This window comes from Brienomyrus brachyistius, unplaced genomic scaffold, assembly GCF_023856365.1.
Source record: "Brienomyrus brachyistius isolate T26 unplaced genomic scaffold, BBRACH_0.4 scaffold33, whole genome shotgun sequence".
Lineage (NCBI taxonomy): Eukaryota > Metazoa > Chordata > Actinopteri > Osteoglossiformes > Mormyridae > Brienomyrus > Brienomyrus brachyistius.
Genome location: NW_026042308.1, coordinates 315,777 through 459,955, shown reverse-complemented (window position 1 = coordinate 459,955; position 144,179 = coordinate 315,777). Strand labels below are relative to the sequence as shown.

General features: G+C 42.5%; 5 protein-coding genes, 3 long non-coding RNA genes and 1 other non-coding gene across 14 annotated transcripts; 5 read left to right on the top strand and 4 right to left on the bottom strand.

Annotated features, from left to right (window-relative positions):
* The first annotated feature begins 8,231 nt into the window (after positions 1-8,231).
* LOC125721502 (uncharacterized) lies at positions 8,232-11,233 on the top strand. 5 transcript variants are annotated; one of them, XR_007385768.1, is made up of 8 exons: positions 8,232-8,606; positions 8,832-8,954; positions 9,062-9,127; positions 9,461-9,549; positions 9,638-9,743; positions 9,966-10,071; positions 10,193-10,251; positions 10,996-11,233. XR_007385768.1 is itself a non-coding variant. In XM_048997456.1 (4 exons), the coding sequence occupies exons 1-4, from the start codon at positions 9,532-9,534 to the stop codon at positions 11,086-11,088; spliced, it is 276 nt and encodes a 91-aa protein (XP_048853413.1). In that variant the 5' UTR covers positions 9,140-9,531; the 3' UTR covers positions 11,089-11,233. The 5 variants fall into 5 exon arrangements, 1 of the variants encoding a protein (XP_048853413.1); XR_007385770.1 differs by lacking the exon at positions 8,232-8,606 and having other exon boundaries at positions 8,738-8,954; positions 9,966-10,036; XR_007385767.1 differs by lacking the exon at positions 8,232-8,606 and having other exon boundaries at positions 8,738-8,954.
* Positions 11,234-21,773: 10,540 nt separating this feature from the next.
* On the bottom strand, positions 21,774-23,966 carry LOC125721486 (G-protein coupled receptor family C group 5 member B-like). Its single transcript, XM_048997430.1, has 4 exons — positions 23,945-23,966; positions 23,556-23,636; positions 22,135-23,091; positions 21,774-21,836 (listed from the first exon to the last, which is right to left on the bottom strand). Exon 3 carries the CDS (start codon positions 23,087-23,089, stop codon positions 22,178-22,180), a length of 912 nt encoding a protein of 303 aa, XP_048853387.1. The 5' UTR covers positions 23,090-23,091; positions 23,556-23,636; positions 23,945-23,966; the 3' UTR covers positions 21,774-21,836; positions 22,135-22,177.
* Positions 23,967-48,744: 24,778 nt separating this feature from the next.
* On the top strand, positions 48,745-50,192 carry LOC125721515 (uncharacterized). The gene is made up of 3 exons (XR_007385791.1): positions 48,745-48,850; positions 49,339-49,834; positions 49,961-50,192. It is a non-coding gene; the product is annotated as an uncharacterized LOC125721515 (long non-coding RNA).
* A 40,198-nt stretch (positions 50,193-90,390) lies between these two features.
* LOC125721487 (G-protein coupled receptor family C group 5 member B-like) lies at positions 90,391-92,561 on the bottom strand. Its single transcript, XM_048997431.1, has 4 exons — positions 92,540-92,561; positions 92,149-92,229; positions 90,738-91,694; positions 90,391-90,442 (listed from the first exon to the last, which is right to left on the bottom strand). The coding sequence occupies exon 3, from the start codon at positions 91,690-91,692 to the stop codon at positions 90,781-90,783; it is 912 nt and encodes a 303-aa protein (XP_048853388.1). The 5' UTR covers positions 91,693-91,694; positions 92,149-92,229; positions 92,540-92,561; the 3' UTR covers positions 90,391-90,442; positions 90,738-90,780.
* A 3,906-nt stretch (positions 92,562-96,467) lies between these two features.
* On the top strand, positions 96,468-139,299 carry LOC125721506 (uncharacterized). Its single transcript, XR_007385781.1, has 2 exons — positions 96,468-96,584; positions 138,849-139,299. It is a non-coding gene; the product is annotated as an uncharacterized LOC125721506 (long non-coding RNA).
* Positions 106,700-109,491, top strand: LOC125721483 (izumo sperm-egg fusion protein 1-like). The gene is made up of 9 exons (XM_048997427.1): positions 106,700-106,907; positions 107,099-107,179; positions 107,572-107,658; positions 107,757-107,777; positions 107,984-108,073; positions 108,232-108,332; positions 108,564-108,720; positions 108,808-108,973; positions 109,178-109,491. Exons 1-9 carry the CDS (start codon positions 106,700-106,702, stop codon positions 109,242-109,244), a joined length of 978 nt encoding a protein of 325 aa, XP_048853384.1. The 3' UTR covers positions 109,245-109,491.
* Positions 114,981-115,172, bottom strand: LOC125721531 (U2 spliceosomal RNA). Its single transcript, XR_007385809.1, has one exon. It is a non-coding gene; the product is annotated as a U2 spliceosomal RNA (small nuclear RNA).
* On the bottom strand, positions 124,549-128,748 carry LOC125721476 (G-protein coupled receptor family C group 5 member B-like). 2 transcript variants are annotated; one of them, XM_048997419.1, is made up of 3 exons: positions 125,980-128,748; positions 125,146-125,231; positions 124,549-124,800 (listed from the first exon to the last, which is right to left on the bottom strand). In XM_048997419.1, the coding sequence occupies exons 1-3, from the start codon at positions 126,971-126,973 to the stop codon at positions 124,786-124,788; spliced, it is 1,095 nt and encodes a 364-aa protein (XP_048853376.1). In that variant the 5' UTR covers positions 126,974-128,748; the 3' UTR covers positions 124,549-124,785. The 2 variants fall into 2 exon arrangements, with proteins under 2 accessions (XP_048853376.1, XP_048853375.1); XM_048997418.1 differs by lacking the exon at positions 124,549-124,800 and having other exon boundaries at positions 124,948-125,231.
* Positions 131,727-133,046, top strand: LOC125721511 (uncharacterized). Its single transcript, XR_007385787.1, has 3 exons — positions 131,727-132,489; positions 132,798-132,921; positions 132,984-133,046. It is a non-coding gene; the product is annotated as an uncharacterized LOC125721511 (long non-coding RNA).
* Positions 139,300-144,179: the final 4,880 nt, after the last annotated feature.

Genomic DNA, 144,179 nt, shown 5'->3' with positions numbered 1-144,179 from the left:
TGACCAGAGAATGAATAAATATGAACCTATTATCTATCTATATTAATAGAAAAAGAACAGTGTCACATTTGAGAAACCTGCAAGAGAACATTTACTCACCCATTTATCAATGTCAGCTGACATTCCAGGCCAGAAGAATCTCTTAGAAATTGAATCTCTTGTTTTTTTTTGGCCAGTGTGAGCTCCGGTGGAACTTGCATGGAAATCGATGAATATTGTATTCGCTTCTTCAGCACCACAGACCACCTTTATTTTGACTGGCCTTGCTTGTCCTTTTATATAGTATAGCGATCCACCTAAAAATATCAAATGAAATAATTTTTATTAAAAATAAGCACTTCACACCAATACAGCAACAAAGACATGCCCGGAGATAGTAACAAGGGCACTGTTTCCTGTTGCGAAGTGTAGTGGACGAATATTGTCAAGGTTTTTCTTCCTCTGTGCTAATCAAGAACCAGTAGCTGCCTGTGTAGTTCTGCAGCTGTCAGTCTTTATTGTGCCTTTTAGAAACATAAGAGGCACAAGGTCCTCAATTGTTTATATACATATGAAAACAGACACACAGAAAGACACACGCATACGTACACATACACACCTATACACTTCAAAATGCATGTTCATAATACTTAAATAATAAGGGAGTAATTTTACAGCAGCTATCTATTCCTTTACATGCATGTTAGACAATACTTACATGGTACACATACATGCAATAATATTATATCATATCTTCAATAATTCACACTAAACAAAAGCATATTCATTATTGTATAATATAATAACTATATTTCTCCTAAGGAAGAATTTAAGATAAGATCTTTATTGTCACTATTACAGAAACAGTGAAAAAACAGTCCAGTGGCTCTCTGTTTAGCAACATAAGTTACAGTAGAGTAATAAATAAGAGAAATAAGAACAACACAAAAAGAGACAGACATCCTATTATAGTACGGGTGTCTGAGTGCAATGTGTACAATATGTCAGTCAAGGTAGTGTGTGCTTAATGACCTGCCCTATGCATAGTGCTGCTTAGAAGACAGTCATTCAGGGGGGTGGATACTGTTTCACAGAAACAGTCATTCAGGGGGTGGGGGATGGGCGCATTTGGCTGCCTGTGGGTCAATCAAAATGTTGCTGAATAATCCCAACTCTTTATCAGATTTTGATGTCCTGGCATGTTCTCCTCCAGGTTTGGTTCATTTGATTGTGAAACAGTAGATCATTACTGTCACGGGTCACGGTCGAGCGAAGCCTCGATCGTGCGGATCGGCGGGTAGGTAGCGGGAGACAAGGCGTAATCAGGGCAAACAGGGGTTTATTCAGGGGATCCGGGGCAGGGAACAGAAGACGCCAACTAACATCAATGACAGACACGGGTTAGTACAAATCAGGAACTTAAATACATGAAACAAGGCAGCAGGAAACAAGACACGACTGGGCATGATCAGGAAATCACACGTGGGTAATTAGGGGGCGTGGCACACACGAGGAGCGGACGGAGCGGGCGTCACAGAACCCCCCCCCAAAGGCGCGCTACACCGGGCGCGCCTAGGAAGGGGGCGACGGACGGGACGAGGCAGAACAGGACCTGAAAGACAAGAGCAAAAAAATCAACGGGGAACAGGGAACAAGACAGACAGGCAAAACTTACACAAAGGCAGAAGCCAAGACAGGACACTACACAGGACAGGAAAAGTGGACAAACAGACCAGAAAAGGGGACACAGAGGGAACAGGCGGGACAAAAGGACCGGGAGTGAACGGAGGGAACCCAGAGGGAGAAGGAGGAACACGAGGAGCAGAGACGGGAGGAACGGAACGAGGAACGGAGAAAGGAGGAAAGACGGTAGGAGGAACAAACAAAGGAGGGACCAGGGCAGGAGAGAAGGGAGAGAAGGCGGGGGAACAAAGGGGAGCCCGTGGGAGCCCCAGCGGGCGACGGGAGGCAGCCGGAGGGGCCGCAGGCGGCCGGGAGGCCGGAGCCGGAGGGGACCCCGGAGGGGCCGAGGAGACAGGGCGAGGGACCCGTGGAGGGGCCAGGGAGGGAGCAGGAGGGAGCACCGGGGAAGGGGACGAGGGAGCAGGAGGGGCCCACGGCGAAGGCCCGGAGGAGGGGGGAGCCGCAGCAGGCGGCGACGTCCGGTGGAGGGCCGGAGGTAGGGGCCCCGCAGGCAACCGAGGAGCCGCCGTCGGGGAGCCTGCCGGCGACCGACCAGGCACCGGAGGGGGGAGCGAGGCAGGGCGACGAGGCACCGGAGAGGGACCCGCAGGCGACAGCCGACCCGGAGGGCCAGGAACCGCAGGCGCCAACTGAGCCCCAGCGCAGGCGAGGCAGGGCGAGCCAGGGGGCAGGGCGGGCGGGACCCCAGCCCTGCGTCTGTGTCCCCTCCCCTTGCGGGACACAGACAGGCCGACCCTAGGTCGGGGTCGACGTGGCCGGGACAAGGGACAAGGGGTTACAGGAGCCGGGCCAGGGACAGGCAGTAAAGTCATTCGGGGCGCCTCGGGAGCTGCTGCAGGCGGAGGGGGCGCCGGGACAGGAACAGGAGCGCGGTCAGGAACAGGAGCTGGCTGCAGAGGGGGCGCCTGCACGGGAGCTGCAGGTTGCTGCAGTGGGGGCGCCGGCCCGGGAGCTGCAGCAGGCGGCTGCAGTGGGGGCGCCTTTGCAGGAACTGGAGCGCGGTCAGGAACTGGAGCGCGGTCAGGAACTGGAGCTGGCTGCAGTGGGGGCGCCTGCCCGGGAGCTGCAGGTTGCTGCAGTGGGGGCGCCTGCCCGGGAGCTGCAGGTTGCTGCAGTGGGGGCGCCTGCCCGGGAGCTGCAGCAGGCGGCTGCAGTGGGGGCGCCTGCCCGGGAGCTGCAGCAGGCGGCTGCAGTGGGGGCACCTTTGCAGGAACTGGAGCGCGGTCAGGAACTGGAGCGCGGTCAGGAACAGGAGGTGGCTGCAGTGGGGGCGCCTGCCCGGGAGCTGCAGGTTGCTGCAGAGGGGGCACCGGCCCGGGAGCTGCAGCAGGCGGCTGCAGAGGGGGCGCCGGCCCGGGAGCTGCAGCAGGCGGCTGCAGAGGGGGCGCCGGCCCGGGAGCTGCAGCAGGCAGCGAAGGCGGCTGCGCAGGCGGCGGCGGCTGCACGGGAGCGGGGTCCGCCGGCAGCGGCGGCCGCACGGGAGCGGGGTCCGCCGGCAGCGGCGGCCGCACGGGAGCGGGGTCCGCCGGCAGCGGCGGCCGCACGGGAGCCACAGGTGGCAGGAGCGGAGGGAGCTCCTCAGGTCCGACGGCTGCAGCGAGCAGCAGAGACGGCTGCTCTAGCTGCGCAGCGACCCAGCGTGTTCTCCGGACGGGGGAAGCTGCCCTGGGAGACAGCTTTGTAGCGCTGGGGACGTCCGGGGTGATCGGGATACACTCCCGATCCTCTCCAGGAAGAGAAGCGGGGACGATGGAACACGCCCCCAGGGCGATCGCTGGGGCGATTGCCGTTCTCTTCCTCCTCCTCCGACGCCCGGTGGTGGCGGGAGGTGGCGCTATGTCCGCAAAGACGGATGGCGAGAGGATCGTCCCTGGCTCGCTAGGTGCGACGTAGCGCTCCTCCCGGAGCTCGGCCAGCTGCCGGAAATTTTCGCGCACCTCTTTCGCAAGGAGCGCGCCCTCTTCGAGAGACAGCTCGTCTAGAATATCCCAATTCCGACTCAACAGTCTCCATGCTGGCGAAGTCTCCCGAATGCCGGGCTGGGCTTTCCAGAAGAGCAGCTGATCAACGTAACTGCGGTAGTCCTCCACAGTCACGGAAGCTGCTTCGCTTTGGTCTGTCATTCTGTCACAGGACGAGGTGAGCGATCGCGAGCAGAGCGGCGATCGTGCGGGTAAGGAGCGGGAGACAAGGCGTAATCAGGGCAAACGGGTTTATTCAGGGGATCCGGGGCAGGGAATAGAAGACGCCAACTAACATCAATGACAGACACGGGTTAGTACAAATCAGGAACTTAAATACATGAAACAAGGCAGCAGGAAACAAGACACGACTGGGCACGATCAGGAAATCACACGTGGGTAATTAGGGGGCGTGGCACACACGAGGAGCGGACGGAGCGGGCGTCACAATTACGTTTAATCAGGTATTTTTGGTTGTATTTTAACAAATACTGCACATAGGATTGCTACACTGAAATATAGTAATCAAGGATGAAAACGAGGTGGTCACATTTCTTTTTTTCACGTTCACACCTTGTAGTCTTAATTGATTAACAGGTTTTACTTTAAAGTAGTTATAGGGAGATGTATTTTAGTCACGCGAGTTGTGCGCACCAGTCACGGGCGAATGCACATGTGACAAAGTCTGGAGCGCACATTATGATGGTTGTGCATATAATAATGAAAAAAAAGATGTAGAAAGGTACTTTGCACACAAAACGTCCGGCTCAGCAAGTTAAACCTCAGTGCTCATGACCGGAAAGTCGCTGATTCAAATCTACTCTCGGCATGTTTGTGGGTCCTTAAACAAGGCCTTTACGTCCCCTAGGTACTACAGCAGAAAGCCGTCTTTTGCTCTCAGAGCGCAAAATGGGGGAGGTGAAAAGAGAATTTCCCTAAATATGAAGTATAACAAAGTATTCGGTGCCACTTTACAATAAGGCTACCCTTATAAAGGGGTTATGGATTGTTTATAAGCAGGTTATAAATTAGGTTGTACCACTTCGTAAATCACTAATAGACAATTATAAACAAGTTATACCACAGTTTTCAATGCATTCCTACCAATTATAAGTGGTGAAGGGGAGCCTTATTGTAAAGTGGTACCAAATATTCTAAGAATAACATTTAAATACGAATCGATAAAAATCAGCACGCAATCCTAAACCTTTTTGGACATTAATGTTGCTGCTAAATAGGCCTACCATATAAATCGCTTGGACCCCTAAAAATCACTCAGCTCTAAGGTCATAATCCACATATGCCTCAATTAAAAATTATTTATGGTTGTACATAATGAAATTCTGACTAAATGCCAATTTAGTGCGCACAACTTCATACTTGCCTTCTACACAATATTTAGACGCTTTGCGTCGAAGATCACCTTTTTGGGCTTTAGAAAAACCTGGTGGGTATTGTCCTTTAGTTTTATAAATAAAAATCTTCTGATAAATTTCAGTATCCATGGCTAGATTACGCGATTTTATGTAGTTGAAATGTAACTAACCGGTTCTCTAGCACAGAGTCTATGAGTTCGAGGACCTTGCCTAATTGGCTGATGTCAAAGAGCGCCTTAAAGGTGTACGTGTAACATAAAAAACTGAAATCTTTTTAAATATTCAAAATGTCAGTGTGAAATAGTTGATAAGTAATGTAATTCTGAAGCTATATTTTATGACAAAAACATATATATGAATATATGGAATTTTTATGGAACTTACACAGCCAATAGCCAGATTTGGAACATGATTATTATGCATTGTGTTGCAGTTATAGGTCTCATCTATTTAGATTTTGACACGGAGTCCTGATGATGAGTGCAAAAATAAAGGGCACAGCCTTGTAGACAACAATATTCAGTGTCATCACTTTTATTGATTCTAATTGATTTACAGTCAAAACATGAAAAATAAATCATACAGCTTTTTAAAAAAGTTCCGAGAAAAAAAGAAAAGAATACTTCTGATAGTAACAAATAGTACTACCTGAGCAAATTTCATTTATGTAGGACATTCAGACCCAGAATTCAAAGGGGATGCAATTCCCGGTGTTATGCCGAAAAAGGCATCCCTGCCGTAGAATGCATGCCTGTCTCGGGAGCGCGCACCGCTGAAAACAGCGAAACGAAAGCTCTTTTTTGTAATGCGTAGAAATGATCGTTCCTGTTTACTTAAACTCATAAAACGCACGTAACACATCACATGACGTTGTATTTTGTTAAAATACAGATATATAACACAAAACAAATAAAATAGATCGCTGATCTGAAAACGCTTTGTTACTTAATGGGCTGTCACTGTTAATATCGATTCAAAAGTTCAAAACAGCAGACATTAACGTGGCAATATAAAGCTTGTTACATTATAAGTGTGTATCAGATGCACAGCAACACTGTTTTTTCACGGAAAAAAAATTTGTTACTCAATCTTTTTAAAATGTCTGGGTCTCGTTTTAATTAATGGCTAAAATAGTGTTGCACCATGTAGCTCAGATGACACTGACCTGTCTCTAAATTGTATTAGTTAGACGTGCATGGGGTTAGTGCAAATATAATGATGAAGTTGGTGAGGGGCTATACTTTTTTCTGTGGGGGGGCAGCGTGTGGCTTGATTGGCTAAGCCTGTATCCATGTAATCAGAAGGTCACTAGTTCAAACGCAGCCTCAGCATGTCTGCAGGTTCTTCAGCAAGGCTCTTAGCCCTCAGCTTTCTGGGTGTCCCACCAGATGGCTGCCCATTGCAAACAACTTACTCTATAAATAGGGAGGTGTAAAGACAATTTCTCCATGAGTATCAATGAATTATCTATTATTATTATTATTATTATTATTATTATTATTATTATTATTATTATTATTATTATTGTTGTTGTTGTTATATACTTGATGATGGGAGCTACACAAATCCAAAATCCAAGGGGATGCCTTTTTCGGCAAGCACCTGCCGGAAAAGGCATCCCCCGCGTTAAAACTGGCTGTACTGCAGCTATGCAGCTGAAACTTGCACAGGTAACTTAAACCTCTCTCAAATACAAAGTCCCAAAGGCACTTGGTGATGGGAGCTGCACAAGTGCAAAATCCAAGGGGATGCCTTTTTCGGCAAGCACCTGCCGAAAAAGGCATCCCCCTGTTAAAACTGGCTGTACTGCAGCTATGCAGCTGAAACTTGCACAGGTAACTTAAAACTCTCTCAAATACAAAGTCCCAAAGGCACTTGGTGATGGGAGCTGCAGAAGTGCAAAATCCAAGGGGATGCCTTTTTCGGCAAGCACCTGCCGAAAAAGGCATCCCCCTGTTAAAACTGGCTGTACTGCAGCTATGCAGCTGAAACTTGCACAGGTAACTTAACACTCTCTCAAATACAAAGTCCCAAAGGCACTTTGTGATGGGAGCTGCACAAGTGCAAAATCCAAGGGGATGCCTTTTTCGGCAAGCACCTGCCGAAAAAGGCATCCCCCTGTTAAAACTGGCTGTACTGCAGCTATGCAGCTGAAACTTGCACAGGTAACTTAAAACTCTCTCAAATACAAAGTCCCAAAGGCACTTGGTGATGGGAGCTGCAGAAGTGCAAAATCCAAGGGGATGCCTTTTTCGGCAAGCACCTGCCGAAAAAGGCATCCCCCTGTTAAAACTGGCTGTACTGCAGCTATGCAGCTGAAACTTGCACAGGTAACTTAACACTCTCTCATATACAAAGTCCCAAAGGCACTTGGTGATGGGAGCTGCACAAGTGCAAAATCCAAGGGGATGCCTTTTTCGGCAAGCACCTGCCGAAAAAGGCATCCCCCTGTTAAAACTGGCTGTACTGCAGCTATGCAGCTGAAACTTGCACAGGTAACTTAAAACTCTCTCAAATACAAAGCCCTAAAGGCACTTGATATTGGGAGCTACACAAATGCAAAATCCAAGGGGATGCCTTTTTCGGCAAGCACCTGCCGGAAAAGGCATCCCCCTGTTAAAACTGGCTGTACTGCAGCTATGCAGCTGAAACTTGCACAGGTAACTTAAAACTCTCTCAAATACAAAGCCCTAAAGGCACTTGATGATGGGAGCTGCAGAAATCCAAAATCCAAGAGGATGCCTTTTTCGGCAAGCACCTGCCGGAAAAGGCATCCCCCTGTTAAAACTGGCTGTACTGCAGCTATGCAGCTGAAACTTGCACAGGTAACATAACACTCTCTAAAATACAAAGTCCCAAAGGCACTTGATGATGGGAGCTGCAGAAATCCAAAATCCAAGGGGATGCCTTTTTCGGCAAGCACCTGCCGGAAAAGGCATCCCCCTGTTAAAACTGGCTGTACTGCAGCTATGCAGCTGAAACTTGCACAGGTAACTTAAAACTCTCTCAAATACAAAGCCCTAAAGGCACTTGATATTGGGAGCTGCAGAAATCCAAAATCCAAGAGGATGCCTTTTTCGGCAAGCACCTGCCGGAAAAGGCATCCCCCTGTTAAAACTGGCTGTACTGCAGCTATGCAGCTGAAACTTGCACAGGTAACATAACACTCTCTAAAATACAAAGTCCCAAAGGCACTTGATGATGGGAGCTGCAGAAATCCAAAATCCAAGGGGATGCCTTTTTCGGCAAGCACCTGCCGGAAAAGGCATCCCCCCTGTTAAAAATGGATCTACTGCACCTACGCTGCTGAAACTTGCACAGGTAACTTAACAATCTCTCAAATACAAAGTCCCAAAGGCACTTGATGATGGGAGCTACACAAATGCAAAATCCAAGGGGATGCCTTTTTCGGCAAGCACCTGCCGGAAAAGGTATCCCCCTGTAAAAACTGTTACGTAACAGCTCAGATCTCCACGATGCTTGGGCAGGCAAAGATGTGCATGTACTGTTGTCCAAAATTGGACCATACAAGATATTCTACTGGGACATAAAGAAGACTGGTCCTCACCAGCAGCTTGAGAGCGAGGTATGTCTTTACATTTTTTCTATGTATAAAATTATTCACATTTTGGGTATAAATTGTTCTTATCTACATCGGTCAATGAATGATTATTATTATTATTATTATTATTATTGTTAATAATAATAATAATAATAATAATAGTGATAGTAATTATAAACAAAATAAATTACAGAATCTGGTAATGATCAATTCTTTATGCATTCATAATAATATTCTATGTTATTTTAGGTAATTAATGCTTTCTTAAGGTTGCTGGTCATTGAGAACAATAAGGTCAACATGAGTAAGGCAGTCATGATTGACTCTTATGAAATGACAGCAATCTGGATGGGGAGGACATCCAAAGTTAAAGTAAGTATAATATTGTTAAATGTAATCCCTGTTTTATACTCAATTCTATTCAGATGTTACAATGTAAAATATTTCAAATATTTTAAATGTAATCAATATCTTTTCAGATGAGTCCAATGGATTTCCAAACAGTTTTGGGCATTGTTAATGTGCATTACCACTGGATGCTGATGGTAAGGCTTGAAGTATAATGTCAAGCATGTGAATGTAATTGGAATTGAAATAAGCCTTTTACCCTAGATAACTTTAAGTATGACAAGTACATGTGAAAGAAGGTCTTAGGAAGAGTAAAACACTATCAAATATTGCTATACATACTGCATGTGTCACATAAAATATTTAGAGTCTCTGACAAACATCAGGGTTTTTGACCCTTTTTTAAAATAAAACAATCACCCAGGTTTCTCTATAGATCATTTTGATCCTGCATATTCTGAATGGAATGTTAGCATTTCAAACTGCTCAACCCCAAACATACAATGCACATCTTATGGCTGACATTGCAGGTGATCTCTCCGCATGAGAAAAAGTGTGTTTTCCTGGACCCAATGGGAGAGACTTCAGGAAATATAAAGAGATGCTCAGAAGCAACAAGGTAAATTCAGTCGTGACTATAACAATAACACCAGATACGTGTTATTTTGTAAACAAAGGTTTTTTGTAACAATCTTTTAATTCTGAAGGGCATTCATGCGGAAAAAGGGGTGTAATGTGTCCAGATGGCCCTGCAGTGCTCTGCCACATGCACGTCAGTGAGACGGTTCATCATGTGGCATTCTTACTTTAAAAGTAAGTGTACAAGGGACTTCTGTTGTGTTATCAGCATTAACATCAGTGAAATTAAATAGAAATAGTAAATGACCGTTAACTCTTTTAAAAGTTTGAAGGTAGTTTTTAAAGTATCATATGATATATAAAACAAGATTTACATTTTGTTTATCATGAGGGTAACATTTACAGTGTATTTTTAATGCTCCCTTATCCTGATGAAATACTCACAATGCCCTTAAGTTTGCTGAGTGCATCTTGAAGGGAGTGCCAATCAACATCCTGACCACAGAGGAGGCTGTGAACCAGATGAGGTGGGATGTTGCAATGAAACTTCTTGAAGAATCAGGTATGCTAGACTTAGTGATGTTCTGAAATGTGTGTATTCGGTGGTGATGTTGATATTACCATGCACAAATTTTCTTCTGAAATGCATATTGTTAATGTTTATGTATGTATTATCTTCACAGACAATCTCAGCAACCTGTGTCATTATTGTGGGTTGGATGAAAATGAAGACCCAAATTGGGTAATTTCTACAGTATAATGACAATCAGATGTTGATTGACATTGTAACAGCTGCTCATTGTCAAGTCGTCAATATAATAATACAAAATTTAATAATATATTATATTTTGTATAATAATAATACAAAATTTAGTTATGTTTTTAGGTACTCGGTAAGGATGAATAATGCGAAATATGTAATCTGAACATCTTAGGATAATGTCCATAGACTTAAGGTTTAGTTTTTTTTGAGGATGGAAAGGGGCAGGTTGAGGTGTATGATGCATGCACCCCCTGTATTGTAGTGCCTACTGAGAACCTACATCATTACTTTCATATAGTGGGCCTAATATGTGAACTAAAGCTTCCTATATGTAAATTCTAATTACCCAGATGGATAAAGATGATTTATTTGTGCCAGACTAGCAATGTAATGTTTAGTGTATTACATTAGTTATAAAGGAGATAGCTTCTGTAAAACAAAATATGGCACTCAGCAGTAGAAGTGGTGATTTAAGGGCATTGGTGACCCTTTAGTTAGGGAAGTGTGCTTGTGACTGGAAGGTTTCAGGTTCAAATCCCAAGTCAGGAAAGTACCACCAAAATATCCTGAGCAAGCTACTATACCCACACACTGCTCCCCAGGCACTAAATAATAGCTGCAAGCTGCTATGTTATGATGTCACATATGGGCTGAACATGTAGGGCACATTGTTGTGTGCTGTGCTGTGTCATCAATGATAATCACTTCACTTTATTTTTTCAGATCTGCTGTGATAATTGTGGGAGGTGGTACCACCATGAGTGCGTACAGAGGCCGCCACTGCACAAGAACTACCTGTGCCCTGCATGTAAATAAATGTTCAGTTCTTGCTTTTTTTTGTTAATTGTTGTTTGCATTTATTTTTTTATGTTCTTGTTCATTTAATTTGGAAAAATTCGTTATTTATTGATTAATTATTCATTCTTGTTCTTTTAATTTGGAGCAATTTGTTATTTTTTAGTTTATTTGTGTCACGCTCCGGTTCGGACGAACAGGCGATCGTGCGGGCGGTTGGCCAAAAATCAGGGAGACGCGGCAGGATCGGGGAGATCGGGGGTTTATTAGGGGAAAGGAACACTGGGAACATGGAAACTACGGGAGACCAACGAACGCACAAGAGTCAAGCAATGACGAACGAGGGTAACAGGCAAGACCAGGATATAAATAGGACATGACTAACTCAAAATAATCGGACACAGCAGGAGACAATTAGGGAATCACACATGGGTAATCAGGGGGCGTGGCACACACGAGGAGCGGACGAGCCGGGCATCACAATTTGTTCATGTTCTTGTAATTTTATTTTGTACAAATAATAATTATTTATTATTATTTATTATTATTATTGTTATTCAAATTATTGTATTAATATTTTGTTTGGAACTATTTATCAATGTTATTTATTTTATTTATTTTTTTATTGTTTGCGAAATTTGAATAATTTGAGTATTGTTTTTGTCTTGTAATTTTAAAACAAAATTAAACTTTTCTACTTCTTCACCATATACTGCCCTCAAAACCACATAACTTCTTTTAAACATAAAATACGATGTTATTAGCATGATTACTAAGCCAACAATGTTATGGCAAACTGTAATACAGAGAAAGGTGTCCTATCATCATTTTAATCCTACTGTAAAATTACTCCATTTAGATTTCATTGTGATTGTGAAAAAAATGTAATACAATGTAAGAGTAAATGGACTGTAGTTATGAGTACATATACAATTACAGTATGCTTTATTTTGATCAGTTTATTTTACCTGTGCATGTATCACATGTGTAGTTACAGTACAGCCAGATTAACCAGAAGCCAGGGTCCAAAAAAGTTTTACATTTCTGTTACTCCCATTATCAAGTGCTTTGTATAAGATGTAGTTACAACATGGCATGATATAGGGCAGTGCACAGCACACCTTAGAAACAAGGGGACTTAATTATAATAGAAACTCAAAAGGAAAAAGTAACAAGGACAATGATGGGTCAAAATAAAGGCAGGCAGGTGAAACAAGAGCTAACAAGAGCCAAACTAAACGCAAAGAAAGACTATGGAAACAAAGCCAAGAAATGCAAGTCGAAAAAGGCATCCCCTTGGATTTTGGATTTCTGCAGCTCCCATCATCAAGTGCATTTAGGACTTTGTATTTGAGAGAGTGTTAAGTTACCTGTGCAAGTTTCAGCAGTGTAGGTGCAGTAGATCCATTTTTAACAGGGGGGATGCCTTTTCCGGCAGGTGCTTGCCGAAAAAGGCATCCCCTTGGATTTTGCACTTGTGCAGCTCCCATCACCAAGTGCCTTTGGGACTTTGTATTTGAGAGAGTTTTAAGTTACCTGTGCAAGTTTCAGCTGCATAGCTGCAGTACAGCCAGTTTTAACAGGGGGATGCATTTCCGGCAGGTGCTTGCCGAAAAAGGCATCCCCTTGGATTTTGCATTTTTGCAGCTCCCATCATCAAGTGCTTTTGGGACTTTTTATTTTAGAGAGTGTTAAGTTACCTGTGCAAGTTTCAGCTGCATAGCTGCAGTACAGCCAGTTTTAACAGGGGGATGCCATTTCCGGCAGGTGCTTGCCGAAAAAGGCATCCCCTTGGATTTTGCATTTTTGCAGCTCCCATCATCAAGTGCTTTTGGGACTTTTTATTTTAGAGAGTGTTAAGTTACCTGTGCAAGTTTCAGCTGCATAGCTGCAGTACAGCCAGTTTTAACAGGGGGATGCCTTTTTCGGCAGGTGCTTGCCGAAAAAGGCATCCTCTTGGATTTTGGATTTCTGCAGCTCCCATCATCAAGTGCCTTTAGGGCTTTGTATTTGAGAGAGTTTTAAGTTACCTGTGCAAGTTTCAGCTGCATAGCTGCAGTACAGCCAGTTTTAACAGGGGGATGCCTTTTCCGGCAGGTGCTTGCCGAAAAAGGCATCCCCTTGGATTTTGGATTTGTGTAGCTCCCAATATCAAGTGCCTTTGGGACTGTGTATTTGAGAGAGTTTTAAGTTACCTGTGCAAGTTTCAGCTGCATAGCTGCAGTACAGCCAGTTTTAACAGGGGGATGCCTTTTCCGGCAGGTGCTTGCCGAAAAAGGCATCCCCTTGGATTTTGCATTTTTGCAGCTCCCATCATCAAGTGCTTTTGGGACTTTTTATTTTAGAGAGTGTTAAGTTACCTGTGCAAGTTTCAGCTGCATAGCTGCAGTACAGCCAGTTTTAACAGGGGGATGCCTTTTTCGGCAGGTGCTTGCCGAAAAAGGCATCCCCTTGGATTTTGGATTTGTGTAGCTCCCAATATCAAGTGCCTTTAGGGCTTTGTATTTGAGTGAGTTTTAAGTCACCTGTGCAAGTTTCAGCAGTGTAGGTGCAGTAGATCCATTTTTAACAGGGGGGATGCCTTTTCCGGCAGGTGCTTGCCGAAAAAGGCATCCCCTTGGATTTTGCACTTGTGCAGCTCCAATCATCAAGTGCCTTTGGGACTTTTTATTTTAGAGAGTTTTAAGTTACCTGTGCAAATTTCAGCTGCATAGCTGCAGTACAGCCAGTTTTAACGGGGGGATGCCTTTTCCGGCAGGTGCTTGCCGAAAAAGGCATCCCCTTGGATTTGTGTAGCTCCCATCATCAAGTATATAACAACAACAACAACAACAACAATAATAATAATAATAATAATAGATAATTCATTGATACTCATGGAGAAATTGTCTTTACACCTCCCTATTTATAGAGTAAGTTGTTTGCAAAGGGCAGCCATCTGGTGGGACACCCAGAAAGCTGAGGGCTAAGAGCCTTGCTGAAGAACCTGCAGACATGCTGAGGCTGCGTTTGAACTAGTGACCTTCTGATTACATGGATACAGGCTTAGCCAATCAAGCCACACGCTGCCCCCCCACAGAAAAAAGTATAGCCCCTCACCAACTTCATCATTATATTTGCACTAACCCCATGCACGTCTAACTAATACAATTTAGAGACAGGTCAGTGTCATCTGAGCTACATGGTGCAACACTATTTTAGCCATTAATTAAAACGAGACCCAGACATTTTAAAAAGATTGAGTAACAAATTTTTTTTCCGTGAAAAAACAGTGTTGCTGTGCATCTGATACACACTTATAATGTAACAAGCTTTATATTGCCACGTTAATGTCTGCTGTTTTGAACTTTTGAATCGATATTAACAGTGACAGCCCATTAAGTAACAAAGCGTTTTCAGATCAGCGATCTATTTTATTTGTTTTGTGTTATATATCTGTATTTTAACAAAATACAACGTCATGTGATGTGTTACGTGCGTTTTATGAGTTTAAGTAAACAGGAACGATCATTTCTACGCATTACAAAAAAGAGCTTTCGTTTCGCTGTTTTCAGCGGTGCGCGCTCCCGAGACAGGCATGCATTCTACGGCAGGGATGCCTTTTTCGGCATAACACCTGTTTGAAAGATGCGGCTTCACTTGCTTTTCTGCACCAAGATGGCAAGGTACGTTGCATTTCTGCTCCCATTTTATCGTATAACTTATCTTATTATTTAGTATCTGTCTTTGTATGTACAGTGGTACCTCGACCCACGAACAGTTCTGATCACGAATAAATCGGGTTACGAACCAGATGTTCCAAAATGTTTTGTACCGGTTGTCGAACCGTGTTTCGGGCCGCGAACACACAAACGTCCCGAAAAGGGTCCAATGAAAGCTCCCCAAAGAACCACCCGAAACGCGAAGAAATGTCCAGTATAATAATAATAATAAAAAAATCATATTTTCGAAATTACTGCATTTCACTGTTACTTAGTCTTTTAATGTTGATTGTTTAGTTTTTTGGGGGGATGTTTTGTGGTTCTTTTCCGTGTTTTGGCGTCTTTCGAGCGACCAGCGTATGCTCAGTTTTAATGTTTTATTTAATTTAGCATTTGTTAGCATGTAAATGTAAATGTATGCTCTCAGTTATATGTGCACAGTGTCATAATTTGATTGTACGGTAGGGGGTGTTGAGTTGTACTGCGCGTGCTCGAAGTGTATATATGTATGTATAGAGTGACCTAAAGAGAAAGACGGTGATATGTCCTAGTTCATGGTGAATAACGTGTTGTGTGAACTTATTTTTCCATGTATAAATCCTCTATTATTGTTAGTCTTCTCCCGATTTTCTTACCGCTGCACCGACAGTTTGACGTGCCAACAGCATTATTTGTTACAAGTAAGGTTATTTTAATTTAAGTCTATATTCTTGGTCGCGTTCTCCCCATGTCGTCGTGGGGTTTCCTCCGGGTACTTGCTAAATTGCCCGTAGGAGTGCATGTGTGAGTGAATGGTGTGTGAGTGTGCCCTGCAATGGGCTGGCCCCCCCATCCTCGATTTTTCCCTGCCTTGTGCCGGGATAGGCAACCCAGTAGGATAAGCGGTTTGGAAAATGGATGGATGGATGGATAGTTACATAATTACTCATATAGACCATGTTAATACTTAACAGTGTATGTAAAGAAAATTATACTCTCATTTGACATTAATGTGTGAAGTGCATGTAAGTATGGAATATCCATCCATTGGCTGTAGCACTTATCCTATTCAAGGTCAAAGCCAGAAGCTATGGATGCAAGACTGGGACAACAGGAGCTGACCCTGACAGGAAGCTCATCTCATAATGATATTCCCCACACCCTGCTGCTACTTGCAGAGCTTTGCTGGGGTAGGTGGTGTGGCTATCATACCAGCCGGCGACGCATCCAGTTAGGATGCTCTTGATGACACAGTTATAAAGTGTCCTGAGGATAAGGGGACTTGTGCCACACCTTTTAGCTCGTCGGAGGTAGAAGGGCCGCTGCTATGCATTTAAATTTTTCCCAATATGATAAATGTAGCGTGGAAAAAGTAACCATATCAGTTTACATGGGCTTCTACAGGGGTTAAGTATCCATCCATCCATTTTCTGAAGCCACTTAATTCCAACTGGGGTTGCCTGGGGACTGGAACCTATCCCAAGAACACTGGGCACAAGTGGGAACCAACCCTGGGGAATCACCAACACACCACAGGGTGCACACACAACTACAGGACCAATTTAGACTCACCATTCAACCCCTCTTGAATGCTTTTGGACCGTGGGAGAAAACTACAGTGCCTGGTGAAAACTCAGACAAACAGAGGGAGAGCGTGCAAACTCCACGCAGAAAGGACTTGGGATTGAACACAGGACCTTCTTGCTGTAAGGCAGCAGGGCAAACCAATGCGCCACCATGCTGCCCCCGTGTTAAGTATGATAAGTAATATGACAAATGTCATAGCTTAGCGATAGGTATGCATAAAATGTACGGAAAGGCGATATAAACATCTTGTTACTGGTTCATAATCATAGTGAGAATATCTTACTGTTATGCAAACGTTAGTGCTTCCTTTGTTTCTGATTTGTGTCTTCAGGATCTCCAGGGCAGCTTGTGGACAAACAGGAGGTGACGCCTATGAAAGGAGACACTGTCAGTATTCAGTGTCACTATACTGACATTTACATTGACATGATGTGGTGTAGGATGGGCAGGGGCTCCTGTGTAGAGAATTCTTGGAGTTTGGATGGGAGGCCTGTGGAGCTCAGTGATGAAAGAGTTAATAAAGTGCTCAGCGTCACAATGAGGCGACTGGAGAGGAAGGACACGGGCTGGTACCTGTGTGTGGCAGAAAACCTGCAGACACTCCTTCCTATTAAAGTCAATGCACAACCACACACAGCACTGAATGTAAGTAATTAATTAAAATATGTGAGTCGTTTATACTCTATTAGAAATAAATAAAGGCTAAATGGATCCCAAATCTTTCCCTCGTGAAGGAAGTTTTTTTGGGAAGAATCTGTTTGGGGGAGGGGGCGTGCACTGTACTCACTGGGGTATTACCAACAAGCACCAGGGTGAACAAAATACTCAGCTAAAGTCAGAGCAAAGCTAAAAAGAATGAAATTAAGCAGTTTTAGCTGACTTTAGCGGACATTCTTATAATAAACTCATTTCTTACGGGTATTATACTTGATATATGAAGTATGTTAACACCCCTTGGCCTAGATTTGTGATCTTTCATTCCTCTGAATCCTTTGCTCATCCCCATTCAAATTCATCCATTGCCGTTAATTTCCTTATTGGATTTTCTGTCATTCTGAATTTTTCAGAAAACCTACTTAGAAGAAGATTGTCCAATCTTCTACATTGTAATTTGGCACCCTGTCAGAGGCCCATCCAAAATACTGGCTCACCAAATTTGGGTTTAATCCATTCATTCCTGTAGCAACACCATCAGGTCAAATTTCAAGATATGTTTCTGCATGTAAATTCTGAATTCTTAAGCCTGGGATTATGATCTTTGGTGTGTTTAAAGCCATGGCTTGTCTAACTTCGATTTCACTCATTAATTAAGTCTGTCATATTGTCATTTTGAATTTTCCTGAAAAAAAAGTTTTTTGGAAACCTAGGCTGTTGATCAAATCATCATCAAATTTGGGGTGCATCATCTAGAAGGGATTGTGACCAAAAGTTACTAAAAGTCAGATGCTATGGCCACTATCATCCAATGAATTTGATGACAAAGCCACTGAACAGGATGTGTGGCCATATCTCAACAAAACTTTGATTGGATAAAATTGATTTGGTGACTGGACTTGGGGCCCAATTCTGAGGAATAAGAACAAAAATAGTGTCATTCCACCACTAGGTGGTGTTGCAATAAGTAAACATGCCTTGTGGCTAATAACTGTTGAATGGATTGACCTAGGGGGGCGGCATGGTGGTGCAGTGGTCAGCAATGTTGCCTCACACCTCTGGGACCCGGGTTCGAGTCTCCACCTGGGTTACGTGTGTGTGGAGTTTGCATGTTCTCCCCATGTCGTCGTGGGGTTTCCTCCAGGTACTCCAGTTTCCTCCCACAGTCCAAATACATGCTGAGCCTAATTGGACTTGCTAAATTGCCCATAGGTGTGCGTGTGAGCGTGAATGGTGTGTGAGTGTGCCCTGCTATGGGCTGGCCCCCCATCCTGGGTTGTTCCCTGCCTCGTGCCCATTGCTTCCAGGATAGGCCCCGGACCCCCCGCGACCCAGTGGGATAAGCGGTTAAGAAAATGAATGGATGGATAGTCTTAGTACCCAGCCTCATAAGTGAAACCTGAGGAACTTTTGACTTGCAAAGCGATTTGTCCATCACATTCAAATGATTTTGATGGTCATGCCGCCAATCACTGTGTATTAACATATCTCAGCAATTCTTTGGTCGTTTGAGGCCAAACTTGGTATTTTTACTTGGGGCCACACCTTTGGGGAGTGCATCAAATTCTGTGTCATTTAACCACTGGGGTGGGACACGTTTCATTGACCTACAATATTTTTTCTAATACATTTTGATGTATTGGCCTTTCAAAAGTAGTTGCTATGACTGGGGATTGTCAGGATTTGTCAGTGTTTTTTGTAGCCTTTTGATCACCTTCATATCTATTCATAGACATCGTTTTTAAATGTGCAACAATATGGATTATTTGTGACTGTGAAAGTCATGACAGCCAGCTGATCGGCAGATTTATTTGCAAAGCCTTCACTACATAATGTTTATACCTCAATTCTTTTCATCTTTCCCAGCTAATGGCCTCCAGATTCTACCAGTAGTACAGAAGTACAGAGTAGCACTTGGTCACACTTTAAAGTGCAGTTCAGTCTTTAAAAAATCAACTAGCTAAAGTGCGATTTTGATGATGTTACCACATGTTATATAAGGGGAAAAAAATGCAAACAAGTGACACTATAAATGTATAAATGCAAAATGTTATGTGCTCAGAGCCAGGCTTGTTTAAAAAACTGATTTTAAACATGAATTTCCCAAGTTACCCAAAATGAATTAATAACAAATGTATGAAAAGCACTTCAACTGTACATGGAAAGCAGAACACCACAAACATGCAATTCACACACTGTTATCAGAGCTTCATTTTCTCTGAAGTAGAGTTTATGATATTTGGAGACAATTAACAGCTACACAACAAAGACAAATGACCCATACGAGTATAACAGCATAGAAATGGTATTCCTAAGTAAAGTCCAACTTCACAATTAAGTTGCATCTGTACTGATAAAACGGACAAACTATATTACTTCAATGATGCATTGTTCAGCTTTATTTGCTCTTCTTGACAAAAAAGAATGTCCTTTATTTTACTGTGGGAGAAATAAACACAGTATATGATACATATATTTAAAAAAAAAATGACACAAACAAAAACATCAGTCCAGTTCCTGAAAATCTGATTTAGAAAAATACACCCCACAATTATGATTAAATTTTTTTATATACAGTATATAATGCTATATATCAGGGTTCCCCAATTCCAGTCCTGGAGAACCAGTTTGCAAGGACCTGTCAAATACACCTACTAAACCTGGCAATTGGCTGGTGAGCTGAATAAGGTGTTTGAGTATTAAAATCTGGGTGCAGACTAGGCCTGCAGGACTGGAACTGGGGAATCGTGGGGAATTGAAAGTTACCATCACCAAAAATAACTTTTATTTTAAAGTTTCATAATGAAATTAATTTGCTCATCAGGATGTTCTGTTTGGCAAAGTATTCCAGTACTTGGGTTTTAAATTATCCATCGTAAATCTTTGTCACCAGATGCACAGTAATCATCCCGCTAAAGCAGAACTACACTGTCATCGTATTAAAGGGGTGAGTGTGCACACAGAATCGGTTGCTCCAGCATCCACAGTGTCATTCTCGCAAGTTACTATACAGCAATTAACAATCACTGACAGCCGCTAGTAATTAAATGCCTAATAACCATCATGTAGTGATTGAAAGTGATTCAGTCTCAGCCATGGCAAATGTAATCTTATGCATAGCTTTAAATGTGCAACAACATGGATTATTTGTGACTGTGAAAGTCATGACAGCCAGCTGATCGGCAGATTTATTTGCAAAGCCTTCACTACATAATGTTCATACCTTAATTATTTTCATCTTTCCCAGCTAACGGCCTCCAGATTCTACCAGTAGTACAGAAGTACAGAGTAGCACTTGGTCACACTTTAAAGTGCAGTTCAGTCTTTAAAAAATCAACTAGCTAAAGTGTGATTTTGATGATGTTACCACGTTATATAGTAGTTAAGAAATTGAAGTCATTTTGTATAGAAGCGTCTGTTAAATGCTGCACATGTAAACCGAATGAATGTAAACCTAAATTAAATAATAAGACAGTGCCCTAACTTAAAAACTAATAGACGGAGGAGTGTAATTGCCGTTAGGATCAGTTATGCTGCTTTAAATTTATTTAATTAATTTAAATATAAGAATGATATAAACATAACTGAATCCGTAGCATTATTTGATTTAAATGAAGAATTTAGTAATTAACATGATTATAATTAAAGGCATACGTTTGTAAGGAGCTTCCTAGTATTTCTATAGAGGAACTAATCTGGTGTTTGAGTTGCGGTCTGGTCAGTTTTGCTGGTGACATTTTCGTTTCGCTCAGGTAAACGCGGGACGTGTTATGCGGCAGAGAAAGTGTTTTAATTTATAAGTGTCAATATTCATGGAGATTGGAGTTATTGTATAAGCTGCAGTCATAAGTTTTATTTCTTTAACTCCTCTTGAATTATCACGGCCAATGAGGTATGAGATTTTATGTCCAATTTGCAAGTTAATGGCGTGAGCGAGCTGTATTCTTGTTTGTCTTTGGTTATTTTTAGGAGGATGCCTGTGTTTTTGCCGATTAATTTTATGATTTATGTGCTTTTTTTATCTAGTTCTCATGGCATGCCTGACCGGATGGATATGCGAATAAATGCCCGTGATCAGAGATCAACTTGTGTTCGTGATTGAGGGCAGTTACAAGTGGAAGTGGGGGGGCTCATAGGAAAGTTACGCATCATCATCGTCATCATCATCATCGTCATCATCATCATCCATCCATCCATCCATTTTCCAAACCGCTTATCCTACTGGGTCACGGGCGTCTGGAGCCTATCCCGGAAGCAATGGGCACGAGGCAGGGAACAACCCAGGATGGGGGGCCAGCCTATCGCAGGGCACACTCACACACCATTCACTCTTACACATGCACACCTATGGGCAATTTAGCAATTCCAATTAGCCTCAGCATGTTTTTGGGCTGTGGGGGGAAACCGGAGTACCTGGAGGAAACCCCACGACGACATGGGGAGAACATGCAAACTCCACACACATGTGACACAGGCGGAGATTCGAACCCGGGTCCCAGAGGTGTGAGGCAACAGTGCTAACCACTGCAGGACCATGCCGCCTGTTGTATGAGTAATATAATGTAAAAATTAAATTCTATTTTATGTCCTTCATAAAGTACAAAAGGCAAGCATATCACACAGGTAAAACACCCACATTAAAAAAATGTTTTTATGAAAGTCTGTAACAGTAGAGTGAAGGAACTGACCAGTGGCTGGGCTACTGATATATGGTATGATGATGACCATTGAATGTTTCTCAACTTCTTAACCGTAAAAAAACACACCACTTCCAGAGATGATATATATATATATATATATATATTATTTATTTAAAATGTAATGTTTCCTGGGGGCTGGGGAGGGCACCTGCAGGAGAGAGACAGATATTGATCATGTAAACATCCTTCAGCAGTGCAGTAGTCATACTTCACATTTTTTTTTTGGGATTGTTGGGGGGGGGGGGGGCACATGCAGCCATGGTACCTAAGCTCTGCTCAAGTGAGATCTGAGTTACAGGGAAAGGTCCATAGACCTTGTTTATATGCTGCTGTTCCACAGACTTCCAGTAGGGGCTCCATGTGAGGAAAGAGCGAGGGCTATGCTCTCTCTCAAGTACACACAGAGTCACAGAGTAGGTCAAAGAAGCGAAAACAAAGTACCATACCTGAGTTGTTGTCACTGAACACGAAGTCCCGGTTTGCTCCAAACTACAGGTGAGAAAGGCCCTCCTCTAAACTGGCCTCTCTCATGCGGGACGGGGGCCGTAAGGTGGCGTGGACCTCAGGAGCAGCGTGCAGCAGTATGAGCAGCCATGCCTGTGCCAGCAGCACCACTGCCTGTACCCGGTTATCCCATGTTGGGGGCAGGCCAAGCGCCGCGTTACCATACAGGCAGAAGGTGATCCAGGCCACCCACAGCAGGACTGAGGCCAGGCAGGTGATGAGCAGCCACATGGTCCTGCACCTCCACCGAGGCTGCTGCCTCCACAGACTGCAGGCCGCCCCCACCAGTGCTGCCAGGAGCAGGACCAGCACATACGTGGTGGCCAGCGCAAAGTCCAGCGGCTGGTAATCACAGGCTGGCTGGCACGTGGACATCGTGGCTAGAAGGATCCACTCCGGATCCAACACGGCCAAGGCCACCGCCAGCCCCATCAGTTGACCTGTGCTGGGGCTATGAGCACCTTGTCCCAACCGGCGCAGTCGCAGACCCTGGAACACTAGGCAGGTGTTGCAGACAGCAAGCAACACCCCCCTCAGGACACGCCGGGCGAAGCAGAGGCTCTCTTGGTGCTCAGCGATGTATCCCAGGCTGAAGCCACAGAGCCCAAATATGGCAGCGAGCAGCAGGAGTAGCGGCGCCACCCCGCTGCGCTCCTCAGCCTCTGTGATCTTCCGCAGGCGACACAGTACCACCAGGAGCAGGATCAGCGAGGCGAGGGCCGCCGCCGCTGCCGCCACCACCACCACCAAGCCCCACACCGCATCCAGCTCACACAAGGCCGTGTAGGGCCTTGTCAGAATGGAGCCGGATCCACAAGGCGAAGCTTCGTCCCATGAAGAGCTGCCCCCCACCAGGGACAGGACGAGGAAGGTGAAGAGATTGATAGAGGGAGCCATCACTGGCAGGGAGAGAGAAAGGAATCATTTAATGGGTTGAAGAAGTATTAGTCCATTAAACGCAATGTAGCCTGCTGCTGTGCAGGACACATCACAGGCGACACGCTGAGCATGCTGACAACTGAGCAATGGACTTCTACAGTGTGAGACAATATGCACTTTCTTAAAAAGCAGTAATCAATGCCATGTCAACCAGCTGAACAACTTCACAAGTAAATCGGCACATTATATAGGCCACCATCGTTATAAAAATTAATTATTATTTAAATTCAGGGGTCTCAAACAAATTACTGTATCTGGCCGGCCGATATCAGAGAAAAATTAAAACCATGTAATGTCATTCCAGCGCAATTGACACCCGCCAGTCTGCACGTTTTGCGGTCGGTAGTTTAGCATCTCCCAGCGTTTTTTTTAGTTTAAGACCTTTGATCTAAGTGAAGTATACATTTTGAAGGGGAGGCCTTACCTTCACTGTCAATGTCTTTCAGCTTCACTTGCTCTTACAACACGTACGATGCACTCACGAATCGTTTGTGTTTGCTTCTCCCTTATCAAACAGATTATTTATAAGCGGTGCAACATGACGTAGTACTGCATTTTTACGTAATGGAACGCCTAACGCTCTAAATAGGGTGGGGGCAGGGAGGGGGCATTAACTGTCATCCTTTTTGTGTTTACTTTTGAAAAATTGAGATATAACCTTTAAAAAGCACGGATATAATGTAAAAAACTTTTTAAAAAATAAATACAAATAAAAACGAGCAAATGCATTCAATCTCATTTCTTGTAGCTAGTGCTGGAAACTTTGGTGGACACCAATAACGATATATTTTTGTCCAGTAATATTACCAATACCTATGGTTTATCCAAACCCATGCAGCGCTCTAAGAAACTCCAGCTTCTGCGATTCCCCCTGCAGACCGCTACGGCTGATACAAAGACAAATGCGCAAAAGATGCTAGTAAGATACAGAGATTGGTCATTGGTTAATATTATATAAATACGCAATTAATAATATGACAAGTGGCAGTATTGCTACACGATTAAATAAACGACAAAAACAATAATAATGACTGATAAGTCATAACGCGTTTTTTTCTTTGATGGTGATAACATGTACATGCAGTACACCGATACCGAAATAAGAGAATTAATGCTATTAGCAGAAAATTATTACTGGAGACATAATTGTTAGGACACCCTCGGCAGGGAAACGCGGACCCAGGAATGCGGAACAGAGCGATCTTTATTAGATCGAGCAGGTAACAGGCTTTCAATGGGCCAGGCAAGAAGAATGGTCGGGGACAGAAGGTAGATTCGGTAGCCGGGGAGATCCAGTCCAACAGGCAGGCACAGGACACGGAGACGAAGGGAAGGGGAGACGAGAGATCCTGGGGCTGGCAGGGAAGGCAGGACGGGAGGTTCAGGGACGAGGGCTGCTCTGGGAAAGGAAGGCAGGCAAGGTAAGGAACGAGGGAATGACACTGGACAAGCAAGCGCTCGATATAGAAATGAAACATTGGCAATACTTCGCAACCCCCGTTGCGTGTGCTGTCCCTTTGTAGTCTCCCGTATGCAGGCTTAATTGATGACATCCGCCGATGTACGTGACAATAGTTATGTTTCTTCCCGTTTGCAATCAAAGTGTGAGCTTCGGGCGTGACGTTAAGCGGAATCCCAGACCGATTGTATAAAAACGCAACAGGCTTCATTTGAGACTGTATAGGCTTCTGAATTTTTCGTATAGGCTTAATTTGAGTCTGTTTTCAAAGTAAATTAAAAAAATATAGATAACTGATATGTTATCAGTTAATTTTTCAAATATTCTCATTAAAGTGCTTCTGTTGAGAGGGCTTAAATTACGAAAATGTTAACATTGTTCAGTTATTTTTATGTCCAGTGTTGTGGAGTAGCTAACTAAAATAATCGACGCTACTAACTTTACTTCTTTCAGTAGCTTATCGGTAGAGCAAATACTTTTAAAACGCTGTAGCTTTTCCAGTAACTATTTTTTTCCTTTTTTTTACAAATAGCGATATAGCAGCGACATCGTCAAAAATATTACAGGTCGTCGATCGCTGTCAAAAAATATATTTTCATTTCAACATTATTTTCCGCGTTTTTTAATTCATTTGGTTTTTGATGTAGTTAGCATCTCCCTAGCACGGCCACACAATAGCAAAGACATAAACTTAATTTTCAGAGAATCATCTCACCTGTTTACCTCAGCCGCCAGATCAAATTGTTCCGACCAGTCAGACCACTCACGCCCCACACCATTAAAAGTTTCCGGTATAAATATTGGGTGAGCAGGCAGGGCCACCGGGAGATTGAGAAAACACTCTCTAGACGTAACAGGACAATCAGCGCCCTCATAATTAGGAGATTGTACACTATCCTCGGCCTCCGACATGTTAAAGCCAATTCTAGATTTCTAAACGGGAAAACCACAAAGGAAAGAAATGATCCCACCGCTGCCACCAGTGCAACTAACCTAAACTAGCGTCAGAGGCTGTGAAAGGAGAACAGATCACCACCAGATTGCAGCTAAAAGTACAAAGATACTTTTATTCAGTACAATTCATGCAGCGACCCGTTGGGTCGGATCTGGATTCACAAAGAGTTTGGTCCCGCTTTCTCCCCGTAGCACACCACCCCTTTTTAAGCGTGTGTTAACCCACGCTACCACACAGTAAATCCCGCACCACACAACATCCCTATTAGGGCACGGCACACCAATAGCACTGCAATGCACAGTAATCCCCACACTTCGGGCACAGGCAAGCGTTACAGGACCAGAACCGCCTACTGTATATAGTCCTGTCCCGACCCTAAGCGGTTACACTGCGCATTTAAACCACACGTAACACACATACAATAAAGACATAGTTAAAACAGAACACCCCCTCCCCCCCGGGGATCAGGACCCTCCCTCGGGGAAGGAACAATCACACCGGTCCGTCACCTAGAACGTCCCACGGAAAGGGAATCCCACCCCCCCACCGCCAATCCGTCTCTATGAGGGTGCCGCTACTCCCGTCTATCAACCACCCCGTCTAAGCAGTGGTCATAGCCTCCTACCCCCACCGTCCTGACTGTCCTCGCCCTACCGCACCGGGAACTGTCCCTACCACCCACTCTCTAGCTTCACCGCCGGCTGCCCTAAACGGCATACGAGCGGCACCTCCCCCGGGACCCAACGCGTACGGTGCCTACCAGACCATATCTCCCTAATGGGCCTCCCACTCCCTCTCTTAACCCCAGATCCCTCACAACCCAGGTGTAGCCACTTAATTAACTATTACCTTCCACGCCCATCCCTCACCCTCCACATGCACACATATCATCATTACACAGTATTTGAGGGATGGAGGGATGAGAAGAGTGGGATAGAGGGAAATATAAGGAGAAGGAGGTTCCTCGGAGCTCCGAGATGTGTTTGGCTGTAATAAATCTGGAATATAGCTATAATATAGCTATATGACATAGTTTTTGATAACACCAGCATTTATTTTTTAGGTTTGTCGAGCTCCGTCAAAACAGTTGAATTAGAATGAGCCCATTATGTAACTGGAACCACTCCCACATGTAAACACAGTGACGCGCTACAGCGTTGGTTTGTTGTCTGAGGCTATGATACTCACGACATTCTCAGATTTCACTGTACCAATCACAGCATATGCAGGCAGAAAAATGACAGCAAACAACATTCAGTATTAGACTCTAAAACCGTCTGTAATATCTGTGTTTATCCAGTGGACCATAAACTAAAATAAGCTTTTCTATTTCAGTTTCTTTCAGATGTTTTAAAATAATAAATAAAAAAATCATAATAATTAAACCATGTATTACTGACTATCAGACAACTTCAACAAGTTACCAAATGGATGCAAAATCAAAGATATTCATTTGCGCCTGGCACTAACCATGTACTCCTTCACAGTACTAAGCCATAGAAAGGTCCCCAATGAAACCCCTGCATTCCTACATCGCAGATACTCTAATCTCAGCATTTATAAGATTCTGTTTGTACTGCCTGCCAATTTTTATATTGGATGAAACTAAAAATTGAGAAATATCTATATGCACAAGTAGTTTTTCCTGATAAGAAGGATGATATCAAGACTGTCAGCATTTACAAATCGAATTATGACATATCTGAGTAGCCCAGACTGTCCGAAAAACAAAGCCATACAGCATACGTGGCTGACTAATGTACATACAGTGTAATAAGCTTATAATCAAATGGATAGAAAAACGCTCAATAATGGACAGGATTCAAAGGGTAAATAAGGTGCATCATGTGGAAGAGAAGTTAGGTGGCGTTGGGGTGCATTGTGAGTTTCATCTGGTAGCTAGAAGGGAACAAACAGGGCTTTGGGGGGGGGGGGGACTTCTCCGGGGGCTACATCGCTCTACCTTTTTTTAAAATGATTTATTAAAAAAAATCTTTTCTCCTTACTCTATAATGGCAGGTTTAGGACTAATACAGTACAGTCATAACCAGTGTCAAGGATTCTATGCATCGCTACACAGAGACAAGTCCAGATATTGAGCCCAAGGCTAAAATTGTGGTTTACTTACAAGTGCACTTTGCTGGGCAGTGAGGGTGTTTGTCCTTCTCTGCTCACATTTTCCCCTCTTATCCTGTCTTCTCCTCCGCAGCCCTTCCTCCTTCTCTCTGTTGCTCCTATATTCCCTCCCCTCCAGTCATCTATGTTCTCCTTCCTCTGCGGTCTCTCCTCTTCTCCCATTCTTCAGTTATACTGTCTTCTCCGCTTTCCCTGTATCCCTCCTGTCTTCTGGTCCTGTCGTCTCTTCTCCAGTCATCCCCTGCTTCTCAGTCATCTCTGCATCTTTTCTCTCATTTGTTTGCTTATTCTTTGATTGTTTGTGTTATTCGTTAACCCACCACCCCATGCTGGATGAGTCTTGATGTTTTTTGTTCTTTTTAAAGTTAGGCTTCTTCCTTTGTTTTTGTGCCATATCTTCTGCCCTCTTCTGGTTGCGGCAGTGCATGACACGACTGGAAAATAGGGTTTTTTACAACACACACATCAAAACCAATAGGATCAGGATGGATTCAAAATAAACAGCAAATGACCAGGAATGAAATAAATGATGGAATAAACACAACTAGAGAACTATATACATACATACAACATACAGCTATAATGCACCATCGAAGAACAGAAACAGAACAGGCACTTAAATACACAGCTAACAAGACACAATGCAGGACAGTGAGAATCATAACCAATAACAAGGACTGAGGGCAACCCAGGAACAGGCGTTACAGTTAAACAGCACTGGCGAAATCAAAGTGACCTTTCAGCCACATGGTCTGCTCTGCATCGCCCTCTGCTGTTTGCATTAGAAGCTGCTTGAAATTCCCACTCTCCTTACCAACACCTCAAAAAGCCAGGCCTTGCCGTGCCAAGTACTTAACTTCAGCAGGTTTTCCTCACTTGCTGCTGCTCTTTCCAGCTCATCTGAAGGTTGAATATTAACAGGATTGATCTTCTGAATCCATGTCATCAGTGCTAATCTGTGACACTGCCTGTCTTTATGTGCACTGAATTTCCCCAGTGCCTTTTCCAGTTTCACATGCCAGTCTTCACAAGAGCTGAATGTGTCTTTCATGCCAGTTTAGACATTTGTGTTACAAATTATTTTGCACAGTAGAAACAAAGAACCCCCCTTAAGACGAGGGGGGGCTGTAATGGAGCCCAGTGTGATCTTTAAACCATTTCTCCTGAAAGCAGGGTCTCCTATTTGATAGACGTGACATTTACATTTGGCTGATTTGGTGAAGGTCCAAGCTCCTCCCCCCTCCTCCCTAATGCACCTTCATCTTCACCTGCCTGTCTGCTCTCTATCTCTCTCTCTCTCTGCCATTGACTCACACTCAGTCTCCCTGCTTAAATGCTGTATCTGAAATACACACCACAGGCCAAACTAAGAAGCATATTAAACTAACATCAGGATCAGGCTGCTGTGACGTCATTATTCACTCTTAACCATCAATATTTGCTCCTTTTCTCACTCCCCTCCATGTCACCTGCATTTTCTGCCGTCAGCAGCCTCTTGCTGTCTCTCCCTCTTCATCTTTACTCTCAGCACAGCAGAATTTACATGAAAGCAGTTATCAGTAAACAAGTGGTGTTTCTTGGCATGATGCTCAGGAATGGATCTCTCAGGATTTGTTATCTGAATGGGATGATTAATATATGAAGAACCCTTGACTCACATACTGTAAATCATACATTAATGACACAAAATACCTTAAAGTATTACTTACATACTTATTTTGCACAGTAGAAACAAAGAACCCCCTTTGGGGGGGGGGGGTGAAAGTGATGTGGAAAATCGCCTCTTACCACTGAAAGACATGGGGATGGGTGGTGCTAATAATGGTACTGCAGCCAGCCAGTAGGGGGCGCTTGACATTTAGTGTTTTCACTTTTTAGAGATGTTATGGTCTCCTTGTTTTTTGCAGTCAATGCTTTGATCACAGAATAAATATTAAAGAAGTGAGCACTTCTGTCATGCTTTAGTAAGATTAGTAACACACTGCTTCAGATTTCAGTGACCTGATCTCTGCTTGCAAAGAGCCTGAGATGGAACTCAAAGGTTTAAATATACATTTGCTGATAAATGAAATGCTATGTGGCCCAGTGGGTGGCGCTGTCTGGGGATTTGAACCCCCATTACTGCATGTTCGTACCTTGTTTGTGCTGGTTTGCCTGCTGTTTCTGCCGCAGGTGAAAAAGCATACAGGCAGCTGAACCGGTGTCTCTAAACAAGCCATTGTGGGTGCAGGTCATAAGGCGATTTCCTACTGCACGAACTTGGCCCAATTGAAGGTCTTAGGAGGTAGTTCCTGAACCATTTTTTAGTTCCAAAAAAAAACGTACTTTTTTCTTGACCAAGACTCACTGGGTGGGGCTTATAGTGATAAACTTTTCCTATTGGTTGACCACAAGCCCCAGCGCCAACTTGAAAGTTTCATGGAAATGCAGGAAAAGAGAAGTGGAGCAAAAATTGAGCAGATGGAATTTTTTGTAGCTCAGTTACACTAAAGGCATCAATGAGTAACTTTTTTGCTTCTGTCCCCATAGTTCTGCATCTGAAAATGCGATTGATAACGATTAGCGTAATGAAGAAGTGTATATTATGGACACTGGACTGGAGCATTATCAGATAACCTCTCAGTTATCCTTGTGTGAGAAATATACACAGTCACATATTGAGATTATATTAGATGATGTGGTCTTGAGAGTGGGGCGGCATGGTGGTGCAGTGTTGCCTCACACCTCTGGGACCCGGGTTCGAGTCTCCGCCTGGGTCACATGTGTGCAGAGTTTGCATGTTCTCCCCATGTCGTTGTGGGGTTTCCTCCGGGTACTCCGGTTTCCCCCCACAGTCCAAATACATGCTGAGCCTAATTGGACTTGCTAAATTGCCTGTAGGTGTGCATGTGTGAATGCATGGTGTGTGAGTGTGCCCTGCGATGGGCTGGTCCCACATCCTGGGTTGTTCCCTGCCTCGTGCCCAATGCTTCCGGGATAGGCTCCGGACCCCCCACGACCCAGTAGGATAAGCGGTTTGGAAAATGGATGGATAATAATAATAACAAATAATGATGATAATAATAATTGCACTATGTCCAATGACTGCCAGTTACTGTAAACAGTAAAGTACACGTAACTGGACATGACGTGTTAAAACGTCCAAACGGCTTGACACGTAAATAATGTACGTGTCAAGTACATCATTTGCTGACAATTACTTTGACAGCTGGGAGGACGACACAGAGTAGATGAATTGATCATATTGAGGGGTTGTGCCATTGCCTTTCTCTGTCCATGTCCTTGTGTTCTACACCACATGATTGTTTCCTGTAAACCTGCGTTAGGCTCTTTCTGTACCTTTCCGACACAGAAACCTTTTCTTAACATGGATTTATAACTGTCTTCTCACTTGAGTATGAATGATGCTTAGATATAATCTATATAATATAAATTTGATATATACTATATATGTGCACCCCACAGAAATCTCCACAATTGTAGAGATACAACACTAACAATGATTCTTATAAAACTATTAATAGTTATAGCAAAATTACTCACTGTTTTGCACTCAGTTTGCACTTTTGTAACACACAATTTGCAAATGTGTAAATACAATCCACTGCACAGCACTCTTTTTGCGGAACTGTAAACACAACTCACTGTTTTACACACAATTTCTAAATGATCAACACACTCCTAGTAAAACTATACACATTTATGGCTATTGTTTACACTACTTTGCCAGCTGTCTGGCCACACTGTCACATGTGAAAACGGTTTTAGATAATTAGTTCACTTTGCAATCAGCATGAGCGCTATAAATAAGCCACAGGTACAGTACGCTTTCAGTGTGGAGAACAATGGAGGGAGAAGGAAGACTGTGAAGAGTGAGAATTAGAGAAGGGCAAGGAAGAGGATGAAGACTAGGAGGTGAATTTAGAGGATGAGGAGGTGAAGAGGAAGGAGGAAGGGTAAGAAGAAAAAGAATAACTGATGTCATCAGAGCTACAACAGTGGATCATGTGATCAACCATGGAATGACCCTGAGGGAAGCTGGCCAATGGGTTCAGCCTGACCTGAACCGCTACGCTGTAGCAGGCATCATAAGGACGGTTCCAAATGAGAATCGGTTAGTACAGTTACTTCACAGTACGTTTTGTAATAGTACTATACTCTAATGAGAAACACAACAATGCTGTACAGGTAAAAACTGAAATGGTTACTCTACAGACCTGCTAGACTTCCAGAATCTGGGGACAGAGGAAGAATGTTCACTGAAGAACGAGAGACCCATATAGTCAATATGGTGATCACAAATAATTCCATTAGGCTACGAGAAATACAGCAGCGCATAATAGAGGATGACACCACCTTCCGAAACATAAACAATGTGAGCATCTCTGCATTATCTCGTGTACTGGCATGCAACAGAATCAGGATGAAGCACATTTACAGAGTCCCTTTTGAAAGAAACAGTGAACGCGTTGGCATGGCAGGAACATTACTGGACACGGTGCCATAACCAATGTCCCAGGACAGCGTGGTGGTAACATAACTATGTGTGCAGCTATAAGTCAGAACGGTGCTGTTCACCATCATGCAACCCTGGGCCCATGTAACACTGCACACATTATTACATTCCTGGACAGCCTACATCATATGCTCACTAATGTTCACAGACCAGTTATGTCATCATATGGGACAATATTAGTTTCCATAGGACTGCTTTAGTTCGCAACTGGTTTACAGTCGCCCACTCTTCACTGTACTCAACCTCCCGCCTTACTCTCCATTCTTGAATCCGATTGAAGAATTCTTCTCTGCCTGGTGCTGGAAGGTCTATGATCGTCATCCCCATCAACGCATGGCTCTTTTACAGGCAATGGAGGAGGCATGCGAGGATATTGACCAGGCATCATGTCAGGCCAGGATAAGGCACTCCAGGAGAGTTTCCCCGGTGCCTTGGTCTAGAAAGCATTGCATGTGATGTTGATGAAATTCTGTGGCCGGACCCAAAGAGACGACAAGAATGATTTTTTTTCTCTCTCTCAGTGAAATTGTATGTTGTCTTGTGTTTCTTTTGATGCATGTGAATAAACATTCATACTTGAAATTTGAATCTTGAATTGTGTTTACAGAACTATTTATGACAAAAGTATGACCTCAAATTGACATACCTCGTGCACAGAGAAAGCAAAAGCCAGATGTGTTTTCCATTCCTACCATCAGTGTGTAGTTGGTGCATTGTATGCTTATTAAGATGATGGTTTGTGTTAACTGATTGGTACAAAAATACCATTTTTACAAAGGTTTGAAGAGTTAAGCAAGATTTATTAGTTTTTGCAAGAGACCTACAATGTTTTGCTGATTTGGTGGTTTTTTTATTTGTGTGCAGAGTTTTTGCAAAATAGCCAGTAGTTACAAAAATGTGTTCAAGCCATCAGAAAAAAACGTGTGTGCTTTGGTGCACATCCATCCATTTTCCAAACCGCTTATCCTACTGGGTCGCGGGGGGTTCCGGAGCCTATCCTGGAAGCAATGGGCACGAGGCAGGGAACAACCCAGGATGGGGGGCCAGCCCATTGCAGGGCACACTCACACACCAGTCACTCTCACACACACACCTACGGGCAATTTAGCAACTCCAATTAGCCTCAGCATGTTTTTGGACTGTGGGGGGAAACCAGAGTACCCGGAGGAAACCTCACGACGACATGGGGAGAACATGCAAACTCCACACACGTGACCCAGGCAGAGACTCAAACCCGGGTCCCAGAGGTGTGAGGCAACAGTGCTGACCACTGCACCATCATGCCGCCCCCCATAAATTCATTTTTCCATTTTTATTTTCAATAATATTGATGTTAACTCAGCATCTTATTTTCAATGTTGAAAAAGTCACTTTATATCAAGGTTTCGCCACCATTAATTTTTCAATATTGAAAATCTGACCAAAAATCAATTCAGTTTCAATGCTGATAATTTAACACTGACCATAATTCAATGCATTTAACTATACTTCAACGCTGAAACAATAACATGATGCTATCTGGGCTATGAATAATTATTTCAATTGATATACAGATTCCAAGCTCATATAGGTGACACACAGGTACATAATGGGCGTCTTATGTCTGAGGTAGCCAGCTACTGTGTTTGATAACCCACCATCATAATAATAGTTTCCTTGCACCAGTATGAAAGTAAACCAATTGATCCCTCTTGCAATAACCTGTAGGTATGAAACTGAATAAAATGTATCGTATCAGTCTTGGGGAAAACCAGTGAGAATCCACTGTGAAACAGCACTGCGCAAATTCTCATGTGTTCCTAATGACAAGGGTAAGACTGGTAATCAAACTAGCCTCTCAGCAGGAGTGTTAGTGTAAAAGCAGGGCTTATTGACACAGATAATAAAGCTTGTTAGAATGCGTAACATAATTATTTAGCTGGACCCAGAGGAGGTGAGAGCTCCCCTAGTGGCTACAGGAGTGCATTTTCCCCAAAGCAGATATAATGGATGGTGGTCTTATTGCTTTTAGACCACAACTTGGGATAGAAGAACAAATCAAATTATTTTCCTCATTTAATATTCAGATTTTAATTGGGCTTAAATTTTAGAACACAGTGTGTTCTAGGATGGTACATTATGGATATTAGTCTCTACCACATTCTAACGCTATAAATCCGGACCTTTTCCTATGTTTGATTTGGTGGCTGCCAGGCGTTCTGAGTAGTATAGTGACTATGGTAGGCGTGTGATTCCCTATGGAATTTTTTGTTCTGTTCTGTGTGGCAAATACATATAATGCTGACATTTTTCCTGGAAGATTTGGGATTTTTCATCCCGTGCCTTAAGGTATTTCTCTCCAGCTCTAGGGAGTCTCCCCCGAAAACACCAGTCACTCACTAGCCTTACACTTATGCTTGCTGACTTATTCAACACCATGAATGGATTAACAGAAAAACAGAAACCTATTAAAAGGCTGCACCATATCATGATATGCAAATAAACATCCAGCATCATTGTTTCACAGGGAAGTACATTATTTATTGATAATTATAACCCTAACCCATACTTCTCAGCTTGACAAACATAAGGTGCAGCATGTGAACTGGTTGAAATGCAAGTGTCTCACAGTCAATGCATAAGACTTGAGAGCCCTGACTTTACTTATATAGCCCACAACATGTTTATGATTCATAAATAAATCTGGCCAGCAAATCGGTCTTTCATTTTCCATAGAATAAAAAAAACGATAACGTTATCCCGCTGATAATTGCAGGCGCGTTTCACCCCTGGCACTGGCTGGAGACACAGGCAAAAGGCATACAATCTTATTGAGGTACAAAAATTATTCCATCTACTCTGCACTTCTGCATAACTTCCATCATAGTGCCAGTTTTTGCCGGATCAAATCTGCAATCAGAAAATTACTGCATACATGCCTTTATATTACGGTCAAGCGGAGAGTCAGAGCAGTTTCCATAGAAACAACGTAAACAAACTTTACCGTTTGAAGCACAACAAACTCTGAGTGAAAATGGCGCAGAGGTGAGTAGCTTGTTAGCTCTCCAAAATGTCTTTGAATTCTTCAACTGATGTTGTGCTACTTTGATTATTTAGCCTTTTATACTATAATGACATAGTAAATGTCTATAATACGATAAAAAACATTACATATTTTTTTAATATTACATATTTTTTAACGTCATTTAAAGTGCAGTGGTTTTTATTGCTACTGTGGTTGCTAATATTTAAATAATGACAGACTATTTGGTTAGTAAATTCATCTCAAACATGCTAGTTTAGTAGGGCTTCCCAACCTTTCGATGTCCGCGGATCGGTTTCCGTCGTAGAAAAGTGTCACGGATGGGTAAGACGGCGGTATAATTTGGGGGTTCCCACGCCGAGCGGCGGGAGATTGACGGTGTATACGGACATGCGGGGCTAATGGCGTATTTCCGTACATCAATACGGGCAGCTTTCTTTCCAAAACGGCGCGATCCCCTAATAAACGGGACGGCTGGCTCCTCTACCCCCGGTTGTCTGCCGCCCGGTGCAATACTCCGCGCGGACGGTACCGGAACACCGACCGGAAGTTGGGACCCACTACTGTACAGGGTGGTAGGTAAATTGTTAAAAAAAATTTGGGCCATTACTTTCGGAGTAGGCTAGATGCTTCTAAGTTTATCATTACATCTATTTACATTGTTACACAGGATTAACACTTTCAAATATTCTTAGCTTGGTTAGTGTTAACTCAGTTCTTGGTAGTATTCATCTGGGTATTCATTTGATGTGGAGCACAGTTGTTTCGTATTTGATTCTAGTTATAATTTGGTGACATTACTGTTTAATATGATATTGCACTTACAGTATCGTGCATTTTACAGTAGATTTTTTTTGCAATCTTGCTCGCTGTTTCTTTTATTCTTTCTTTTTTATATATGTGAACCCTGTAATTATTTATTATAATAATTATAACAATTGTATTTTCTGTATGGTTGAAGAATTTCCAGCTCTTTATTTATTTTATTATCTCTGTTAAGTGCTGGTTAATCTCTCATTTATTCCCCAGAGAGCGAATTGAGAGAGCTGATCGATGGACCAACACCCAACACTGGGAAGCCTGGAACCTGTGGGATGAAGTGATCAACTGGGGAGAAGGTGTGGAGGAGTTCTCACCAGTGACACTCCCCACTGTCCAGGCTGGGGGGGTTAAGGGGGGATTGGGGGGGTCTACCGATTTGGGTAAGGGAGGGGTTAGTAAGGGAGGGGAGAGTGTGGAAAACGATGGACTGCTAGCCAGCACTAGTATTTCATCTCAAAGTCTTCAGAGTAATTACGGCCTTTCATCTGAAGACTGGGAAATTTATAAAACTTGCTACCTTAACAAAAAAAAGAAAGTCAGGAAGGACCGGACAAGCCGGGGGGAAAGTGAGGTAAGGGGGCAGAGTAGTGAGGAATATGTGGAGGTACCAGAGTGGGGAACATTTGAGGGGAAGGCCTCCAGGGTTGTGATGGAGGGGACAGAGGCTGGTATTAGTATGATGGATATGCTAAATGGAGGTGAGGAGAATGGATGTGAGGTGGGAGTGAATGTGGAGGAGGTTAAGGGAGGAGGAGGGAGAAGTACAGGGAATGCTGTGGAGTATGTAGTGTCACAAAGAGGCAGAACTTGGCTAGAACCCATCCAGGAGGAAGAACTTGAGGAAGATGAAGAAACAGATGAGGAGCTTCAGGAAGCAGAAGACACTGATGCTGCCACAGTGGACAGTTGGCAGTGCATGGCGGCATATGTAGCCAGAATATGGCTGCAGACTTTACAGGAAGATGGACCTGAGGAAAATGAAGAAGCTGATGTGGTATTCCAGCAGGCAGAAGATGCTGATGCTACCACACTGGTCAGGTTTCAGTGTATGGTGGCATCTGAAGACAGATCACAGCTACTGACTATACCAGAAGAAGGACCTGAGGAAGACGACGAAACTGAAGTGATGAAGACAGATAAAACAAAAGAAGATGCTGATGCTGCCGAGAAGATCTACAGTGAAGAAGTATCATTCCATGTGAATGCCGAAGATCTTTCTGAAAATGATACTGAGAAGAGCCACAAGAAGAAGAAGAAGAAGATGAAGTGGTGCTTCTTCTGCTGTCCCCTGCCCTTCAGAAGAAGTAGCAAGAGGCAGTAATTATAAGACTGTGAATTCAGGTTTAGAAATGACTTAAAGCAGTAATATAACTGCATTATTGACACCTTCACAATGCACTGTAATGCATCCATAAATATATTATAGACATGGGTATAAATATTGAAGAAAAAAAGGCATAACACATTATAGCCATGTTTATTATGGATTAATGGCCGATATAATGTATTATGAAGATATTTATTGTGTATATATAGATCAGAGCATTCATAATGCATTATCAACATAGCTATAATGTGTTATGCCTTTGTATAAGTATTTACAGCCGTGTTTTTAATACTTTTATAAATGATTTATAAGGCATTAATTGGGTATGTATAATGCAGTTATATGACTGCTTTAAGTAAAGTTAAGTAAAGTGTTTATTTTCTTTTTCTTAGAATACCCGTGTTAGAGCCCTGCATTAGGACTGGGATCCCGCGGGACCCAACGGAAAGAGATACTGTTTAAGTGTTAATGTAGCTATAAGATACGACAGGATAAGATATGCTAAGTTAAAATATAAGATAGGCTAAGACGAAATATATTAATATAAGCTAAGTTGAAATATAATAAGATAAGATAGGTTAAGTTATATGATAAGATAGGCTAAGTTAAAATATAATAAGATAGGTTAAGTTAAGATATGACAAGATAGGCTAAGATAAAATATGATAGGCTAAGATAAAATATGATAGGCTAAGTTAACATATGATAAGATAGGCTAAGTTAAAATATCATAAGATAGGCTAAGTTAAAATATGATGATAGGCTAAGTTAAAATATAAGATGGGTTAAGTTAACATATGATAAGGTAGGCTATGTTAAGATAAGAGATTTGCAATAAAACATATTTACTTTTCAAACTGTGTCTTTGTCATCTCTTCAGTGTTGTGTCTGTCTTTGATAATTTTGAATTGTTAATTTATATCTGACACTCTCCTAAATGTCAATAAGCAGAGACGGAGGAATGGGAGGAAGGTACAGTTAAGTATAAATGATAAAGTATCAAAATCACAGTGTTGCCTTATTTTGACGCAGAGAAAGTAATTTCAGTGTTACTACCACATATGAGTTAACGGCTGCAAATGTTGGTGTTAGAAGTGCCGGTAAATAATGCGGCGTAAGTTTAACTCCGGTGTGTTTCTGAAAAACGCGCAGCCTTCTGCCTGCTGTCATTCGTCGCACGTGTAGGAGGCTATTCTGGTAAGTAATAGGTAAAGTTGTCATTTAACGTAATGCTAACGTGCATTACCAGTTAGTAAGTGTTTTACTATATCACACACCTTACGTCCTTTATAGTTTTAGTCCGGTGCACTCTGTATCCATGCTAACTAGCTAGCTAATGTTAACATGACGCAGTACAGTCTTCCAGCTTGGGGATTTCCACCCCTGTCCGCGGCCAGTATTCCGCAGGGGGGTTTGCGGAGGTGTTGGTTGCAAATGCAAACGATCCCTTCATGTTCATGCATTGTGTTCTAATGTGTAAATAAAAGATAACTATCAAATTCAATGTTTATGTCCTATTATACTAGATAAGACTGTAAAATAGTTTGCCCTGCATATGGATGCCATGCAGTCAGAGTATGATCAAGATAGGGTGTGAGTGTGGAAAAAAGACAAATGTAACAGTATTTGAGGGATGGAGGGATGAGAAGAGTGGGATGGAGGGAAATGTAAGGAGAAGGAGGTTCCTCGGAGCTCCGAGATGTGTTTGGCTGTAATAAATCTGAAATATAGCTATATGACATAGTTTTTGATAACACCAGCATTTATTTTTTAGGTTTGTCGATCTCCGTCAAAACAATTAGAACGAGTTCATTATGTAACTGGAACCCCTCTCACATGTAAACACAGTGACACGCTACAGCGTTGGTTTGTTGTCTGAGGCTATGATACTGACCACAAACACATTCTCAAATTTCACTGCACCAATCACAGCATACGCAGGCAGAAAAATGACAGCAAACAACATTCAGCATTGGACTCTAAAACCGTCTGTAATGTCTGTGTTTATCCAGTGGACCATAAATTAAAATAAGCTTTCCTATTTCAGTTTCTTTTAGATGTTATAAAGTAATAAATAAACAATCATAATAATTAAACCATGTATTACTGACTATCAGACAACTTCAACAAGTTACCACATGGATGCAAAATCAAAGATATTCATTTGCGCCTGGCACTAACCATGTACTCCTTCACAGTACTAAGCCATAGAAAGGGCCCCAATGAAACCCTTGCATTCCTGCATCGCAGATACTCTAATCTCAGCATTTATAAGATTATATTTGTACTACCTGCCAATTTTTATATTAGATGAGACTAAAAATTGAGAAATATTTATATGCAGAAGTAGTTTTTCCTGATAAGGATAATATCAAGACTGTCAGCATTTTCAAATCGAATTATGACACATCTGAGTAGCCCAGACTGTCCGGAAAACAAAGCCGTACAGCATATGTGGCTGACTAATGTACATACAGTGTAATAAGCTTATAATCAAATGGATAGAAAAACGCTCAATAATAGACAGGATTCAAAGGGTAAATAAGGTGCATCATGTGGAAGAGAAGTTAGGTGGCATGGGGGTGCATTGTGAGTTTCATCTGGTAGCTAGAAGGGAACAAACAGGGCTTTGGGGGGGGGGGGGACTTCTCCGGGGGCTACATCGCTCTACCCTTTTTTTTAAATGATTTATTTTAAAAAAAATCTTTTCTCCTTACACTATAATGGCAGGTTTAGGACTAATACAGTACAGTCATAACCAGTGTCAAGGATTCTATGCATCGCTACACAGACACAAGTCCAGATATTGAGCCCAAGGCTAAAATTGTGGTTTACTTACAAGTGCACTTTGCTGGGCAGTGAGGGTGTTTGTTCTTCTCTGCTCACATTTTCCCCTCTTATCCTGTCTTCTCCTCCGCAGCCCTTCCTCCTTCTCTCTGTTGCTCCTATATTCCCTCCCCTCCAGTCATCTATGTTCTCCTTCCTCTGCGGTCTCTCCTCTTCTCCCATTCTTCAGTTATACTGTCTTCTCCGCTTTCCCTGTATCCCTCCTGTCTTCTGGTCCTGTCGTCTTTTCTCCAGTCATCCCCTGCTTCTCAGTCATCTCTGCATCTTTTCTCTCATTTGTTTGCTTATTCTTTGATTGTTTGTGTTATTCGTTAACCCACCACCCCATGCTGGATGAGTCTTGATGTTTTTTGTTCTTTTTAAAGTTAGGCTTCTTCCTTTATTTTTGTGCCATATCTTCTGCCCTCTTCTGGTTGCGGAAGTGCATGACACGGCTGGAAAAATAGGGTTTATTACAACACACACATCAAAACCAAAAGGATCAGGATGGATCCAAAATAAACTGCAAATGAGCAGGAATGAACTAAATGATGGGATAAACACAACTAGAGAACTATATACATACATAAATACATACAACATACAGCTATAATGAAGCATCAAAGAACAGAAGCAGAACAGGCACTTAAATACACAGCTAACAAGACACAGTGCAGGACAGTGAGAATCATAACCAATAACAAGGACTGAGGGCAACCCAGGAACAGGCGTTACAGTTAAACAGCACTGGTGAAATCAAAGTGACCTTTCAGCCACATGGTCAGCTCTGCATCGCCCTCTGCTGTTTGCATTAGAAGCTGCTTGAAATTCCCACTCTCCTTACCAACACCTCGAAAAGCCAGGCCTTGCCGTGCCAAGTACTTAACTTCAGAAGATTTTTCCTCACTTGCTGCTGCTCTTTCCAGCTCATCTGAAGGTTGAATATTAACAGGATTGATCTTCTGAATCCATGTCATCAGTGCTAATCTGTGGCACTGCCTGTCTTTATGTGCACTGAATTTCCCCAGTGCCTTTTCCAGTTTCACATGCCAGTCTTCACAAGAGCTGAATGTGTCTTTCATGCCAGTTTAGACATTTGTGTTACAAATTATACAGTAGAAACAAAGAACCCCCCTTAAGATGAGGGGGGGCTGTAAGGGAGCCCAGTGTGATCTTTAAACCATTTCTCCTGAAAGCAGGGTCTCCTGTTTGATAGACGTGACATTTACATTTGGCTGATTTGGTGAAGGTCCAAGCTCCTCCCCCCTCCTCCCTAATACACCTTCATCTTCACCTGCCTGTCTGCTCTCTCTCTCTCTCTCTCTCTCTCTCTCTCTCTCTGCCATTGACTCACACTCAGTCTCCCTGCTTAAATGCTGTATCTGAAATACACACCACAGGCCAAACTAAGAAGCATATTAAACTAACATCAGGATCAGGCTGCTGTGACGTCATTATTCACTCTTAACCATCAATATTTGCTCCTTTTCTCACTCCCCTCCATGTCGCCTGCATTCTCTGCCGTCAGCAGCCTCTTGCTGTCTCTCCCTCTTCATCTTTACTCTCAGCACAGCAGAATTTACATGAAAGCAGTTATCAGTAAACAAGTGGTGTTTCTTGGCATGATGCTCAGGAATGGATTTCTAAGGATTTGTTACCTGAATGGGATGATTAATATATGAAGAACCTTTGACTCACGTACTGTATACGTCTATCATCTGACTGGCACTAATTATCTCACTGTCTCTACTTACTTTCCTGCTTTTCTGTGGTTGCCCAAAACCTCACGATTGTCACACTTCCTCTTCATGATGACAAGCTACTCACTGTGAATAAAAGCTGACTGTAATAAAACTACCTGCATTTAAATCACACATTAATAACGCAAAATACCTTAAGTAAGGAAGTATAGCTTTCTACAGTAATGGAATATAAAATTAATTAAACCTATTACTGTCTACAAAATAACACATTCAGCACTATATCAGACTTTACATCAGCTTTCTGACCATTATAAATATACCTGAGTGAGCACCGTTGTTAGTTTCTAGGAGAATGTGCAGTTAATAACATTTCCAGGTAATTTAACCAGCGTAACTGCACATGAGGCAATTATTATAATTATAAACGTAGTAGGGGTAGGGGGCGCTATAGAGCGAAAGGGTGACTACGCCACTCTGTAACTGTCGCTAAGACGGTTATTTTATAATCACCTTTTGCTGGTTTGATTTAATATAGAATGTATACTGTGAAATGTATGCCAGTGCCCTCTGCTGACTATTTAATTGATCCGTGTTAACCCTTGAATACATGGTCATGTGACGGAATAGGGTAGGAGTAAATGCATGCTGGGAGATTCATGGAGTCAACTTGTGGTTTGTCGGCTTGTCACGGCAGGATCTGTAATAACTCCTAAGCATTTAGTCAGAAGGCGCACACGGTAATTTATATTTATTGTATTTACTTGTTGTCTTGTATTGAAAAGTGGAATTGCGGTGATGTATGAGCCGCTGTTTAGCGGTAATATCATGGATCTTTTAGAATGTCTTGTAAGATTAAATGTAATGCAGGAATTTAATAATATGTTTATTTTATAGTTTTTCACAGTGTCTAGAAGAATAAAGACGGAATAAACTTCAACATCTGTCAGGCGCATGTTTTCTGTACCAGATGAAGAACTTTGGGAGCTGTTATATCTTATATTGTAAAGGTAACCTTACAGTAAATGACGTCTGCTGTCATCTGACGCTATATAGAAAATGTAATTAAATAAGATTAAATTTACCTTCTGCGAGGGGCACCCTAATATAATGATATATATAATAATTATAATATAATATAATTATATAATTATAATAAATATAATATAATTATAATATAATAATACACTGCTGTCTGTCTGCCATAAAATAAATAAAAGGGGAATTGGAATTGCATATGACTATGGAGATTTTTACTAATTCACATAAGGGACAGCATAAAGGGTTGTTTAATTCAGTATCAGAGGAATTCATATATTTGTGTGATTATGATAATCACACTATTATAACTTGATAGTACATCTCTTGAATTGAACTAATTACAGTGTCATGTATAACACTGCACTTTTTAATACATTGTTTGGCAGAACAGACTGCAAAACTGTAGTCTCAATGGAAAGCTGGATGAAATTCCTAGGGTGGCATAGTCAGCTGTCCACTGAGTCTACAGTTTTGTAGTTCGGTCTGTCACAGTCTGGCGCAGTTGGCAGGATCATCGTCCTGAGAGCAGAGACGCGTGTTCAGTGTGAATGACTCTTCGGTTGTTTTTCTATTTTTAATTACTTTTTTATTCCTATCCATGTCTTTTTTTCTTTTTGTATGCTCATTATTTAGCCAGTACAACTGTTTTTATTGTAGTCGAAAACAACAGTGAGTGCCAGTCACTGGCAAATCCCTTGGTTCCCGGTTCCACTCCATCTGTCCTCTGGTGGTCCCTTTGAGCTGTGGACCCCTTTCCAGTGTTCTGCAGCCAGATCCTCCTGAGCCGCACGGAAGCGGAAGTTGGCAAAGTGAGATGCGGCAGTAGGCCTATGCATGCAATTGACTGGAGTATGGAGAGTAAAGCCTTTCGTTTTCTTTAATAAAAGTTGTCCGTGTATTTTCTCATATGCAAGAACATCACAACTGCCACTGCACTTGTTGATGTGTAAGTGTGCCCTATTCAAACAATAAAGAGAAACTACATGCAGCACTGAAAAACTATTCCACGGCCAAAAAAAATGTAAACATTCTTTCTATATCAGAAGCTAGTCTCTGACTGAAATTTCTATAAATCTTTATATAAACTGATAGCAATTAACCTAAGAGTGCATGCTTGGATTTTAGTATCTGCATGTACTGTGGAACTAAAAAGAATCATAATCAACATATATAATTACGTAAATGAAAAATAAATACGTTGCATTTTCCTTAATAGTTTTGCACGTTGCCATAATTTATATTTAATTTAAAGTATGAAGCACCCAAGCAAAGTTTATGTTGAAATAATACTCAAGATTCTTACTGTAAGTCTTTACTCTGGCACAGTGGTGGATCTAGAAAATTTTACATGGGGTGGCAAGAGATTTTAACAGAGTGGCATGGAGGTTCAGTGAGAAACCGACTATCATTCAGAATCGTGGAGCTCAGGAGCATACTTACACTAAAAAAGTGACAATTTATCTAAGCATTTGGACTCTCATGGTTAAAACAATGCTGATTGTACTTTTCATTATCACTGACCAGTTGTTTTTCTTTGTTGTGCTTTGCAGCAGAACATTTCACAAACATATCCAAATTAAGAGCCTTTGCACGCTGATTCTCAATGCTCAGCAGAGTTTCCAGGTCCGCGGTATTCATGCCCAATTGTGCTATTTTGAAAACATAGTTTCGGGTAAATATTAGGAGGTCATGGGTTGCGGATTTTTGGGCTGATTTCATAATGTTATACAGCAGCAGACTGCAAGGGGAAAAAGAAACTAATTATTATCAGTGCAAGTGGCTCCTAATCCTGAGTAATGCTGGATCTCTAGCCACCTAAAGTAAGAGACAGATGCACACGGAAAGCAGGGCTGCCGACTACCATGCATCTGGCATGACTTTCACGCTCTCAGACACTCACGCAAGGAATCTTCCACTATATTATTCCACTATAAGCCTAAATGTAGCTACATCAGAAGCGTTGGTGTAGTTTGCATACCCTACATACCATTTAGAACAGGGGTCACCAACATGGTGCCCACTGGCACCAGGATGCCCCCAAGGACCACATGTGTTGTCCACGGACCTGATCTAAAAATACCACAACTCACCAGTGGGCAGCGACTAAAATTTCATTTTATCTTGTTGCTATTCTTCTTTAATCACATTTGTATTTATATAGATTTGAAAATGACAATATCCAAAAAAGCATTTAAAACGTGTTTATTCTACATGAAGTTTAGATAAGTTTAGGTAAAGTCTGTTCTGGTAGCCTTTGTATGGCTCAGTACCCGTGAAGTAGCTCTCAGTTTCAAAAAGGTTGCTGACCCTTGATATATAGTATACCCCAATCTTGGGTGATATATCCTAATCAGTAAAATAACAGTCGGCTAAATTCCGCATAGTGATCTCATTAACTGCGTGTTGTTGCTGAAATACATCACACAGACGTCGGGGGAATGTCAAATCATCAGAATATGTAAGATTTATACATTTGGTTAAGTTGAACGCATTTGCTGTTGAATGCAATTCCTATCACATTAACAATTACTGGTTGAAAAATGAATTGCTGTTAGTGTCTTAAATCATACTGCTGTAAAAGTAAAATTTACAACAGAAATCAATATGCTTAGAATATGGGTTAAGATGGAAAATAATTTTTCCATCCCAATCCCAATCATGTTGATGCAAATTTACAGCAGTGTGGATTCTCAGAAAAAAAGGTACTCTGACATAAAGATCAGCAATACAGTGCAAATAACATTTAATTTCACATTTATACAAAAAAAGAACAGGGCATTTCGATGATAAAATCTGTAGTGAACAATAAGTCGCATCAAAACAAAACCTGGTATTCGGTCATGCTACCTTAAGGTTAAACATTACTTTGTGCAAAGTTCCTTGTTCTGAAATAAATACTTTCTGCAATAGCACATCCAACCATATTCACACAGTCTTTATCGTTATTTATTTATTCAGCCGTTTTTTTCTTACTGCCAGCATCTCATAAAAAGGGTCAGTGCTCACAGCAGCAGTGATGCTCTGTATCCACTTGTCCTTCTCCTCAGGGGTTGGCGCCGAGATGCGGTACACCACATGATTGCCCTCTACCAGGCGGCCGTCCGCCTCCGTTTTGCAGGCTTTCATCAGCTGTCTGCTGTTGTTAGGGATGTACAGTTCAAAGCAGTTAGGCTTCCTGAGATCCTTCACCTCACGGATGCTCAGATTCTCCAGCGGAATGATCACCCTGGGTTTCTTATCCGTAGTATGTTTAAAGTAGTAAAGGCAGTTGTCCATCAGGATGAACCACCGCCTTTTCCATGTTTTCACCCGTCCTCCTCCCAGTTTGAAGAGCCAACCCTCTCTGTCAGGGTTGAAGAAGGCATTGTTCCCATTGTCTTCAGGAATCTTGAATGGCTCATTCTTTATGCTCTTATAAAGATTTCGGAGGAGATCATCTGGCAGGTTGCCTCCATCATTGATTCCTCGATTCATGGAGATGAACCTGTCCACACTGGGCTTGTCTCACACATTTGGATTATGAAGGCTAGTGTTTAGCATGATTATAGAAAATGAAAGTACATAGCAGGTGTCAATGTTTTGGAAGACTCCAGGATTACATTGACAGTACCTCTGCGCAAAGGCCTCCATCATCCTGTCAATCTTTTGTGCTTCTCCTGGCAGACGGAAACTCCAGAGGAACTGCCTGAGAGCCTGTACCAGGTTGAACCCTGCGAATTCATGAAGCCCAAGAAATGTTTGGAGGACTTGGATATTGAAGTCGTCTCTCTCACCCAAGTAATCCCCAATGGCTGTTTTGTTCAGCCCCTCTCCCTTGTATAGGAGCTGGGCGATGTCCTCAGACGTGTGCCGGAGAAGATTGTTTTGTACCATGAACAGGATACCCTTCTTAGGGTCCATGTTGAATTTCTTTCTTCCCATGGCGACATGCTTATTCTTTTCTAAGATTTGGCTGCGTTTGGTGCTGGATTCAAGGCCCTCCACTTCCATGAGGGCCTCTCTCAGCGTCTCCCGCAGCCTCTGGATCTCCAGCAGAAGGGCTCCTCTCCTCAGCCGGATGTCCTCAAGTTCAGAGTGCTTCTCTGGACTCAGGTCCATGGAGACTGCAGCAGACAGGAAAAGGAGATCGTCAGCAGGTGTGGAGCTCAGCAGGTTGGCCATCTCTGCCAGTTTGGTTGTTGGTTCAACTCCCATGGCAGAGTAATCGTAACATTGTTAAGCCCTTGAGCAAGTCCCTTAGACCCAAGTGCTCTGACCCCAAACTCTCCTCACTTCGGACAAAAGCATATGCTGAATATATGTAATCCCAAAGGGCAGTTACAGAAGACCCCAGGACCGGAGTAACGTGGGAAGCAATTACTGATGCCTGGAAGCTTTGGGGCATGCAAATAAACTGCATCCAAAGGCAAATGGCTAATAAAGAATGCTCTGAATGCCAGGCATTCGTCCAGCAGTGAGATTGTAGAGATAATGAATAAAGATAGAAAGTGTGAATAAAGATAAAACATTTTGATTGTATTTGCGAAGCGATGCTGGATGTGCTGAGCTCGCCGGGAAGGTCATGAGGTCCGCATTCCCTCCCCATGCACACGTGATCAGCTCAATCACACCGAAATTGTCGGTTTGCTGCCCTTCAGGGAAACAATCTAAAGGGTGTTACGGGAAAAGTAATCGATGCAAGAGCCAATGATGTTCTCCTGGTGCCTAACCTTGTTTATGTTATCGTTACTGACACAAACAATGATGAACAATAATAAGCATTTATAAGCCATGATGACTGCACCATTAACGTGGAGTTGCACTAACGTCTGTTTTTATAGCTAACCAGCAAGTCAACCTCTCACCCTGGTAATGCAACAGCGCCGGTTAAACAATACGTTTACACAGAGTGCTTGTGATCAGTGGCCTATACTACGAATCAGGGTTACTGGCTTATCGAGGTAACTTGACGGATTTAAGGTACCACAGTTTAAATGAACTTCATATTTGTTCATCGGGATGTCTGAATCGGTGCTAATCAGTACTACGATGCCAGTTATGCAATGTAGTTTTGATAAAACTTTTCTGTCATTTAACATAAGAGGAAAAAAATAATTATACTGTAGTCAAATTGGCTGATATAAAATCATTTAAAACTGTGACAAATTTTGCCTTTTTTTACAGTGTATACTTCCAGTCACAAGGTAGCAGATACGGATTTCTGAAATAGCAAAGATAAAGGTCAATGATTAATATCCCTCATCTCTTTTAAAACTATAGGTAAGATGCTGTTTTGATATCCTGTCTAGGGTTGGAGTGTAACAGTATTCACGGGAAAGGGGAATGGGATAAAGGGACAAACAGGGTGAGGGAAAGAAGGGAACACCAGTGGACAAAGGGATATTTTTTGTATTTTCATTTTTTTTCATGTATAATACTGACACTGAACAAATAACCCGGTGCAAAAGACTTTGGGAGTGACCACAGCCAAAATAACAAACAAAATCCCCAACTATCAAGTGCGACCCACAGCTAATCTCACCTAAGTGCAGGGGCGTAGATTTAGGGTGGACGGAGGGGATGTGTCCCCACCAATATCCTCCGACCATTGAAATGTCCCCACCAATAATTTAATCCACTTAAAAAAAAAAAAAAACAATCGTGCTGTCAACATTAACCTAGACACGCAGAAAGGGATAAATCACGTTCTCTCCTTGAGTCCTCCCGCCCCCAAAACACATATGAACATTTTGATTGGCTGTGCATTTCCCTGCTATCATGTGAGAGGCTGTGGCTGCGTTCAGATACAAGCAGCGCCAAATGCAGTGGATTTTTTCCCCGTGCAAGAAGGTGTGTTGGGTGTGGTGACACATGTGAGGATGGCGGCAGCAAAAAAAAAGAAGCTGGACATAAGGAGCTTTTTTTCAAAGAAAAGTGTAAGTCACGTCAAGTTCGCTAGTGAATCCATCAAAGTCACGACAACAGTTAACGTTAATGCTAGTGGTTTTTTTTTTTTTTTTACCGCTTTGACACACATTCATTATAGCAGGGCAGGCTATAGTCTGTGAATACGGACTTAAAACTAACAGCAGATTAAACAGCTAAATGTAAAAGTATAAATATGATCCCTGTCAGTTCTCCTAATCTAATGACGACTATTTGTCAGAAATCAGTTTTGTGAAAGAAATTGATATGCTACATAATAATTGTCACGCCCACAGGGGCGGACCCCACAAGGTACGACGCAGCGTGCCTAATTATCGAACAGTCAAAAGACACAGACCAGCCGCAGGACGCCGCGAAGTATTGAGCCAATGAGTTTGTGCCTTACTGAGCGTTTTCTCGTCTCTCGTTTTCCTGAATCCCTGTACCCATTCCGTCTGCCTTGTGTGCTTACCTTACCTTGTCCTCGCCCTCTTCCCAGACCCGTTCCCGAACCTGACCCGTCTTCTCTCCTGCTGAGCCCGGCAAGTCCTGTTCCCGTTTCCCCGTGTGTTCCAGTCCTGTGCCCCCGTGTAGGAAGGATTCCCCGGCTTCAGACCCACGCCTTTGGACCTCGACTATTCTTTCAGCCTGTTCCCTCTAACCCGTCTCCAGTGCCGTTATTAAAGAGCGCTGTGAAACGCATTTCTGGATTCCTTTCCCCTTTTTGTGGGCAGTGTCACAATAATATTGCCATGGCTAGAATTTTATTGACAGTTCACCAATAGACAATCCACTTTGCACAAATAGTTTTTAAAATGCATTCACTGACTTGGCAAACATTAATGATTTGATTCGAGATTTGCACACTAAGACTCAGAAAAAGTGAAATAAAATGATTGCTGTTTAAATGGCATGTGTTTATCCTGTTTTGTCAGGTGACAGAACCTAAACAACTGTGCTGTGTATCAGACAGTGATGGAGAGAAGGGGTCACAGGTGATGTTGAAGGATGACTTGATATTATTATACCTAGTTATCCTGAGATTTAACATTGTTACCAATAATAGGCTGAGGCATTCTCTGTCAATGCCCATAAGGAATCCCTCAATGTTTTTTTATTAGGGGACAGAAGCAGATCAGCCATGTTGTAGTTCAGGTGAAGAGGCAAGGTCACAGGAGGTGAATCTGAATGTTCTGTTAACGAGAGGCGAAGGCATGTTTTTGGCTCCTTCATATAGGAGCAATAGGCATTGAGGGGGTGGAGTCATAGGTCCCCACCAATGTCCAGAGCAAATCTACGCCCTTGCCTAAGTGCAAAAGAAAAGGAAACCAAAAGACAAACACTCCACCTCACTCCCTGACCAAATAAACAGAGTCCAACACACACTTGCAAAACAAAATAGCAGTCACTCCCTATGCAGCAATACAATCACACATACATAACATACACACAAGTCAAAGCAACAAGGGGGCTAGTGAAGACGTAAACCAAAGAAAACCAAGCGGGGAGACAGCAAGCCAAACTGAGGTCGCGGGGGGGACCGGAGCCTGTCCTTGGAACAACAGGCGTAGGCAGGAACCAACCCTGGGCAGGAGTCAACACTCTGCAGGGCGCAAACACTCACAACTCAGATTTGCCAATTAACCTACCCTGCACACTTTTGGACTGTGGGAGGAAACCGGAGCCCCTGCTGGAAGTCTTTCCCCATTCACCAGATTATATTGCCAGAAGACTGAAAATTAGATAGGAAATACTAGAGTGACATAAAAACAAAAAACAAGTTTGCTTGTAATGAGACGCAAAACAGAAGATTATCTCTTTTTATATTTTGAGAAAACATTTTAACATTTATCCAACCGGTCAAATGGTTTAATACTTCATACAGCAGCATTTCTAAACTCATTCCTCAGCCCACCAGACAGCTCCACGTTTTTGCTCTGTCCCAGATCCCTGCATGCATGAACCAAACAGTCACCTTTTACTGCTGTGCTGAGAGCTTGGACAGAGCAAAACTGTGGATCTTTGCAGTGGGGTCCAAGGACTGGGTTGAGAAACCCTGGCATAGAGGAGACTGCAGTGAAAGCCAAGAAAAAAAGAGATTAGAGAGGAAGGTAAAATGCTTCCATTAGCATGGCAAATAAGCTGCAAGTACAGACCCTGTGCTTCCATTACAAACAAAAAGCCTGTATGACCCTCCTAAACACACAAGTCAGATTAACTTAACCAGGGGAAATAAGCATAAAACTTGTCAAAGACTAGACTATGAAAAGGGAAGGTGAACATCATACTTACACGAACTTCTGCTAAAGCAAATGGACAAACCCCTTTTAACTGAATCAAGTTACTTAAGAAAATTAATAATCCAAAAATAAATCAATAAAAAATAAGAAAAACACAATCATACTTTGAACTAATACTGCAGTCAGTCCTAAATGTTCCCATGACATTCTTTTCGTCACGACGCACACTCGGTACATACTGGTTAAAAACCATTTATAATCCTTCATGTTCCAGTCAATGATGGAGCACCCCAACCTGGGCCGCCCATCCAACATGGCAGATTTCTGCCCCCTGGCCCCGGAGACTAACAGACCAACCTCTGGAAACAGGGAACCAGGGGGACATGGGCCGCTGACTGGATGGGCGGCTCCAGAATGAGGTGAAGCAGAAGGTAGACTCCACAGCAGAGGACCGAGGAATGTAGACCAAAACCAGGGAACCTGAAGTGGCAAGAACACAAACCAGGACAGACATATAAAACCAAAGCAAACGCATCAGTGGCACAGCCCACCAGCTTGTGAAAGATGGCTACCTGGCATCATGAATCCCTTAATCAAAAACCTTTGTGATGGCAACTTTGCCACCCAGGACTGATCCCTTCTAAAGACCTCAAGTTTCAATGCAAGGTTTCCGAAATGTTTTGAAACATCAGTCCATGTGACTGCTGTGGTATTGTTCCAGGCAGGGAAAACAACTTAGGAGAAAATTTCCGTGCATGTTGGGTGTTTGTGGTACTGTTGGGCTGAGGGGGTAATTGAGTGACTATTAACCTTTGAAATCCAATTATATTATTTAAACAGGTTAGTAGTTAGACAGTGTGATTTAGATGAGGATAAGGATGTTTTATTGTCATTACAAAATGTGTTCTACATGAAGGGAACAAAATGAGGCACTCAGATCCGGTGTATTAGCAATAATAAAATAGAAATAAAATCGAAAGAACAATACAATGAATAATATGGTAACAGTTCAAATAAAATAGAATAAAGACATTAAGATAGATTCCATTAGGATAATTTAACCATGGATGTAAAGTGAGCAGGTGTGAGTGTAGCAGAGATTACTGAGGTCTGTGTGTAATAAAGTATATGTGACACTGGCTGAGGAAGCAGCAACGTGTGTGTGTGCAAAGTCACAGTAATAACCTGCAGCACTGAGGGATCTATTGCAGCGAAGCCCTGACATGTAACACTGGTGATGAATAGCAGTGTTAGATATAGGTATAGTGAGGTACTTATAATTATAGTAGGTGTAGGATCAAGGTCTGGATTAGATTTAGTTAGAAACATACAGAGCAAATCTAGATAACACATACACACACAGATTACATATAAATATAAATTTAGGGGCAGTGTGTAGCTCAGTGTGCTAAGCCTGTGATCAGAAAATAGCCCACTTTAGCCCAGCATGGGCACATCTGTGGGTCCTTCAGCAAGGCCCCCAGCTCCCTGGGTGCCACTATGACTGGCTGTCCGTCACGGCCAGCTCACTCTGAGCAAGTTGGGGGAGGCAAAACGAAAATATCTTGATTAGGATCAATAAAAAGTATTAATTCTTATCCTACGGTCTGAGCATTCGGTCAATCCAAGTACAGAGAGTGGTAATGTGGACAATGCTGCTTGCATTTCCGGCCCAGCAAGGTCTGCTGCTGCTCCACAGCTATATATATATATTCAGCACTGACCTTTTTCCATTCAGTGGTTGTTAAAATAACTTTGTGTAGCCTAGTAATGGTGTAGTGCAATATTCTTTGGTTTGTAATATGAGGGATTAAATAATATCTTCCAAGTGACATACAGGCCCTCCACATTTTCAGTGAAAGGAGGCCAGACAGCATGAAAGCTCTTCCTACAGTTGCCTCTGCTGTATCTCAGATTTTCAATAGGTAACATAGAAAACACATCTTTAACCTATTGTCTGAAGGCAGGGGGTCTGGAGGACTTCCACTGCGTGAGAGTTGTTCTTCCACCCAGCAGAGAGGAGAAGGCTGTGGCTCTGGCCTGTGAGGCGGTGTATTGTTTTTCTGCGGGGAGATGTGAGCATCGGGTGAGACTCGACTCAAATGCAGCCGCTTTGAGACAGACGTGGACTTTAAGGAAACACAGACTACACATGGAACAGCAATGACTGAGCTGGGGAACGCAGTGAGGGCAGGCATATTTATACACAGCACACTAATCAGCGACAAAACAGGTGTACAGGGTTAGGATGGAGAACTATAATGGGATACAGGAGAATTAGGAGGGTTACAAAGGGCCAGCAGCGACCTCTGCTGGCATGAGTGGGAGGAGACATGAAAAAATAAGAGATTACAGATCATGACAGGAGCACCAAGCACAGCAACAGTGGGGTCATGCTCAATTATCACACCACATATATGAGAAAACATTATGAAAATCTGTTCCCAAAAATTGTTCAAACATCAGCATGACCGAAACATACGACTGGTTGTATCTAGGCTACACTGGCACTGACAGCAGAGTGTAACAAATTACCAGCTACGACACATATCCGATGATTCAGAAGAAAGACAATTTGAAGAAACAAAGTGGTTAATTGACTATTGTATAATAATCAAATCACTTCATAATCATGTAATACATAATATGTCACGATGGGAAGAGGGACAGTCCAAGGGCAGCCTTGTGGTTTTTATTGCTGAACCAAAAGACATGAATAGAAACCAAAAGGAGGAGGAGAGCGCAAATAGGAGGGAGGGAGAGAGGAATAAGCAGGAGGAGTCGGGGAGAACCTACTAACACGGGGAGCAGAGAGGGGTCCTCCTCCTTTTTGGGTGAAACTAATTGCTTGTCACATGGTAAGAGGCAACTTCTTTCTTGAGAGAATTTCTTTAAAGGGCAAGACAACCAAAGCTGTTAATTCAACAGGAAAAAATAGCCTTTGTAGAATTCTATGTGAAGACCCTCTGGGCCAGGCGCCCTGCCGCTCTGCATTGTTTTCTTTGCATGTACAACTTTGTACTCCATAATTTTAATATTTTATCACGAAGCCTGAAGAGCAATATGAACTTTTCATGCTTTAAGTAAATTGTCTCATCCATTATTAGATCTAAACACAGTCATAATCCACAGCAAACTGTACTTACAGCCTTCATCCTGCTCTTCAGTCTCTGACGTGCTGCATCTAAATGGGGACTCGTCAAAAAGCCAAGTGGAGCTGTCATGAATGAAGGCCTTGTTCAAGCTTCCCCAGCCTGACAGCAGGTTAGTCTCTCATTTGACTAAAGTATATTTAACTTCTACAGAACTTTACAGGCTCATCTAGGATGGAGAATTTCTGCTGCTGAGCGCCTTAGAAAAGATTCTCAGAGGGAGATACGAGTCCTAGGTGCCTGCTGGGTACATATTCAGGACAGAGTTAGGACCGACTCCAAAAATTCTGCACTGTCTCCCAGATTGGGGGGAAAATTTGTATTTTACTGAAAATTTCATTTCTAATAGATGGAATCTGATTTACCTTAGACTTGGTCAGCAGTCATGTGGATAAATTTCAGAACTACAGACGGTCTGTGGGTTGGGGGGGACAGGCAGGTTGGCAGGTGGGGGCACACTGAATGCTCCTGGGGGTGTGGTGGGTGTGCTTATATGATTTACAGGAGCCGAGGCTAACAAAGGCACTAAACTGCACAAACAGCCTCCTGTACGAAGTTTTACATGAAAAGGGGCCATGGGCTTGTTGGCGCTATAATTCTTAGTACTCTGACTTGCTCTCTGGGGCTTTGGGTTTTTGAGACAATATGAGAAGGGCAGGTGCCCATTGGCGTGGAATTTCTCCGATTTGTGTTTTTCCTTCTTCCTCTTTTTGTTTTCTTCAATTGCCAACAAGAGAAATTAATATGACAATGCCAAAGCGTCTGTAATTGCAACAATTTTCTGGAAGAAGGGGTGTGTTTTTTGACATAAATGCAGGGGTGCCAATATTTTTGGCCATGACTGTAATAGTTATTTGTGATTTGTAATCATTATTTAATTTTATCGATCCATCTACCTACCTACACTAAAAAATGTACAGTTGGATGTAATTAATTTTAAGACAAATGGTTACATGAAATTACTATCCAAGAGCATTTTATTTTGTAATTCAAATTTTTCTTATTTTTCAAACCAAAAAGTTACAGCACTTCAGCCATTCACATTTATAAAACAATATGACCAATCACTAGTTCAACCTCCCAGCCATTTATCCTTCAAAAACATGGCCCTAGAAACGTTCCCACATTTTCATCATATCTTGTTTCCCATTTAGTCTGTCCAACATTTTTTCATATGAAGCTGCCTTAATCATCTCATCGGTCCATTCCTTTATATTGGGGATTGTTGAGGACTTCAAATGCCTTAATATTACCCTCATGGCAGTTATGAGTCCCACCACCACAGCCTTAAACTGTTTATTATTCGCCTTTGGCAATTCCACTCTATCTCCTAGCAGACAGAGTCGGGTTTGTGGGGTAAAGTAAAGCCTAGCCATTTGTCCAGGAGACCAAGAACTCTACCCCAAAATGGATATACCTGAGAGCACTGCCACAGCATGTGTAAATAAGCCCCCACCTGCCTTCTAAAATTCCAACACTGATCAGTATTAATTAGTCCAGTTCTATTTAGTCTAACTAGTGTCCAGTACTATCTGTGTATAATATGATGCTGAATAAATTTACCTTTTACTTCCCTATATTTCCCCACTCTAGAAAGTATTCTTGACCATTCATCTTCTCTATTTTAACACTCGTGACTCAATGCCTCAGTTGCAAAAACTTCCAAAAACTCCCTCCTCCTCCTACATCATACTTACTCTTTACGTCTGATTATGACATAAACATCCCATTTCCGAATAAATCCCAAAGAGTTTTCACCCCTTTGGGTTGCTATTGTTTCCATACTTTTTCCTATTTGTATTTCAGGATTGTGCCAAATTGAGGAATATGGCTGCATGTAATGTGATACTTTAAGCTTCTTATGTATTTTGATCCATACATTCCTCAAAAAAGATATTATCGGGTTTGTGTTTCTTATATTGTCCCCCCATTGTCACAGAATGTGCAGAGGTTGAAATAGTGAAGCCAAATCGCTCTCGATAGCTATCCAGTCCACATCAGAATTCACATTCTTCCAGTGATAGTAGAGTTTGGCTATTTCAAATGACACGCTATATAATCTAACATCTGGCAATCCTAGACCTCCCTTGTCTCTGGGCGAAGTAATTTTAATCCTAGGTTTTTTTCTTTCCCAACAAAAATCTTTTACTATACTCTCGTACTGTTCAAATATCCTTTCCGGAATATTAAATGGAAGCATCATAGAGAGATAATTAACTTGAGGCACCACAACCATTTTAGTAACATTAACTTTCCCCCCATAAGGATAATTTTAATGCTTTCCATTTGTCCATATTAAGTTTAATTTTGTTCAATGAGGGTTCAAAATTCAGAATTATTATTTTGTCAATACATAAACTCAACAGATTTAAATTTCATGTTTATAGTTCAATTTTATGTTATATAAACAAAATAATTTTTAATACAGAGCATTTTTTTATTAATTCAACAGCACCCATGTTCAATCCACTTAAGTTTGGAAGGTGTATTGGAAGGTAACGCAGATATTTCTTAAGTGGGCATCCAGAGATATTGTCCCCCCTCCAAGCACCCCTTTTCTCCACTAGTTCTGTATGGAGCTCGACAGGAGGAATGGAGAGGTAGAGAAAGGGGTTAGTCTCACACATAATGTAATGCAAAATAAAGAGTAAATACAAGTGCCATGAAGCAGAATTGAGCTCCAGCAGGCCTCGACTTACAGTAAAGGAATTGTAAGGCAGACATGCTAACAAAACAGCTTTACATTCCCAATTCCAAACCATTAATGGGCAACCTTAGAGTGACGACGGCTAAAAAAAACCTTAGCTATAAGCAGGAATGAAACATTGTGAAAAGCCAAGACTCCACATGAACATGTTCTCCCCTTGCAGAGTCAGATCACGCATTTGAAGTGTTCCCAAGTGTTTGTGTGTTTTAGGTTCCTGTTAGTGAGGGGTCCTTTGCCGTTCTGTCTGACATCCAACAGAAAGTCCACTGTGTCTCTGCAACTTAAGCTGAGTCAGTGTAAGTGTGTGGCTCAGTAGCTCAAGTATTTGGGCTTGTAATCCAAAGTTTGCTGGTTTAAATCCAGCTTCAGATGGATAACTGTATGTTTATGGGCCATTGAGTTATGAAAAATAATCAATGTAGTGAATCACTATATTCTCAAATTACTTGTTGTATTTTTATGAACAACACCATTTATTAAACAAACAAATCTGCATTGGCAGAATGAAAAATTAAAAATTAAAATAAACTATCATTTAAGAAACTGTGGAAAACTGAATTTACAATATTTGTAAAATGAAGGAAGAGTCCATTAACTTAACGGAAAATGTGCTGGTAATTTTCTGCCAGTACATTTTCCGTTTTTTGGTGGATTTTTTTTTTTACAGTGTATGATGCGCTTGAATTCACTGAGCTCAAGTGTATGTGAAAATTAATATATTTACATCTAGTATGTTTCATGGCTTCACTGTATTTCCCTCTGGAATGATCAGTTTCATCTAACTGGTGATGTTAAAGGCAGAGCTGAAATTTAGTTTAGTCATGACCTCAAAATTTAATTGAGTAGGTATTCTGTACAACCAGACGGAACTGCTGGTTGGGCTGGTCATCACCTGCTTTTTCTAAGTGAGGTCTAAATGTAAAGTTTCAAATTGCACAATATATATTAATCTGTTTTTAATGTTTTTACAAAATATTTTTTATGTGTTTGCATCTTATATTTTGTATAATGTGCTTGTACATTTGATTCTTCCTTGATTTCGGTGTAATGAAGTGTAACTAGTGAAAAAGAGAGAAACGTTTGGGAAGCATTATTGAGCTGATTGTCCAGAGTCACTTGGGTGATAATTAAGGTCAATATAAATCACCTATTACCCACTGTAATCCTTTGTATTCCCCCCGCACACTCTGTTAACAAAATAAGAGGGTTGAAGTTAAATCAGGTTAAAAAGGTAAATTTGATCCTCCGCCTATCGCGCAAGATGCGTTCCAGACCCATCAGCGATATGTGAAAATCCACGATACAGAAGGATCATATAAATCTTTTTGAAGTTTAAGCCTTAAAATACCCCTCCCACATGCTTTAAACACATGTAAACTCATTAAAACACATATATCGGGCTATGATAAATGTCGGGCTAAGGATATGAGTAACATAATAATAATAATAATAATAATAATAATAATTTTTAATATATATACACACACACACAACTTTCTCTCTATATATGTAATGGAATATATAAAAATTAAAACATATATGGCTCTTACACATTCTTTTCATCCTTCTTCATGCAGCGTACTGTTGATTCATTCAAGCCATAATGGCGAACGCCGTCCGCATAACGCTTTTCTTCCCGAAGCACATCCAGAAGTTTTACCTTCTCCTGAATGGTCAACGTCTTCCATCGTAGGGCTTAGAACAAAACGAAAACAATCGGACCACAAACAATATACCGGATACGCAGAGAATCGTGAGGCGTCGGAGAAAAATCCGCGATATAGTGGGGAAATCACTGTAATGTGAAATCTGCCAATCCTGGTTTTCAGCACCATGGACAGAAACCTGTCGTTTGTAGGGACCTATTATTCCTATTTTCACTGTTCATAATTGGATTTTTATGGTCTGCTAGAATAGATTCACCCTTTTAATAGGTGATATCCTAGAATCCAATATATTATTGCAGGGCTGTTTTCATTTGATGTTAACCAAATGTGATATATTTATTTTTACTTTTGATATCTCGTCCTTTTCCCCTTATCTGATAAGAGCCGCTGTCCGCTGAGACAAGCTGGTGTGTTTTTACTGCTCACTGAAAAGTGGGTGGTGCGGACATTGTGTATTACATCACACTATGAGACAGTCACTGATTGGTGGGCTCTGAGGGGGCGGTGTGACCTGAAAATCATCTATCAATCAACCCAGGATGGGGGCCAGCCCATCACAGGGCACACTCACACACCATTCACTCACACATGCTCTCCTACAGGCAATTTAGCAAGTCCAATTAGCCTCAGCATGTTTTTGGAATGTGGGGGGAAACCGAAGTACCCAGAGGAAACCCCACGACGACATGGGGAGAACATGCAAACTCCGCACACATGTGACCCATGCGGAGACTCGAACCTGGAACCCAGACGTGTGAGGCAACAGTGCTAACCACTGTACCGCTCCTGAAAATCATGAACTATTTTAAATGTTGAAGTATTTTTGAAATATTTATTAATTTTAAATATTTATTAAATCAAAACATTTGGCAGTATTCATGTTATAGCTACTTATTAATGAATAAGCAATATAATAAGATTCAATTTTGCTTTCACTACTTAAAGCACCAGAACAACGTATTTGAAAAATTCAACAGCAATATTTCTTACCAGAAATCAGGAACAGGTTAAGAAAATCCACAGACTTCGTCGCGAGTAGTTTAATATACGAACTATTTCCTTCTACCCGACTCCACACACCAATAATATCACTGCGCAGCAGATAACGCAAGGCAGCTCGTGCTTGTGTCTAATGCGCAGAGATACGAGTAGTGTACTTCGATAGAAGCCCGACATTTCTACGGCTGATATTTCCAAACCTGAACAACTCCCAGCAGAACTTTGATGAATAGATAACATTAAGACCCCTCTAAAATATCTTTTTATAGTTTTGGGGTGAACCACCCATTTAAACGAAGTACATCGTGGTGCTCATGAATTTCAAAGCCTAGATGCCTCACCTCGCTTTTCCACAACGTGTCAGCAGCGCCACCATCTTGGAGCGATAATTAGACATAAACAAGCAACATGTCAGGGTGTAGATGGAAAGATCTTTTAGCCATAACTTCTTTACTAATTAACGCATTTATATCTTACAATTATGTAGAATAAGTAAACAAGCCCACCACTACTGCCCCCCCCAAATTTATGTAGTACTGCTGATAGTATTCTCAACGAAAACTAATCATGCTATTATACATGTTATGTATCTTATTTGACCGTACCGCAGATTTTTTTACCTGTGAAATGTGGTTCCCTGTTTTCTAATTTTAACATTCCTCATGTTGTTGCTTTTTCGAAAATAGTCGGTTCACTAAATCATATCTTTGAATCCTCTATTTCACAATTACCGCGCCAACATCGTGTATTGCCCAACGAGGCACACAGGGTTTCAAATCTATGGCGGTGCTGCCTACGCTACTACCAGTCACATGACACAGGAGCTACCGAATTCCCGCCAATCGGGAGCCGGCTAGATCGACCACGCCCACCCGTCACATAGAGAAGAGTGAGGCGAAAGAAGCGAATCAGTTTAAAAATGTCACCATTAATGCGGTATTTAGTAGTCTGGAGATATTTTACTTTAAGCAAGGCACAAAATAAAGTTGTAGTATTTGTAATAAAATTTGAAGATTAGCCATCCCCAAGGAGCTGACAGGAAAGCCAGGTACAGGTTTAGTCCTCCTTAATCAGCTTGTCGGTTACTAAATGTCGGCAAATAAGCTTGCCTTTTTCTGTGATTTTTTTTTTCAGTTTAATTGACACTTAACGAAGTAATCTGAGACCTGAGATATAACATTAGCAACGATGGTCATTTTTTACAATCATGGATTTTAACATTGAGGACGTGTGTCACATGTCATTTTCACATAGAGGGAGTTTAATTGTTTTTATCTGTGTCTGTGTGTCAACATATGTCTATTTAGTTATGTCACTGAAATGTATGATTAGTATTGACATTTCCGTAGACTACTATGTTTTAATAAAACTGTATGATCCTTTGGGAGTTGGGCAATACAACGGAATTGTAAAGTATCAATAAGATATACTATTAATGAAGTAGCCGCCATAACCTTTTGCTTTGTATGAAGTGTGCATACAAAACACAAATAATGCAGTTGTACTGTTATGTATATAATTTAAAAGGTATACTTGCCAGCAAAAGATTGAGTTAATAAAATTAAATGAAAAGTATTAAGACCCCTTGTCATTCATAGTATTATATACTTCTTAATTTTACAAAGACTTTTTTTCTCTCATATATTTAAGTTTTTGAAGTTGATAATCTGGAAAACTGCTGCTTGGGATCAGCTATCCATTCTTGACTCTTGGAATAGGAATTGAAGTCGAATCAAACAGCCTTACAGCACCCTCTTGTGACATACAGTAATATGGAAAACAGAACAATTACTAACAAAGCAACATCCCCCCTTTACTTATGTATTCTTCTTCCTGCAGCAGCACTGTATTCTATAAAAGACACGGCTTACCTGTAACATTTCTTCCTATAAGGTCATTACACCCCAGACAAAAAATAATGTAAGTTCAACAAAAAACATTGTGCTTGTGCCTTCCTGTAAGTGCACAACCTTTTCACTATGAACTGCCTGTTTTGCTTCCAACAGAAATAATTTACAATTAGAAATGTTCCATTCACTGAGGACCACAGTAAGAGGATCTATGAACAACTGTTATATATTTTACACTGAATCTCTCTTTTCCTTTAAGGTATCTCTTTCTAACCAGAAAATCACGCTCAGAACATGCATTTCATTTCTTTGTTTAATTCTGTGAAGTTCCATAGTCCTTGAGCCAATGATGGTTTGTGTGCCCTGGCTGCACAGCTTCCAGTTCCTTAGGCCATTCCAAGCTCAACTGTTCTTTCAGGACCAGTCTTTGGCAGGGCTGGAAATTTGGGAAGTCCACTGGGTACTGAGGCCAAATGGGCAGCATGTCATGCTTTCCCGTCAGCCAGGATGGGTCTCGATGGGTGCAGAGAATTTCTGATGCCCTTTTTGCACATGCGCTGGTTTCCACAGCCGCACTCTGTGCCTTTCTCTGAATGAGGGAGTGCGAGCTCCCTGTCTTACATCACAGTACTGTTTCATGTGAGATTGGCAAAGAGACACCCAGCAATGCATTTTATTATCATGTCACTTAATTATCACTTATGCCCCTTCAGTATCAGGCCAAGTACAAACACTACACAAGCAGAGTATTCTGTGGGGAAAGATTAATGTCCTCAACTGCTGAGAGCAGCGTGCTGGTGATGCTCTGTGCTCATTACATCTGTGAGTTCATTACTCTCTGTAGTGCTTTTCAATGCTGCATTGAGCAGTTGCCAGGATGTTATGCTGCCTCTGAGGATAACTGTTTTGAAGTAGAATAATTCAGAAGATGGATACAGATTTTCTCTTATTAAACAAGACACTGGCTCACTCATAATTGTCCAATAAGAGATAAGGAGCATTCCTATTGAACAATCATGACTTCTAGCTTAAGTTAACTCCGCTAACTGAGAAATCCTGCTTAGTGGAACACCTCCCTGGTCAGAAGATAACAACTACAATAACCAAGAGTCACTACCTGGCTTCTGGTTATTGTGCATTAGCTCACAGCTCAGACTGGGAGTCATTTCATAATGAATCGACTCCTCAAGTCCAAGCCTTGCAGTGGACTGCAAAGCATCCAGGGACACTGCGCAGCACGTTAAAGGACAGCTCTTATGGAGTGACCACTAAACGTAAAAGTGGAAAAATAAATCATTTAAAAAATGTTAAATGAATAGTTAAGGAAGATGTAGCATTTGATTATGTCCATGCATTTTATAATCTATTCAGTACAGGATCATAGGGGAGTCACAATAGGACATACTGTAAGGAAGGGGAATATTCTGCCAAGAAGGTCAGTGCATCATAGGACTCACTGACAGACACAGACACACACAGGAACAAGGAAACAAGCAGCAGAACATACATATTACATGCAGAGCCAACAAGCCTGTAGGACCTAAGAACAAACTTAGATTTGGGTTTAAAGTGTTCTATCTGGGATTTTCTTGCTGTTGGTACTACAGCCAGACACACAACAGTCTGTAGTCATGATCCTCGTTCCCCAGTAAAATACTCTTATTTTCTTTCATGCGTACTTTGACAAAGACACCAGCTTAATACAATGCATAAGGCTCACAAGTTGAAACTTCAAGAATAGGCACAGACCATGACATCACCTTAAAACCAGCTTGGAAGGTGATGAAATTGTAACCTGGCTGTCTTCATCGCCTGATTTAATCCCCATCATTAACTATGGGGCCTTAATGTAGCATAAGATTAACCACGATCACAAACATTACACTTCTCAGAGTGGCATCTGGGAGGTTGTCCTGCCTGCTTGTGAGTGTGTGTGTGTGTGTGTGTGTGTGTGTGTGTGTTTGTGTGTTTGTGTGTGTGTGAACTGATACCAGGCTCATGATGGTCATTGACAAGAAAGGGCATTAAACTTGGCAAAAGGGACCGCAAAGAATGGCAGATTGTTATTCTTTATATAAATTCAATAACTAAGTAAGCCTTCTTTTATTATTGCTTCTCTTAAAAGAAAAGAGAGAAAAATCCATCAGTTTCTTTTGTTTTCGTTTGTGACTAATTTTCTCTAAAAAAGAATTTACTTTTAGCAAGACAAAACTTCTGAATTCATTTTCCCAGTCTGTCAGTTTGCACGCACACACACACACACACACACACACACACACACACACACACACACACACAGTCAAATGCATTCATACATGTATATATATATAATCAGGAGTGGTACTTTCACCACGATATGTCACCCATGTCTTCGAGTAGTGAACCAGTTTTCAATACAATGGTTTAAAAGGCTCAAACCTTCAGTGCCTCGTTGTGCCATCTCTACCAGTGTTTTTTTTCAACAGGGAAAATACAAGTTGTATGCTGGCCTTAGAAGCACAACTTAAAAGAATAGCTGCCATGCTTCTGTCTAGCATGGCAGAGGGAGTAAAATGGTATGGGACTGCATTGGTGCTGGTAAAGTGGGTGATTTACACAGAGTACAAGGTGCAATGAACCAGCAAGGTTACCGCTCTGTTTTACAACTCATGCCAGCCCCTGTGGTCAGCACTTCTATCAAGCAGCAAGGCTGATTCAAAGCACACTGGTGAAAGATGAGGAATCCAGAGAACTGTCCTGCTTGACTGGCCTACAGAATCATCACATCTCCAGCCTATCAAGCTCATGTGAGACCAGCTTCACCGTGAGGTCAGAGAAAATACCAAGCCAGTCCCACCTCTGGGAATAGCAGGATTGAAATTTCCCCTAATATTGTCATAAACGGACAGCTCTAATGGCAAAGGACTGCAAAGCTGTAATTGCTGCAAATATAGTTTTCATGCAGTTTGATTAATTAAAAATGAAGATGAAACTTATTGCAATATTTATTATATCACAAAGCAGAAGGCAGCAGGGAAAAGTAAAAAAAGAATCACCCCAGATGGGACTTAAAACCACGATATCCAGCTCAGAAAGTCAGGGCCGTGGGCGTTTGGCCAGTGGGGCAACCGGCAGACCTGAGCTTATGACCGGGACACTTGACTCACAATGGAAGCTCAGCAAATTATAAGCAAGCCTGCAAAAGTGACATGAATGGATCTGTGTTATCTATGGTAAAATGCATCTTGGGGCTGAGACATTAACACTCACAGTCCAGGAGAAGATGACATCCATCACTGGATCTCAGTCAAATGCGCTCATCGAATTTCCGCTATGCCTTTGGCATTTAATGTTTTTACTTAGCTGAAGAGCTAACTGCAAACATTACTTGAATGGGAAATAAAAAAAAAAACATTTGCATTACAGCAATACGTCACACATGACTATGCAAGGGAATAGATGAAACCCTGAAATGCCGAACCTGAACAAGGTTTTCTGGATTACATTCATAATCCTTTGGATCATCGACGACTGTTCAGCAATAAAATTAATAGGTAATGGACACAATCCACTCACCTACAGTAGAGGGGAGCTTCTCCAACTGCAGTCGGCTATCACCTCAAGGCCGGCAGTTGCTCTTCCTCTGGAGTTTCGCCTGAGTAAAAGAGGTAGGCGAGGAGGTGTACGCTCCAGACTGGGGAGGCGACCCTTCAGACCACCGCTACTCCCCATCCTACTGGCCAATGTATGTTCACTCCAGAATAAAATGGACTTATTGCATGCCAATTGTCGGGTGGATCGGTATCACCTATGTTATTGTCCTGACTGAAACCTGGCTTGATGACACCATCTCAGACTCTGAGGTTAGTCTCTCTAATTTTATGATCTGGCAGACTGACAGGATGTCTCAGTCAGGTAAGAAGTGGGGTGGTAGGGTCGGCATATTTGTCAACGAGCGGTGGTACACGAATATTAAAGTACACCGCATTATTTTGGACACCTGACATGGAGATGCTGATTCTATCTGTACGCCCCTTCTACCTTCTGCGGGAATTCCCTACTGTAGTAATTAGCTGTGTCTACATTCCATCAAGCACCAACACCAAGGCAGTGGCGGAGCTAGTGTGTGAGGACGCCAGCTCCATGACGGCAAGATATCGCGACGCCCCGGAGTTACTGCGAGTGATTTTAACAACTATAATCTCAACGCTGTTTTGCCATCTTTTTATCAGTATGTGGATATTCCCAATAGGAAGCTTAATACTCTGGACTTATGTTACAGTAACATCTCTGATGCCTTCATCGCGCGTGTACATCCTCCACTTGGCCACTCTGACAACAATGTTGTCTTCCTGCTACCTCACTGCAAACCAGAACTGAAGCACATTAAACCGCATGTGCACCTGGCCACCCTCTGGTCGGGGGAGGCAATTGAACGACTATAAGGTTCACTTGCATGTACAGATTGGGACATTTTCCAGGGTGATCAAAACCATAAAGTTTCTGTAATTACAGACTACATCAAGTTTTGTATTTATTCCAATATTCCCACCAGAACTGTCTGGGGATATCCTACCTACAGACACAGTATTACTTCCCATGTTAAGCACAGCTTGAAGGAAAAACACAAAGCATTTCTATGCAAGGACTGGTCTTCTGTCCAGTCACTCAGTAGACAAATAAAGAATGAGATAATCAATGCCAAACTCAAATATAAGAATAGACTGGAGCAGGAGTTCAGTACAATGAACACCAAACAGGCCTTTTGGTTACTCACTGGTCAAATACCTACCATGACCTTCATCCCATAGGCACTGATCTTACAACTTTTGCTGACTCCTTAAACTCCTTCTATACAATGTTTGATAAGCAGGACTACTCTGCTGACTGTGAGGAGCTGCTCAATGGCCTTCCCTCTAATGATCCTACAAACCCCCCCTTTACTGTAGAGGACATGAGGCAGCAGCTAAGCAGATGCAAAGCTGGCCAGGCCGCCGGGCCTGATCGTGTACCAGCTAAAGTTTTGAAGCTATTCGCCACAGAACAAGCTCCCATCCTCCATTCCATCTTCTGGAACTCGTATAGATTGGTGACCATTCCTACAATTTGGAAAACTTCTACCATCGTCCCGGGTGCTAAGAAACCTCGTCCCTCTGAGCTAAATCATTACCGGCCAGTAGCACTCACATCGATAATAATGAAATGCCTAAAGAAAATTATACTCCATATCATCCAACCAGCTGTCAGACCGCAGCTGGACTCATACCAGTTTGCCTCCTGGGTGAAGAGCGGAACAGAGGATACTGTAGTATGTCTCCTCCACTCCCTTCTCCAACACCTTGAATCTCCAGGCACCTTCGCTACTGTCCTATTCATTAACTCCAGTTCCGCTTTTATTATCATTCAACGGCACCAGATGATCAAGAAGCTTCTTCAATGGAACATATCCGCATCTCTCATCCGTTGGGTCCATAATTTCCTCAGCAATAGACCACAGATTGTAAGGATAGGCACAGCCAAATCAGCAACTGTGATCAACAACACTGGACCCCCTCAAGGGTGTGTCCTCAGCCCCTTCCTCTTTACACTCTATACCAATGACTGCATTATTTTTCTAACTTTTTCAGTGTAAGATGAAGTTACTTCAGAAAACGTACATTTTTTCTAACCCTTTTCACAAATATTTACAAGGGCTGCCAATAATTGTGGAGGGTGCTGTAGCTTCTCTAGCTATATTTTTATCAGTGAGCTCCCTTGCCTGCAAGTTTTCTTTTACATATTCTGCAGCACCACCTCCCTTCTTGCTTATCTGCTCCCTACTATGTAAATGATTCTCACTGACTGAACAACATTGAAATAATTGCTGTAGTTATGTTACAGTTTACTATGAAATGTTTCTGTGCAACAGGTCAGCAAAAGAAATGGGTGTGCAGAGGCCTAACAGTGAGGATACGTAAAGACCACCATCCTCAGCCTCAGCAAGTGGTCCATCAACGTCAAGCGGATGACAGTGAACAGCAAACCCCACTTCTGCCAACCATAGTTACCCCATCAGCTTGGAGGGAATCTGTGGCTGAGGGGATGAGGAAATCCACGGGGCGGAAAGACCCATTCTCTGTGCCTGAGTACGAGATCCACCACTGGTCCGGAGTGAGATCCTGGTCACGACAGCCAGAGAAGACATCTGTAAATGAAAAATCCATTCTGGACCTTTGTAATGCCCTGCAGTCGTTTACTCTCTCTTGAGGGGGAGCATTATAGATTTCTAAGGCTAACAGGATGTCCAACACCCAGAATTGTATTTAAACCTTTAAAATTATAAAATAAGTTCAGTCTGATATTGTGTCAGCCAAATAGTGTCATCAATGTGCATCATAAATAAAACACATAGCTTATGGTGGACCTAAATTTTCCAAACAAACCAGAAATCATATGAATCATGTCAGTGCACTTTGTACTGAATTGCTCAGGTATAGTGATGTATGCAGGGTTTCATCTATTCCCTTACATAGTCATGTGTGACGTATTGCTGTAATGCAAATGTTTTTTTTTTTTTAAACTCCCCATTCATTTGTGTTCCTGCCACTCTATAGCTAAGTACAAACATTAAATGCCAAAGGCATAGCGGAAACTCAATTGCCGCATTTGACTGAGATCCAGTGATGGATGTCATCTTCTCCTGGACTGTGAGTGTTAATGTCTCAGCCCCAAGATGCATTTTACCATAGATAACACAGATCCATTCATGTCACTTTTGCAGGCTTGCTTATAATTTGCTGAGCTTCCATTGTGAGTCAAGTGTCCCGGTCATAAGCTCAGGTCTGCCGGTTGCCCCACTGGCCAAACGCCCACGGCCCTGACTTTCTGAGCTGGATATCGTGGTTTTAAGTCCCATCTGGGGTGATTCTTTTTTTACTTTTCCCTGCTGCCTTCTGCTTTGTGATATAATAAATATTGCAATAAGTTTCATCTTCATTTTCAATTAATCAAACTGTATGAAAACTATATTTGCAGCAATTACAACTTTGCAGTCCTTTGCCATTAGAGCTGTCCGTTTATGACAATATTAGGGGAAATGTCAATCCTGCTATTCCCAGAGGTAGGACTGGCTTGGTATTTTCTCTGACCTCACGGTGAAGCTGGTCTCACATGAGCTTGATAGGCTGGAGATGTGATGATTCTGTAGGCCAGTCAAGCAGGACAGTTCTCTGGATTCCTCATCTTTCACCAGTGTGCTTTGAATCAGCCTTGCTGCTTGATAGAAGTGCTGACCACAGGGGGTGGCATGAGTTGTAAAACAGAGCGGTAACCTTGCTGGTTCATTGCACCTTGTACTCTGTGTAAATCACCCACCTTACCAGCACCAAAGCAGTCCCATACCATTTTACTCTCTCTGCCATGCTAGACAGAAGCATGGCAGCTATTCTTTTAAGTTGTGCTTCTAAGGCCAGCATACAAGTTGTATTTTCCCTGTTGAAAAAAACACTGGTAGAGATGGTACAACGAGGCACTGAAGGTTTGAGCCTTGTTACGTGCCGTAAGGTTTGGGGGGGGATTGTCCTGATCGTTGTCCGGCTGCCTTCGTCTCCGCCTCCCGGAAAAATACAAAAATAGATCCCTTTGTGTCCCGTGTTCCCTTTTCCCATACCCTGGTTGTCTCGTTTCCCCCTCTCCTTTCCCTTTACCTTTCTGGCGGTCCTCAACCCTAGACTGAGGATCGTAACAGCCTTTTTAACCATTGTATTGAAAACTGGTTCACTACTCGAAGACAGTGCACATGGGTGACATATCGTGGTGAAAGTACCACTCCTGACTATATATATACATTTATGAATGCATTTGACTGTGTGTGTGTGTGTGTGTGTATGTGTGTGTGTGTTTGTGCGTGTGTGTGTGTGTGTGTGTGTGTGTGCGTGCAAACTGACAGACTGAGAAAATGAATTCAGAAGTTTTGTCTTGCTAAAAGTAAATTCTTTTTTAGAGAAAATTAGTTACAAACGAAAACAAAAGAAACTGATGGATTTTTCTCTCTTTTCTATTAAGAGAAGCAATAATAAAAGAAGACTTAGTTAGTTATTGAATTTATATAAAGAATAACAATCTGCCATTCTTTGCGGTCCGTTTTGCCAAGTTTAATGCCCTTTCTTGTCAATGACCATCATGAGCCTGCTATCAGTTCACACACGCACACACACACACACACACACACACACACACACACACACACACACACACACAAGCAACTAGGACAACCTCCTAGACGCCGCTCTGAGAAGTGTAATGTTTGTGATCGTGGTTAATCTTATGCTACATTAAGGCCCCATAGTTAATGATGGGGATTAAATCAGGCGATGAAGACAGCCAGGTTACAGTTTCATCACCTTCCAAGCTGGTTTTAAGGTGATGTCATGGTCTGTGCCTATTCTTGAAGTTTCAACTTGTGAGCCTTGTGCATTGTATTAAGCTGATGTCAAAGTACGCATGAAAGAAAATAAGAGTATTTTACTGGGGAACGAGGATCATGACTACAGACTGTTGTGTGTCTGGCTGTAGTACCAACAGCAAGAAAATCCCAGATAGAACACTTTAAACCCAAATCTAAGTTTGTTCTTAGGTCCTACAGGCTTGTTGGCTCTGCATGTAATATGTATGTTCTGCTGCTTGTTTCCTTGTTCCTGTGTGTGTCTGTGTCTGTCAGTGAGTCCTATGATGCACTGACCTTCTTGGCAGAATATTCCCCTTCCTTACAGTATGTCCTATTGTGACTCCCCTATGATCCTGTACTGAATAGATTATAAAATGCATGGACATAATCAAATGCTACATCTTCCTTAACTATTCATTTAACATTTTTTAAATGATTTATTTTTCCACTTTTACGTTTAGTGGTCACTCCATAAGAGCTGTCCTTTAACGTGCTGCGCAGTGTCCCTGGATGCTTTGCAGTCCACTGCAAGGCTTGGACTTGAGGAGTCGATTCATTATGAAATGACTCCCAGTCTGAGCTGTGAGCTAATGCACAATAACCAGAAGCCAGGTAGTGACTCTTGGTTATTGTAGTTGTTATCTTCTGACCAGGGAGGTGTTCCACTAAGCAGGATTTCTCAGTTAGCGGAGTTAACTTAAGCTAGAAGTCATGATTGTTCAATAGGAATGCTCCTTATCTCTTATTGGACAATTATGAGTGAGCCAGTGTCTTGTTTAATAAGAGAAAATCTGTATCCATCTTCTGAATTATTCTACTTCAAAACAGTTATCCTCAGAGGCAGCATAACATCCTGGCAACTGCTCAATGCAGCATTGAAAAGCACTACAGAGAGTAATGAACTCACAGATGTAATGAGCACAGAGCATCACCAGCACGCTGCTCTCAGCAGTTGAGGACATTAATCTTTCCCCACAGAATACTCTGCTTGTGTAGTGTTTGTACTTGGCCTGATACTGAAGGGGCATAAGTGATAATTAAGTGACATGATAATAAAGTGCATTGCTGGGTGTCTCTTTGCCAATCTCGCGTGAAACAGTACTGTGATGCAAGACAGGGAGCTCGCACTCCCTCATTCAGAGAAGGGCACAGAGTGCGGCTGTGGAAACCAGCGCATGTGCAAAAAGGGCATTAGAAATTCTCTGCACCCATCGAGGCCCATCCTGGCTGACGGGAAAGCATGGCATGCTGCCCATTTGGCCTCAGTACCCAGTGGACTTCCCAAATTTCCAGCCCTGCCAAAGACTGGTCCTGAAAGAACAGTTGAGCTTGGAATGGCCTAAGGAACTGGAAGCTGTGCAGCCAGGGCACACAAACCATCATCGGCTCAAGGACTATGGAACTTCACAGAATTAAACAAAGAAATGAAATGCATGTTCTGAGCGTGATTTTCTGGTTAGAAAGAGATACCTTAAAGGAAAAGAGAGATTCAGTGTAAAATATATAACAGTTGTTCATAGATCCTCTTACTGTGGTCCTCAGTGAATGGAACATTTCTAATTGTAATTGATTTTTGTTGGAAGCAAAACAGGCAGTTCATAGTGAAAAGGTTGTGCACTTACAGGAAGGCACAAGCACAATGTTTTTTGTTGAACTTACATTATTTTTTGTCTGGGGTGTAATGACCTTATAGGAAGAAATGTTACAGGTAAGCCGTGTCTTTTATAGAATACAGTGCTGCTGCAGGAAGAAGAATACATAAGTAAAGGGGGGATGTTGCGTTGTTAGTAATTGTTCTGTTTTCCATATTACTGTATGTCACAAGAGGGTGCTGTAAGGCTGTTTTATTCAACTTCAATTCCTATTCCAAGAGTCAAGAATGGATAGTTGATCCCAGGCAGCAGTTTTCCAGATTATCAACTTCAAAAACTTAAAAATATGATAGGAAAAAAGACTTTGTAAAATTAAGAAGTATATAATACTATGAATGACAAGGGGTCTTAATACTTTTCATTTAATTTTATTAACTCAATCTTTTGCTGGCAAGTATACCTTTTAAATTATATACATAACAGTACAACTGCATTAGTTGTGTCTTGTATGCACACTCCATACAAAGTAAAAGGATAGGGCGGCTACTTCATTAATAGTATTTCTTATTGATACTTTACATTTCCTTTCTACTGCCCAACTCCCAGAGGACCATACAGTTTTATTACAACATAGTAGTCTACCGAAATGTCGATACTAATCATACATTTGAGTGACATAACTAAATAGATATATGTTGACACACAGACATAGATAAAAACAATTAAACTCCCGCTATGTGAAAATGACATGAGACACACGTCCTCAATGTTAAAATATCCATGATTGTAAAAAATGACCATAGTTGCCAATGTTATATCTCAGGTCTCAGATTATTTTGTTTAATGTCAATTTAACTGAAAAAAAACATCATAGAAAAAGGCAACCTTATTTGGCGACGTTTAGTAACCGACTAGCTGGTTAATGAGGACTATATCTGTACCTGACTTTCCTGTCAGCTCCTTGGGGATGGCTAATCTTCAAATTTTATTACAAATACTACAACTTTATTTTGTGCCTTGCTTAAAGTAAAATATCTCCGGACTACTAAATACCGCGTTAATGGTGACATTTTTAAACTGATTGGCTTCTTTCGCCTCACTCTTCTCTATGTGACGGGTGGGCGTGGTTGATCTAGCCGGCTCCCGATTGGCGGGTATTCGGTAGCTCCTGTGTCATGTGACGGGTAGTAGCGTAGGCAGCATCGCCATAGATTTGAAAGCCTGGATGCCTCGTTGGGCGATACGCCATATTGGCGCGGCAATTGTGAAATAGAAGAGTGATATCTCTTAGTGAACCGACTATTTTCGAAACTGCAACAACATGAGGAATGTTAAAACTAGAAAACAGGGAACCACATTTCACAGGTAAAAAAATCTGCGGTATGGTCAAATAAAATACATAAAATGTTTACTAGCCTGTGACACTGACGGGATACTAGCATGATTAGTTTTCGTTGAGAGTACTACATAAATTGGGAGTGGTGGGCTTTTTTATTTATTCTACATAATTGTAAGATATAAATGCGTTAATTAGTAAAGAAGTTATGGCCAAAAGATCTTTCCATCTACACCCTGACATGTTGCTTGTTTATGCCTAATTACCGCTCCAAGATGGTGGCGCTGCTGACACGTTGTGGAAAAGCGAGATGAGGCATCTAGGCTTTCAGATTCATGAGCACCACCATGTACTTCGTTTAAATGGGAGGTTCACCCCAAAACTATAAAAAGATATTTTAGAGGGGCCTTAATGCTATCTATCCATCAAAGTTGTGCTGGGAGTTGTTCAGGTTTGGAAATATCAGCCGTAGAAATGTCATGCTTCTATCGAAGTACACTACTCCTATCTCTGCGCATTAGACACAAGCACGAGCTCCCTGGCGATATCTGCTGCGCAGTGATATTATTGATGTGTGGAGTTGGGTAGAAGGAAATAGATCGTATATTAAACTGCTCGCGACGAAGTCTGTGGATTTTCTTAACCTGTTCCTGATTTCTGGTAAGAGATATAGCTGTTGATTTTTTCAAATGCGTTGTTCTGGCGCTTTAAGTAGTGAAAGCAAAATTGAATCTTATTATATTGCTTATTCATTAATAAGTAGCTATAACATGTATACTGCTCAATGTTTTGATTTAATAAATATTTAAATTTAATAAATATTTCAAAAATACTTCAACATTTAAAATGGTTCATGATTTTCAGGAGCGGTGCAGTGGTTAGCACTGTTGCCTTACACTTGCCTGTCCCCCCATCCTGGGTTGATTGATAGATGATTTTCAGGTCACACCGCCCCCTCAGAGCCCACCAATCAGTGACTGTCTCAGAGTGTGATGTAATACACAAAGTCCGCACCACCCACTTTTCAATGAGCAGTAAAATTACACCAGCTTGTCTCAGCGGACAGCGGCTCTTATCAGATAAGGGGAAAAGGACGAGATATCAAAAGTAAAAATAAATATATCACGTTTGGTTAATATCAAATGAAAACAGCCCTGCAATAATATATTGGATTCTAGGATATCATCTATTAAAAGGGTGAATCTATTCTAGCAGACCATAAAAATCCAATTATGAACAGTGAAAATGGGCATAATAGGTCCCTATAAACGACAGGTTTCTGTCCATGGTGCTGAAAACCAGGATTGGCAGATTTCACATTACAGCGATTCCCCCACTATATCACAGATTTTTCTCCGACGCCTCACAATTCTCTGCGTATCCCGTACATTGTTTGTGGTCCGATTGTTTTCGTTTTGTTCTAAGCCCTACGATGGAAGACGTTGACCATTCAGGAGAAGGTAAAACTTCTGGATGTGCTTCGGGAAGGAAAGCGTTATGCGGACGGCGTTCGCCATTATGGCTTGAATGAATCAACAGTACGCTACATGAAGAAGGATGAAAAGAATATGTAAGAGACATATATGTTTTTATTTTTATATATTCCATTACATATATAGAGAGAAAGTTGTGTGTGTGTGTGTGTATATATATATATATATATATATTACATATTATTATTTATTTTTATTATTATTATTATGTCACTCATATCCTTAGCCCGACATACAGATATATGTGTTGTTTTAATGAGTTTACATGTGTTTAAAGCATGTGGGAGGGGTATGTTAAGGCTTAAACCTAAAAAAAAATGTATATGGTCTTTCTGTATCGTGCATTTTCACCTATCGCTGATGGGTCTGGAACGCATCTTCCGCGATAGGGGGAGGATCAAATTTACATTTTTAACCTGATTTGACTTCAACCCTCTTATTTTGTTAACAGAGTGTGCGGGGGGAATACAAAGGGTTACAGTGGGTAATGGGTGATTTATATTGACCTTAATTATCACCCAAGTGACTCTGGACAATAAGTTCAATAATGCTTCCCAAAAGCTTCTCTCTTTTTCACTAGTTACACTTCATTACACCGAAATCAAGGAAGAACCAAATGTACAAGCCCATTATACAAAATATAAGATGCAAACACATAAAAAATATTTTGTAAAAACATTAAAAACAGATTAATATATATTGTGCAATTTGAAACTTTACATTTAGACATCACTTAGAAAATGCAGGTGATGACCAGCCCAACCAGCAGTTCCGTCTGGTTGTACAGAATACCTACTCAATTAAATTTTGAGGTCATGACTAAACTAAATTTCAGCTCTGCCTTTAACATCACCAGTTAGATGAAACTGATCATTGCAGTGGGAAATACAGTGAAGCCATGAAACATACTAGATGTAAATATATTAATTTTCACATACACTTGAGCTCAGTGAATTCAAGCGTGTCATACACTGTAAAAAAAAAATCCACCAAAAAATGGAAAATGTACTGGCAGAAAATTACCAGCACATTTTCCGTTACGTTAATGGACTCTTCCTTCAATTTACAAATATTGTAAATTCAGTTTTCCACAGTTTCTTAAATGATAGTTTATTTTCATTTTTAATTCTTCATTCTGCCAATGCAGATTTGTTTGTTTAATAAACGGTGTTGTTCATAAAAGTACAAGAAGTAATTTGAGAATATAGTGATTCACTACATTGATTATTTTTCATAACTCAATGGCCCATAAACATACAGTTATCCATCTGAAGCTGGATTTAAACCAGCAAACTTTGGATTACAAGCCCAAATACTTGAGCTACTGAGCCACACACTTACACTGACTCAGCTTAAGTTGCAGAGACACAGTGGACTTTCTGTTGGATGTCAGACAGAACGGCAAAGGACCCCTCACTAACAGGAACCTAAAACACAGAAACACTTGGGAACACTTCAAATGCGTGATCTGACTCTGCAAGGGGAGAACATGTTCATGTGGAGTCTTGGCTTTTCACAATGTTTCATTCCTGCTTATAGCTAAGGTTTTTTTTAGCCGTCGTCACTCTAAGGTTGCCCATTAATGGTTTGGAATTGGGAATGTAAAGCTGTTTTGTTAGCATGTCTGCCTTACAATTCCTTTACTGTAAGTCGAGGCCTGCTGGAGCTCAATTCTGCTTCATGGCACTTGTATTTACTCTTTATTTTGTATTACATTATGTGTGAGACTAACCCCTTTCTCTACCTCTCCATTCCTCCTGTCGAGCTCCATACAGAACTAGTGGAGAAAAGGGGTGCTTGGAGGGGGGACGATATCTCTGGATGCCCACTTAAGAAATATCTGCGTTACCTTCCAATACACCTTCCAAACTTAAGTGGATTGAACATGGGTGCTGTTGAATTAATAAAAAAATGCACTGTATTAAAATTATTTTGTTTTATATAACATAAAATTGAACTATAAACATGAAATTTAAATCTGTTTATATATTGACAAAATAATAATTCAGAATTTTGAACCCTCATTGAACAAAATTAAACCTAATATGGACAAATGGAAAGCATTGAAATTATCCTCATGGGGGGAAAGTTAATGTTACTAAAATGGTTGTGGTGCCTCAAGTTAATTATCTCTCTATGATGCTTCCATTTAATATTCCGGAAAGGATATTTGAACAGTACGAGAGTATAGTAAAAGATTTTTGTAGGGAAAGAAAAAACCTATAGGATTAAAATTACTTCGCCCAGAGACAAGGGAGGTCTAGGATTGCCAGATGTTAGATTATATAGCATGTCATTTGAAATAGCCAAACTCTACTATCACTGGAAGAATGTGAATTCTGATGTGGACTGGATAGCTATCGAGAGCAATTTGGCTTCACTATTTCAACCTCTGCACATTCTGTCACAATGGGGAGACAATATAAGAAACACAAACCCGATAATATCTTTTTTGAGGAATATATGGATCAAAATACATAAGAAGCTTAAAGTATCACATGACATGCAGCCATATTCCTCAATTTGGCACAATCCTGAAATACAAATAGGAAAAAGTATGGAAACAATGGCAAGAAGATGAATGGTCAAGAATACTTTCTAGAGTGGGGAAATATTATAGGGAAGTAAAAGGTACATTTATTCAGTATAACATTATACACAGATAATACTGGACACTAGTTAGACTAAATAGAACTGGACTAATTAATACTGATCAGTGTTGGAATTTTATAAGGCAGGTGGGGGCTTATTTACACATGCTGTGGCAGTGCTCTCAGGTATATCCATTTTGGGGTAGAGTTCTTGGTCTCCTGGACAAATGGCTAGGCTTTACTTTACCCCACAAACCCGACTCTGTCTGCTAGGAGATAGAGTGGAATTGCCAAAGGTGAATAATAAACAGTTTAAGGCTGTGATGGTGGGACTCATAACTGCCATGAGGGTAATATTAAGGCATTTGAAATCCTCAACAATCCCCAATATAAAGGAATGGACCGATGAGATGATTAAGGCAGCTTCATATGAAAAAATGTTGGAGAGACTAAATGGGAAACGAGGTTTAATGAAAATGTGGGAATGTTTCTAGGGCCATGTTTTTGAAGGATAAATGGCTGGGAGGTTGAACTAGTGATTGGTCATATTGTTTTATAAATGTGAATGGCTGAAGTGTATTATATGAGAGTGCTGTAACTTTTTGGTTTGAAAAATAAGAAAAATTTGAATTACAAAATAAAATGCTCTTAGAAAGTAATTTCATGTAACCACTAGTCTTAAAATTAATTACATCCAACAGTACATTTTTTAGTGTAGGTAAGTAGATGGATCGATAAAATTAAATAATTATTACAAATCACAAATAACTATTACAGTCATGGCCAAAAATATTGGCACCCCTGCACTTGTGTCAAAAAACACACCCCTTCTCCTAGAAAATTGTTGCAATTACAGATGCTTTGGCATTGTCATTAATTTCTCTTGTTGGCACTTGAAGAAAACAAAAAGAGGAAGAAGGAAAAACAGGAATGGGAGACATTCCACGCAAAAGGGCACCTGCCCTTCTCATATTGTCTCAAAAACCCAAAGCCAGTCAGAGTGGTCTGGGGGTGATTGTACACCCAAATAGGCCATTTGATCCATGTTGGTCTTAGTCTTTCTCATGATGGTGGGTAAATCTGGGGTGGCTCTTGTGGTTCTCATATGAGGTCTTTGGTGCACATTAAGTGAGGCAGATACAGGCCACCCATTGTGTACCTCTGTGCCATTTAAATGGGTTTGCAATCTGAAGAGGTGTGAGGTCACAGTGATTTAACACTGATCCACTTTTTCTTATGGCCTTGAGCCAGGTCATGACAATATCTTGTGTAGCACTAATGACGTAATGGCATCTGCTCATGTTATCTCATAACTTGAAGCTGTTAGTGCAGCACAACCCACACGGCACCAACAAGACATTGAGAACAATCCCAGCAGCCCTCGGCTCTCTTACCCAATGCTGTTATAAGGGGACCAAACTTCTTTAAATTTCGCTTCCACAGTGGCTTTAGAAAAAAATAAGCAAATCACGCAATGCTATTGAAATTATTAAAACATAGAGATTAACAGTCAGATATGTTTTGTGATTTTAAATGAGGAAGTGATATATTTCATATAACACGAATGTATTTCTTATTTCTTTTTTTTGGGTTTTCTGTGGTGAGAAATGAAAGCTACAGGCATGTAAATATTGCTTCCTGTAGTAACTTGTAAAATGTTCCTCATTGTTAACAATCACATTACATGTGAAGGTGTCAGTCAGTGGAAACACATAGTGAGGCACGCTGGCCAGCCATTGTATTCGTTCAGGACCAGCCCATCAAGTAAAGGTTTCAGCACCACGGACAGTGACCTGTGTTAAACTGGCCTCAGGTTCCTACATTGGCTCTATGGAATTTTCTGTAAATAATTAAATGCCACTGGCCCCCTACATGCGGAAATGTTTCCCCCTCCCCAGACTTCTTCAGAGAGCTTTGGAGGACATTGTCTGCACGCTACCAGAGGCAACTAAGAATGTGCTTGAGTTGGGAGGAGGCAGTAGTCCCCATTTTTCCCTCCTGCTGTAGAGGGTCATCGGGAGGAGGTGGGTTTGCTGCTCTCTTTCGTGTCTCTTCAGCAGGTGGCTCTTAGAGATTTGTCTGAGAAAGGTCTGTACCAGGCTTGTGTTAAAGTGCTGCATTTTCGGGCACTGAGTGGACTGGCGGATTCTAGGTGGTCAGGTTTGTTGAGGCCTGGATCTTCCCCGCGGGGATGTTGGAGGTCCCTGTACAAGCCCCCCATTGAGAAGCACACGGTGGATCTTCAGTGGCAGATTGTACACGGGGCAGTGGCCACAAACAGGTGATGCACATTGATTCCACAGGGTGGCAATTGGTTTTCTTAGCTAATCTGTTTCTTTAAAACAAAGAAATGGATTGTTTACTTGTGTCTTTTATTCTACATCATAGATAATGCGAACCTTCATATAAGTAAGAGGTAATATTTTGCTCAGTATCAGTTCAAGCTCAAATACTTCAGGTTTTTTATTTGACAAAACACATAAAATAGTCGTGCAAAGTTAGTGATTTATTTTTAAAACTATTGCACTGTGATACATTTAACATCATATTTTCTGTTCTGCCAAATCTCATATTGACAGCTTAGTGGTTTTCCAACGGCTTGTGGCGTCACATGGTGGTCGAAAATGATATTACAGGCTTTTGTTGAAATTACCTTAAAATTCATCTGGAATGTATTGATTTATGCTGTAATTAATGATGCAAATTAACACAGATGGGGCCATTTTGACCCAAAACAGCTAGTTGGAGGGTAGCAATCCTCCAGATTGTAAAGGTCAAGATACTGGAGCAAAAGAATAACAGTGAAAGCTGTCAGAAACAGGCAGGAAACTCTGCATGGATGTTTTTGAAGAGGTAGACGGGTCCAGTTGGCTGTATTAGTCAGAGTGCTAAGAAACATAGTGCCAACAAGCCCATGGCCCCTTTTCATGTAAAGCTTCATACAGGAGGCTGTTTGTGCAGTTTAGTGCCTTTGTTAGCCTCGGCTCCTGTAAATCATATAAGCACACCCACCACACCCCTAGGAGCATTCAGTGTGCCCCCACCTGCCAACCTGCCTGTCCCCCCAACCCACAGACCGTCTGTAGTTCTGAAATTTATCCACATGGCTGCTGACCAAGTCTAAGGTAAAATTCCATAAATTAAATTTTCAGTAAGATACAATTTTTTCCTCTAATCTGGGAGACAGTGCAGAATTATTAGAGTCGGTCCTAACTCTGTCTTGAATATGTACCAAGCAGGCACCTAGGACTCGTATCTCCCTCTGAGAATTTCTTCTAATGCGCTCAGCAGCAGAAATTCTCCATCCTAGATGAGCCTGCAAAGTTCTGTAGAAGTTAAATATACTTTAGTCAAATAAAGGATGAGACAATTTACTTAAAGCATGATACAGTTCATATTGCTCTTCAGGCTTCGTGATAAAATATTAAAATTATGGAGTACAAAGTTGTACATGCAAAGAAAACAATGCAGAGTGGCAGAGCGCCTGGCCCAGAGGGTCTAATGGAATCTATCTTAATGTCTTTATTCTATTTTACTTAAATTTTTATCATATTATTCATTGTATTGTTCTTTCAATTTTATTTCTATTTTGTTATTGCTAATACACCGGATCTGAGTGCCTCATTTTGTTCCCTTCATGTAGAACACGTTTTTGTAATGACAATAAAACATCCTTATCCTCATCTAAATCACACTGTCTACCTACTAACCTGTTTAAATAATATAATTGGATCTCAAAGGTTAATTGTCACTCAATTACCCCCTCAGCCCAACAGTACCACAAACACCCAACATGCACGGAAATTTTCTCCTAAGTTGTTTTCCCTGCCTGGAACAATACCACAGCAGTCACATGGACTAATGTTTCAAAACATTTCGGAAACCTTGCATTGAAACTTGAGGTCTTTAGAAGGGATCAATCCTGGGTGGCAAACTTGCCATCACAAAGGTTTTTGATTAAGGGATTCATGATGCCAGGTAGCCATCTTTCACAAGCTGGTGGGCTGTGCCACTGATGCCTTTGCTTGGTTTTTGTATGTCTGTCCTGGTTTGTGTTCTTGCCACTTCAGGTTCCCTGGTTTTGGTCTACATTCCTCGGTCCTCTGCTGTGGAGTCTACCTTCTGCTTCACCTCATTCTGGAGTCGCCCATCCAGTCAGCGGCCCATGTCCCCCTGGTTCCCTGTTTCCAGAGGTTGGTCTGCTAGTCTCCGGGGCCAGGGGGCAGAAATCTGCCATGTTGGATGGGCGGCCCAGGTTGGGGTGCTCCATCATAGACTGGTACATGAAGGATTATAAATGGTTTTTAACCAGTATGTACCGAGTGTGCTTCGTGATGAAAAGAATGTCATGGGAACATTTAGGACTGACTGCAGTATTAGTTCAAAGCATGATTGTGTTTTTCTTATTTTTTATTGATTTATTTTTGGATTATTAATTTTTTAAAGTAACTTGATTCCGTTAAAAGGGTTTGTCCATTTGCTTTAGCAGAAGTTCTTGTAAGTATGATGTTCACCTTCCCTTTTCATAGTCTAGTCTTTGCCAAGTTTTATGCTTATTTCCCCTGGTTAACACTAGATTTACCGAGTTTTTATTCTCTGCTGAAAGTCCCAAGGTGTTTGTCACCCCTGCTGTGATTTTCGCAGGTCTTCAGCCCCATCCTCCTCCTGCTTTTGTTGTGCAAACACACCCATTACCTGTGAGGCCTGGCGCATTTGCATTTTTTACTCAGAGTAGCTCAAATCCAAGGCAGGCTAAACCTCTGTGTGTGACATGGAAACCTTCACAAAAGTCTGCCATATCTATACCAAATATCCCACACGCTGACTGACCTGCAAATATGAAAGACGCACATTCACAAAATATATGGAAACACAAGTCTGTGTTATTTATAAAACAAATTGAGTGAAAATAGAATGAAAAGTTGCTAATAGAATGAAATGAATAAAATGAAAACATGCTAACACTTCAGTCTCCAATGCATGTTTGTATATAAATGTCATAAGCTGAGTGAAGTCATGGTCCATGGTTTTTGACATGCTCATACACATACAGAATAAAATGTCATTTCATTTTCATTGGCCATCACTGAATTATAACACCAAAAGTGAATTTTGTTTTTGTGTGATCTCTCCAGCTTTGCATGTTTGGCTGTTCATGTAAAAATTGATGTATCCGTGCCTCAGTTCCAGGTTCATCTCTTCGTCATCTTTCTGCCTTTTGTCTCAGTGGTTACTGTCCCACACAGTCTGTCTATCTTTCAAAGTCTGTGTTTGCAGCGTTTGAAAACCCAGTGACCATCATCCCTGTATTTGGCAATGGAGTTCCTTGGCTAGAAGAATCGGAAACAATCTTCTTTTTCCTTTCCACCCTGTAGATGCTTTGTACAGAACGTAGGCATTCACGGCCACCAAGTCCAGCATGTTGTAAAACACAGCTACTGGCCACTTGCTTGTTGCTGCTCGTACTGAATACATGCGCGCCATTCTAAACACTGACGTGGAGAATTCCTCTCCCTGTGCAGTGTCCTTTGCCAATGGAGGAAGTTCACGGCAAACGTTATTCACCATGCCCAGTAAAGTGAAGCAGTCTGTGTGACAGTGACAGTGAGGTGAAGAAATTGTCCATTGTGACATTTCTCCCGTCATCCAGAAATGACTCCATCAGACTCATGACCACGTTCTCTGCCAGCCTTCACCAAGAACTGTGCTGAAAGTTTCACTCCAGGAGAACACATGAACATAGATGTACAGCTGTTCTCGACCAAGGTTCATTGTCCATGCAGTATATTTACATTTACATTTACAGGATTTGGCAGACGCCCTTAGCCAGAGCGACTTACATAAGTGCTTTGAGACTCTGCAATGAATTTCCGATGCTAGCTCAATAAGGACCCCAGCTACGAATACTATCTCTGAGAACGCCATTGAGTAGTGCAGAATTTTTATTTTATTTAATTTTTTTAAAACACACACCAGAAAAAGAGTCGAGTAAGAATATAGAAGTTCTACGTCAGGTATTTCTGAAAAAGAAAAGTTTTGAGTCGTCGCTTGAAGACATTCAAGGATTCAGCTGTTCGGACATCTAGGGGGAGTTCATTCCATCAATTAGATGCCAGGACAGAGAAGAGCCGAGATGCATGTCTTCCTTGTGCCTTGAGGGGAGGTGGGACCAGTCGAGCAGTGCTGGAGGATCGGAGAGATCGTGGTGCAGAGCGGGGTGTGATGAGGTCCTTTAGGTAGGATGGTGCCAGAGAATTTTTGGCTTTGTATGCGAGCATCAGTGTTTTGAATCTGATGCGTGCAGCTACAGGAAGCCAGTGGAGGGAGCGCAGCAAAGGAGTGGTGTGGGAGAACTTGGGAAGGATGAAAACAAGACGAGCAGCTGCATTCTGAATCAGTTGGAGGGGACGGATGGCGCTCAGTGGTAAACCCGCTAGAAGCGAGTTGCAGTAGTCAAGGCGTGAGATGACGAGGGACTGGACGAGTATCTGGGTAGCCTGGGTGGAAAGAAATGGACGTATCCTCCTGATGTTAAAGAGGAGAAACCGACAAGAGCGAGAAAGACTGGCGATATGTGAGGAAAATGACAACCGATCATCTATGGTAACTCCAAGGTTTCTAGCAGAAACCGAAGGACGGATCAGGGAGTTGTCAAAGGAGATCGCAAGGTCCTGGAGGGGGGATGAGTCAGCCGGGATGTAAAGCAACTCAGTTTTACTAGTTTTGAGTTTTAGCTGGTGAGTGGTCATCCAAGATGAGATGTCTGCCAAGCATGTAGAGATCTTAGTGGAGACATGAGTATCTGAGGGAGGGAAGGAGAGGATGAGTTGAGTGTCATCGGCATAGCAGTGGTAGGAGAAGCCATGTGAGGATATAACTTCGCCAAGAGATTTAGTGTAGAGGGAGAATAGGAGAGGGCCAAGAACCGAGCCCTGAGGGACACCGGTGGAAAGACAACGTGGAGTAGATGTGGATCCATTCCATGTCACTTGGTATATCGCATCCAAGCCGGACAAATTTGGGATCAAGTTCTGGATGGCCACGGATTTGGAGACCAAATACGTCTGCAACGTGTCCCCTAACTTGGGAAAGGACCCCAGTCACCAGAAAAGGGAGAGGCTGGCAGAGAACATGGTCATGAGTCTGATGGAGCCATTTCTGGATGACGGGAGAAATGTCACAACGGACAATTTCTTCACCTCACTGGCACTGTCACACAGACTGCTTCAGCGCAAAACTGAACACTACTGAGCACAGGGAATAAAGTTTGGTATGAACTTCCTCCAATTTCAAAGGACACTGCACAGCAAGAGGAATTCTCCGCGTCAGTGCTTAGAAGTGGCAGTGTCTCCTTGACAATTTATGCACCTAAAAAAACAAGATTGTGTGTGTTCTGAGTTCCTTGGACCAAGATGTGGCGATCTGTGAAGGCAGAAAGAGGAAACCCAACACGATAACAGACTATAACCACATGAAGGTATGTGAATGTGTGTATAATTTTACATCAGTGCTACAATGTTTTCTGATATGTACTATACAGGCCTATATAGAAAGAAGGTAGAAAAAAAGCAAATACACTCATGACTCTCTCTCTCTCTGCTGTTATAGTGTGGTGTAAATGTGTTGGACCAAATGGCGCGCATGTATTCCGTAAGAGCAGCAACATGCAGGTGGCCAGTAGCTGTATTTTACAACATGCTGGACCTGGTGGTGGCAAATTCCTACGTTCTGTACAAGGCATGTACAGGGTGGGAAGGCAAAAGAAGATTCTTTTTGAGTCATCTAGCCAAGGAACTCCATTGCCAATTTATGCCACAAAAGGCTATGGGGACAGAGGAAGGCTGCTGCTGTGCCAGGACTTGTATGGACAACTCAGTGTCAGGTACAGGAGAACTGCAACAGAAACCGCAGCAGGTTTACCAGTGCAAAGTGTTACAAATTCACTTGCGCCAAATGCAGGGATGATGGTCACTGGGTCTGCAAACACTGCAAAGTTTGAAACACTCAATTTTTTTTATAAATAAAACAGACTTGTGCTTCCATATATTTTGTGAATGTGTGTCTTTCATATTTGCAGGTCAGTCAGCATGTGGGATATTTGGTATAGATATGGCAGACTTTTGTGAAGGTTTCCATGTCACACACAGAGGTTTAGCCTGCCTTGGATTTTAGCTGCTCTGAGTAAAAAAATGCAAATGTGCCAGGCCTCACAGGTAATGGGTGTGTTTGCACAACAAAAGCAGGAGGACAATGGCCCAAGAAACTCTCAGCAGGGATGCTAGTAGGTGTTAGGCCCAGGGAATTTACGCAAATTTGCGTAGATTTGGCAGTTCTAGTGTTAAGTTAATCTGACTTGTGTGTTTAGGAGGGTCATACAGGCTTTTTGTTTGTAATGGAAGCACAGGGTCTGTACTTGCAGCTTATTTGCCATGCTAATGGAAGCATTTTACCTTCCTCTCTAATCTCTTTTTTTCTTGGCTCTCACTGCAGTCTCCTCTATGCCAGGGTTTCTCAACCCAGTCCATGGACCCCACTGCAAAGATCCACAGTTTTGCTCTGTCCAAGCTCTCAGCACAGCAGTAAAAGGTGACTGTTTGGTTCATGCATGCAGGGATCTGGGACAGAGCAAAAACGTGGAGCTGTTTGGTGGGCTGAGGAATGAGTTTAGAAATGCTGCTGCATGAAGTATTAAACCATTTGACCGGTTGGATAAATGTTAAAATTGTTTCTCAAAATATAAAAAGAGATAATCTTCTGTTTTGCGTCTAATTACAAGCAAAATTGTTTTTTGTTTTTATGTCACTCTAGTATTTGATATCTAATTTTCAGTCTTCTGGCAATATAATCTGGTGAATGGGGATAGACTTCCAGCAGGGGCTCCGGTTTCCTCCCACAGTCCAAAAGTGCGCAGGGTAGGTTAATTGGCAAATCTGAGTTGTGAGTGTTTGCGCCCTGCAGAGTGTTGACTCCTGCCCAGGGTTGGTTCCTGCCTACGCCTGTTGTTCCAAGGACAGGCTCCGGTCCCCCCCGCGACCTCAGTTTGGGTTGCTGTCTCCCCGCTTGGTTTTCTTTGGTTTACGTCTTCACTAGCCCCCTCATTGCTTTGACTTGTGTGTATGTTATGTATGTGTGATTGTATTGCTGCATAGGGAGTGACTGCTATTTTGTTTTGCAAGTGTGTGTTGGACTCAGTTTATTTGGTTAGGGAGTGAGGTGGAGTGTTTGTCTTTTGGTTTCGTTTTCTATTGCACTTAGGTGAGATTAGCTGTGGGTTGCACTTGATAGTTGGGGATTTTGTTTGTTATTTTGGCTGTGGTCACTCCCAAAGTCTTTTGCACCGGATTATTTGTTCAGTGTCAGTATTACACATGAAAAAAATGAAAATACAAAAAATATCCCTTTGTCCACTGGTGTTCCCTTCTTGCCCTCACCCTGTTTGTCCCTTTATCCCATTCCCCTTTCCCGTGAATACTGTTACACTCCAACCCTAGACAGGATATCAAAACAGCATCTTACCTATAGTTTTAAAAGAGATGAGGGATATTAATCATTGACCTTTATCTTTGCTATTTCAGAAATCCGTATCTGCCGGTGTGGTACCTTCTGACTGGAAGCATACACTTTAAAAAAAGGCAAAATTTGTCACAGTTTTAAACCATTTTATATCAGCCAATTTGACTACAGTATAATTATTTTTTTCTTCTCATGTTAAATGACAGAAAAGTTTTATCAAAACTACATTGCATAAACATATTTTTACGCACAGTTTGTAAAATAACAGAGAAACCCCTTCAGTGAAACTGGTCAATTTCTTTTCTGTATTTTTACTGAAATTAAACTTATGGTCATATGCTTTATCTGTAAAATTTTAATGGTTTTATTGTACCAACATGTGTTTTAGTAAAACGAAGGCACAACAGCTGTTTGCTATAATTTTGCTTTCATTAACTTTAATTTTACATTCAGTGTACATAAAATCTACATTGTTTTACTGTCATAAACCAGATATCCACCATAATTGTACTGTGTTGTTGGATATATACAAAATGGTTTGCATAGAGCTAAGGTTATAAACATTAAAAAAACTTAAAATTAGAAAATATAGACCCTATATTATAGGGAATATGCGAGTCATCGAATTGATATTGTAATGAACCCAAACTACAGTAGCGTCAGAGGCTGTGAAAGGAGAACAGATCACCACCAGACTGCAGCTACAATTACAAAGATAATTTTATTCAGTACAATTCATGCAGCGACCCGTTGGGTCGGATCTGGATTCACAAAGAGTTCGGTCCCACTTTCTCCCCGTAGCACACCACTTTTTAAGCGTGTGTTAACCCACGCTACCGCACAGTAAATCCCGCACCACACAACATCCCTATTAGGGCACGGCACACCAATAGCACTGCAATGCACAGTAATCTCCACACTTCGGGCACAGGCAAGCGTTACGGGACCAGAACCACCTACTGTATATAGTCCTGTCCCGACCCTAAGCGGTTACACTGCGCATTTAAACCACACGAAACACTCACACAATAAAGACATAATTAAAACAGAACACCCCCTCCCCCCCCGGGGATCCGGACCCTCCCCCGGGGAAGGAATAATCACACCGGTCCGTCACCTAGAACGTCCCTCCCTATGAAGGTGCCGCTACTCCCGTCTATCAACCACCCCGTCTAAGCAGTGGTCATAGCCTCCTACCCCCACTGTCCTGACTGTCCTCGCCCTACCGCACCGGGAACTGTCCCTACCGCCCACTCTCTGACTTCACCGCCGGCAGCCCTAAACGGCATGCGAGCGGCACCTCCCCCAGGACCCAACGCGTACGGTGCCTACCAGACCATATCTCCCTAATGCGCCTCCCACTCCCTTTCTTAATCCCAGATCCCTCACAACCCAGGTGTAGTCACTTAATTAACTATTACCTTCCACGCCCATCCCTCACCCTCCACACGCACACACATCGTCATTACAATATTTTCATTTCAACACTATTTTCCACGTTTTTTTTTTTTTTTTTATCAATTTGGTTTAAGAGTATCCTACAGCACGAGTATTAAGTATGTCAGAATAAAATGGTTTTGATGCAGTTAGTTACTTTTATTCGGTAGGTTGTAGTGTAGTTACCTACTAGGCCTATATTAAAACTGTACTGAAATTTCTGTTGAATCTTCATGAAAAGACGTGCTCAGTCTTACAATCCGTGTATCGTTCGTTGGATTTTCCGTTTTAAAAACCACATCTATTTATGGCTTTTCTGTTTTAAAATCATAACGAAAAAAGTAAAAACAGAAAAAAGACTTCATGTTGAGAACTACAAAATCTGATCGCATTACACCAGTCTTATCCTGCCTTCATTGGCTACCAGTTAAGTCTTGGATTGATTATAAAATACTGCCCTTAACCTATAAAGCACTGAATGGTCTTGCACCAGAATACCTTAGTGACCTGCTAACCTCTTACAACCCTCCACGCTTGCTTCGTTCTCAAGGCACAGGATATCTGTTAGTACCTAGGGTACAAAGAGCTACGGCAGGCTGCAGAGCTTTCTCCTATAGAGCTCCTCAGCTGTGGAATGGTCTTCCACCGGATGTGCGGGTTTCAGGCTCACTCTCAATAGTCAAGTCTAGACTAAAAACACACCTGTTTAGTTTAGCTTATAGGGACACTAGTTCTGACTCTAGCTATTTCCTCACTCCCAGTCAGACCTACAGTGTGAGGTGTAGAGCTGGGTGGCGTTCGATGCCATTGGCTTTAGATAAACTGAACTGTCAGTCTGTCACTCTAGCTTCACCATCCCTTGTGGAACTGGAGTGCTGACATTTCAGGGACTCCCCATGCCTGCATTCCCACTTGCCTCTCCCTCCTACTTATGCTGCCATTGCCATATCTGCCGGAGCTTGCACTTTGCACTTCATATTGCACTCACCTAACTGTTAGCACTGCCTATAGTCTCCCCTATACTTTGACTAATTGCACATTTTATTTCCCCAACTCCTCCTGGGGTGTGCTGCCTGGAGACCTCAATCTATCAAGATTTTCAGCACACCCTGCTACATGTGACATGTACCCATGACGTCCTTGCATCCAGCTCGCGTTCTGCCTGTGCCATCTTCCATGTATGACCCGCTGCCTAATTACTTCTGGTTGCCTGGCGATTGGAAGGAGAGTCGGCACCGGCTTGTCATCACCTCCCTGCTCCCCGGTTGTGCCTCAAATCCTATGATTTGGACAATGAGACTTGGCACTTAGCCATCTCTTCTATTCGACTCTCCCTGCCGGCCCCTGGAGGTTGGGCTCCCCCTTTGAGTCTGGTCCCTCCCAAGGTTTCTTCCTTCTAGAGAGTATTTCCTTGCCACTGTCACCTATGTCTTACTCACTGGGGGCTTTGGGTGGGGATGCTGTAAAGCGCTTTGAGACAATGTATTGTTGGGATAACGCATTATACAAAAATAAATTTGTTGTTTTTCTGTTTTAAAACCAAATGGGAAAACCGTAAAATCACCTTTTTTTTGTTTCTTGTCTATGAGTAAATTCAGGTCTAACAGATACCAGAGATGTAAGATACAGCCTAATGTGAACTTTATCTTACAACATTAACAGTCCCAGTCATAAGCTTGGAAACACCCACCCTTAGAATGGTGTATTTTTGTAATATTTTCTACATTTTAGGATAAAATTTGAAGCCTGATTTTTTGTTTTCTGCTTTTCGCTTTTTCCCCTTCTGACAGAAAAACCAAAAAACGCTGCGGTTGTTTAGTTTTCCTGATTTCGTTTTGGACTGGAAAACCCAAGGACAAACGATACATGGACTTTTTGCATTTGTTTGGCTTTAATGTGTTTGATATAAACCTAGACTTGAGAACCTTCAGATGTGTGTGTTTCTATGAGTAATCCATCCATTCATCCATCCATCCATCCATCTTCCAAACCGCTTATCCAACTGGGTCGCGGGGGGTCCGGAGCCTATCCCGGAAGCAATGGGCACGAGGCAGGGAACAACCCAGGATGTGGGACTAGCCCATCGCAGAGCACACTCACACACCATTCACTCACACATGCACACCTATGGGCAATTTAGCAATTCCAATTAGCCTCAGCATGTTTTTGGACTGTGGGGGGAAACCGGAGTACCTGGAGGAAACCCCACGACGACATGGGGAGAACATGCAAACTCCACACACATGTGACCCAGGCGGAGACTCGAACCCGGGTCCCAGAGGTGTGAGGCAACAGTGCTAACCACTGCACCACCATGCCGCCCCTGAGTAATATAATGTTAATTTAAAAAATAAATTCTATTTTATGTCCTTCATAAAGTACAAAAGGCAAGCATATCATACAGGTAAAACACCCACATTTAAAAAATGTTTTCATGAAAGTCTGTAACAGTAGAGTGAAGGAACTGACCAGTGGCTGGGCTACTGATATATGGTATGATGATGACCATTGAATGTTTCTCAACTTTTTAACCCTAAAAAAACACACCACTTCCAGAGATGATGATATATATATATATTATTTATTTAAAATGTAATGTTTCCTGGGGGCTGGGGAGGACACCTGCAGGAGAGAGACAGATATTGATCATGTAAACATCCTTCAGCAGTGCAGTAGTCATACTTCACATTTTTTATTGGGATTGTTGGGGGGGGGGGGGGCACATGCAGCCATGGTACCTAAGCTCTGCTCAAGTGAGATCTGAGTTACAGGGAAAGGTCCATAGACCTTGTTTATATGCTGCTGTTCCACAGACTTCCAGTAGGGGCTCCATGTGAGTAAAGAGCGAGGGCTATGCTCTCTCTCAAGTACAGAGAGTCACAGAGTAGGTCAAAGAAGCGAAAACAAAGTACCATACCTGAGTTGTTGTCACTGAACACGAAGCCCCGGTTTGCTCCAAACTACAGGTGAGAGAGGCCCTCCTCTAAACTGGCCTCTCTCATGCGGGATGGGGGCCGTAAGGTGGCGTGGACCTCAGGAGCAGCGTGCAGCAGTATGAGCAGCCATGCCTGTGCCAGCAGCACCACTGCCTGTACCCGGTTGTCCCATGTTGGGGACAGGCCAAGCGCCGCGTTGCCATACAGGCAGAAGGTGATCCAGGCCACCCACAGCAGGACTGAGGCCAGGCAGGTGATGAGCAGCCACGCGGTCCTGCACCTCCACCGTGGCTGCTGCCTCCACAGACTGCAGGCCGCCCCCACCAGTGCTGCTAGGAGCAGGACCAGCACATAAGTGGTGGCCAGCGCAAAGTCCAGCGGCTGGTATTCACAGGCTGGCTGGCACGTGGACATCGTGGCTAGAAGGATCCACTCCGGATCCAACACGGCCAAGGCCACCGCCAGCCCCATCAGTTGACCTGCGCTGGGGCTATGAGCACCTTGTCCCAACCGGCGCAGTCGCAGACCCTGGAACACTAGGCAGGTGTTGCAGACAGCAAGCAACACCCCCCTCAGGACACGCCGGGCGAAGCAGAGGCTCTCTTGGTGCTCAGCGATGTATCCCAGGCTGAGGCCACAGAGCCCAAATATGGCAGCGAGCAGCAGGAGTAGCGGCGCCACCCCGCTGCGCTCCTCAGCCTCTGTGATCTTCCGCAGGTGACACAGTACCACCAGGAGCAGGATCAGCGAGGCGAGGGCCGCCGCCGCTGCCGCCACCACCACCACCAAGCCCCACACCGCATCCAGCTCACACAAGGCCGTGTAGGGCCTTGTCAGGATGGAGCCGGATCCGCAAGGAGAAGCTAAGTCCCATGAAGAGCTGCCCCCCACCAGGGACAGGACGAGGAAGGTGAAGAGATTGATAGAGGGAGCCATCACTGGCAGGGAGAGAGAAAGGAATCATTTAATGGGTTGAAGAAGTATTAGTCCATTAAACGCAATGTAGCCTGCTGCTGTGCAGGACACATCACAGGCGACACGCTGAGCATGCTGACAACTGAGCAATGGACTTCTACAGTTTGAGACTACATGCACTTTCTTAAAAAGCAGTAATCAATGCCATGCCAACCAGCTGAACAACTTCACAAGTAAATCGGCACATTATATAGGCCACCATCGTTATAAAAATTAATTATTATTTAAATTCAGGGGTCTCAAAGAAATTACTGTATCTGGCCGGCCGATATCAGAGAAAAACTAAAACCTTGTAATGTCATTCCAGCGCAATTGACACCCGCCAGTCTGCATGTTTTGCGGTCGGGAGTTTAGCATCTCCCAGCGTTTTTTTTACTTGATCTAAGTGAAGTATACATTTTGAAGGGGAGGCCTTACCTTCACTGTCAATGTCTTTCAGCTTCACTTGCTCTTACAACACGTACGATGCACTCACGAATCGTTTGTGTTTGCTTCTCCCTTATCAAACAGATTATTTATAAGCGGTGCATCATGACGTAGTACTGCATTTTTTACGTAATGGAACGCTAACGTTCTAAATAGGGTGGGGGCAGGGAGGGGGCATTAAGTGTCATCCTTTTTGTGTTTACTTTTGAAAAATTGAGATATAACCTTTAAAAAGCACGGATATAATGTAAAAAACGTTTTATTTTTAATAAATACAAATAAAAACGAGCAAATGCATTCAATCCCATTTCTTGTAGCTAGTGCTGGAAACTTTGGTGGACACCAATAACGATATATTTTTGTCCAGTAATATTACCAATACCTATGGTTTATCCAAACCCATGCAGCGCTCTAAGAAACTCCAGCTTCTGCGATTCCCCCTGCAGACCGCTACGGCTGATACAAAGACAAATGCGCAAAATATGCTAGTAAGATACAGAGATTGGTCATTGGTTAATATTATATAAATACGCAATTAATAATGTGACAAGTGGCAGTATTGCTACACGATTAAATAAACGACAAAAACAATAATAATGACTGATAAGTCATAACGCGTTTTTTTCTTTGATGGTGATAACATGTACATGCAGTACACCGATACCGAAATAAGAGAATTAATGCTATTAGCAGAAAATTATTACTGGAGACATAATTGTTAGGACACCCTCGGCAGGGAAACGCGGACCCAGGAATGCGGAACAGAGCGATCTTTATTAGATCGAGCAGGTAACAGGCTTTCAATGGGCCAGGCAAGAAGAATGGTCGGGGACAGAAGGTAGATTCGGTAGCCGGGGAGATCCAGTCCAACAGGCAGGCACAGGACACGGAGACGAAGGGAAGGGGAGACGAGAGATCCTGGGGCTGGCAGGGAAGGCAGGACGGGAGGTTCAGGGACGAGGGCTGCTCTGGGAAAGATAATAAGATAATAAGATTCTATTTGTTCTGCCTGCCAATTTTTATATTAGATGAAACTAAAAATTGAGAAATATCTATATGCACAAGTAGTTTTTCCTGATAAGAAGGATGACATCAAGACTGTCAGCATTTACAAATTGAATTATGACACATCTGAGTAGCCCAGACTGTCCGGAAAACAAAGCCGTACAGCATATGTGGCTGACTAATGTACATACAGTGTAATAAGCTTATAATCAAATGGATTGAAAAATACTCAATAATAGACAGGATTCAAAGGGTAAATAAGGTGCATCATGTGGAAGAGAAGTTAGGTGGCGTTGGGGTGCATTGTGAGTTTCATCTGGTACCTAGAAGGGAACAAACAGGGCTTTGGGGGGGGGGGGGGGGGGGACTTCTCCGGGGGCTACATCGCTCTACCTTAAAAGAAAATTATTAAAAAAAAAATCTTTTCTTCTTACACTATAATGGCAGGTTTAGGACTAATACAGTACAGTCATAACCAGTGTCAGGGATTCTATGCATTGCTACACAGAGACAAGTCCAGATATTGAGCCCAAGGCTAAAATTGTGGTTTACTTACAAGTGCACTTTGCTGGGCAGTGAGGGTGTTTGTCCTTCTCTGCTCACATTTCCCCTCTTATCCTGTCTTCTCCTCTGCAGCCCTTCCTCCTTCTCTCTGTTGCTCCTATATTCCCTCCCCTCCAGTCATCTATGTTCTCCTTCCTCTGTGGTCTCTCCTCTTCTCCCATTCTTCAGTTATACTGTCTTCTCCGCTCTCCCTGTATCCCTCCTGTCTTCTGGTCCTGTCGTCTTTTCTCCAGTCATCCCCTGCTTCTCAGTCATCTCTGCATCTTTTCTCTCATTTGTTTGCTTATTCTTTGATTGTTTGTGTTATTCGTTAACCCACCACCCCATGCTGGATGAGTCTTGATGTTTTTTGTTCTTTTTAAAGTTAGGCTTCTTCCTTTATTTTTGTGCCATATCTTCTGCCCTCTTCTGGTTGCGGAAGTGCATGACACGGCTGGAAAAATAGGGTTTATTACAACACACACATCAAAACCAAAAGGATCAGGATGGATCCAAAATAAACTGCAAATGACCAGGAATGAACTAAATGATGGGATAAACACAACTAGAGAACTATATACATACATAAATACATACAACATACAGCTATAATGAAGCATCAAAGAACAGAAGCAGAACAGGCACTTAAATACACAGCTAACAAGACACAGTGCAGGACAGTGAGAATCATAACCAATAACAAGGACTGAGGGCAACCCAGGAACAGGCGTTACAGTTAAACAGCACTGGTGAAATCAAAGTGACCTTTCAGCCACATGGTCAGCTCTGCATCGCCCTCTGCTGTTTGCATTAGAAGCTGCTTGAAATTCCCACTCTCCTTACCAACACCTCGAAAAGCCAGGCCTTGCCGTGCCAAGTACTTAACTTCAGAAGATTTTTCCTCACTTGCTGCTGCTCTTTCCAGCTCATCTGAAGGTTGAATATTAACAGGATTGATCTTCTGAATCCATGTCATCAGTGCTAATCTGTTGCACTGCCTGTCTTTATGTGCACTGAATTTCCCCAGTGCCTTTTCCAGTTTCACATGCCAGTCTTCACAAGAGCTGAATCTGTCTCTCATGCCAGTTTAGACATTTGTGTTACAAATAATTTTGCACAGTAGAAACAAATAGAATCTTTTAAATGCTGAGATTAGAGTATCTACGATGCAGGAATGCAGGGGTTTCATTGGGGACCTTTCTATGGCTTAGTACTGTGAAGGAATACATGGTTAGTGCCAGGCGCAAATGAATATCTTTGATTTTGCATCCATTTGGTAACTTGTTGAAGTTGTCTGATAGTCAGTAATGCATGGTTTAATTATTATGATTTTTTTATTTATTATTTTAAAACATCTGAAAGAATCTGAAATAGAAAAACTTATTTTAGTTTATGGTCCACTGGATAAACACAGACATTACAGACGGTTTTAGAGTCTAATGCTGAATGTTTTTTGCTATCATTTTTCTGCCTGCATATGCTGTGATTGGTGCAGTGAAATTTGAGAATGTGTTTGTGGTCAGTATCATAGCCTCAGACAACAAACCAACGCTGTAGCGCCTCACTGTGTTTACATGTGGGAGGGGTTCCAGTTACATAATGGGCTCGTTCTAATTCAACTGTTTTGACGGAGCTCGACAAACCTAAAAAATGTTGCTGCTGGTGTTATCAAAAACTATGTCATATAGCTATATTTGAGATTTATTATAGCCAAACACATCTCGGAGCTCCGAGGAACCTCCTTCTCCTTACATTTGGGGAAGATGGTGGCGCAGGAGGTAGTGCTATCGTTTAGCAACCAGAGAGTTGCAGGTTCGAGCCCTGGTTTCTCGTGACCCCTTCAAAGTGTCCTTGAGCAAGACACTGAACCCCAAATTGCTCCCGGCGTGCAGGTTGGCGCCTTGCATGGCAGCCTCCGTCCCCGGTGTGTGGATGGGTGAATGTGAGGCATGAATTGTAAAGCGCTTTCAGTTCTCATAAAAGTAGAAAAGCACATTTACCATGTGTGTTTTGGATTTTGATTGTATTGGTGTGTAGTCAATCGCTCATGTACATGCTCAATCGCAGTAACATTTTCACAGGAATTTGGGAGATTGAAATGCTAATTCTATGGGGGTGTATTCAGTGGGAAAGGTATGTATGTAGGGCATGCCCCCCCCCCCCCCCCCCTTCGTGGTGTTAGATATTCTGTTTCCCCCACTGTGTGTTAAGTAGTGGGTTTGCTTTTGCATGTTTAATAAAAGATTGTACTACACTGCTTGTCCTGGCATATTGCCTGTGGTTTGGGGGGAAGTTAATCTGTGTGTGTGACCTTGAGTGACGCGACATGTGTGCTACAGTATACATCCAATATGTAACTGTATAAAGTAAAACTCACTGTGTAATATAAAATGCAAATGGAATACTGTAATATGAAGCATTGCAATAAGAGGACAATATTACAGTACAGGGCACATTGTTGGATTACATACCTGCTGGCTCTATGAAATGTTTGAATGGTTGAGGACATGGTTGTTCTCCCATCATTCGGCCGACCAGCCTCAGCCATTGTAAGGCCATGATTGAGGGCCTAATTATATATATACAGTACTGTGCAAAAGTCTTAGGCAGGCAAAGAAAATGATGTTTAGATTATCCTCCTGTTGGTGTAAAACTATGATATGATGCCTGTCAAAGTGTGTCAGCTTCGCCATTTCAGAACCTCTGCTAAAATCATCCTAGTATTTGCAGCGACCGTCCAGTGCAGCCATGTATTTTTTGACTTGGCCACTAGCAGACCTCATACAGCTAGTCAATCTCTCACTGACTTTTTAAACCAATATATCTAATTATTTAATTGAGCTGTTGGGGAAATTTAACAAAATCATGGAACGACTGAGGTGCCCCTGAGGAGAAGTTTGGGAACTGAAGCGGTGTTCATCTAGCCATCCAACTAGATATCAGTAACTTTTTAGAAAACAGAAGAAATTATTACTAGTTTTTATTGTGTTACTCTTAATTTGCACACATTCTAATATTAAATTGTATTTTTTGTTCTAAGCCAAAGTGCACTTGCTACCCAGATAAACAGCTTTAAACATTTCTTTGGACTGCCTAAGACTTTTGCACAGTACTGTACTGTATATGGTAATGCTAGATTGATAACTCCTATCAGTGTTGTGTTTTTGGTAAATATGCTAAATTTGCTGATGCAGTCTTCTCAGTTGCCCCTTTGTCCGCCTTACTTACTGTTGCTATGCCTGCTATGTGCTCACTCTGCGTGCCTTAATTATATTATGGTGTTTTATTATTAATTTATTCATAATCATTGTTATTTTTTCAACCTCTGTGTGGCCATAATATTTTGGGTTTTATAGTTACAGTTATGTGGATTAATCTATTTTCTCTGTGTTTTACCATGAAGAACAAGGTGTGACAGGGGATGATTTTGTGGACATTGGGGAACAAGATGTTTACCTTTTGTTCCCCAAAAACCTCAGACTGAGGAAATCCCTAATTTCCATTTTAAAACTAAAGGCAAGTAAACTGTCTGTTTGATAGCAAGCTCTGTGTTTTTTGTGGTTTCACAGACATACTGCTGTCAGTTCATGCTTACTGAATATATCATATTTAGTTTCATGATCTTTCCCTCAATCAGTCTGGAGTGGAAGCAGAAGACTTCCTAAAAAATAAGCAGGGAAGTCAGCGGCAACACCTGAACAAAAGAGATTCAGTGTAAGTATCACACAGTCCTGGAAATAGAAACTAAAGTGGACAGAGCTGTTAGAACACAGACAGTGCAGGTGGAAGTAGAATCAGCAGAATAAGTGGTTATCACATCAGAAATACTGCTACCATTCATTCTGCTCATTCTATGTCTACCTGCACTCCTCTCTATTCTAACGTTTTTGGTGCAAAACTGATATCTTTCTTTTTTCTACACATCTCCACCAGGCTGTTGTAAGATCATCCCTGGGTGCATCACAAATGTGGACCACTGCCTGCAAGGGAGCGGAAATTGACTGGAACCCTGTCATAAGCAAAGTCTGTACCTCATAAAATTGTTTAAAATCAATATTTCTAATCAAATAGTTTAATTTCTCTATTTTACTTTTTTACCACATAAAGCCCAATGAGGGCTTAAATTTTCAATCACCAAATAAAGTGTTTTAACAGAATATTTCATGTAATTTCAAGGTCACAGCAGAGTTGCCCTGCAGCCTCGTCAGCAAAGAGCAGGAAATTCTGAAAAAAGCCTTAAAAATGCTCCGAAACAGGAGGGAGGACCTCCGAAGGTCAGGAAAGGTAATACATACTGTACATAGGGAACCCGCAAGCAAGTTAAAATTATTCAAGCCCCCTGCAGTCAAATTAAATCATGAATGTAATGTCCGGAATACAGACCTAGTCAGCCAAGGCTGAATAATGTTCCTGTTCATGTTCTGCTTCACTTTCCTGGCTTCTCATGTCGTGGCAAAACTTCATTTCTACTGATTCCATTGTCTAGAAGAGAGAAGGACTTCAGCTTCACTCCAACGGTATGTAGCTTTTCTGTATTTATACCTTATCATTCTGTAATATATATAGTAATACGTTTCATAATTTAGCTTCGAAAATATTGTGCAATCACCAGCCCAATTGATATTTTTGCCATCTTAATCCTCTCAGGATCAGTACAGTATATGTGCAAACATATTTTATGTCTTTACAGACATGTAAGACTGCTGAAAAAAGGTTGGAGAACAGTGGCCCTTGGAGGTAAAATGTGTTTTTACATTTTCCCAGTGCTGCTGCATGATTCACTGTACTGCAGTGTCAGGTTTCCCATTGCTCAGCACACATAATTTGGCTAAAGAACTTGATGATGTTACGATGATCAGTGTGTTGGCCAGTGAAACTGACAATGTGCTGAATTTTGGGAAATTTTGAAATGTATTATAAACACAGTATATTAATCTACACAATGTAGCAAAACAGTCTGAAACGTAACTGAGATACAGAGGTTATACACTGATCAGCCATAACATGTGAAGCGAATAACATTGATTATTTGGTTACAGTGGCATCTGGCTGTGGGGGGGTTATATTAGGCAGCAGGTGGATGCTTTGTCCTTGAAGCTGACGTGTTAGAAGCAGAAACAATGTGCAAGTGTGAGGATGGGAGTGACTTTGACATGGGCCATTTGGTGATGGCTAGAGAGCTGGATCATAACCCCCAGCTCTTGTGAGATGGTCCTGCAGTGGTCAGCAGGTTCATGGTGGGGCCCAGGCTCACCTTTGCCGCCAAAATAGCCATGACTCATCAGGGCGTGGATTCCTCTAGACCTCTGAAGGTTTGCTGTACTATCTGCCATGTAATGAGCCTCCGTCACCCGTTCACATATTTCCCTACAGTTTTGGAGATGCTGTGACCGAATCATCAAGCCATCACAACTTGGCCCTTGTCAACTCAAATCTTTAGGCTTGTCCACTTTTCTGCATCCTAGTATATCCTACACATTGTTTATTTGCTGCCTAATAGGTCCCACCTACTAGCAGGTGCCATTATTACCAGGTAATCAATATTATTCACCTGTTAGTGGGCGCAGTGTTTGACAAATATAGTTTAAAATATCAGTCATTTAACCTAATTCCGAAATATTAAATGTGGAATGGAAATAATGGAAGCTATTGCTTGTGTGGAGTGAACTGAACTTAATTTTGAACAATGTTTCAAATTGCTACATACCTGAAATGTTTGTGGTTTCTTGTAGAAAGAACAGAAGCACTTGAGGTTTGCCTCCAGGACATCAAACCTCCTATTAAGCGCCTTTACAAAGTAAGTAATTTCCTTGAAATATCATCAAAATATTTTTTTTCTGGACAGCTCTAAGACTGGGTTTCCGTGGGACATTATTAGGATTAGAAGTAATTAAACCAATTTGGTCTTACATAGCATTAAAAATGGTTTAATTAACAAACAAGGCCTTAAATGGCTTTAAAAAGCATGACGTTTTATTGTCATGTACATTAAACATTTAATATACACACAGGACCAGTTGGCTAAATTCTCCAACCTGTGATTGGCTGGTTTGTGATGCTTGTGGGTATCACTGTGCTCTCAGAATGGAGTCACAAATATACCAGTGTAAAATATACGGTGTTAAGGGGGAATTTGTTTCTGGGTTCATTAGTGACAATTGCAAATATTTTGTGTTGATTCTTCAGCTTCATATACAGATTCGCAGATTCATAATTACCAGAGAAGGGGAAGTAAAGTCTGTGCTGTTTAAAAGCCAGACATGTTAAATTACTGCAGGACACATTAACCTGTCCACAATGCCTGTTGTATGAGAGCATCATGATTATTAATAATATACACTGTATTTCAAAAGGACCTGTGGGATTAAAACTGGCAGGAGAAAGAGTGAAATGGAGGAAAAAATACATAGATAGGTCAAGTAAGCAGCAGGAGCAAAGAGCAGAAGAGGAAATAGGAAAGAAGAAGGGAGAGGAAAAGAGAGAGAGAGGAGAGAAGACAGATGAGGAGGGAAAAGCAGTGGAAGAAGGAAGCAACAAATGTAAAGGAGGAAGAGGCTATGAAGACGGAGCTTATAGCCCAGCGAAGGCTTTCCAAGCCCAAGGGGACAAGCGGCCGGTAAAAGGAAGGAAGCAACAAATGTAAAGGAGGAAGAGGCTATGAAGACGGAACTTATAGCCCAGCGAAGGCTTTCCAAGCCCAAGGGGGCAAGCGGCCGGTAAAAGGAAGGAAGCAACAAACGTAAAGGAGGAAGAGGCTATGAAGACGGAGCTTATAGCCCAGCGAAGGCTTTCCAAGCCCAAGGGGACAAGCGGCCGGTAAAAGGAAGGAAGCAACAAACGTAAAGGAGGAAGAGGCTATGAAGACGGAGCTTATAGCCCAGCGAAGGCTTTCCAAGCCCAAGGGGACAAGCAGCCGGTAAAAGGAAGGAAGCTTTTCTCATTGTAATTCATTCATGCATGATAATAAAACAATACGTTTGTCATACTGGTTTGTGATTTATTATACTTTAAGTTTACATAAACATTTCAGCACACAATTAAAATTAAGTGGTGATAAAAGGATATTTTAAGTGCTTAAGAACATAAAACAGTCTTAAATAATCTATCCATCCATTTTCAAAACCGCTTATCCTACTACTGGGTCGTGGGGGGTCCGGAGCCTATCCTGGAAGCAATGGGCACGAGGCAGGGAACAACCCAGGATGGGGGGCCAGCCGATCACAGGGCACACTCACTCACCATTCACTCTCACATGCATTCCTACGGGCTATTTAGCAACTCCAATTAGCCTCAGCATGTTTTTGGACTGTGGGGGGAAACCGGCTTACCCGGAGGAAACCCCACGACGACATGGGGAGAACATGCAATCTCCATACACATGTGACCCAGGCTGAGACTCGAACCCTGGTCCCAGAGGTGTGAGGCAACAGTGCTAACCACTGCACCACCATGCCGCCTCCTCATATGTTAACTTAACTTATTCTATTTTATATCTACATTAACACTTAAACCGTATCTCTAATATCCCTCCGTCCCCGGCCATAACCCACAAGTCCGTGAATCCACTGCATGAGTTGCTGCTCCACCGATGGCTGACGCTGCCCCTGGCCTCTCTCTGCTCGCAGGGCGCAGGAGCCGTTGCTGTCTGTCCGATGGAGGAACTTTAGCTGGGGCTTCTTCCTCGTCATTCCTGCTTCCTCCAGGGGGGGTGGCCTGTCCCTCCCGCTCCATGGACGAACCCTCTGGCCACGGTGATTTTCTTCGGTTCCAGTCTGGGACAGCCGATTGTTAAAACAAGGAAAGATGATTGATATAAGACATTTTATGCTCTAATGAAAGTGCTCTAATAAGGTCTCTTAAGCCAGTGCTTTACCTTCGGTATGTAAGACACCCTCCGTGTCGATCCGGGCTCGTCCGTGTCATCCTTCTTAATGATCTTCACCATGTCCACCCTCTCGCCGATGTTCTTCTTTAGTGCCTCATTTTTTTGTGAAAAAGATCCCGCTTCCTTATATGTTATTTTCACTTTGATTTTAATTTCAATTTTAATCTTAACTACTTTAATTTAGTTGTTTTCCATTTTTTAAATGTTGAGAGTTCAAAATACGACCAGTCGCGAAAGATGTTTGATAAGGTAAGTACATGTGATTCAAAAGTATTCAAGCTTTTGTCATGGACGCCCATTCGTACCATAACAGACAATGCGATCCTATGCAGCTCGTCGGCGACTTTCGGCCGCGTTCAGCTCCGACTGACCGGTCGTGGGTTCGATTCGGCCGTAAGCAGGTTGCCAACTCTGTCGCATGTGGCGCGAGACTCGGGCTTTCAGATTAAACGCTCACAGCAGGGGCGATTCTAGGTTCAGAGCTTTGGGGGTGCTGAGCACCCAGACAAGGCAAGGCAAGATACACTTTACTCGTCACAATGAGACTTTTTCCCTGCCTCTTTCAGTCCCCGCACCCTTAAATGTCTCCAGTTGTCCCGAGTTCTATCTGACTGTCTCCTTTTTGCATTTAAACCCCTGTTCCTCCCTGTCCTTTTCGTTTGTTGTCTTCGTCTCCGTCATCAGTCATCATTTTACCATCTCTGTGCAAGTCTACAAATTTCTTTATTAAATCCTAAGAGTTTCTCTGTGTCCTTGTCAAAAAACATGACATGACTGTTTTGTACATTTTAACAATTTAATTCCAACATTTGTGTAAGAAAAGCAAAACACTTTGGAAAAGTCTTTAACAAGACCATCAAATTTGATAAAGGTTTTTTTTTTAAATGCTGCAAACGACCACTACTGCAAAAGAAGAATGGATTGGAATAAAAAAAATACATATCCTAACCTTAATTACTGTAGGAGAGTAATAAATGATGCTAATAGTGAGTGACAGTGCGACCGGTATTGGTGGGGGAGGTGAAGATGCAACCTTTCCCCATACCTCTTGCAAACAAGGCAGTGAGATTAAAGCAGCACCGGATTGGTGGAACATAAGAAGCATGTATTTTAAAATGGAAATGGTATGTAGCTCACAGGGCTATGAGCAAGTGAAGGATGTTCTAGCGAAAGGCAAAGAGATTGTGATATTGATGGTGTTGGAGGAGTCCTCTATATTGTGGGGAGTGAGGAACAGAAACAGCGTGCGTGGTTTACGGATGGGGCAGCAAAGTATGTTGGTGGTAAGTGAACGTGGAAAGCTGCGGCATATAACCCATATACGCAGCAGATGTTGGAAATGACAGGAGATGGCAAAAGTAGCCAATGGGCTGAGTTATGAGCAGTAGTGATGGTTCTGGAAATAAGTAAAGAGCGTGAAAACACAGGTATGTGGGTTTAACAACAGAACCGCCCACTGAAACCTGCAGAAGTCAGAGCTATGGGACAAAACAACATAGTGGCTGTCATGGAGTCAGGTGCCGAAGGGTGGTGCCACGTCCCAGCCAATAAGTGCTATTTATGGGAAAACTAACATGTATGTGAGATTCTCTTTTATGTATGCAGGGTGACGCGATGGCCCCATTGGTGGACGTGGCTGACGCTGTCGATGAACCTCAGCTATGCCGCAGTTCCAGGGACCGAGGTGGAGCGGGTGGGCCACGTCAATATGAAGTGGGCAGAGTATTCAATGACTCGACGACAAGACAACTTCATCTGCCCAGTGAAACGATCATGTTTTATATTAAAACTAACTCATGTGAACGGGAGTCTTGCTTTTAAGACATTGTACCCATGCGTATTTTGATAGAATGTCTATACACGTTAACATGTATTTAAAATCGTCATTCTGTTCCGCGTAAGCCGACATGTCCCCCAAGTCAGCTTGCCATTGAGAATCGATATTAGTCACAAAGACTCCTTTTAAAGATTCCTTTTAAAGTTAAACCTGATCGGTTTATGTAATGTGTATGCATCTTCACCAGATAGCCATGTAGCAACTTGTTTCTTATTTATATTACACACACCTTCTTCATCATCTATCAGAGATCTGTATAATCTGTCGGGGCCTCCAAAAGACCCAGGGTTTGATGGTGTATAATAGACACACTTCAAGTGCTTGTCATCTATCGTGGACCTCTAGCAATAATGACACAGTGTTTTTTAAATCAACTCATTTTATTTAGAATGCATGCAAAAATTGTCAGAAACATTTTGATCACATTCAGCGTTTACACAGCAGCCTGAGGTGGTTTGTATGCGTGCAAAATACAGAATTCATTATATGCGTCATCTATGGCCCCCTCGTAATCTGACCCTTCCACATCACGTTTCAACTCGCGCAATTTCTCCCGCACGTATATTTCACGTTTCATAGTTTGTAATATGACGACAATTTTAAATAACTACTGGAACAATGGGGAGCAAGCTCTGTTAAATGCTATAGATATGTGTTCTTCTGATACCTTTCCTTACCAGATTGCTACCACCGTTAAGAACCCCGCGGATTTTGTTTTGATACCATGTAATGTCTATTCAAAATGTTTTATTACGGTTCAAAAATAGAGGTTTTCAACATTTCCTTGTCAGAACGCATAACCATCATTGAAAACCACAGATTCTTTATTCTGATTCGATGAATTTCCTTAATTTTTATGGCACATTAGTTACTTTTAAAAATGCAGTTTATTCTGACATTGTAAATTTCCTGATCAGTGTTTACCGTCTTTAACATGATGAGGTTCCACTTGTGCCAAAAATGCGTCGATTTGCATATGAGTTTTCTGTTTGTGCCAAAAATATGTAGAGAGCACACAGTCCATGTCGACTGAGCATGTGATACAGCATTTGTCTGTGACAACTCTATCAACCTCTTCAACTGTTTTGCTAATTAACGTTGTTTTATTGTCATCCTTAGCCTCCAATGCAATTTTTCTTTCTAAATTCATCTTAGAGAGTCTAATGTTCTTTAACAACCTGTAGACTTAGACACTCCTGCTTAGTTTTGAAATCATTAGTTAATTTCCATTTGTGGAAGAGAGCCCTTTTCGTCCTGACTTTATTCTTAATTTCCATAGTAAACCACCTTGGTTATAGTTTCCTAGATTTAGTTTTGCTGTAAACATGTATGAAGTGCTCTTGCACTTGCAACAATGTGCTTTTAAAAATTCTCATGCCTCTTCAACCGTTTTGCTATTTAACTCCATCCAGTTTATAGTTTATAGTTTCAGTCTCATACCATTAAAGTTAACCATCATAACATTGTACACTTTTGTTTTGGACTTTGCTCTTCAGACACTAAAACTAACCTCGAATTTAACCATGCTATGATCACTATCTAATGGTTCTAAAATCTCTAATTTTCCAATCCTATCCTGATTATTTGAGAAAAGAAGATCAAGAAGAGCTTCTCCCCTCGTAGGGGTATTAACAAACTGAGTAAAAAAAAAAAAAACAATCCCGTACTAATTCCACCATCTGAAGTTCATTTACACTGTATCCCAGGTAAATTATAATCACCCATAACCACATCATTTTTTTACTCATAATTCTGATATCCTCATATAACCTTCTGCTATCCATAATTAACTAGCTCACTATGACCCAGTCCTTTACTCCCAGCCCAGTATATTTATATAGCGTATTTAACTTTGTTTAACTTGATTTAATCAACGTATAGTTAATATAATAAAATGCGAAGTACAATAAAACACTAAATAAAGACTTGCGTTAAAATGTAACTTTTTAAACTATCCGATAGGGTCAGAGTTATCCTTAGAGATTAAATATTTAAAATAACCAAATTAACAATTACCTACCTGAGACTGGCATCCTGCTGAACCACGTTTAACTAAAATAAAGCGAAGTTGCTCTAGGGAGGCCGAAAAACCACAAAAAAACCCTCTCAAAGCAGGCTACTGCCGGAGCAGGAAAAAAGTGGAAAATGTCCTCCCGGCCCCTACTGGCGACTGAGCAAAACTCTGGAGCACCTGTCCTTTCCGAGTTAATGTTACCGATGTTAGATAATATTACCCCGCGGGTGTTTGTAGCGAAGGTACGCGGACAGAAACGCAGCTCGCGCGACACCGGTACCTATCGATAATACTCGCGCTAATTAACAAGGACAGACAAGTACTCACGCAGACCGAGAAACAAATAAAAATTAAAAATTTAAGAACAACCACCCACGTAACTGTACTGGCACACAAACACTGAAATATACTTCCAAATAATTCCAGTCAACCGCCTTAATTTGCACCCATTTGGGGGTCATAAGCTCCCATAACCTATTGAAAGAAATCTATTTACTCATGTTTTCCTTTTCCGTCATTGCAAGCAATCAGTATTTTATTATTCTGACAGTAATTCGTTGACGGTCCCTAAATCAGCGGCGTGCGAGAGTCTCTGGGGCTGTGGAATTGATTTGGCAGTCTTTCGACCGCCTTATGCCGGCTAGCGTGAGTGAATCACCGCCGCTAAATCTGGAGAGTGTGGATCTGAATATCCGTGGAATATCCAACCCAAAACTGATTTCACACAGAGAGATGTGGCTAAAGTTGTTCTTCAAGGAAGCCTCATTCAGGATAACGAAGTCTGGCAAAAACTTTCCTCAGCTAAGCGACTGCTAGACATGCAGCCACTGGGAATAATGTTAGGAAATGGGTGAATCGAGGTTTTATTCTTCACTTCCTTTAGCAAAACGTTAGCAACATACTAATTTCTTGTATGTAAAACATAAAAATTCATCGAAATGTACCACCAGCGACAAAGAATTAATCTCATCCGACAAAACTAGAAGCTTATTTAATAATCGTTTTAATCACATATATTATTTTCACCGACTTTCTGAAATTTCATTATCTTTCTCGGAAACATCGGATGTTCAGAAATGTAAACAAAGCGCCTAGAAATTCTAGAACTCCCGCACGTCAATCTGTCTCCCTGAGTTCGGTTTCCATGGAGATGCCTACGACAAAAAGTGTACAGTGACGTAGTCAGTAGCGTTATATAAATTCTAAGACGCATGCAGAGTTCTGGCATTATCGCTGTTGGTTGCTGATCTTTGTTGTAATGGCTCCAACTGTACTCGTCTGGCTCTGCCTTTTGCATTGCTGCCTTCCCTTTGCCCACACCTGCCTGCAGTGTGATCCGCTGGTGCAAGAATTAAACAATAACGTTTTAAAAGCATTCTCCAATGCATCAGTGGATACTGATGAAATTATGCGCTACGTAAATTACTTATTTGCAAAGACCAGCAGATACTCCTATGGAGTAATAGGTAGGTGTTTGTGTGTGTGTGCTGTTTTCTCGACAAGCAACAATGATAAAGCATCATAATAATTTCATAGTTAAATAACTAAACAATATATTTTTTCATCATCTGTAAAATGTAAATGACTAATATCTGGACTTGGTTTTGCACTGGTGGTACAATAACTTATGGTGTCTGACCTGTTACATTTGTCCAAGATGCCACCACACTGTCGAAAGCGAGTGAGGAGTATCGGGCAGAGATTTCCATGCTTCTGCGTGACGTTTCTCTCCATGTTGGTAAGACAGCTCACTAGTGGAGTTATTTATGCCCTTACTGCACCCCGGTCCACATGTGTGATGTGTCTCTGGAGCTTCTTCAGACACATGCGCATGTGTGGGAATTTGTGTCAGCGAAGCAAATATATGCACTACACTGCACACTTGCACCACACTGCACACATGCACAAAATCGAACAGTTTTATCCACTATTTATATTGTATTGTGTTGTTGATGTCATGCATGCATTTATTGTGTTTGTATTTATGTGTAGCACCATAGGGGGCCCAAGGGATACCAGATGTCAGTGCACTGTGTACTTGTACATGGACATGCTAACAATAAAGAATATTTGAGTCTTGACATTTGATCTTAAGAAACGGAGTCAATGAGTGTTTGTTTCTCTGCCCAGAACAAGAAGGAAGGAATGTCATCAGTGACATGCTAGACAAAGGGAAGAGAATTCTACAAGAACATCTGGAAACCTTTGTCCATACAGGTACACACTTTTGCTCTCATGTTATAAATAATAGTTTGCAGTCTGTTAGTGTCAGTAGGAAATGACATATGCATTACTTCCTGTTGGTTTTCTTGCAGGTCTTTGCCCAAACAGTTGCGGTAAGTGAGGCTCTTTTTATTATCTTGTTCATTCAGCAAAGGCGTTATGCTGTTTGTTTTCCCTATACACGTGACAGACTACTTGTGAATCTTGCTTCAATAAGAGCAGAGCTCCATAGGTATTCAAAGCTGTCATTTTTTATGCCTGTTTTGTAAAAGTCTGGATGTTTTCTTCCCTGTGTTTCTCTCCCACCCCCACCATGCAGGGTTGCTAAATCAGAGAGTCATAAACTGTGAGACCTGTGCCTCTCAGATACGTACCTGCCTCTCTCCACTCGGCCGGGATACCTGTGGCAGTGAGTTATACTTGTCCATCCATCCATCTATATGTCAGTCCATATCTGTATACACAAATACACAGTATGTCTTCCTTTCTGCTCTGCTCCTCTTTTTTGTTTGTTACCGTACGTCACCAGCAGGGTAGTATTAATTTTTCTTTCTCTGCCTTGGTCAGAGCGTCACCTGGAAGCAGAGGAGGGAAGCTCTGCAGTATTGGACTGCTCTTTGCCCTGGCACAACTTGGTGGAGGGAGACAAGTTGTACCAGTTCTCTCGGGTGAGACTCACAATAAAGGAACACGGTCTGTTTCTTATATCGTCCATGTGTGTGTGTGTATCTGTGTGAAATAGAACTTAAGAACAAGTTGGCTGACAATAGAAACATAAGGTGCAGATACATAGGTTGAATATAAACATTTTAGCAAAGCAGTATTACTGAAATGTATGGGCACATCAGGCTGTGGAGGTTTACTACTGTTTTTCTTATTTATTGTTTTATGTCTCTCAGTACTCAAATCCTGCCGCCACATTTATCGTGTTTACAGCCAGCGCTTCATCAAGTGTGGTGCTGAAACACATAAACTTACATGACAAAGGATTGTACCAGTGCCATTTACTGGACAGCAACAACAAGGTTTTGACCAGCTTGAAATACCAACTGACTGGTGAGGGTTCCATCCAGTTTATATTGAAACTGCATTTGGCCCATTTTTAACAATAACAACAATAGTATCCCCTCTGTTTCTTCTCAGTCAAACCTTCAGCCCCCACCACACCTGCGCCCACGCCTCCCACGATTCCTCCTCATGACAGCGGCAGCCTCCCCGATGAGCCTCCCAAAGAATTGCTTGCTGCATTTGTGGGTGCAGTGATTGTCTTGGGTCTGGCTGGCTGCTGTGGCCTCGCAGTAGCTTTTGGGTGAGTAATTTATTGGGCGAGGTACTCATGGGGAAACACGAGACTGATACATGCCCAGTAAGTAAAGAATGACATAATCTAATTAATCTTGAGTAGAAATATTTGGGCAAGCCGAAATCACGGTAAATTGTGTGACCTAGTAAATTATGCTAGCTGGTTTGGATAAAAATAATAAATGAAACTGAAATGGAAACGTGTTTTTAGCTTAGCGCTGAGACGAGGGCAGCTGGATGAAACTGTGATGGCGGAGGAGGGGAGGCTGCCAGACTGAGAGCAGAGACAACAGCCTTGCCCTGAACTCAAAAAAGATGAAAGAAATTATCCTGGACTTTAGGATATAGAAGCACGGAGGCCACCACCCCATCAGCATCGGTGGTGAAAAGGTGGAGGTGGTTCAGTGCTTTCGATTCCTGGGGGTTCAGATCAGCTGTGATCTGTCATGGACCACAAACACTTCAGCCATTGCCAAAAAAGGACTTAAGAGACTCCACTTCCTGTATATGTATATATATATATATATATATATATATATATATATATATGTTGTATATGCATAGTGTCTGTACATTCTCTCCCATTCTATTTATACCTCAAATCTTTTTAAATACTGTGCATCTGCTGGTGTGTTCCAAACTAAATCCCATTGTACTTACAATGACAATAAATCATTCATCTCATCTTATCTTCGTATCTTATCTTATCTCACTAAATTGCCAAAAGTAAATTGCCACCTGAAAAAAGGTTAACTGGTATTTTGGGCAGGGCTTAGTAGCCCCCCCCCCCCCCCCCCACCAATTTCAAAACGGTGCTACTCAAATTCTGCCAGTTTGGAAATAATACGTTGGATCATGTGCAACATAGCAAACGCTTACAAAGCGCCCCCCTCCCCCCACACCAGTCAGTCTGATCACATCTCTTTGTCCCTGACCCCTGCATACAAACCCCTCACTGCCAGAACAAAGCCCACTGTACAGACCATCAGAGTCTGGCCCTAAGGAGCCATGACCAGACTACAGGGGTGTTTTGATGACTGGAAATTGTTTAAACTGGAATCCACAAAGGACAACCACACCGACTTGAATGTATATCCATCCTCTGTTGTTTTCTATGTAGGGAGCCGCCCACTGGTCCAATGGCGCAGCCGAAGGCTATGAATGCGTGTTGGTCCTTCCGAGCGCTCCTGGGAATTACTTACCTTTTTTAATATATAAAGTATTCTTTTACTCACATATCTGACTCCATTTTATTAAAGACCTTATTTCAGTATATTGTAGTCATGACGTTTATGTTGTTCGGATTGCTCCGGGACTCTCCTTTACAGGCCTGTTTCATGAGTTTTTTTTTTAATTAATTCTGTTGAAGCATGGTTGAAAATCAATGTCTGACTTTTATTAGTTAAATTTCATAGAATTTTTATTTATTATTACTTTTGTCAGATTAAAGTTATTTCTGTGACCAATGTGAGTTTTTCTTTCATTGACTGAAGGGTACCAACAATTTTGTCCACGTGTGTATGTGCAAAAATGCTGTGCAAAAATGCCGTGGTATAGAAGAGTAAGGAATAAATAAAGAGTAAGGCAATAAATAACAATAAATATTATATACAGATGTACAGATGTGTGTGTGTGTGTCTGTGTGTGTGTGGGGGGGGGGGGGGATTGTGTTCAGTTCCGGTTCAGGAGTCTGATGGCCTGAGGGAAGAAGCTGTTCCCCGTTCTGCCAGTGGAGGCCCGTATGCTACGGAACCTTTTGCCAGACGGGAGGAGGGAGAAGAGTGTGTGTGAGGGGTGTGTGGGGTCATCCACAATGCTGGTGGCTTAGCGGATGCTGCGTGTGGTGTAGATGTCCATAATAGAGGGGAGAGAGACCCCAAGACGCTGCAATTCCCGTACTAGGCTGTGATGCAGCCACAGAGAATGCTCTCTATGGTCCCTCTATAAAACGTGCTGGGGACTGGGGGTGGAAGGTGCGCTCTTCTCAGTCTCCGCAGGAAGTAGAGACGTTGCTGGGCCTTCTTGGCAATGGAGCTGATGTTGAGGGTCCACGTGAGGTTCTCCGTGATGTGGACACCAAGGAACTTGGTGCTCTGGATGATCTCCACTGAGGAGCCGCCGATGCTCAACGGGGAATGATCTCTCTGTGCCCTCATGAAGTTGAAAACCACCTCCTTCGTTTTGTCCACATTCAGGGAAAGATTGTTGGCTCTGCACCAGTCCGTCAGCCGTCGCACCTCCTCTCTGTAGGCTTCCTCATCTTTCCTGCTGTCAGACCCACCACAGTTGTATCATCGACGAACTTTATTATGTGGTTTAAGCTGTGCATTGCTGCACAGTCATGGGTCAGCAGCGTGAAAAGTAGAGGGCTGAGCACACAGCCCTGGGGGGCTCCCGTGTTCAGCGTGATGGTGCTGGAGATGTTGCTCCCGATCCTGACTGACTGAGGTCTCCCAGTCAGGAAGTCCAGGACCCAGTTACAGAGAGAGGTGTTTAAGTCCAGCAGTCTCAGCTTCCCGATCAGATGCTGAGGAACGATGGTGTTGAATGCTGAACTGAAGTCTATGAACAGCATTCTCACATAAGTGTCCTTTTTATCCAGATATGTGAGGGCCAGATGAAGGGTGGTGGTGATGGCGTCGTCCGTAGAGCGGTTGGGACGGTATGCAAACTGTATGGGGTCTAGTGAGGGTGGCGGTAGGGACTTGATGTGCCTCATGACGAGCCTCTCGAAGCACTTCATGATGATGGGCGTGACTGCAACGGGACGACAGTCATTGAGGCAGGACACTGAAGACTTCTTTGGCCCGGGGATGATGGTGGCGGTTTTGAAACATGTTGGGATGACTGTGGTGCTCAGGGAGATTTGAAGATGTTTGTGAGAACATCAGTCAGCTGTTCTGCACATCCTCTGAGCACACAACCAGGGATGTTGTCTGGTCCAGCGGCTTTCCGCGGGTTGACTCTAAGCAGAGGTTTCCTCACATCAGCCACGGTCAGACAGAGCACCTGGTCGTTGGGAGGTGGGATGTACTTCCTCACTGCCATGATGTTTTGGGCTTCAAACCGTGTGTAGAAGTTATTCAGCACGTCTGGAAGGGAGGCCTCACCGTCACAGGCAGGTGGAGATGCCCTGTAGCTGGTGATGGCCTGGATGCCCTGCCACATGCACCGAACATCCCCAGTGTCTTTGAAGTGGCTGTGTAGTGTCTGGGCGTGGGCACGCTTCACCGCTCTGATGGCCCTGGACAGGTTGGCCCTCGCTGTTCTCAGGGCAGCCTGGTCACCTGATTTGAAGGCAGTGTCACGGGTTCTCAGCAGCGTGCGCACCTCCGTAGTCATCCAGGGCTTCCGGTTGGAGCGTGTGGTGATGTTCTTGGAGATGGTGACATCATCGATGCACTTACTGATGTAGCCAGTGTCCGATGTTGTGTACTCCTCCAAGTTGGTAGAGTCACCGGAGGTTGCAGCCTCCCTGAACATGTCCCAGTCAGTGCGCTCAAAACAGTCCTGAAGAGCAGAGATGGCTCCTGGGGGCCAGATCTTTGTCTGCTTCTGGACGGGTTTGACGCGTCTGATGAGAGGTCTGTAGGCTGGGATGAGCATGATTGACACGTGATCAGAGAATCCGAGGTGGGGGCGGGGCTCAGCGCGGAACACGCCAGGCATATTTGTATAAGCACAGTCCAGCGTGTTCACCCCCCTCGTCGGAAAGTCCACATGCTGCTAGAATTTGGGGAGAACTGTCTTGAGATTTGCATGATTGAAGTCCCCAGCGATGATAAACAGTCCGTCGGGACTGTTCCCTCGGTAAATAAAAAGGTCTGCATCTGACTGTCATAAACTCCAGCAGCGGTGAACAGTGGTTCGAGATCAGCGCAGCGTTCACACACCAGTCCGAATTGATATAGATGCAGAGCCCTCCGCCTCGTGCTTTGTGGCTGAGAGTACATCAGAGTGAAGAAGGATAAACCCTTGTGTTTAATGTATAAAAGTGGCAATGGTTTGTTAGATTGCATATGTGATGTATGTGTAACTGAAGGCAAGCAGAAGTGCAGCTTTCTGATTGGTGCATGCATGTATATCTCTGATTGGTGGACTACACTTCTAATCAAACATAAGTCTTAAAAAGCGTCATTGACACAGCTGTGTAATTGATAAGGTAGAGTTACTGGGTTACTGACACTAATGATACATGGTGACCATAGCTGCTCTGGGTAAAATTGTTCTGAAACGTGTAGGAATTATTAGCTCAGGTAAATTTTAATATCTCCACCAATATGTTTTGAAATTAATTAACTTTAATTATTATTCAATGCTGATTATTAACCAATTGTTATGCCGAATGGTCGGCTCCTCCACACTCAAAATCCCCGTGAGTCCCCGTGAGTCTGTTAGTGTGCGACTTAAATGGGATTTACTAATAACCAGTATCGCTTAGTAATCTGGGTTAGAAGGCTCGTCCAGAGAGCTGCATCACCAGGTAATGTAAACAATCGGTAGCGAAGCTCCCCTCATGGTCGTGGAGAGAGAGTCTCGTGACATTTCAGGCGAATTTGAGGTTTCAGAGCTTAGTAGCCAGATCGCACATAGGCAGGACTATTGTGAGCATTCAATGAATGGAGGCAGAAGTTGTATAAAAGACATGCATTTATTCCTAACTAACACTACAAGTTCTGCTCTCTGAGCAACAAATGCATACATCTTTTATGGCCTAAAATGCGACAGTCACCTGACAAATCAAGGACAAGTCGGATATCTGGACGTTCCAGTTACTTCTGCCTTTCAAGGTCCAGGCAGTTCAAGGAAAGTTTGGCCATCTGGAGATGCCAGTTTCTTCTACTTTTTCAAGGTCCACCTATCAGCTTAGAACAAGTCTATCTATTTGGGACTTTTCCTTTTGCTATATTATTCTGGGACTCGTTATTCTCTTTTTCTACATTTTATATTATCCAATACCATGCATTCATTTTATAATACCTTCTGCAACAGCTTACTTCTCAGGTTGTGCCTTTGCTTTGACCTGGGCCTCTTGCTGAAGAAGCAATACATGGCAGACATGTTAGTTCCTCTATAGAAAATAGAAATCTCTTACTTGGGCAGATTTGCATTATTGTTTGATACATTCAATTAATTACAAGTAAATTACATTGTTTCAACCACTATGTTTAAATCAACAACACATTATAAACTCAATTGTTAATTACTGATTAGGTAATGCATTTGCATAATCATCTATATTCCATTATTGATTACTGATTAGCATAATCAAGAATTTTCTATCACACAAGCTTGAGAGGAAAGTCAATAACGTCTCTCCCCCAATTGTCCTTTCCGAGATACATCACTTCCCTACGCACGTACTCATACCTGCCCCCCCAGACGAGGTTAAAAACGTCCCTCATCAGGCCTCGCCGCATGAAGCGGGGCAAAGGGTACACATGTGCAAGGTAGAGCAGGGTGGGAAGAATATCCACTTTTAAGGCTAAAACCTTACCTTGGAAGGACAGGGACCTGGACTTCCACAGTCCGATCTTCCGCCTGGCGATCGCCAACCGCTCCTCCCAGTTCAACCGGGCGGCACCATCTGAAAGGAAGTTGACCCCCAAAACTTTGAGAGGTCCGTCAGAGGATGAGACCACCTGCGACGTCCTCCCTCGCCTTCCAGCTGTCAAAATACTTGGCCACCGACTTACTGAGGTTGAGCGTCGCGCCAGAGGCCCAACCGAACGCGTGAACGAGGCTCAAGGCATGACCGAGAGACTGATCCGAGCAGAAGAAAAGCGTGGTGTCGTCTGCATACTGGGTCAGTTTAACAGTTGTCCCCCGACTTCCTGGGATAAGAAGGCCATCGACCCCAGGGTGGGTGCGAATGGCGCACGCCAGTGGCTCTATATAGAGCGCGTAGAGGAGGGGGGAGAGGGGACATCCCTGCCTCACTCCACTCAGCTGGGGCACCAAGTCACTCAGGAAGCCATTGATAGCAACATGGCTCCCAACTTCGTTATACAAAGTGTGTAACCACCGTTCCCAGAAACACTACAATACCGGGTCGATGCGTGGAGCGGATGGGGCAAGCCCCACTTTCGGCTCCCTGTTCCAAAAATCCGTTTAATATGTGGTCCCCTCCATGGGGGACGTATCAGATATTAAACTGATAAGAACAGACACTACACTTGATCTTAGCCAAAAGGCCAAGAAGCGATACCCGCAAACTGCGCCCCGCCGATTTTTTAATAATATTATGCTTGCACTACTTACATTAACACATAATCACATTCTAAAAGGCTGAAACATCATGCAAATCAATGCCAACCCAGTACAATAAGAATTTTAAGGATAACATTTAACAAATAGAACTACCTGCAGAACTATTATCCTTAAAACAAGCAAAAGAGCAATTCCACCAGCAAATACAATTATACACCATTAAAATCTAATTACATGGCCAATAAAACAATTAAAATGTTACCTTATATGCATGCTATTAAAAAGTTAAGACCTTCAAAAAGGAACACACCCGCAGACTTCCGACCTCTGCACAAGGGTCGGGCTAAAACACTGTCATACACATTCCTAAAACACATAAAATCAGTAACCTTATAGGAATAAAATAGGTCAATCACACAATAAACAGCACAACAGATAAAATAAAATGTTAATAATGTTAATACTGATGAATGTGCTAACAGTGATCAACCAAAACAGTGCTCAGTAAAATCTGTATATGCCATTAAATAAAATCCAAACCAAATAAAACACAAGCACAGAAAAACAAAGCACACTTACATAAAACCCGAGGTGTCCTTTGTGTGCTTCAGGAAAGTGCATCATGTCAACCCTGTAGGATGGATTGTCACCACCTAGACGTACTGGGGCAGCCTAGGATCAAGACAGTTGGATGGATGTCAGCTTACCTCTGGGGGTAGGTCGTTTAGGTGGATGGCAGCTTACTTCTGTGATCAGGGCATTTGGGGGGATGTCAGCTTACCCCTGAGAACAAGATGGTTAGATGGAAGGTAGTTTACCTCTGGGATCAGCATGGTTGGGTGAATGGCAGATTACCTCTGGAAACAATGTGTTTGTGTAGATGGCAGCCTACATCTGGGATCAGAGTGTTTGGGCGGACAGTGGTTTGCCTCTGTGATCAGGGTGCTTGGATGGACAGCAGCTTACCTCTGTGGTTGGACAGTGGCAGACAGTGCTAATATTGTCGACCTGATTTTGGCGAAGCCATTTGAAAGTATTCCTTACGAGGAAAAACTTAGAATTAAACAGCAGGTCAACCAATCAAAGATTGATTTACTGCAAAAGATAGGGAAAAATAACAGGTCTTTTCAGCTCTCCTGGTATGACAAAGTTAGCTGGCTGACTGGAAGTGCTGTGACAAATAAAATGTCTTTTGAACGGCTCTTTGAAAGGAACGGATCGCCAAGATCCGGATCCCCTCAAAGAGCCATAAATCTCATCACTATCGGCCGGTTTGTGGCAAAGTAACCATGACAACCACCTGCCGCTGGCGCCACAGAACGTCGTTGACCGCAGTCAGACTCTCGCGTGTTTATGTCTGACTGACGTGCGCCGCCATAATGAGATTTAGCAGTACTAACGTTAAAAAAGCTCTTACCAACCTCATTTCACTGTATCCTATGCACGGCAATTTATCTAGCTTTCTTAGAATGGCCAATAAATTTTTGTGCTCGTGCTCTGAGTCCATGAATTATGTCCTGCATATAAATGTATTGTAGTGACTGTGGGGGGCGGGGCTGCCTCCTCATGGGATGCTTCCACGCTGGCCGCACAGAGCATTATGGGAGTTTATGGTTTGGGAGCGGGTTAGCGCTATATTGTTCTGGTATCGTGCTATGTTGTGCTGGGGTTAAGGGCACGGGTTCATTGTGTGGTTATTGTGATGGGTGCTGGCACCTTTGAGGCTGCCTGCCGGGGAAGCCGCGCCCCACCGTCCTCGTGAAGCGGAGCCTGGTTAATGACGGTGGGCGCGGCTCACGCGGCAAACGGAAGGCGGACACATGAGGTGAATCAGGTGAATTTCATATCAATAGTGGCCCATTGCTCCTACTGTAGCCTCACACCTCCGAGGTCGTGGGTCCAATCTGCACCCCTGCTGTAATAAACAGTGAAATTATTACAGTAACACTGTTTATCAGTAAAATAGTACAATACTGTAGAAAATATGGCAATATTTATGAGAACCTTGCCGATAAAATGCTGCAATGCACTGTAATTCAGTACGTAAACTGCAAATAAATAAACTGTAGAATTTCCTCAAATTAAATGATGTAGCGATTTGCACTCGCTTTTTTGGGTTGAATTTAAACCCTTCTTAAGTAAAGTATACGCCTATTCTAGGAAATATTTTAAATAAATCAAGTTAAAGTCTGGGGCGGCATGGTGATGCAGTGGTTAGCACTGTTGCTTCACACCTCTGGGACCCGGGTTCAAGTCTCCGCCTGGGTTACATGTGTGTGGAGTTTGCATGTTCTCCCCGTGTCGTCGTGGGGTTTCCTCCGGGTACTCCGGTTTCCCCCCACAGTCCATAAACATGCTGAGGCTAATTGGAGTTGCTAAATTGCCCATAGGAGTGCATGTTTGAGTGAATGGTGTTTGTGTGTGCCCTGCGATGGGCTGGCCCCCCATCCTGGGTTGCTCCCTGCCTCGTGCCCATTGCTTCCGGGATAGGCTCCGGACACCCCGTGACCCAGTAGGACGAGCGGTTTGGAAAATGGATGGATGGATGGATTTGGACTTACCTCTTCGAACACTAAACTTAACCTCAAATTTGACCATGTTATGATCGCTACTGTCAAGTGGTTCTAAAACGTCTATTTTACCAATCCTGTCCTGGTTATTAGAGAGAACAAGATCAAGAATGGCATCTCCCCTGGTAGAGGTGTTAACAAACTGAGTAAAAAAACAATCCTGTACTAATTCCACCATCTCCAGTTCATTTTCTGAAGAGCCAGTGACAATGTCCCACTGCATTCCTGGTAGATTAAAATCACCCATAACTACCACATCATTTTTATTGCTCATAGTCCTAATATCACTGTATAACAATCTGCTTTCCTCAGCAGCTATATTAGGTGTTCTGTAACAAACACTGACAATTAGGCTATTTGAGTTTTTAGCATCTAATTTTACCCATATTGCTTCCGTAGTTTTATTTATATCAGTAAGTTCCCTTGCCTGCAAGTTTTCCTTTACATATACTGCAACACCACCTCCCTTTTTTCCTATACGATCCTTACGGAACAACGTGTAACCATCCATATTATATTCTTGTCCATCCTTTTCACTCAACCACGTTTCAGTTATTCCTATAATATCATAAGAGTCCAATGAGATAAAAGCCTCTAAATCATGAATTTTATTCCTAATACTTCTGGCGTTTAAATACAGACAACAAAGGGTAGGCCTATTACGGTGCCCACTTATAATATGATTATTTGGGGCTTTCCGTTTCCCCCCACTGACATAGTTAACTAACCTCCCTAGTCCCTAGTTTAAACATTCCTCAACTACTCTACACATACGCCCCCCCAATACACTGGTTCCCCTCTGGTTCAGGTGCAACCCATCCGGCTTGAACAGGTCCCACCTGTTCCAGAAGGTCCTCCAATGCCCCATAAACCTAAACTCCTCTTTCCTACACCATCCTTTTAGCCACGCATTTAATCTCCTTATCTCAGCTAACTTAGCCTGACTTGCACGTGGCACGGGGAGTATTTCAGAGAATACCACTATGGACGTTCTGCTTCTAAGCTTATTGGCGACTTCTATAAATTTGTTATAAAGTTGTACGTTATGTGGGGGTAAGAAATCATTGTCAACCTCAAAAAATTCAACATCTGAAAGGGCAGCACTGCGCAGTGAAATTAGTGGAGAAAATACCAGGCGAAGTGATTGATGAGCCCAATGCCAGTACATGTCCCACTCCTGCCAAGCAGCAGGCTGGATTTCTCCTGTCAAACACCAACTATAAGTGGAGAAGACAAACTTGTGGCTGGGTATATTGTGGACAGAATGCTACCTATTTCCACTGTGGATTCTCCTTCCTTTTGTCATATAATTGAGAAATTACCTATTCTACACAACGTTTGCCTACCTGAAAAACAGAAAAACATTTGCTGCCTACCTGGATAGAGAATATGCAACGATGGAAGCTAATTCAAAATCAAAATACTAGATTGAGTAGATCACAACAATGCTTATTATACTGTATATTGTTCATCCCATAAAAGGCAGATTATTGGACTGTAGTAAATAGCCTGCACTGTAGCCTAAATAGTAAAATAACAAAAGAAACATGTCTAATTATACAGCTACAATACATTTTTGTTCTCTTCAGGCTATCCAGACTCATTTTGCATATGCGCACTTCTTGCTGCTGTCAGTTGTCCAAAATTCAAACTTCGATGGTTAAGGGATGAGGGTAGGAAACAGGAAGTGAAGGAGCTTCTGATAGCAGAGTGTGACACAGTTGCTCCTGTAGCAGAAGAAACTGCCAATGGGCACACAAAGTCAGCCATACCTGGTGATGGGATGGACTTTTTTGGTTTTGAACCTGAGTGTGAGGAGAGCTACTCTGCAGAAAAAGAAATTATGGACTATTTGAGGTCCGGGGGGTTATGAACAAGAGTCTCTGAACCAATTCTCAAACATCAAGACTATTTTCTTGAAGTACAACACTCCTGTTTCACAGCTGTAGGGTTCCTGCTCGTGGTGATGAGTATGTGCTTCCTCATTATGGACTGGGTGTCTGCAGGAATCCAAAGCGCTGCTGGACATTAACTCAAAGGCAGGACAGCACGTTCCACACCCCACCGCAACGCTAGTCTCAGTTCCAGTACAGAAGCCACTCTTGTTCATGTTTTAATTCAGCCCTGTAATCGTGTCCATATTTTTGTGTTCATCAAATTGTTTTCACAAAAATAAAGTGTGCCTTTTAATAAGGTTGTGCCCTTTTCTAAATGACCAGGCCAGACGGCAAAAGCTGAAAAAAGCATTTTACTATTTTCCAGTCATAGTTTAAAAATAAAAGTTTCAAAGAACAAAAACGGAGGTTAGTATAGGCTGGGAGAAGACGCCCAAGTGGCTGCCTAGCGCCCCCTGGCGTGCTGACCTCAAATCATTCAAAAAGGGGCAGAGAGTGAAGAGCAGGTCGAAGATTAAGATGCTGAGGGTACCGGGTAGTTTTGGGTTCAGATCTTATCTGTTTCTAAGGAAATAAGGCTAATCGTTTATGAATCTAATCATTTACGAATGACTATTACCTGCTCTGCTACAGTTTGATGAAGTCTGCGGCGTCGGATGGGGGGGACTGAATTTTCCCTGGCTGGGGGTGAGGATTGCATTGTATATCATAACATTGCTCGGCACGAATGCAATAATCACATCATGAAAGGATGCGACATAGGAGAGATTTCAAGTTAATATATTTTTCATCAGTTAAAATAAGAGCAACAGTGGTTATGGTACAGTTTCACAACTTAACTACTTAAAAGATAATCCACAGGATAAAATGATGCTCATACAATGCAACATTCAACATGGGGTAGTAAAGTGATATGTGGCAGAGTGAAGTATGATGTGGAGCAGTGGTGAGAATGCAGAGAACGCTGCAGCAGTATTAACAAATGAATAAGATGCTCATTTTTATCAGACTGCATGTTGTTCTTTAATGTTTTGTCCAAAATGTTCCTACAGTTGCACTGCACCATTTCAAAATGTGCAAACTATTGCAGGGTATCTTTTCTTTATATTCTACATTTATGCATCCGAAAATCTTTCTATAAATGTTTGTGCAAATGTTTCATGGCTATTTTGCTCACATACAGTCTTAATAAATGAGGCCCCTAGTTCCTGGTTCCAGGTTCCTGGGCGGTCTCAACGTAACGTTACCTGTTCAAAGCAAAACCACACCTGCTAAAATGGGTATTTATGATTTCTCCACAGGATACAAAACATATCCATTTGTCATACAAAACTGCAACAAATTAAGTTCTGTTAGTACTTGGCCCTTAAGCCCCAGTTCTTTGGCTGCTACAACAGCTAGCTACCCTTCACAACCAGCTTGCTCTGACCTACAGTGGTGGAGGTGTAAAGCAATTCAACCACAGGGATCAATAACACATCAATTATTAATATTTACTTAGTGTTCATTATTATTGAATGGTACTTAATTTCTTATAAAGTTCAATTATGAAATAAAACTGCAAAAGTGTAAAAAACTCAATTTTACTATATATATACCAGAGTACCCAGTGGAAACCCCACGACGACATGGGGAGAACATGCAAACTCCATACACGTGACCCAGGCAGAGACTCGAACCCGGGTCATAGAAGTGCGAGGCAACAGTGCTAACCACTGCACACACACACACACAATTACCAAAGTATTGGGAGAACCCTCCAAATCATTGAATTCAGGTGTTCCAATCACTTCCATATCCACAGGTGTATAAAATCATGCACCTAGACATGCAGACTGCTTCTACAAACATTTGCGAAAGAATGGGTTATTCTCAGTAGGTCAGTGAATTCAAGCGTGGTACTGCGATAGGATGCCACCTGTGCAATAAGTCCATCTGTGAAATTTCCTAGCTACTAAATATTCCACACTCAACTGTTAGTGGTATTTTACCAAAGTGGAAAAATTGGGAACAACAGCAACTCAGCCATGAAGTGGTAGGCCACATAAAATCACATCACAGTGCGGGCCTGTTTGAGGAGCTGTCTGTATGCTAGGTAGAGGAATGGAGACCGTCCAAAGTGGAGACCAGGTACAACCTTGTACGCCTCCTTCACATTGCTATACATGTGTGTTTTTTTCCCATGTAGGAAATGTAAGGTGTTGTTGGTATGCTGGTATCACAGTCCCTAAGTTACAATGATTAAAATCACCAGTTACTGTAAACACTCTATCATTATGTTTGATTTCTTGTGCGCTTATAGCCTCATTCAATGTGTCCAATGCTGCCGTGCAGTTTGCATGTGGAGGAATGTAAACAGGCAGAATGAAAGCAGCGGTGAACTTCCTTGGCCAATAAAAGTGTCTGCATTTCAGCATTCAGTGCTCCACATCACTTGAACAGTGTTTACATCACTTGAACAGTGACAGTCTGAGTACCACTGGTTGTTGATGTAAATGCAGATTCACCCCCTACTGAGTTTGCCAGATACTACTGTGCAGTCCCCACGATGAATGGACTGCAGCTGGACAGCTGATTCTACAATATTGTCCTACAGTTATGTTTCAGTGAAAATCAGCGCACAGCAGTTCTTAATTCTTAATCCTAGTTCCAAGTTCATCCATATTATTTTCGAGAGATCGAATATTATCAAGCAGAAGGTTAGGGAGAGCTGGTCTGATACATACCTCTAGTCTTAGTTTAACATGTAGCCCTACCTCTCGGCTCTGCTGCAAGTGGGCTCTGCCTGCAAGATTTCTGACAGAGGGGATAATCCAAATTTGGCAGATTAAGAATAATATTGTGAAGTTGTATACCAATCTCTACCTCAGTGTCCTCTCTAAGATGCCAAATAGTCTATCTGCTGGGGAAACCTCTGAATGCTTAGGTTCACCCATCCCTACTGCAGGCACAAGCAGACTGATGGGATGTGCCAGAGATGTGGTCAGAGCATGGCTGCATAGTAATGATACCATCACTGCTACTGGAGATGTGGATGCAGTCCTTAGTGTCCTGAAGCAGCATTCTTATTTGACTGTGCATTCTGGGATGCCTCCAGCAGATTTTTGTTCAACCAAGTCAGACGCTAAGGAGGATCCTCTGGACTATTGGGTTTGGCTGAATGAGGCAGCAGATGATGCCAAGGGGTTTATTACATGAGAGGTTAGGGCACTGCCATGTCTATTAGAAATTGATCTGTAGGAATATCCTATTAATGCTTTTACATTTATTTGATGCTTTGATCCAAAGCAGCTTACAGTAGATGAGTATTTATGTCTGCTCCCTGGGACTCAAAGCCCTTTAGTGCCCCGGTGTCTCAGCATATGGTCGCTGCTGATCCTGGTGGGAGGGGACTTGTCATTGGTGATGTAACCACTACTGTCTAGCTCCTCTACCATTTGCTTCCCATTGTAATTTCTCAAGTCAAGGTGCACCCTGGGGTGGCATGGTGGTGCAGTGGTTAGCACTTTTGCCTCACACCTCTGGGACCTGGGTTCAAGTCTCCGCCTGGGTTACATGTGTGCAGAGTTTGCATGTTCTTCCCATGTCGTCGTGGGGTTTCCTCCGGGTACTCTGGTTTCCCGCCACAGTCCAAAAACATGCTGAGGCTAATTGGACTTGCTAAATTGCCCGTAGGTGTGCGTGTATGAGTGACTGGTGTGTGAGTGTGCCCTGCGATGGGCTGGCCCCCCATCCTGGGTTGTTCCCTGCCTCGTGCCCATTGCTTCCGGGATAGGCTCCGGACCCCCCGCGACCCAGTTGGATAAGCGGTTTGGAAAATGGATGGATGATTTGCTAAATCATATTACATTCTTGTGTAATGTGACTGAATTTCTTTGAATAGGAACAATTAAATCCTTCCTCCTGTCATTACAATTCAATGAAACATCCTGCGGGCTGTGGCCAATTCCTGCAGCAGTTTTTCAATGCCATGAGGCACAATTCATCAATGGCAAATTTGGCACAACCCTAGACCGCTGTTCTATGTTAATGTTATCTCAAATGTTCGCTTCACCCTTTAGTTAAACAAAACACCAGTTCCACAGCTGATCACATATATTTTACATATTGTATTAAAACCATATATTTTTAAAAAATTATATTAAAATATAGATTTTATTTTGATATATAATATGATACAGGGGCCTATAGTAGAGGTGGAAGATCTCATACTATGGTGCCATGACAACTATCTCTCCTTGAATGTCACTAAGACAAAACAAAGCATTATTGATTTTAGGAAGAACACAGCAAATCATATGCCGATATCCTTCAATGAGATCTCATGAGATTGTTGATAATCTTAGATACCTCTGTATTCACATTGCAGATACACTTACAGTCACTTAATATTAAATGCATTCTTAGGAAAGCTCAGCAGCGACTGTACTTCATAAGGCGCCGCAAGAGTTTTGGCATGGGCACCAAAGCCCTTGTGAACTTCTGCACTGCACAATAGAAAGTATTCTTACGGGCTGTATTACACTATGGTTTGGCAGCCTAACTGTACAAGACTACACGATGCAACAGAAGACTGTGAAAAGCAGCCAGAATTACTGGAACAGAATTATTGTAGGGCTCACTGTATGAGACCACATTTAGAAATGTTTTATTGCATGGGTTTTATTGTCACTACAGTACCGTATTTATTCTACGTATTTTTGCAATTACTGATGCATTGCTTGTGTAATGTGAGACGTTTTAAAATTGTAGAGGTTGTCTATTTCATTTATTTCTATTTATTTATAGTTATGTACATCTTGTATGTAAGGTAGGGAAAGAACAAGAGCAGAAGTATCTCATTGTGTATTTTTAATAAATCTTACAATAAACTTTAACTTCAACTTGAAGATAGTCTTCTACAGGGATGACCGTCCAGCCCTCCTCAAGGTCTGCCGTCATCTGTCCATCTCCAAAGGAGCTTGTGCGCTCTCCACAGTGCTCCATAGATGGGTGCGTGTAGACCGGGGAGGCCATATGTGAGTGAGAGACAGCAGACGTCAACTTGAAGTTAATCATGTAATGGGTCAACTGTCCAGTCCTCCTTATGGTCTGCTGCCGTCTGTCCATCTCCAAAGGAGCTTGGGCGCTCTCCACAGTGCTCCTTAGATGGAGGTCACCTGCCGGTGCGAGACAGGTGTTTAGTCATCATCTAAAAATCTGTTAGCAGATCAGTTGTGACAGTATTATTGACTGGGATAGTTAAGGGGTTACTTGTGCATATATATACTCCCATTAACAACATGATGTAATTTGGACTGATGGGGGTGGAGCCCAGGTCTGTTGTGATGTGTAGCCATGATAAAAGTAGAATAGATCAAACCCATATTTTCAGTTCAGTGTTTGGGCTACCCCCCGCGACCCAGTAGGATAAGCGGTTTAGAAAATGTATGGATGGATGTTTGGGCTACCATAGTGTCTGTGTGTGTGTGTGTGTGAGGTGCTGAATGAGAAGCTACACTCACTGCTCCCTCCTCCGGGATGGTGATGGTGATGGACTGGTTGCTGCCGAAGGGGGTACTGGGCCCTTGTTCAACGTCAGTGTTCCTGGCTGAAGGGGAGGGTGGCAGGAAACAGTGAGGGCTACGTGTGGGCATCATGATACTTGTGCCGCTACAAACTGAATCTGAATTTTTTTTATGTCAATTTCAACTTATTGAGATGCACAATCCGGGTCCTTGAGGAAAAATGATCGACCACAGGTTCACAATGCAACTCATTTCCACGTTCATGACAGTTCTGCAGGTTGGGGTGAAGTGGAAGTGTGTGGCGGGATATTTAGGGCAAGAGCCAATGCAGGATCATATGCGTAATAAAAATTAAGCAGTACCGGCACTGCTATATTTGAATCTTTATCGTACTGTACCACCACTTCTCACAAGTTGCCAGTACTCTGCTACTCAGAGACAAGCGTCACGCGAGAGTGGCGGGGCACCGCGCGCAGTACCGACAGTGTTGTTGAGGTGCTTCTGTTGTTCCCAACACCCACTCCGCACCCCCGCCGTAGTACTCACGGTCAATACAGTAGCAACACTTTAATTTCTCCACTTCGAGCACTGCTTATACAGATCACCATATTAAACGCCAGTTCAACTGATGCTCCCGGTTATTAGCATTTGCAAACTGAATTCAGATTCAACTAATAAATTCAGAATCAACTCATAAATTCCAATTCAAACTAATTAATTCAACTAATAAATTCAGATTCAGTTTCTAGTGGCACAAATATCAGCCCATAGCTACGCTCTCTCTCCAACACACATATCGTACGTCAAAGTGGTTAAAATAAAGTACTCTACCTGAACTGCTCTGACTGGACCAGGAGCCCTGCATGTGCCCAAATGGCCAGGAGGACAGGGAAATTTCCTCACTGGAGCCAGTGGTGGTGACGTTGGCTGGGGTCTGTGGGCAGGGCTCTGAGGCTAGGCGCAGCCAGGTGTGGGCCTCTGGGATGGCATGCAGCAGTAGGAGGAGCCAGGCCTGCACCACCAGCGCCAACGCATGCTCAAGGTCATCCCAAGTGGAGGGAAGACCAAGAGCTGCGTTGGCACGTGTGTGGAAGCAGAGCCTGGCACCCCACAGCAGGGCAGAGGCCACCCAAGTAGCAAGCAGCCATGCCACCCTGCATTTTGAGGGCTGCCTCTGGAACCAGCTGCATGCCACCCCAGAGAGCGCCGCACTGAGGAGGACCAGCACATAAATGAAAGCCATGGTGAGGTCCTGTGGCCGGGACCGACAGGCTAGCTGGCCCTGATTCATGGTGATCGCAACTACCCATAGGGTAGTTGCGATACCTTGTGCCCCGGCCAGCAAGGCAATGAACCCCACCATGGCTCCAATGATGCGGCTATATGTTGTTTGTGCCAGCCGGTGTAGCCGCATGCCCTGGGCCAGCAGGCATGCAAGGCATGGCACAAACAACATAGCCAAGATTGCATATCTATATATGCAGGCATGCTGGCCCTCCTCAGTGAGATACACCGCGCTGAGGCCGCATAGCCCAATGATGCTGGCTAGCAGCAACAGCAGCGGTGTTACCTCGCTACGCCTTTTTGCCTCGATGTTCCGCATTAAGCGGCACAGCAGCACCAGGGCCAGGATGAGGGAGGCCAGGGCTGCCCCGCCCAGTCCCACTGGCACCACCACACCCCATACAGTGCCCAAGTCGCAAAGTGGGGTGAAGGGCCACTTGAAGGATGTGCACCTTTGAAAAGAAGCTTCACCCTCGGAGAAGCTGTTGTCAACAAGAGACATCATGATGAGGAGGCTCGCCAAGAAGGATGAGAATGCCATTGCTCACAGAGACAGAGAACGCAATAAGGAGTTCACAGGTGCGTTTCGTTTAAATAGGCAAATTTTCTATCGCGTTTTACGTCATTGACAGTTCTAGAACGTTGCAATAGTCCACGTGTATATGTTTTTTTTTAAAAAAAGTTGAATGATACATGAGTTATTACTAAACATTATGTTGCAGTAGTATAATTAATTTCCCGGTTTATGAGCTATCTAATATTTTACAGTTTATTCGTTCTTAAGGTCAAAGCGTTGCTAAAATAAATAAATCACCATAGCCGTCCAAGGCGTAATAAAAAAAGGTATTTTATGTAGTAAGCGGTGCGGGGGGCGACCGCACTCAAACTCAAGTTGCACCAGTGAAGGGGGAGATATTGTGTGCAGGAGAGAGAGGAAGGCTCGTCGCAGGGAGCGTAAACGGGTATGTTTTCCCGTACTCGGTGAGATTGGGCAAAATTAGGTCTAGTATAGAGAATTTCGCTAAAATATTTTTACTCTGTTACTATGTCATAGGAAAAAAACTTCGCAAGCTTTGCACGTTTAATTATCCATCCTTCTTTGAATTCGTTTAAAATCAGTTTAAAGTTTACCTCAGCTACTTTTGCATGAGCGCCTTTTTTGTGTTATAAATACCCCAATCTCTATTACAGTAAAACGATATCGCTATATTTATAAGAAAATCACATCGCTAGGACAGCACGCTTATATACGCATATGTATTGACATATTCAATAAAATGCTGTTTTTGTTTTTTACTTCGTTTATCGTTATTTTTTGACTTTTCAACTGTTTTCAAGGCGGCGCTTGCGTTTCCGCGGCAATTTCTTTGCATAACCGGTTGACATTGATATTGGGAAAAATATTTTTACTGTCATAGAAAGAAACCTTACCTAGCTTTGCAGTTTTACCTTTTATTACTCTTATGCATCATTTAAAAATGAGTTTAAAGTTTACCTCCGCTGATTTTGCCTGAGCGCTACATGCGTTCTCCGAGATAATAATAATCATTTTCATCCCCCGGAGGAGTACGGTGGGACGGGATAGTCCTCCTTCCAGGGAAGCATAACTCTTTCTAATGTTTGACTGTAGTGTGAGTGTGAGAATGTGTGGATGCGATGGATTTTAACTGCAGCGCAAATGTGTCCTTCGGGGGCGGCCTTTCGGACATAGACGGGGGAATAAAGCTGTGCACGGAGTAAGGTTTTGGATTGAAACCGCGTGGGTCGCTGTGTAAAATGCTGGACTGATTATACTTAACCTGTTAATCCCAGGCAGTGATGTGTGTTTGTTTGAGCCCGTGTGAGAAAACCGTGGCTGGCTTGGTATTTGTCGTGAGAGGGAAAATCTGTAGCCTGCAGCCTTATTTAATAAACGACTCCTTTTGTATCCCTTGGTGTTCTCCTTTGTTTTGACCTTACCAGAAAAGAGGAAGACGTAATTAAGTCGTATTTGCATTCTGCGTGTTTTCCCTAATCCTTCCTCACGTGTCCAATATAAAACTGTTATCAATTACGTTACATATTTTCTGTCAGACAACACAACGGAACTTATTAACCAGCAGCTATATCCTCTGCAATGAAATAATTCCGGAATCCGGATTTATAACTGCGTTGGACAAAATCACTACTGTAGGTAAGTTAAATACAGCATATGTGTTGTGATATTATCAGTTATATTTACAAGTAAAATGAAAATAGATGTAATTTATGCCACAGAATGCTTTCCGTCCTTATTTCACGGACGGATTGGGCCGTGGCAACACCGTTTGCACATGCGCAGCTCATTCACATCTATTTCAGCTGCCGTGCGGTCACGGGAATATGCTGCTTCTTTCAGCCGGAGCTATCGCTCACTGATCAGAGCAGACACAGGGAAATGAGTAACTGTCAAGGGCGTAGATTTGCTCTGGACATTGGTGGGGACCACCCCACCCCCTGCCCCACAAGCATCTCGAATTAAAGGACTAGCTTGGCATGCAGCCTGTGTGATTAGGTTAAGGCAGTGAGTTCAGCCAATGGCTGATATTTCTTCAGTACTGCCTGAGCACCTGAATATGCTCCAGACATGTTGGCAGCACCATCATATGTCTGACCTCTTAAACATGTCATCGGAATATTCAACCTCAAAAGCACATCCACAGCCATCTTGGCAATCTCCACTCCTGTAGTTCCTGAGATGTCATATAAGCCAATAAAAACCTCATGTGGAACCAGGTCCTCATCCACATATCTTAAACATATAGACTCTTGCTCTGCACCTGCGATATCTTGAGTACCATCTATAATGATTGAGAACTGCAGGACAGATAGAGACTGGATAGTCTGTGCAATATTTCTGACAATGCTGTTTCCTAACATCTGCAAAATCTCATTTTGCACTTGTGGAGAGGTATAGTCATGACAATGGCATAGCCAGTCAGAAAGGCAGGCATCATCCTTGGCTTTATATTTTAAATATTGAAATAGGTTACCATCGTCTTTGTCATGACCACGCAGTGCCAAACCCTGCCTAGTAAGATACTGTACTGCACCTACAATAATTTGTAAACAGTGTCTGGCATTTTCCTGTTGTTTTGACCAGGCGGTTGAGAGTTGTGTATTTATTGGGACTGCTTCTTGACAACTAACTGTGACTGCATGATGATGGGATTTAGTATTTTGATGGCGTTCAAATCTTTCAAGAGCATTTTTCCAGTTAGTGAACCCCTTTGAGCAGAATGCAGGGTCTGCCTTTTTTGACATAGTACTTTTCTGTATGGTATATATTTTCACACAGTGAAAACAGAGAATTCCCTTAACTGTGGGGCTATAATGAAGCCATGGATATTCTTTGTACCACCTTTCCTGAAAATGGAGGACCCTATTGGACAATGTTTGAACAGGGATGGATTTGGCGTTAGGCTGGTTTGGCTTATTTGTAATATGCAGAATATCTCCACTACTACACTGTTCCTCATTGTTGTCACTTTCACTGTTACTCTCCCTGCTGCTCACTACAGGTGGACCAGTTTCCTTAGAAATACACCACATTATACAATTAGTCATACTGTAAGACTGACTATGATGATACATATGTGACTTTATGAGAACACACCACTCATTCTATTTAGATAACATACTTTTTATCCCTACATTAAAACCATGAGGGGCGGCATGGTGGTGCGGTGGTTAGCACTGTTGCCTCACACCTCTGGGACCCGGGTTCGAGTCTCCGCCTGGGTTACATGTGTGTGGAGTTTGCATGTTCTCCCCATGTCGTCGTGGGGTTTCCTCCGGGTACTCCGGTTTCCCCCCACGGTCCAAAAACATGCTGAGGCTAATTGGAGTCGCTAAATTGCCCATAGGTGTGCATGTGTGAGTGACTGGTGTGTGAGTGTGCCCTGCGATGGGCTGGCCCCCCATCCTGGGTTGTTCCCTGCCTCGTGCCCATTGCTTCCGGGATAGGCTCCGGACCCCCTGCGACCCAATAGGATAAGCGGTTTGGAAAATGGATGGATGGATGGATTAAAACCATGATTATGTGCTTAAAGGGGCAATTCACGCAAAAAATGAAAATTCTGTCATCATTTATTCATCCTGTTATTGTCACAAGTCTTTTTAAGTTTTTTTTCTTCTGATGAACACTAAAGAAGATATTTTGAAGAATGCTGAAAACCTGTAACCATTGATTTACATAGTATTTGTTTTTCCTGCTACGGAAGTCAATGTTTAACGGTTTTCAGCTTTTTTTCACAATATCTTATTTTGTATTCAACAAAATAAAGAAAATCATAAAAGTTTGGAACCACTTAAGGAGTAAATAGTGAGTAAAGTTTTTTGGGGGGCTGGACAATGCCTTTAATAGGCCTGACCTTTGACCCTAACTCTTCCCCTCTGACTGCACTAGTACCTGACAGGATTGCCACCTGATGAAATAGCGTGACAAAAAAGTGAGACATGTCAGTTCAAAACTTTTGCCAAAAACACTAATGAATCACTTACATCCTCAGCCTATCACTCCTCATAATGTTAAATATTAGTATAATCAACATGTATAATACACACACACATAGTATATGTTATATATAATCGACATTCAGATTCACCTCCTGTGACCTTGCCTCTTCACCTGAACTACAACATGGCTGATCTGCTTCTGTCCCCTAATAAAAAAACATTGAGGGATTCCTTATGAGCATTGACAGAGAATGCCTCAGCCTATTATCGGTAACAATGTTAAATCTCAGGACAACTAGGTATAATAATATCAAGTCATCGTTCAACATCACCTGTGACCCCTTCTCTCCATCACTGTCTGATACACAGCACAGTTGTTTAGGTTCTGTCACCTGACAAAACAGGATAAACACATGCCATTTAAACAGCAATCATTTTATTTCACTTTTTCTGAGTCTTAGTGTGCAAATCTCGAATCAAATCATTAATGTTTGCCAAGTCAGTGAATGCATTTTAAAAACTATTTGTGCGAAGTGGATTGTCTATTGGTGAACTGTCAATAAAATTCTACCCACAGCCTCTCACATGATAGCAGGGAAATGCACAGCCAATCAAAATGTTCACATGTGTTTTGGGGGCGGGAGGACTCAAGGAGAGAACATGATTTATCCCTTTCTGCGTGTCTAAGTTAATGTTGACAGACAGTTTTTTTTTTTTTTAAGTGGATTAAATTATTGGTGGGGACATTTCAATGGTCGGAGGATATTGGTGGGGACACATCCCCTCTGTCCACCCTAAATCTACGCCCCTGCGGTAAACACAATCCGCCGTGCCATCTGCAGATGCCAGCTAAAGCTCTATCATGCAAAAAGGAAGCCATATCTGAACATGGTCCAGAAGCGCCGTCGTGTCCTGTGGGCCAAGACTCATTTGAAATGGACTGTTTCAAAGTGGGAAAGTGTTCTATGGTCAGACGAGTCCAAATGTGACATTCTTGTTGGTAATCAAGGGCGCCGTGTCCTCCGGGCTAAAGAGAAGGGAGACCTTCCAGCGTGTTATCAGCGTTCAGTTCAAAAGCCAGCATCTCGGATGGTATGGGGGTGCATAAGTGCATACGCTATGGGCAGCTTGCATGTTTTGGAAGGAACTATGAATGTTGAAAGGAATATAAAGGTTTTAGAGCAACACATGCTCCCCTCCAGAGGACGTCTGTTTCAGGGAAGGCCTTGTGTATTTCAGCAGGACAATGCAAAACCACATACTGCAGCTATTACAACCACATGGCTTCGTTGGAGAAGAGTCCGGGTGCTGAATTGGCCTGTCTGCAGTCCAGATCTTTCACCTATAGAGAACATACAGTAATTATCTGTGACACCCATGGTGCACTGTGAGCAGGTATACAGGCCAACAGAGCATGCAGATAATTATCTGTGACACCCATGGTGCACTGTGAGCAGGTATACAGGCCAACAGAGCATGCAGATAATTATCTGTGACACCCATGGTGCACTGTGAGCAGGTATACAGGCCAACAGAGCATGCAGATAATTATCTGTGACACCCATTGTACACTGTGAGCAGGTATACAGGCCCACAGAGCATGCAGATAATTACTTGTGACACCCATTGTACACTGTGAGCAGGTATACAGGCCCACAGAGCATGCAGATAATTATCTGTGACACCCATTGTACACTGTGAGCAGGTATACAGGCCCACAGAGCATGCAGATAATTATCTGTGACACCCATTGTACACTGTGAGCAGGTATACAGGCCCACAGAGCATGCAGATAATTATCTGTGACACCCATTGTACACTAAGAGCAGGTATACAGGCCCACAGAGCATGCAGATAATTATCTGTGACACCCCTTGTACACTGAGCAGGTATACAGGCCAACAGAGCATGCAGATAATTACCTGTGACACCCATTGTACACTGTGAGCAGGTATACAGGCCCACAGAGCATGCAGATAATTATCTGTGACACCCATTGTACACTGTGAGCAGGTATACAGGCCCACAGAGCATGTAGATAATTATCTGTGACACCCATTGTACACTGTGAGCAGGTATACAGGCCCACAGAGCATGCAGATAATTATCTGTGACACCCATTGTACACTGTGAGCAGGTATACAGGCCGACAGAGCATGTAGACAATTATCTGTGACACCCATTGTACACTGTGAGCAGGTATACAGGCCAACAGAGCCTGCAGATAATTACCTGTGACATCCATTGTACACTGTGAGCAGGTATACAGGCCCACAGAGCACGCAGATAATTATCTGTGACACCCCTTGTACACTGTGAGCAGGTATACAGGCCCACAGAGCATGCAGATAATTATCTGTGACACCCCTTGTACACTGTGAGCAGGTATACAGGCCCACAGAGCATGCAGATAATTATCTGTGACACCCCTTGTACACTGTGAGCAGGTATACAGGCCCACAGAGCATGCAGATAATTATCTGTGACACCCATTGTACACTGTGAGCAGGTATACAGGCCCACAGAGCATGCAGATAATTATCTGTGACACCCCTTGTACACTGTGAGCAGGTATACTAGGGACTTGGAAATCCTGCTTTGGTCGCTCACTCTAATATTCCGTGTGATGACGTCATCATTTTTTCAGCGGTGGCTACGGGGTGGGTGCGAATATGCGGTTTTCGCGGCTAGCTCTGCATTCAACTTATGAGATATCCGCCATTTTGAATAATTTATTTATCCTTGATTTTCTTATTTTTTACCGGATCAAAATCGGTTCAGTATTCGCGGAGCAACAACAATTTGAAAACAAGGTAACTTTCACGCACTAAATAAAAATCGAAAGAATCGTGGGGCATCGATTATTTGTGCACAGGCATATTTATTGCACCCTAAATGTGAAAATTGCCAACTATGATGACGATTGATGCATGCCCACACTATACAATCGTGTGTCCACTTCTGGATGATTGAAGATTGAAGGGATTTTATGTGCTGTACGGAGGATGGATCAATGTCACGTGACCACTGATCTGGCTCCTGATTGGTTAGACATCATGCCAGTTAACGTAGATACCCCCAAGTAAATTTTCATTTCAACATTCAACAACAAAAATCACTAAGATTGGTTAGATATTGGCAAAGTTCTGGTTGTTTAAGTGCACCATACCCTATTTACAATTTCTTACATTTATTGAATGAGGCGCAGGCTGCCCTCCGCCTATGCAGAGCGAAGTTGTTCTAAGTAGTCACAGTTTTTTCTGCAGCTCTAATTGTAATTACATTAGAACAGAAATCCCATTTCAGGCATGTTAAATCTTCAATATCTCTGGTTCTATTAAAGATATATTGACAAATGAGGTATCATTTTTTATGGTTTTTTAATCTATTTCCATTAAAATAGGTGTGAAGTTAATCAAGACAATTTGGTGAAAAATTTCCAAGTCCCTAGGTATACAGGCCCACAGAGCATGCAGATAATTATCTGTGACGCCCATGGTGCACTGTGAGCAGGTATACAGGCCAACAGAGCCTGCAGATAATTACCTGTGACACCCATTGTACACTGTGAGCAGGTATACAGGCCCAAAGAGCCTGCAGATAATTATCTGTGACACCCCTTGTACACTGTGAGCAGGTATACAGGCCCACAGAGCATGCAGATAATTATCTGTGACACCCATTGTACACTGTGAGCAGGTATACAGGCCCACAGAGCATGCAGATAATTATCTGTGACACCCATTGTACATTGTGAGCAGGTATACAGGCCCACAGAGCATGCAGATAATTATCTGTGACATCCTTTGAACACTGTGAGCAGGTATACAGGCCAACAGAGCATGGAGATAATTATCTGTGACACCCCTTGTACACTGTGAGCAGGTATCAGTACTGACTACTTTTTATATTGAGTCACATGTTTTATGTGAATTACTTTGTACTGAACTGAAGGCCAGTATTTGTCACTGTGAATATGTTGTTGCAGACATCCATCCAGAAATCAGAGCTGGGGGAAAAGATAAGGTCCTTATTCCAATTAATTTTTGGTACAAATATCAATGTGTCTGTTGCAGATGGAGGATTATATATTCTAGAGGTTTCTTTTTATTTTTAAGTTGCAGAATGTTGTCTCATCTGAGGAGGATTCAGTGTATTATGTGTGAGGTTCATTTTGGTTTTGATGCTGGATTCAGTTAGTAAATATTAGAATAATTACATATTCTCAACTCGTATTTATGGATTAAGTCTTCGAATGTCATGAAATGACTGTTACTGAAAAGGATGTGGAGATGTGTAATCCCTTTCTGTTCCCGTGAGTGATAGTGAATAGTGATATTGTGAAGTAGGAAGTCCAGATTATTCCAGATTGGCGTGTATTTACAGGGTCTGAGAGTACAGTTAGTGATTTTAATGGCTTTCCACTGGGCTGTCAGTGCTGTGGAAATGGCAGCACTGTGTTGTTAAAGCAGTTTTGTTTCTTTAATGACATTTTGTGTAAGTCTGCATGTCTAAGATTTTTACAGTACAGCTGCTCCTGCTGTAACCATGAGCTGCTGTTACTGCTGTAGTGTGACCATTTAGTTAAGTCTTGCAGTTGATTTGCTAAGTAATAATTAAGAAAAATGAGCTTGTAATCCACCTTGAGATTTACTTTTCTGTAATGTGGAATGTTTGATTTTGTGTTTTTGTTTTTCCAGCAAAAATGTGGCATTAATGAGTTAAGAATTTGAAAGAATTTTTCTGAAATTATTCTGGACGAGTAATTTTATTTTTTTTTGATTGAAGTGGGAGACTCATCTATTGTTTTGAATAAGGGGGTGTAGTTGAGGGTAACCAAGTCTGACAGCCTGTGGGAGATGTAGATACCCAAGTACCGGATATTTCCAGTGTGAAATCCTTTGCATTTGTTCTTTTTGCGGATGACGTGAGTGTATGTGTTTTCTGTGTGAGATTCGTTAGTATGTCCTAAGGAGGCACCTGTAGGCAGTGAGACCGGACTCTCTCCTCAAGTGCAAAATGTGAATTTGCATTTTTACAGGGTGGTTCTGTAACACTCCTTAATATTCATGAGAGAATATTACTGATTGGTCACTGAATCCCTTAAACCAGGGGAGCCCAAATCCAGTCCTGGAGGGCCAGAGTCCTGCACATTTTTGGGTTTCCCCTCATTTAACACACCTGATTCATCTCCTTGTGCTAATAACCACACAGCTTTTGAGGTGAATTATTTATGGTGGAACAGGGAAAGAACTTTGCTGCACAGGGCACCGGCCCCGCAGGACTGTATTTGGACACCCCTGCTTTAGGTAGAAGAAACAGGCAGCACAAGTCGATGTTAACTAGCCAATGAGGTAGTGCCCCTCTCATAAATATTAATCAGCTAGCCAATCGTGTAGGGCTTCGCTCATGAATATTAAAAAGTTCTGCTGATCCACGGTGCTAAAAGAAATTAGAGCCCGGGACACACTGGATGTACGGCGGAAAATATCAAATTTCATTTCGGCGCCCATGTTAACAGATTAGAGCGGCCGCGTGCGTGCGCGAGATGCGGGGCTCACGCCTCGCGGCAGCGGCGCAGCGTCTACAATCACGCGCGCGGTAAGCGGTTCTCTATGGAAGCGTATTGCATTAATCTGGGAAAAAAATCAATTCTGTTTTTCCGAATTAATGAGATAATAATCCCGTTTTTCAGAGCAATATTTTTCTGAATTAATGAGAACCTTCCTGTTTTTTATGATGCACGATCTGTGCCGGAATCATCGTTTATATCAGAATCCAGGTCCAAATGTTTATTAAATATCACTTTAAACATGTAATAATATTACTTAAACATTCTGTTATTGATGGCCATTTTCGAGCCGCATGCGACGGAATTAGCGGTTAGAAGGAAAGACTTTAGTATTGATCTCTGGTGCCGTTTTGTGGAAAATATGCTTGTGATGAATATGTCTGAGGAATGTCGCTGCTTTGTCATTTTTTAATTAAATTAATTAAGATGTTAGTTTAGCTCGCGCCCCATTTTGGCAGCTCTTCCCGCCGCCGTCGCGCGCCCACTTTATGTTTCATAAACTTCAGTTCCCGCTTCGTTAGGGGAAGCTGTGCTGTTTTTATATCGTACAGAAACATAAAGTACAGGCGGCCTGATGGGATTAATAATTCTTCCTCCTGCCTACAGACTCCTGCCAGCTGATGCTGGACCCCAACACAGCAAACAGACTCCTGTCTCTGTCAGGGGGGAACAGGAAGGTGACATGGGGGGCAGAGCAGCCATATCCTGATCATCCAGAGAGATTTGACAGCTGCCCCCAAGTTCTTTGCAGAGAGAGTCTGACTGGCCGCTGTTACTGGGAGGCTGAGTGGGATGGAGATGCAGCCTGGATAGGAGTGACTTATAAAGGGATCAGGAGGAAAGGAGGGAGTGACTGTTGGCTTGGATACAATGACAAGTCATGGAGTCTGAGCTGTGATCCTGACAGTTACTCTGTCCGGCACAATAATAAACAGACTCTCATACCCATACAGCCCTCAGGCTCCCGCAGAGTAGGAGTGTATCTGGACTGGGGGGCTGGTGCTCTGTCCTTCTACAGAGTCTCCTCTGATGGACTGACCCCCCTGCACAGATTCACCTCCTCATTCACTGAGTCCCTCTATCCAGGGTTTTGGGTTTATAGAAACTCCTCTGTGTCACTGTGACGTGTTGCTGGTTCTCCTGGCAAAAAGGTAAAATCTCTGCCTTTTAACCTTTATAATCCTTTTTACTCTGAAATGTACAGAACTGTGCAAAAGTCTTAGGCAGGCAAAGAAAATGATGTTTAGATTATCCTCCTGTTGGTGTAAAACTATGATATGATGCCTGTCAAAGTGTGTCAGCTTCGCCATTTCAGAACCTCTGCTAAAATCATCCTAGTATTTGCAGCGACTGTCCAGTGCAGCCATGTATTTTTTGACTTGGCCACTAACACACCTCATACAGCTAGTCAATCTCTCACTGACCTTTTAAACCAATATATGATACCACCAAGGTGGGTGGTGTAGCAGATACTGAATTAGCAGCTCAGCAGCTACAGCAGGATCTTGATTTAATTAGTAACTGGGCCGATACCTGGCAGATGAAATTTAACGTCGATAAATTTAAGGTACTCCATCTAGGGAGCAGAAATATAAAGTACAGGTATTTCATGGGTCTCACTGAAATAAAGGTAGCCGATCATGAGAAAGACCTTGGTGTGTATGTTGATGCTTCCATGTCCCATTCTCGCCAGTGTGGGGAAGCAATAAAAAAGGCCAATAGGATGTTGGGGTATATCTCCAGGTGTGTGGAGTTTAAGTCAAGGGAGGTAATGCTAAGATTATACAATTCCTTGGTGAGACCTCACCTAGAATATTGTGTGCAGGTTTGGTCACCATATCTTAAAAAGGACATTGTGGTCTTAGAAAAGGTGTAGCGTAGGGCCACAAAAATGATTCCTGGTCTTTGAGGAATGTCATACGAGGAACGTTTACTTGAGCTAAATCTGTTCAGTCTCAAGCAAAGGAGACTGAGGGGGGACATGATCCAGGTATATATGATTCTAACAGGTTTGGATGCTGTTCAACCAAATAGTTACTTCAGCATTAGTTTAAATACACGAACTCGTGGCCACAGGTGGAAATTAGCGGGAGAACATTTCAAGCTGGATTTAAGGAAGCACTTCTTTACACAACGTGTAGTCAGAGTATGGAATAGTCTTCCTGATAACATAGTGCAAGCTGAATCCTTGGGTTCCTTTAAATCAGAGCTAGATAAGATTTTAACTACTCTGAGCTATTAGTTTAGTTCTCCCCAAGCGAGCTTGATGGGCCGAATGGCCTCCTCTCGTTTGTATAGTTCTTATGTTCTTATATTTCATTATTTAATTCAGTTGTTGGTGAAATTTAACAAAATCAGAACGGCTGAGGTGCCCCCGAGGAGAAGTTTGGGAACTGAAGCGGTGTTCATCTAGCCATCCAACTAGATATCAGTAACTTTTTAGAAAACAGAAGAAATTATTACTAGTTTTTATTGTGTTACTTTTAATTTGCACACATTCTAATATTAAATTGTGTTTTTTGTTCTAAGCCAAAGTACACTTGCTACCCAGATAAACAGCTTTAAACATTTCTTTGGACTGACTAAGACTTTTACACAGGACTGTATGTTTGACAAAAGATAAATGCCTGTGTTCAGTGAGCTGAATAACATGAAAAATATAGTTTTATACGTTTTTTTCTCTGACTAAAATGTAACTAAATGTAATCCTGATTGAGGGGGGGCTTTCCCTCTCCCCTGTATATGTACATTTTATATATTTATGTCCATTTACTGTATTCCCTCCCTGTACAATGACAGTAAAGGCTTTCTGTTCTGTCCTATTAATATCCTGCTTCAGCGTCACCCAAAGCATAACTGAGTAACATAATGAAACCACAGTCTGCTGGATTAAGTTAAATTCACTGTATTACTGCAGCTGAACATAACTGACACAATGACACTCAATCAATGTGTATAATAATCATTTAACTGGAGACATAACAGACCGAAAAAAAACTGGAAAATATAATTATGTCCTGTTACTGTCCTGGTTCAGTGGAATAAATTAAATAAAAATGTTATTAATATATTTCAATAAATAATGAAATTTGTTTTATTAAATAATTAACACCCTTGCCACCCCCACCCCCCAGTAATAGGTCTGGTTGCTCCCCCATCGGACACAAGGGGCAGCTACCCAGACACCCTTGCCACCCCCACCCCACTGTAAAAGGTCTGGTTATACCCCCGTCAGACAGAACGGGCAGTTTCCCAGGCAACCTTGCCACCCCCACCCCACTGTAAAAGGTCTGGTTATGCCCCTGTCAGACAGAGCGGGCAGGTGCCCATGCACCCTTGCCACCCCCAGCCCACTGTAAAAGGTCTGGATGCTCCTCCGTCAGACAGAACGGGCAGGTGCCCAGGCACCCTTGCCACCCCCAGCCCACTGTAATAGGTCTGATTATGCCCCCGTCAGACAGAACGGGCAGGTGCCCATGCACCCTTACTCCTCTGCCCCCACTTATCTATCTGACTCAGATAAATTGATACATAGATAGATACTGAATCCCTCCCACGCCCGGCTGGCAAAAGCCACTAAATTTATCTGCATGCATTATCATTAATAACAGACGTGTAAAAATATACACAGACATCCATTGACAATCCACCATTGGATTCATTTGCTATTGCAGATTAACATTCTATACAGTGACTGTAGTCAGTTATAATGTCTCTCTATCAAGCTGCTGCCATATTTCTTACTTCCACTGGACACGTCAATTCACAGAAAAGCGATCATTCCGGAAACAATGTGTACTTTTCAGGGCCGCCATTAGGTGGAGACAAAACACAGATTACTAAATAAAATACGATCAGAATTAAATTATAAGAAAGCGGATATATGCGCGATATAAAATATGATTATTCCATTTTAACGGGACATATCTTTTTATGCAAGTTTGTAACTAGCAGTCATTTACATTCTTTTATAATAAAAAAAACCCAATAATATTATGAGCCATAAATCATCCATATATAAGCAGGAACAGACATCGCGCCGCTGAAGTTCAGCACTTTCCCGTTTGAGATGAACGTGATGTTGCCTTTTCCTGTCGGCGACCTTTAAAAATCCAGGACAGCAGCGGTTAGATGCAGCGTGTGCAGCGGTCATATTTACGGACAAAATCAAGCTGCTGACTATGACTTAGTTTGTGGTTAAGTAACAGCATAATACTACATTATTTGTGCTTATAAAGTGTTACCGATGAGAGAACACTTTGAAAATCAGTAAATAACATTTTCTCTTGCCTTAACTCTAAATCAGACCTAGAAGTGTTTGAGTAGATTACCAGGTTTCCTCTGGTTATTGCACTTACCGCACACAATATGGTGAAAATGTAAGTGAACCGAAATCTCCATGCAATGAATTAGCATCCTGTGAGTATCAAGTGCTGCACGCCATACATTAGCAATGGGCATCAGATCACTGTATTCAACAGGGTGAGGGGTTATTCAGGAAGGACGAGTGTATTATTATAAAACAGATTGATAAATCAGCTTGTTTAAGCAGTTATTACTGTATGTCTTGTTCAATAATCCAACATACTTTCGCAGCTGGCAGCTTTCAAAAAAGATTGACCTTTCTTGCAAAACTCGACATTTATGAAGGCCTCTATACCTTAACAAGCTTACGATTAAATGCAGCACGGCCCTTGATGTCCTGTCTGGATGTCTGGAGGTGATTTTCTGTACTGAGTTAGATGAAATGCATGAATCCATTTCCAAAAGCTGTTTATCTGGGTCCCCGCGATGGGGCCCTTTGGATATGGTGCCAGTATCTCACAGGCCTTGGACACCGAATCACTCAGGCATTTCTGAGTCGCATCTTTATTTAGCCTGATCTTTATTTTTTGTCTGGCAAATTTAACACAAACCAGTGTGTGGCCTGGATGACACACTAATGAAAGCGAATTCAGTGGCAGGAAAAGGTTTCCCGCTTATTTACATATATGTCAGAGGTTCACAGGGCTGCCAGCTTTGGTCTCCTGGCTGCTGTGACATTTTCAATTCGAGACAAATCTGCACACGCATTTACATGTATGTAAGAGTTTTATTACCTTGTAAATAGTCTATAGGGTTTGCAAGCTACCCAAACGCCTTTGATGTAACTAAATATAAATTTATAATAGAATAATATAGAATTGTCTATCCCAGGAACAACAGGTGCAGGCGGCAACCAACCCTGGGTGGGCACCAACACACCACAGGGCGCACACATTCACACAGCCACACTCACACAAGTACAGGGCCAATTTAGAGACGCCGATCAGCCAACCCTGAACGCCTTTGGACTGTGGGAGGAGACCGGAGCAGCACTGAAACACCTCACTCCAAACGGGCTTCAGTGCAGGTAATATATTAAGGCGGTGTTATGGTGGGGCGTCTGTGATGGGGGGGTGAGAGGTGGTGTTCAGGCTTAATCTAAAGTAGATTAGTGGGTTTCATTAGGAACAGTGACTACCTGCCCTATAGAGAGGAGGTGAAGAGACTGGTGGGATGGTGCAGTGACAACAGCCTGATCCTGAATGTGGAGAAGACCAAGGAGATGATCATGGACTTCAGGAGGAAACAGCCCAGTCATTCAGCACTCGTCACTGACAACAGTGCTGTGGAGGTGGTCAGCAGCGTCAGATTCCTGGGGGTGCAGATAACTGACAATCTGGACTGGTCACCAAACACAACATCACCGGTTAAACGGGCTCAGCAGCGTTTGCACTTCCTGTGCCGGATGAAGAGAGCTTTCCTCTCCCATCCTCAGCACCTTCTACCGAGGCACCATAGAGAGCGTGCTGACCAGCTGTATCTCCATCTGGTTTGGCAGCTCGAAAGCCTCAGACAGGAAATGGCTGCAGAGAGTGGTGAGGCCTGCAGAGAGGATCATCGGGACTTCTCTTCCATCCATCCAGGACATTGCGCACAAACACTGTCTCAGCAGAGCCCGTGACATCATCAGAGACTCCGCCCACCCCCACCACGGACTGTTCGCCCTTCTGCCCTCTGGGAAGAGGCTTTGCAGCATCAGGACCAGGACAGACAGATTCTCTAAGAGTTTTATTCCTCAAGCCATTAGACTCCTGAACTCTCAATACCTCATGCTTTTTTTTTAATTGTCTACTGCAATATGTCTGAAACGGCGACGTACACTGGTGTTTGCTGCTATAGTGCTGTAAATATATTTTTATGCATATTCCACGTTAATTCCACTTTATATTCTTTTTTAATTTACTCTACTGGGCCGATGATGAGTCAATGCAATGTAATTCTGCCCTGACGTGCACTAACCAGTGTTTGTTCTGAATGACAATGAAGTAGCTATTCTATTCTATTCTATTCTTTTCTTTTCTATGTCTGGATAAGTTTGGGCTGTAATACAGAGAGAAGCTGGTGGCCAAAGCAGTGAAGGTCATGAGTGGCAGATGCTCTGGGGTCCAAACAGGAGTTAGAGAGGTTGCCAGATATGCATTTTATGTTCACTGTAGCCCACACTGTTTGCATCTTGTCATTGTTGACTGTGTGAAAAATGTCCCTGTAGCTGCATGTTTTCTTCTCTTTGCTGGAAAGACTGTATGTGTTCATGTCAGGCTCAAATGTTCACAAGAAATGGGTGGATGTTCAGAAATAAATGTTCAGTGGGGCCCAGGGGAACTGCAAAGGCTCAGTGAGACTAGATGGGCCTGCTGCCGTGCTGCGTGTAGAAACCTTACGGAGAGGCTGAGTGCTGTACTAAGGCTGCCAGGTGAGATTTTAGATGATGCCGATCCCCAGAGAGCTGCAGAAGCCAGAGGACTGCAGTCTCAGATTGACTTGAGTTTTGTAGGGCTCCTTGTAGTGTTCAGAAAGGTGCTCGGTCAAGCAAAGTTTCTGCCAGACGTGCTCCAGTCACCTAAGGCTGATCTTAGCAAAGCAGCCGACCTCACTGACACCCTCAGACAGACCTTTGGAGAACATAGCAAAGAGGATAGCTTTACTGAGCTGTGGGTACAGTGACTGAAACATGCAGTGATCGCCACATTCCTGCCACTGTCAAACCAAAATGAACCAAACACACCTCAAGCAGACCACATGATAGTCTTGTCACATCTACACCTGGACAGCAAAGACATGTTAACAGCAAAGACGCCTTCAGAAAAGGAGCATTTATTCCCACCACGGAGTCCATGATCAGGGTTTATAAGCTGAGGGAAAGGGTAAATTGCCTGATTTTTTTTGCTCTCCTGCTCTGCCTCTTTCTCCATAAGCTTTCTTTGATTCATTTTATCTTCATGTCCTTCGTTTTAATGGCCTAGAGGTCTGGTCACTCCGCTCTGAGTGTTTGAGGAGGGACTGGAACTGTAGACCTTAACCTTCTCCCCATCACAGTTCTGCTGGTGAGACTCCATGTCCTAATGGAGTTGTTCTGTAAGCCAGGAGAGCTTTCTGATCCTAATCTTTATTCAGTATCTGTTTGACTGCTCTAACAGCTCTCTGACTCTCTGCTGCACTGGGAAAACTCAGGGGCTACTAGTGACATGTTCAGGTTGTGAGAGTCGGCAGATTGGCTACTTCTATGTATCTGGAGAAGTGATCACTGCAGCTAAGTAGTGATCTTTTTCCCACTGGGAAATATCTGCAGCCGCTCTCTACCATGCTCCTGCAGGCAAAGGTGTTGTGAGGAGAG

Coding starts and splice junctions, on each gene's coding strand:
- LOC125721502 (XM_048997456.1), top strand. Junction 10,072..10,192: donor GAAACTTCTTGAAGAATCAG/GTATGCTAGACT, acceptor TTATCTTCACAG/ACAATCTCAGCAACCTGTGT. Junction 10,252..10,995: donor AAAATGAAGACCCAAATTGG/GTAATTTCTACA, acceptor TTATTTTTTCAG/ATCTGCTGTGATAATTGTGG.
- LOC125721486 (XM_048997430.1), bottom strand. CDS start 23,089: ATGGCTCCCTCTATCAATCTCTTCACCTTCCTCGTCCTGTCCCTGGTG.
- LOC125721487 (XM_048997431.1), bottom strand. CDS start 91,692: ATGGCTCCCTCTATCAATCTCTTCACCTTCCTCGTCCTGTCCCTGGTG.
- LOC125721483 (XM_048997427.1), top strand. CDS start 106,700: ATGGCTCCAACTGTACTCGTCTGGCTCTGCCTTTTGCATTGCTGCCTT. Junction 107,659..107,756: donor GGAAACCTTTGTCCATACAG/GTACACACTTTT, acceptor GTTTTCTTGCAG/GTCTTTGCCCAAACAGTTGC. Junction 108,333..108,563: donor AGTTGTACCAGTTCTCTCGG/GTGAGACTCACA, acceptor TATGTCTCTCAG/TACTCAAATCCTGCCGCCAC.
- LOC125721476 (XM_048997418.1), bottom strand. CDS start 126,973: ATGGCATTCTCATCCTTCTTGGCGAGCCTCCTCATCATGATGTCTCTT. Junction 125,232..125,979: donor GTCCAGTCAGAGCAGTTCAG/GTAGAGTACTTT, acceptor CCTCCCCTTCAG/CCAGGAACACTGACGTTGAA.